At 43.4% G+C, this 121,896-nt stretch overlaps 3 protein-coding genes and 1 long non-coding RNA gene across 7 annotated transcripts; 2 read left to right on the forward strand and 2 right to left on the reverse strand.

Moving 5' to 3' along the window:
• Window positions 1-28,057: 28,057 nt before the first annotated feature.
• LOC129866517 (uncharacterized) lies at window positions 28,058-33,706 on the forward strand. Its single transcript, XR_008761492.1, has 3 exons — window positions 28,058-28,139; window positions 30,005-30,078; window positions 33,228-33,706. It is a non-coding gene; the product is annotated as an uncharacterized LOC129866517 (long non-coding RNA).
• A 21,200-nt stretch (window positions 33,707-54,906) lies between these two features.
• Window positions 54,907-69,845, reverse strand: LOC129867415 (probable ubiquitin carboxyl-terminal hydrolase MINDY-4). Of its 4 annotated transcripts, none has more exons than XM_055940797.1 (18): window positions 69,573-69,845; window positions 69,111-69,230; window positions 68,885-69,006; window positions 68,414-68,699; window positions 67,879-68,141; window positions 67,714-67,769; window positions 67,486-67,598; window positions 67,151-67,267; window positions 66,739-66,827; window positions 66,303-66,404; window positions 65,959-66,022; window positions 65,282-65,347; window positions 65,056-65,123; window positions 64,894-64,957; window positions 60,435-60,596; window positions 59,866-60,043; window positions 59,526-59,610; window positions 54,907-58,251 (listed from the first exon to the last, which is right to left on the reverse strand). In XM_055940797.1, exons 1-18 carry the CDS (start codon window positions 69,642-69,644, stop codon window positions 58,203-58,205), a joined length of 2,076 nt encoding a protein of 691 aa, XP_055796772.1. In that variant the 5' UTR covers window positions 69,645-69,845; the 3' UTR covers window positions 54,907-58,202. The 4 variants fall into 4 exon arrangements, with proteins under 4 accessions (XP_055796772.1, XP_055796771.1, XP_055796770.1 ...); XM_055940796.1 differs by having other exon boundaries at window positions 68,849-69,006; XM_055940795.1 differs by having other exon boundaries at window positions 59,526-59,604; window positions 68,783-69,006.
• Window positions 69,846-86,250: 16,405 nt separating this feature from the next.
• Window positions 86,251-90,583, forward strand: LOC129866561 (transmembrane protein 272-like). Its single transcript, XM_055939315.1, has 6 exons — window positions 86,251-86,644; window positions 87,256-87,348; window positions 87,586-87,636; window positions 87,750-87,953; window positions 88,337-88,341; window positions 88,535-90,583. The coding sequence occupies exons 1-6, from the start codon at window positions 86,638-86,640 to the stop codon at window positions 88,751-88,753; spliced, it is 579 nt and encodes a 192-aa protein (XP_055795290.1). The 5' UTR covers window positions 86,251-86,637; the 3' UTR covers window positions 88,754-90,583.
• Window positions 90,584-91,002: 419 nt separating this feature from the next.
• LOC129867416 (nexilin-like) lies at window positions 91,003-121,226 on the reverse strand. The gene is made up of 14 exons (XM_055940799.1): window positions 121,098-121,226; window positions 112,941-113,520; window positions 112,235-112,426; window positions 111,538-111,622; window positions 111,117-111,265; window positions 107,645-107,842; window positions 107,224-107,400; window positions 99,131-99,319; window positions 98,748-98,939; window positions 93,525-93,722; window positions 92,953-93,174; window positions 92,679-92,870; window positions 92,161-92,524; window positions 91,003-91,886 (listed from the first exon to the last, which is right to left on the reverse strand). Exons 2-14 carry the CDS (start codon window positions 113,472-113,474, stop codon window positions 91,873-91,875), a joined length of 2,706 nt encoding a protein of 901 aa, XP_055796774.1. The 5' UTR covers window positions 113,475-113,520; window positions 121,098-121,226; the 3' UTR covers window positions 91,003-91,872.
• Window positions 121,227-121,896: the final 670 nt, after the last annotated feature.

The raw sequence follows: 121,896 nt of genomic DNA on the forward strand, positions 1-121,896 counted from the left end.
ATAAACAAACACCGACCATGAACAAACGTAGTGCTACATGCACTCACTCAAAAACAATATCCCACAAAGCAGGTGGGAGAAAGGGCTTCCTAAATATGATCCCCAATTAGAGGCAACGATTACCAGCTGCCTCTAATTGGGAACCATACAACACAGCCACATAGAAAATCAATGACTAGAACACACCCCTAGTCACGCTCTGACCTAAACACCATAGAGAACCGAGGGCTCTCTATGGTCAGGGCGTGACACTGTCAGACTGCCAGATGGTGAAGCGTGATTGATCACTCCAGAGAACGCGTTTCCACTGTCGTGGAGCTTTACACCACTCCAGCCAACTCTTGGCATTGCGCATGGTGATCATAGGCTTGTGTGCGGCTGCTCGGCCATGGAAACCCATGACCAGGTCAGCTCCAGCGGGGAGGAAATGTGACGAACAGACTTGAAATAAAATGTTTTCCTCATTAATATACACACAATAAGCCATAATGACAAAGCGAAAACAGGTTTGTAGAATCTTTTTGCAAATGCATATTTTTTTGTTGTTGAAATATCTTATTTAGATAAGTATTTAGACCCTTTGATATGATACTTGAAAGTGAGTTCAGGTGCATCCTGTTTCCATTGATCATCCTTGATGTTTCTACAACTTGATTGGAGTCCACTTGTGGTAAATTCAATTGACTGGACATAATTTGGAAAGACACACACTTGTCTATATAAGGTCCCACAGTTGACAGTGCGTGTCAGAGCAAAAACCAAGCCATGAGGTCGAAGGAATTATCCATAGAGCTTGAAGACAGGATTTTGTCGAGGCACAGATCTGGGGAAGGGTACCAAAAAATGTCTGCTTTATTGAAAGCCCCCTAGAACACAGTGGCCTCCATCAATCTTAAATGGAAAAAGTTTGGAACCACCAAGACTCTTCCTAGAGCTGGCCGCCCGGCCAAACTGAGCTAACGGGGGAGAAGGGCCTTGGTCAGGGAGGTGACCAAGATCCCGATGGTCACTCTGATAGAGCTCCAGAGTTCCTCTGTGGAGAATGGTAGATTCCAGAAGGACAACCATCTACGCAGCATTCCACCAATCAGGCATTTATAGTAGAGTGGCCAGACGGAAGTCACTCCTCAGTAAAAGACACATGACAGCCCGGTTGGAGTTTGCCAATAGGCACCTAAAGGACTATCAGACCATGAGAAACAAGATTCTCTGGTCTGATGAAACCAAGATTGAACTCTTTGGCCTGTATTCCAAGCGTCATGTCTGGAGGAAACATGGCACCATCCCTACGGTGAAGCACGGTGGTGGCAGCATCATGCTATGGGGATGTTTTTAAGTGGCAGGGACTGGGAGACTCGTCAGGATCGAGGGAAAGATGAACAGAGCAAAGTACAGAAAGATCATTGATGAAAACCTGCTCCAGAGCGCACAGGACCTCAGACTGGGGCAAATGTTCACCTTCCAACAGGACAACAACCCTAAGCACATAGCCAAGACAACGCAAGACTGGCTTCAGGACAAGTCTCTGAATGTCCTTTAGTGGCCCAGCTAGAGCTTGGACTTGAACCCGATTAAACATCTTTGGAGAGACCTGAAAATAACTGTGCAGCGACGCTCCCCAACCAACATGACAGAGCTTGAGAGGATCTGTAGAGGGAAGAACTCCCCAAATACAGGTGTGCCAAGCTTGTAGCGTCATACACGAGAAGGCTGTAATCACTGCCAAAGGTGCTTCAACAAAGTACTGAGTAAAGGGTAAATGTAAATGTCATATTTAAGTTTTTTATTTGTAATAAATTTGCTACAACTTTTTTTTTAAACGGTTTTTGCTTTGTCATTATGGAGTTTTGTGTGTTGCTTGATGAGGGGGAAAACTATTTAATTAATTTTAGAATAAGGCTGTAACATAACAAAATATGAAAAGAGTCAAGGGGTTTGAATACTTTCCGAATGCACTGTAGGTTACATTATACACTGCTCAAAAAAATAAAGGGAACACTAAAAATAACACATCCTAGATCTGAATGAATGAAATATTCTTATTAAATACTTTTTTCTTTACATAGTTGAATGTGCTGACAACAAAATCACACAAAAATGATCAATGGAAATCAAATGTATCAACCCATGGAGGTCTGGATTTGGAGTCACACTCAAAATTAAAGTGGAAAACCACACTACAGGCTGATCCAACTTTGATGTAATGTCCTTATAACAAGTCAAATTGAGGCTCAGTAGTGTGTGTGGCCTCCACGTGCCTGTATGACCTCCCTACAACGCCTGGGCATGCTCCTGATGAGGTGGCGGATGGTCTCCTGAGGGATCTCCTCCCAGTCCTGGACTAAAGCATCCGCCAACTCCTGGACAGTCTGTGGTGCAACGTGACGTTGGTGGATGGAGCGAGACATGATGTCCCAGATGTGCTCAATTGGATTCAGGTCTGGGGAACGGCCGGGCCAGTCCATAGCATCAATGCCTTCCTCTTGCAGGAACGGCTGACACACTCCAGCCACATGAGGTCTAGCATTGTCTTGCATTAGGAGGAACCCAGGGCCAACCGCACCAACATATGGTCTCACAAGGGGTCTGAGGATCTCATCTCGGTACCTAATGGCAGTCAGGCTACCTCTGGCGAGCACATGGAGGGCTGTGTGGCCCCCCAAAGAAATGCCACCCCACACCATGACTGACCCACCGCCAAACCGGTCATGCTGGAGGATGCTGCAGGCAGCAGAACGTTCTCCACGGCGTCTCCAGACTCTGTCACGTCTGTAACATGTGCTCAGTGTGAACCTGCTTTCTTCTGTGAAGAGCACAGGGCGCCAGTGGCGAATTTGCCAATCTTGGTGTTCTCTGGCAAATGCCAAACGTCCTGCACGGTGTTGGGCTGTAAGCACAACCCCCACCTGTAGACGTCGGGCCCTCATACCACCCTCACGGAGTCTGTTTCTGACCGTTTGAGCAGACACATGCACATTTGTGGCCTGCTGGAGGTCATTTTGCAGGGCTCTGGCAGTGCTCCACCTGCTCCTCCTTGCACAAAGGCAGAGGTAGCGGTCCTGCTGCTGGGTTGTTGCCCTCCTACGGCCTCCTCCACGTCTCCTGATGTACTGGCCTGTCTCCTGGTAGCGCCTCCATGCTCTGGACACTACGCTGACAGACACAGCAAACCTTCTTGCCACAGCTCACATTGATGTGCCATCCTGGATGAGCTGCACTACCTGAGCCAATTGTGTGGGTTGTAGACTCCGTCTCATGCTACCACTAGAGTGAAAGCACTGCCAGCATTCAAAAGTGACCAAAACATCAGCCAGGAAGCATAGGAACTGAGAAGTGGTCTGTGGTCACCACCTGCAGAACCACTCCTTTATTGGGGGTGTCTTGCTAGTTGCCTATAATTTCCACCTTTTGTCTATTCCATTTGCACAACAGCATGTGAAATTTATTGTCAATCAGTGTTGCTTCCTAAGTGGACAGTTTGATTTCACAGAAGTGTGATTGACTTGGAGTTACATTGTGTTGTTTAAGTGTTCCCTTTATTTTTTTGAGCAGTGTATTTAGATACTTCCAATACTGTCTGAGAGACTTGTAGAAAAAAATTTGATTGCCTGAGACACCTTTGCTATTTGTCTCCGTACTCAATAAATGCTGAAACACTATTTGTGATGGTGTTCTTTGTTTGAATGTATATGCATGAAATGTTCACTACATTATGGAAATCATGTCTCACACTCAGTCATAGTTAGTAGAATAATGAATGGATTGTCAAAATTTTGGCACTAACAACTTTGAGAAGGTTAGTAGGAAAATGCATCACTTAAACCACGTAAATATACTCACATTCACTGAACATTTAGTATTTGAAACTTAAAGATTAATTTCCCAACTGATTTTTCTATAATTCTACAGGCTCTTTATCCTTCTCCATATCTTATATTCCAATGCATCCAACATTATGCATGTGTACCATGCCATGCCCACCATGTCCCATGCTCACCATGCCCACCATGCTCACCATGCCCATCATCTCCACCATGTCCCCCATGTCCCACATTCTCAACATGCCACCATGCTCACCATGCCCACCATGCTCACCATGCCCACCATGCCCCATGCTCACCATGCCAACCATTCCCCCCATGCCCACCATGCCTCCCATGCCCACCATGCCCCCCATAGTCACCATGCCCACCATGCCTGCAATGTCCCCCATGCTCACCATGCCCACCATGCCTCCCATGTCCCCCATGCTCACCATGCCTCCCATGCCCACCATGCCCACCATGCCTCCCATGTCCCCCATGCTCAACATGCCACCATGCCCACCATGCCCACCATGCCTCCCATGCTCAACATGCTCACCATGCCCACCATGCTTCCCATGCCCCCATGCCACCATGCCCACCATGCTCACCATTCCCTCATGCCCACTATGCCCAACATGCCCACTATGCCCACCATGCCCACCATGCCTCCCATGCCTGCCATGTCCCCCATGCTCACCATGCCCACCATGCCTCCCATGCCCACCATGCCCACCATGCCTCCCATGCCTCCCATGTCCCCCATGCTCAACATGCCACCATGCCCACCATGCCTCCCATGTCCCCCATGCTCAACATGCTCACCATGCCCACCATGCCTCCCATGCCCCCATGCCCACCATGCCCCCATGCCACCATGCCCACCATGCTCACCATTCCCCCATGCCCCCATACCCACCATGCCCGCCTTACCCACCAGGCTTCTAGTTGTGCACGGGTCAGCTGTTCACCTGCACCCTCCCACAATTGCTAATAACCCATCTACAACCACGGACTATATGTAATAAAGTGAAAATCCCTCACCCTAACCCGCTAATATAGAAAATGCACTGCAGGCTACAGTCTGCAGAACCATTGTTTTGACAGGGGGGTGCAGAACCATTGTTTTGATAGGGGGTGCAGAACCATTGTTTTGACAGAGGGTGCAGAACCATTGTTTTGACAGGGGGTGCAGAACCATTGTTTTGACAGAGGGTGCAGAACCATTGTTTTGACAGGGGGTGCAGAACCATTGTTTTGACAGGGGGTGCAGAACCATTGTTTTGACAGGGGGGTGCAGAACCATTGTTTTGACAGCAGGTGCAGAACCATTGTTTTGACAGGGGGTGCTGAACCATTGTTTTGACAGGGGGGTGCAGAAACATTGTTTTGACAGGGGGTGCAGAACCATTGTTTTGACAGGGGGTGCAGAATCATTGTTTTGACAGGGGGGTGCAGAACCATTGTTTTGACAGGGGGTGCAGAACCATTGTTTTGACAGGGGGGTGCAGAAACATTGTTTTGACAGGGGGTGCAGAACCATTGTTTTGACAGGGGGTGCAGAACCATTGTTTTGACAGGGGGTGCAGAACCATTGTTTTGACAGGGGGTGCAGAACCATTGTTTTGACAGGGGGGTGCAGAACCATTGTTTTGACAGCAGGTGCAGAAACATTGTTTTGACAGGGGGTGCTGAACCATTGTTTTGACAGGGGGGTGCAGAAACATTGTTTTGACAGGGGGTGCAGAACCATTGTTTTGACAGGGGGTGCAGAATCATTGTTTTGACAGGGGGGTGCAGAACCATTGTTTTGACAGGGGGTGCAGAACCATTGTTTTGACAGGGGGGTGCAGAAACATTGTTTTGACAGGGGGTGCAGAACCATTGTTTTGACAGGGGGTGCAGAACCATTGTTTTGACAGGGGGGTGCAGAAACATTGTTTTGACAGGGGGTGCAGAAACATTGTTTTGACAGAGGGTGCAGAACCATTGTTTTGACAGGGGGTGCAGAACCATTGTTTTGACAGGGGGTGCAGAACCATTGTTTTGACAGGGGGTGCCGAAACATTATTTTGACAGGGGGAGCAGGGTTTTTTTGTTGCCTGATTTAGATATTTTTCTGCTCATAATTTAGGACATTTTGGTCTAGGCTATTTGTTAGTCAACTTGTCTAAAATTAGATACATGCAGCTTCTCTTCTGTCATTATATGTTGCCCTAGAATAAATAAATATATGCTTCACCAGAATGTTATATATTGATAGAATGAATGCTTCAATCTAGTTGACATCTGTAAAGTTTTCGCTGTCTGGAGCGAAACCGTTTAGGACTAAATGCAAAAAATGTCCAAATTGCATCAGTTTGACCGGTTGTAAAGGAAATAGAAAGCTGTGAAAATGACCCAACATGTTTCTGATCAGATTTCAGTTTGGCCTGGATGCATATTTTATGTGGTTGAAATAGGCTACTATCAGCTTTTATGATGCTGATAAAGGCAGCACCTCAACGGAGGCTATCTAACTGCACATTCGCATTCTCTGAAGATGTTAAAATCAATTAATTGCATTTCTCCACTGCTGTTCCCAAGTCAAGATTTAGCCTACATTTGGTGTAAGCCTATCATTTTACTGCAATAAATGCTTAATTCTGCAGGACTTCTGTATTCCCAGTCATGTAAAATCCATAGATTAGGGCCTAATGAATTTATTTAAATTCAGACTGTGGGAGTGAGTCCTCGCCAGCAGCCGAATTCATTGACTACTTCCTCAATCCCTACGCAAATATTTATATGGCAGACAGAGTTGACAGCCTTGGCTAAATGTCCATTGCGTCCCATGTTTTATAGACGATACCTGGATGATATTTTTGGAGTGCGGGAACATGTTCTGGTACATTTCACAACATTCTGTCATGACTTCCGCCGAAGTCGGTCCCTCTCCTTGTTCGGCGGTCGACGTCACTGATCTTCTATTCATCATTGATCCATTTTTCATTTTCCATTGGTTTTGTCTTGTCCTCCTTCACACCTGGTTCCAATCCCAGGAATTATATGTTGTGTATTTAACCCTCTGTTTCCCATCATGTCCTTGTCAGAGGTTGTTTGTGTATTATGTATTGGTGCGCGACGGGTTCTTGTACTCACTTTTATTTATCTTGTCATTTTGTTTATGGAGTTTTGTTAAGTCTATTAAACGACTCCATTTATACCAAGTCCGATTCTCCTGCGCCTGACTTTCCTGCCACCTACACACACACTATTACACATTCATTGAAATACTCAATAACCATCATCCTACCATAACAGTTAAATATGTCATCCACCCACATACAATCAACTTCTTGGACAGAACAATACTTTTTCCATATACTGACACGCACATAGTCTCCTTACAAACAAAAGTATATTTCAAGGACACAGACACACACGCCCTACTTCAGTCCAGTTATCACCCAAAACATATATTCACTTGGCATTGTCAAGTCACAACTCATTTGATTCCATAGACTATGTACACAACAGAAAGACTTCATTCAGCCACACAGTCCGTATTAAGTGCACTGGGGAAGAGGGGATACTCAAAGCAGTCATTGAGGTACATAAAGCCAAACACACTGGCAGGCCTCACCCAGAACAGATTGCGTGATCCCCCTAACCTTAACCCTGACCTTAACCCCAACCCTAACCCCAACCATTAACCCCAACCCCAAACCTAACCTTAACCCCAACCTTAACCCCAACCCCAAACCTAACCTTAACCCTAACCCCAACCCCAACCTTAACCCCAACCTTAACCTTAACCCTAACCCTAACCCCAACCCCAGCCTTAAACCAAACCCTAACCTTAACCCTAACCCCAACCCCAACCCTAACCCTAACCTTAACCCCAACCTTAAACCCAACCTTAAACCCAACCCTAACCTTAACCCTATCCCCAACCCCAACCCTAGCCCTAACCTTAACCTTAAACCCAACCTTAAACCCAACCCTAACCTTAACCCTAACCCCAACCCTAACCCTAACCTTAACCCCAACCTTAAACCCAACCCTAACCTTAACCCTAACCCCAACCCCAACCCTAACCCTAACCTTAACCCCAATCTTAAACCCAACCCTAACCTTAACCCTAACCCCAACCCCAACCCTAACCAAACACAATGCACATTTCCCCGACTCCAGGAATTCAGACCTATATCAGCACTTCACAGAAACCCCAACCTAAGGGATCTCTTAGTCTATGCAACATGTTCCAATAAACACACTCCTAAACTACCTGTTGAACAACAGTACTATAGACAACTTCCACACATTCAAAATGTCACACGCACAAAGCTCCAGGCTTATCCCACAACTCATGACCATTCAGAGCACCAACATTGTCTATGCTATAACATGCACATTATGCCCCAACATTTATATAGGCGAAACAGGGGGGCTTCTCAAAATCGATGAGAGTCCCCTTGGTTGTGGCAGGTTGGTGTTTTTCATCCTGAATCTTGTTCTGGACGCAGCTCTGCGGAGTGGTCGCTAGCTGGCACAGCCACAGTCCTGAAATCGTATTTTAAACCTAAACCTAAACCTAACCTTAACCCTAATTTGACTGATTTCCTTATATGAATATTGGAAATTGTTGCATGTTGCGTTTATATTTTTGTTCAGTATAATTGGATAAATTAGAGAGAGAAAAGGAGTTGAGATGCAGCCACCATTCGCATGTAGATCACTATTTCTCAAATCAATATGGACAGCGCCCGGTGCTGAAAGTTGAGTAGGCAAATATACTAAAAAGAGGGCTTTGTTGGAGCCCTAAGAAATAAGTAGGCTTACCTGTTTGTCAGATGCAATTATGTTATCCATGTATTTGACGGTATAGCTATTTCCTCCAATACTGTCACCATGCACTCCTTATTCCTTGACAATTTCCCCTCAAGCAGGTAAAGTTTTTGTTTGTTTCGCCCACCAATAAATTAGTTTTTGAATGGAGTTCAATGAGTGTCGAAATTGGCCAACTTAGAAATGTATGACTTATTTGCTACATGAGGTTTATTTGATCAAATAGTAGTTTCGTCATGGTTAAGTTGTTGGGGTGTACTGATATAAGCGGGACACGTGACATCAAGGCAAGTTTGAGAAAAAACACTTTATATCGGCATTGTCTCGAGATGGCCTTGCATATTCATGTCATTAAGATAGTAGCACAGCATCTCTCTCCATTGAATACTGGCGGCTGATGTCAACAACCCTCAACGAATACTTAAAAAAGGATTACAATAATGAGATGTATCCACTAGGGCTGACCCCATTTAGCCGACTGGTCGATTGTTTGGTGGATAGGCTGTTGGTCAACTGAGATTTCTTTAATCGAGCAGTAGCAACAATATATATACTGTATATATATATATATATATATATATATATATATATATATATATATATATATATATATATATATTTCACATGTATTTTTTATCATGATGTACAAGACACCTGTCTGATTGGCGCCTGTCTGAGTGGACTGATCCAGAGAGTCTCACGGCCTGATGTTTATATGTTTATATTATGTGTTGTTGTTTGTTTATATTATGTAAGAACAAATGCGCTTTCTCCCGCGTTGGATATTGGTCGCTGTCCGAGGTTCTGAAACACATCAGTGCACTGTTGAATTGGCGACTTTTCCTAGACAATGTTGCTATGTGCACAATAGCAAAGTTAACCAGCATATTGGTGTTGAGAACAATTGCGGCGGAGGCAGCAGTGGAGTTAGGAGACGACAGAACAGCCCTTGTCTAAGAAAAGTGAGGAGAGAGGAAACCACAACTAAATTAGGTCTATAATCAACAGCCTAACTGTTATATGTGCCTGGCTTTATAAATCATCCATATATATCTACAGAAATAAGACAGTTCCTGCTTCTGTTGCTTGTTTTAGTGTTTGTTTAATAGCCTACTGATTCTGTGAGCACCAAGCCTCATGCTTTGAATCCAAGATGGCGTAGCAGTCAGATGTCCTTTGTCCTCGTCTTGTCCCGTGTATATATATTTTATATATTTTTCTTCGCATATCTTTTTATATATATTTTTTTTTTCGTCTTAAAAACTCAACTTCAAAACACTCTCCTGCAACCCACCTCACCAAATGTGGTGCGGATCTGTTTTTTTTTTTTTTTCCTCAAAAGTATTATTCACCTCGTATCCGAAATTTACAACAGAAGCTAGCCAGAAGTTAGCCAGCTCACAAGCTAACGTTAGTAGTTCAGCTAACCACAGCTAGCGCTCATCAGCTATCCTTTAGCTCGGAAAACTATTGCCAGTTTTGTACAACGCGACTCAGACCAGAGCATACCAGACCTTTTTTCTCTCCATATCCCCGGATTTTTACCGCAAGCTCTGGACATTTACACCTGGATCTTGCAGCTAACTAGCTGCTATCCGAGTGACTATCGGCTAACATCAATTCCGGAGCAAACACCAATTATCCCGGAGCTAGCCAGCTGAAGAGTTCCATCAGCCACTCCTGGGCTACAATCACCTATGCGGACCCGTTTTACTGCCGATGCGGAGCCCCACCGGGCCTTCACGACTGGGATACCGACGTTATCTGCCCGAGGGAGTATTTCAACTGGCCCCTCCATCGCGACGTAACCTGAACGTCCATATGCTAACTGCGGCCCGCTAATCGTTAGCTGTCTTGAGCATATCGGCTGCTATCTGAACAGGTCTATCGAACAATCTTCTTAGGCCACTATAACTATTTTGACAATTGGATTGGTCCCCTCTACCACACGGAACCCCACTAATCTACCGATGGAATTGCACGGCGTGGCTAAAAACAGACCTCCATCTTCTGCTAGCTTGCTACCCATGACTAGCTGTCTGAATCACGAAGCTAACACTAGTTAGCAAACACAATTCTACAACTCACAACCTCTCTTTCGCCACCGCCATCCGGCTTGGATTCTCTGTCGACACGACCACGTCTGGTCTGCAGACAAATACCCCATCCGCTGTGCCCTCAACTGGCCTCCGTCTGAGCAGACCCCCTCCGTCTGAGCAGACCACCCCCCCGGGCTACTAACTTTAAACGCCGCGGGCTAGCTTAGTGGAGGCCTCACTGCTCCATCTACGGCTGCCCCCTGGACACTATGATCACTCGGCTACATAGCTGATGCCTGCTTGACTGTCCATTAATTCACGGTACTCCATTCCGTTTATTTGTGTTTTATCTGTCGGCTCTGTGCTTTAACTCAGGATCTGTGTGTAGTTAATCCGACCCTGTCTGCATGGTCGTCGCCATTTTTACCTGCTGTTGCTTTTAGCTGACTAGCTGCTGTTATCTCACCTGTTGTTTTAGCTAGCTCTCCCAATCAAGACCTGCAATCACTTTATGCCTTATTGTATGTCTCTCTCAAATATCAATATGCCTTGCATACTGTTGTTCAGGCTAGTTATCATTGTTTTGGTTTGCAATGGACCCCGTAGTTCCACTCTCCGTACCTCTGATACCTCCTTTGTCCCACCCCCCACACATGTGGTGACCTCCCCCATTGAGACCAGCATGTCCAGAGATACAACCTCTCTTATCATCACCCAGTGCCTGGGCTTGCCTCCGCTGTACCCGTGCCCCACCATACCCTGGTCTGCACATTATGCCCAGAATCTATTCTACCACGCCCATAAATCTGCTCCTTTTATTCCTTGTCCCCAACGCTCTAGGCGACCAGTTTTGATAGCCTTTAGCCGCACCCTCATCCTACTACTCCTCTGTTCCTCGGGTGATGTGGAGGTAAACCCAGGCCCTGCATGTCCCCAGTCACCCTCATTTGTTGACTTCTGTGATCGAAAAAGCCTTGGCCTTATGCATGTCAACATCAGAAGCCTCCTCCCTAAGTTTGCCTTACTCACCGCTTTAGCACACTCTGCCAACCCTGATGTCCTTGCCGTTTCCGAATCCTGGCTTAGGAAGGCCACCAAAAATTCTGAGATTTCCATACCCAACTATAACACTTTCCGTCAAGATAGAACTGCCAAAGGGGGAGGAGTTGCAATCTACTGCAGAGATAGCCTGCAAAGTTCTGTCATACTTTCCAGGTCTATGCCCAAACAGTTCGAACTTCTAATTTTAAAAATTAATCTCTCCAGAAATAAGTCTCTCACTGTTGCCGCCTGCTACCGACCCCCCTCAGCTCCCAGCTGTGCCCTGGACACCATCTGTGAATTGATCGCTCCCCATCTAGCTTCAGAGTTTGTTCTGTTAGGTGACCTAAACTGGGATATGCTTAACACCCCGGCAGTCCTACAATCTAAGCTTGATGCCCTCAATCTCACTCAAATCATCAAGGAACCCACCAGGTACAACCCTAAATCCGTAAACATGGGCACCCTAATAGACATTATCCTGACCAACTTGCCCTCCAAATACACCTCTGCTGTCTTCAATCAAGATCTCAGCGATCACTGCCTCATTGCCTGTATCCGCCACGGGTCCGCGGCCAAACGACCACCCCTCATCACTGTCAAACGCTCCCTAAAACACTTCTGCGAGCAGGCCTTTCTAATCGACCTGGCCCGGGTACCCTGGAAGGATATTGACCTCATCCCGTCAGTTGAGGATGCCTGGTCCTTCTTTAAAAGTTACTTCCTCACCATATTAGACAAGCATGCTCCGTTCAAAAAATGCAGAACAAAGAACAGATATAGCCCTTGGTTCACTCCAGACCTGACTGCCCTCGACCAGCACAAAAACATCCTGTGGCGAACTGCAATAGCATCGAAGAGCCCCCGCGATATGCAACTGTTCAGGGAAGTCAGGAACCAATACACGCAGTCAGTCAGGAAAGCAAAGGCCAGCTTTTTCAAGCAGAAATTTGCATCCTGTAGCTCTAACTCCAAAAAGTTCTGGGATACTGTAAAGTCCATGGAAAACAAGAGCACCTCCTCCCAGCTGCCCACTTCACTGAGGCTAGGTAACACGGTCACCACTGATAATTCCGTGATAATCGAAAACTTCAACAAACATTTCTCAATGGCTGGCCATGCCTTCCTCCTGGCGACTCCAACCTTGGCCAACAGCCCTGCCCCCCCCGCTGCTACTCGCCCAAGCCTCCCCAGCTTCTCCTTTACCCATATCCAGATAGCAGATGTTCTGAAAGAGCTGGAAAACCTGGACCCATACAAATCAGCTGGGCTTGACAATCTGGACCCCCTATTTCTGAAACTGTCCGCCGCCATTGTCGCACCCCCTATTACCAGCCTGTTCAACCTCTCCTTCGTATCATCTGAGATCCCCAAGGATTGGAAAGCTGCCGCGGTCATCCCCCTCTTCAAAGGGGGAGACACCCTGGACCCAAACTGTTACAGACCTATATCCATCCTGCCCTGCCTATCTAAGGTCTTCGAAAGCCAAGTCAACAAACAGATCACTGACCATCTCGAATCCCACCGTACCTTCTCCGCTGTGCAATCCGGTTTCCGAGCCGGTCACGGGTGCACCTCAGCCACGCTCAAGGTACTAAACGATGTCATAACCGCCATCGATAAAAGACATTACTGTGCAGCCGTCTTCATCGACCTGGCCAAGGCTTTCGACTCTGTCAATCACCATATTCTTATCGGCAGACTCAGTAGCCTCGGTTTTTCTAATGACTGCCTTGCCTGGTTCACCAACTACTTTGCAGACAGAGTTCAGTGTGTCAAATCGGAGGGCATGTTGTCCGGTCCTCTGGCAGTCTCTATGGGGGTACCACAGGGTTCAATTCTCGGGCCGACTCTTTTCTCTGTATACATCAATGATGTTGCTCTTGCTGCGGGCGATTCCCTGATCCACCTCTATGCAGACGACACCATTCTGTATACCTCCGGCCCTTCCTTGGACACTGTGCTATCTAACCTCCAAACGAGCTTCAATGCCATACAACACTTCTTCCGTGGCCTCCAACTGCTCTTAAACGCTAGTAAAACCAAATGCATGCTTTTCAACCGTTCGCTGCCTGCACCCGCACGCCCGACTAGCATCACCACCCTGGACGGTTCCGACCTAGAATATGTGGACATCTATAAGTACCTAGGTGTCTGGCTAGACTGCAAACTCTCCTTCCAGACTCATATCAAACATCTCCAATCCAAAATCAAATCTAGAGTCGGCTTTCTATTCCGCAACAAAGCCTCCTTCACTCACGCCGCCAAACTTACCCTAGTAAAACTGACTATCCTACCGATCCTCGACTTCGGCGATGTCATCTACAAAATAGCTTCCAATACTCTACTCAGCAAACTGGATGCAGTTTATCACAGTGCCATCCGTTTTGTTACCAAAGCACCTTATACGACCCACCACTGTGACCTGTATGCCCTAGTCGGCTGGCCCTCGCTACATGTTCGTCGTCAGACCCACTGGCTCCAGGTCATCTACAAGGCTATGCTAGGTAAAGTGCCGCCTTATCTCAGTTCACTGGTCACGATGGCTACACCCACCCGTAGCACGCGCTCCAGCAGGTGTATCTCACTGATCATCCCTAAAGCCAAAACCTCATTTGGACGCCTTTCCTTCCAGTTCTCTGCTGCCTGCGACTGGAACGAATTGCAAAAATCTCTGAAGTTGGAGACTTTTATCTCCCTCAACAACTTTAAAAATCTGCTATCCGAGCAGCTAACCGATCGCTGCAGCTGTACATAGTCCATCTGTAAACTACCCACCCAATTTACCTACCTCACCCCCCATACTGCTTTTATTTATTTACTTTTCTGCTCTTTTGCACACCAGTATCTCTTCTTGCACATGATCATCTGATGATTTATCACTCCAGTGTTAATCTGCTAAATTGTAATTACTCGATTTATTGCCTACCTCATGCCTTTTGCACACATTGTATATAGATTCTCTTTTTTTTTTCTTTTTTTTTCCACCATGTTATTGACTTGTTTATTGTTTACTCCATGTGTAACTCTGTGTTGTTGTCTGTTCACACTGCTATGCTTTATCTTGGCCAGGTCGCAGTTGCAAATGAGAACTTGTTCTCAACTAGCCTACCTGGTTAAATAAAGGTGAAATAAAAAATAAAAAAATAAAATGCAACCACGTCAGATAAACAAAATGATTTCACAAATTCGTCTGTTTTTAATCTTTACTGTGCTGTATTAAAGGCTTTACACTACCTCTCTGGTAAGCTTATCATTTATTTAGTGTTACACTGTTCCAAATTCTCAAAAAATATATATTTATAATAATAATAATAACCCTCATTCTCCTTGATCTCCTTATTTGTATTATTACTATTATTATTATTATTATGATGATCATCATTATAATAATAAGTCATATCATTATCATTAGTAGGGTTAGTATAGCAGCCTTGTATAACCACCATTGAGCTGTAGGCCTAAGAGCCCATCTGTTGAGTCTTAATACCATAACTTACTTAGGCCTATTTTTCAATACTTACAAAGGCTACTGTATCAATCTATAATGTATATGTTCATGTCATCACATGGCATACGAGTCATTCGTGATTTGAAATGCAATACAATCATTTTTTTTTACAAATCACATAAAACGACCAAATTATTGCAACTGTTTTTAGTCTTTGCTGAAATAAAGGCTTTACAAAAACAACTAAAAAGTGGTACAACAGGCTCTCTGGTATGCTTATAATTTATTTTTTCTTGTTTACATTGTTCCAAATGTCAAAATAATGATATTGTTATCTAACTGCACCTGTTTGACACACATAATATGCACCCAGAGCTCATTACCTTGTTTTTCTTGATCTCCAGTATTTTCCACAACTAGTCAAATTTATTCCACACATCCAATTTCCCCTTTACCTTCTGAAAAACCAGTAAACATTGCCCCATTTTTAGTTTTTTTGTTACGTCTTCTGCATCCGTTTTGCTGTCACATTTACTGTTCTGCCTGCGGCTTTGGAACACTGACCTATTCACCGGACGTGCTACCTGTCCTAGACCTGCTGCTTTCAACTCTCTAGAGACAGCAGGAGCGGTAGAGATACTCTCAATGATCGGCTATGACAAGCCAACTGACATTTACTCATGAGGTGCTGACCTGTTGCACCCTCGACAACTACTGTGATTATTATTATTTGACCATGTTGGTCATTTATGAACATTTGAACATATTGGCCATGTTCTGTTAAAATCTCCACTCGGCACAGCCAGAAGACGACTGGCCACCCCTCATAGCTTGGTTCCTCTCTAGGTTTCTTCCTAGGTTTTGGCCTTTCTAGGGAGTTTTTCCTAGCCACCGTGCTTCTACACCTGCATTGCTTGCTGTTTGGGGTTTTAGGCTGGGTTTCTGTACAGCACTTTGAGATATCAGCTGATGTAAGAAGGGATTTATAAATAAATTTGATTTGATTTATGGTGTTCAGAGTTTTCAAGAGAGCAAGGGTTGAGGAAATAGGGAATATTTTTCAGTAACATCACTGACCATCTCGAATCCCATCATACCTTCTCCGCTGTGCAATCCGGTTTCCGAGCTGGTCACGGGTGCACCTCAGCCACGCTCAAGGTACTAAACAATATCATAACCGCCATTGATAAAAGACAGTACTGTGCAGCCATCTTCATCGACCTGGCCAAGGCTTTCGACTCTGTCAATCACCATATTCTTATCGGCAGACTCAGTAGCCTCGGTTTTTCTGATGACTGCCTTGCCTGGTTCACCAACTACTTTGCAGACAGAGTTCAGTGTGTCAAATCGGAGGGCATGTTGTCTGGTCCTCTGGCAGTCTCTTTTCTCTGTATATATCAATGATGTTGCTCTTGCTGCGGGCGATTCCCTGATCCACCTCTACGCAGACGACACCATTCTGTATACTTCTGGCCCTTCCTTGCTATCTAACCTCCAAACGAGCTTCAATGCCATACAATACTCCTTCCATGGCCTCCAACTGCTCTTCAACGCTAGTAAAACCAAATGCATGCTTTTCAACCGTTCGCTGCCTGCACCGGCCCGCCCGACTAGCATCACCACCCTGGACAGTTCCGACCTAGAATATGTGGACATCTATAAATATCTAGGTGTCTGGCTACACTGTAAACTCTCCTTTCAGACTCATATTAAACATCTCCAATCCAAAATCAAATCAAGAATCGGCATTCTATTTCGCCACAAAGCCTCCTTCACTCACGCCGCCAAACTCACCCTAGTAAAACTGACTATCCTACCGATCCTCGACTTCGGCGATGTCACCTACAAAATAGCTTCCAATACTCTACTCAGCAAACTAGATGCAGTTTATCATAGTGCCATCCGTTTTGTTACTAAAACACCTTATACCACCCACCACTGCGACCTGTATGCTCTAGTCGGCTGGCCCTCGCTACATATTCGTCGCCAGACCCACTGGCTCCAGGTCATCTATAAGTCCATGCTAGGTAAAGCTCCGCCTTATCTCAGTTCACTGGTCACGATATCAACACCCACCCGTAGCACGCGCTCCAGCAGGTATATCTCACTGATCATCCAAAAAGCCAACACCTCATTTGGCCGCCTTTCCTTCCAGTTCTCTGCTGCCTGTGACTGGAACGAATTGCAAAAATCGCTGAAGTTGGAGACTTTTATTTCCCTCTCCAACTTTAAACATCTGCTATCTGAGCAGCTAACCGATCGCTGCAGGTGTACATAGTCCATCTGTAAACAGACCACCCAATTTACCTACCTCATCCCCTTACTGTTTTTATTTATTGACTTTTCTGCTCTTTTGCACACCAGTATCTCTACTTGCTCATGATCATCTGATGATTTATTACTCTAGTGTTAATCTGCTAAATTGTAATTAATCGCTCCTATGGCCTATTTATTGCCTACCTCATGCCTTTCGCACACAATGTATATAGACTAATTTCGTTTTTTTCCTACTGTGTTATTAACTTGTTTATTGTTTACTCCATGTGTAACTCTGTGTTGTTGTCTGTTCACACTGCTATGCTTTATCTTGGCCAGGTCGCAGTTGTAAATGAGAACTTGTTCTCAACTAGCCTACCTGGTTAAATAAAGGTGAAATAAAAATAAATAAATAAACATAACTTCAGTAACACAGGCAGCACGATACACGCTGTTGATGTTCTGTGGTGGTCGCTGCAGCAGGGAGGAGAGAGACAACGGGTGCTAGTCACACAGTCACTCGTCATCTTTTTTTTAACACAACACAGCAAGTCTGAGCCATGCCCGGCACAATCAAATCAATTGCGGTCGGACTCACCTCTAGTCATTTGTGTGTCTTAAATCAAATCAAATCAAATGCTATTGGTCACATACACATGTTTAGCAAATGTTATTGCGGGTGAGGCAAAATGCTTGTGTTTCTAGCTCCAACAGTGCAATAATATCTAACAATTCACAACAAACACACAATACACACAAACCTAAAAGTAACAGAACGGAAATAAGGAATATGTAAATGTTAGGGTAAACAATGTCGTAGTGGCACAGACAAACTTTCATCAAGCAGTTTGCTTAAAGCATCAGACAAGCTCAGTGTATATAGTTGTGTCTATATATGGAAAAAATCACGTTTAAAAAATGTTGACCAGTCGATTGGTTGAAAGAACAGACAACTCTTGGTCGACCAATATTTTTTTTAGTTGGGGACAGTAGTATCCATTAATCTAAAGAAAGGATAGGTGGGGAATAGACAGCCTGCCATGCTGCTATGTGGACAACGACGCCCATCGTGAAGGCGGAGAGACGCGCTGACTGCTGACGTATCACCACGCATGCTACGTTGTGTCGAGCATGGTGTACCGCAAATGCGCCTCAACCAATAAAAACGTGTGGTGGCCGTGGCCAGCCTGAACAGAACCCGCCCACAGCCAACCACGCCCCGTTCTGTGTGCTGCTATGAAGGGTACTTGGGATTTTGATCACTCAGGTATCATATGAACAGACAAGACATGGATCCCGTAACTCTCCTGTAATGACAAATCATGTTCACTTTTTACAATGTAAAGATTCTAATGCACGTGATCAAAGTTTCATGCGAGTTGCCTCTTAGTTATTTATCCTGCCCCACAAAAAAAAGCGTAATGTGACAAAGCAGATTTTCAGCCCGGGCCTAATATTTTAAGAGTTGATTTGGGTTGGGCCAGCCCGGGTTTATGGTTTGCGCAACGTCGTAACCTAAGTTTGAGACAAACGCGTGGCGGTGGCTGTGTGAGAAGCGCGCCAGTAATATGTATCATATCACTTTCTGTGATCTCTTTCCGGAGCCTGCAACTCTCATCCCTCCAACGATGTATTTCATTATATAATCATAGCCACGCGAAGGGTTCTGAACGAATTGTAGCACCCCTGATAAATGTCAATGAAAAAACAGCATGCAGACAAAACGGGCCTTTCGCAATATTTCAAATACAATCAAGGAAAAACACAGATTGGAAAGCAAATGACTCCTGCTGAAAAGAGAAGACTCAATGCTGCAGGCTACCAACATATTTGATCAACTTCCAAATATTGTTTTACGAGAGATAGGCTTTTGGCACGAGCGCATCGCATCAGGTGAGCTGCGCATCATTGGGTCAGTCATTGAAACTGGAAAGCCTTTTTAGTAGCATACAATATGTCTCCACACACCGAGGCCTAGGCTATTGATGGATTCAAGACAAGGTCGTTCTTATTGATCTCAGATTCTCACTTTGCCAGTGTAGCCTGCCATTTCGATCATTTGTGCGGTATTAAAAAATATTCTTCCAAATGTATGTAAAAAACATGTATTTTTATTTGACTAAACAAGTCAGTTAAGAACAAATTCTTATTTACAATGATGGCCTATCCCGGTCAAACCTGGACTGGGCTGGGGCAATTGTGCGTCGCCCTATGGGACTCCCAATCACGGCTGGATGTGAAACGGCCTGGATTCGAACCAGGGACTGTAGTGACGCCTCTTGCATTGAGATGCAGTGCCTTAGCGGTCTAAGGCACTTAATTGCATGAAATGTGTTTATAAAATGCCAAACATTTCCCGGACCCCAGGCTACTAAAAATGTTCCATGTGTGCAACTTCTTCTATAAGTCCCTCTTCTCTAATGCTCTATGCCACTACGCAAATGTGATGATATGCATGCAATGCTTTATTATAAAGGGGATTTTTTTTCTCATGCGTTCCGGTACCTTAGAACTCCCAGGTCACCCCACTCTCGCGCTCAACTTTTGTTCCATTACCTCCCAATTTACAAATGAATCACTGATAACTGCACGTCATGACACGCATGTGTACAAAATATCTTTCAATAAATGTTTGAGCTGTCTCCTGACATGTGTAGGCCTAAGCTATAACTCATAAGAACAACACACAGCCTATAGTCTAGGCTAGCCTACTTGCCGGTATCAAAACTGTCTCCTGTCTATTTGAACTACAATTGTCCTAGAGTGACAACCAAACCACCTAATTGTATGTGATAAACAATCCATACCGGAAAATATATTCGATTTTGAACTCACTAAAGTGCTGGAAACAGTCCGAGGGCTGTTCTTGAAAGCGCATTCTCTGCCGGGCTTAGGCGGTCACAAGACTTGGACATCCATGTACAAAAACATCCGCACGGCAATTAGCCGAGACAGGTCAGTTTCTAGCCCATAGGCCACTGAGAAACACCTCTGCCTTCAACAGGTCTCGCAACTTTGGCAACTTAGTTCACATACAGTTGCGCGCATTGGATAACCTACCTTTCCCCAAATGGAAACTTCAGCGTTACTCTCTCCTATCCAAATTCGACATTGTAACATTGTTTTTCCTAAATAGGTATAAGGAGTAAAGTGGTATTCTTATCCCACATTCAGTGATGGTTTTAGACGTAACGGATGGTTGAGGTTGCAAGGAGGGGCACAGGCCAAACGGAGCGAACAGCAGTGGAAGAAATTAAACCAAAGATGTCAACAGTTGCCTACCACCCACTCGAAATCGATTGTAATTACCTTCAAGAAGCTCGCTGAACGTATAAAACGGGACGCATGATTTCAAGACTCAAAAGACTTGCTGCAGACAACGAAATCTTCTCCTCAAAAGCCAAACAACCGACAACGTCTATAGAGATTTGATACAGACAACTCGCGTCCACTTTTTAGGACATAAGCCTCCTTTAATACATTAAAGTAAGTTGTAGTTTTTTTCCAAGTAAATTTTAGATTAAATGTCTATGTCCATGTTATTGTCATCTGATTTGTAGAGATAAAACATAGCCTACTGTCATCAACACTTGAAAGTTAAGATTCATCAAAGCAAATGTTCTCATACCTGCTTGGATTGAAATGAAGTCAAGACACCTTGTTTTATTGCTGTGTTATATTAGATAAATATATCAGCATTGCTGTAGCGTTGTATAGTGGTATGTTAAACATAATGTGAGGCATTGCCAATTGTTTTGTTGGCAACATTTTCATTCCTTCTAAATTTGATAATTTTAAGTATAAATATCTTACTCAGAGTTGCATTTGTTACCCTGCTTTGTGTCAATTAGATTGTTTGTTCACTTGTGTGCTTCATTTAATAAGCTACTTCACACTGTTCCCATCACAATTAATTTGATACCCATATTTTGGGGGGTGATAGAAAGTCACTTTGCACATACATCATTTGTTTCTTTCCAACACTGTGTCTAACTTGATTTGTGTTTGCTTGTTTGCCCAGCTAGAATAGCCATGCAGGCAGTGAGGAAATGCCACATACTGTCCAGTTTATTCCTTCTGCTGATCAGCTCGGGCCAGTGCATGGACAGCAAGGAGGTGAGGCAGAAAGAGAGAAGGATCCTGCTGGACCATGTTTTACAGGTTAACGGAGACAGCCAACGGGGGGACAAGCCTTCAGTCTCCAGTCGCTATAACAGTGACCTCTTCCCCGCAGCCCAAGACATGAAGTTCTCCTCTGGAGAAAAGCCTTTATATGTTCCTAGGCTGGATAACAGCAAACCCATAGGTAAGCTGATAAGATTTATTTTTAGGCCATGATGAAACTGTAATCCCTATTTTACTAGGGCTTGACCAGGGCTTGACAGCTGCCGTTGGTCTGTATCAATATCTTTACTACTATAGCCTTTTGTGCATGCTTACATGTCCAATTCCATTTAAGAAATGTCACACTTTGTGATTTAAGGAGGTGAGAGCTGCCAAGATTTTTGTTTAAAAAAGCTATAAATTATTACTATGTTATAAACAAAACCTAAAAATCTGAGTATAAATGCAATCGATGCAAGTACGCTTCACTGTTTGGGGGTGAGATAATATCAGCAACAATTGTGGTAATGAACTGTATTTCAATCACTGGTATGATAGTGTGTAAAGTGGGGATCTATATTCCAATTCCAGTACACAATTGGCACCCTGAAAAAGCCACAATCAACCCTCTCACGTGACTAGTGAGGTATCATTGCATCGTGAAAATATCCTCAATGGCTGACGCAGACCATCACCAACTAAGATGCCAAGGGGGCGGAGCATCATTAGCATACTAAACTTGTGAAGAATTCATTCAATTCAGGATACATTGCTGAATGATCAGCCTCCTCTAGAGCCTTGACCAGCCAATGGCAAGCGTCATAGGAACGCATCACAGGTGACGTGAGACTCAGAACACTCACGTGGCACACAGTTTAGTCAGCCATGAACACGTAGCCATTTCTACCAAATCAAATCAACGTTTATTTGTCACGTGCGCCGAATACAACAGGTGTAGGTAGACCTTACAGTGAAATGTTTACTTACTTACTAACCAAAAGTGCAAAAAAGGTATTTGGTGAACAATAGGTAAGTAAAGAAATAAAACAACAGTAAAAAGACAGGCTATATACAGTAGCGAGGCTTTAAAAGTAGCGAGGCTACATACAGACACCGGTTAGTCGGGCTGATTGTGGTAGTATGTACATGTAGATATGGTTAAAGTGACTATGCATATATGATGAACAGAGAGTAGCAGTAGCGTAAAAGAGGGGTTGGCGGGTGGCGGGTGGCGGGACACAATGCAGACAGCCCGGTTAGCCAATGTGCCGGAGCACTGGTTAGTCGGGCCAATTGAGGTAGTATGTACATGAATGTATAGATAAAGTGACTATGCATATATGATAAACAGAGAGTAGCTGCAGCGTAAAAGAGGGGTTGGGGGGGGCACACGATGCAAATAGTCCGGGTAGCCATTTGATTACCTGTTCAGGAGTCTTATGGCTTGCGGGTAAAAACTGTTGAGAAGCCTTTTTGTTCTAGACTTGGCACTCTGGTACCGCTTGCCATGCGTTGGTAGAGAGAACAGTCTATGACTGGGGTGGCTGGGGTCTTTGACAATTTTTAGGGCCTTCCTCTGACACCGCCTGGTGTAGAGGTCCTGGATGGCAGGCAGCTTAGCGCCAGTGATGTACTGGGCCGTACGCACTACCCTCTGTAGTGCCTTTTGTTCGGAGGCCGAGCAATTGCCGTACCAGGCAGTGATGCAACCAGTCAGGATGCTCTCAATGTTGCAGCTGTAGAACCTTTTGAGGATCTCAGGACCCATGCCAAATCTTTTTAGTTTCCTGAGGGGGAATAGGCTTTCACGACTGTCAGTGTCGTCAAACACAGTGTGTTTGGACCATTCTAGTTTATTGTTGATGTGGACACCAAGGAACTTGAAGCTACCACATTCACTGACTTAATTTCACCTGTGAGATCAAAATACTATACTAATATGAAAGTTTTTATGCTCAAGTGGAACAATATAATCCATACTATTGCTGTTTGATTTTGGAACCTTGAGTACTTTGAACTTGGAACCTTGAGTACTTTGAACGCTAATATATTTTTGTTACATTAGTAAATTTAGTAATCTTGTCCAATTCCATGACTGGTAAAAGCATTAATTATTGCTTCTGAAAGAAATGTTATCTATGGCTTTGATATAGCTTTGAAGTCATTGTCAAGTCAAAGTGAGTATGGCGTTACTGAGCCTTAGTCATTCCATAATGCACTGACTGAAACTGAACCATACTAGTCCTTCCTTAATACTTATCTGTGCAATTCTCTGAGCGGTGGTACATGTTCCCTCAGACTGTTCATATTACCATCCAAAATATTGGTTTTAAAGATTTTTCAACATTTCGGTCAAACGTTGGGTAAAGGTTAAGTCAGAGGCGTTATTTGTATTGACCTCCCCCCAATGTTTGTATTGACCTCCCCCCAATGTCCAGGCAGTGTTTCAGACCCACTGTGTAACAGGCAGAGAACCATACAGGCCACTGGCCAAACGGAATGTACCTTTTGAGGAAGTCAAATGCTGCACATTAGTAAGCAGTGCATGCACCATTCCTTAAGACCCACAGTCACAGAAAAAAAGAGAAATACCTCCTGTCCACAGTTTCCATTATCTTTGCCAAAGCGTAAACTATAGGTATCTCTCTTTTCTTACCACCAACAATCTGAGTTGTTATGAGATGTGTGTGTATTAGCATCTTTTTTTTATGTACCTGTCCCTACCTGATAAACAGAAGCAGAAGAGTGAAACTCAAAGAAATAGACTGACAGAAATATTCAACGTTTATTGTGAGCAGGGCCAGTTGATTTATTGTCAGGATCATGGTGTACTGTATATCTGAAGTCTTCTTCTTCAAAGTGATCATGCTACAAACTGAAAAACACTCCAAACAAACTGTATGTTGCGTTAGTCCCTTTGGTGTCTCCATCAACCAGTAGTATTCCCTTATATGAGTGGATAGTCAGCAGTTATGTAGTGGTAAAGAATAGGTGGGTAAATTGTGATTGTTGGTTGCGGTAAAAAAAAGTAACACTTCCTATTCTTTCGATGCATTTCACCACAAAAGGTGGGTAAACTGTTGGGCCCCCCAAAAAAGACGGGTAAACTGTGTTTACTTGCGTTTTCCCTCCATTACCACCACTGGTCTTATGACCAATGTACAGACTCCAGCAGCCAAAACAATATTTCTGGATTTGGGGTAATCCAGCCTGCTAGTGTTAGCATTTACCTGCAGTTTTCACACTTACATAACTCACGTCTGATCTAGGCTGGAGCCAGGTTAACGATTCAGGACCCTTATTCCCCTTAGATAAGACCCATACCCTGTTCATCTCTTTATACTGGCGTGATGAGTCGTTGTTTTCCTTAATGCCCAGTGGTATGTCTGAACATCAAACACATTGCCTTGGCTTACTCTAGTCTAGTGGTTTGTAATTGAACCGATCATCTTTTGCAATTTCTGCATCAGAGAGTACTGCTCATTCCTCAGTCCGTTCTGGTAAAATAAGCACCACAGCTAGCTGCACGGAATTATTCTCATGACATTGATAAGTATTATAAATGCTGGGAAATAATCTCCTTACGCCGTTTGCCTGAAAGCCGCGTCTGACACCTGTGTGCTTTGCATGTTTGTAGAGTGGATGGGCTTGGCTGAGATACAGAATGTGTACAAGGAGCCTATAAGCCTGTGGCTGAGATACAGAATGTGTACAAGGAGCATTTAAGCCTGTTGGCGTGTCCTCAGTTGTGAGACAATCTGTGAGTTTTTATATAAAAAACATTTATCACATACTTAAGAACTCATAGTCGTATCCTCCCATCAGCTCTCTTCCAAGAATAAAAACATGTATAGGCCTATTCTCTGATAGCACTTTCCTTACTGCATTGGCACAGATGAGGCGGGTGTTTGTTGGTATCTACATTCTTTAGGTAACTTTGTAACATTTACACACATTTACCTATTTCCAAAGGGTTATCTTAAAGCTGAAATCCGTAAAGGGGGAAAACAGTGCCAATGTTCGCCCCCAGCGCCTTTGTTATTGTTTTTGTTTTGTTGATGAAATGGAGGAGAGGAGCGCAGTACCTATTCTGGTGTTCTGTCGCGCGTGCCATGATGTCAGAGAGAAAAACATTGTGATTGTTGTTGAAGCAACTTCTTTGTTGTTGAAATATCGCGGGCGTGGCCATTTCACCATTAAGGATTTCATCTTTAATGGTAAGAGGTTTCACTGATTGGTAACTTCTCTTTTTCCTTTTTTTGTAGATAATGTCCCAAGAGATATAAACCTGAAAGACAAGTTCATAAAGCATTTCACAGGTAAGACAAATGCTATCGAAGAGTATTTAATCAACGTTCAATGTTTTCCCCATTTGTTTCTGGATCAATCTCGCCTTACATCTGGGACCATGTGTATCAAGCCTCTCAGAGTAGGAGTGCTGATCTAGGATCAGGTCGCCTCTGTCCATGAAATCTTATTCGTTGTGATTTAAGAGGCAAAACTGATCCTAAATCAGCACTTCTACTCTGAGACACTTGATACACACATTATATCAGCTAAAATATTATAAAATATTATTATAAAATAATTTTTTTATTATAAAAAATATTATATCCATGTAAAACTATTTCATTTGTCAGAGGAAGACTCTGCTCTGTGAGCTGAGTCACGCCTCTTTAATGCCTAATCAAGAAGCATTTCAAAGTTGTTCCTAGACGAGAACCAAATCCCTAAAACTATGTCATTGCCTGGGATGGACCTCAAAGTTGTGCTGGATAACGTTGCCATTAAATTAATTTATGAGGGTAGTATTGGAGAGAAGTGGAGCACATTACTCTGGCAGAAACAGGCGGGGTAAAGTTGAAGGCAACGTAAGGTTAAGCTGATTATTTGTAGCAGGACCTCTGAACAGACTTCAGTAATTGGTGTGAAAATCTGTTATCCAGAAGCTCGCTAAAGGCCCAGAAGTACTTAGTTGTGATCATTAAAGTGGCAATCAGCAATTAAAACAATAATAAAGCGAACTCCGCACCACTGTTTTGCTAAAAAGCTGAGGAATGGGGCTGGAGAAATGTAACCACTGTCAAATTCATAGACCGAGCTATGGATGCAAGAACTGACCATCCATCATAACAACATAGTTTGAACCATGTTTTGAGGCTATATAAAGTTAGTTACATTTACTTTGTTTACAAAGATATTTTTGGTTCTCAGGTAGTGTGACAGTTAAACTATGTTCATGAGTTATTTATAAGTTATATTCTTCAAGAATCAATGGGTAAATATCACTAATTTATAAGTAAAACAAATGGATGTACTGTACCTACTGCAGATGGCCCCTTTCATTCTAAGTCTGAGTCCTTTTGTGATGTCATATCATGTATTAGTATGGACCAGTAGAACAATGATTAATGAGTCTGATAGTAGCTAGGTTTAGGTTTATTTGAACATTTATATACACTGAGTGTACAAAACATTATCAACACCTTCCTAATATTGAGTTGCACCCCTTCCCCCTTTTACCCTCAGAACAGCCTTAATTCGTCAGGTCATGGACTCTACAAGGTATTGAAAGCATTCCACAGGGATGCTGGTACATGTTGAGTCCAATGCTTCCCACAGTTGTGTCAAGTTGGCTGGATGTCCTTTGGGTGGTGGACCATTCTTGATACACATGGGAAACTGCTGAGTGTGAAAAACCCTTCAGCGGATCAAAGCTACTTAAAATATTGTCTTGCCCATTCACCCTCTTCACCCTCATACATACACAATCCATGTCTCAATTGTCTCAAGGCTTCAACATCCTTCTTTAACCTGTCTCCTCCCCTTCATCTACACTGATTGAAGTGGATTTAACAAGTGACATCAATAAGGGATCATAGCTTTCACCTGATTTCAGCTGGTCAGTCTTTGTCACGGAAAGAGCAGGTGTTCTTCATGTTTTATATACTCTGTGTATATTTATATCTTGGTATATATTCAGTACGATGTCATACAATATAAAACCGAAGTGAAATATATGATCAGCCTAACTATATGGACAGTGCATTATCAATAAGTCATAGCTAAGTCATTAATTAAACAACAAATTGGCATACCACAAAATCTATAAATATACATTTCAATGTCTTTGGTAATAGAGTGTCGTTTGCATAGTTAGTCATATGCATAGTTGGAGCTCTGCCTTGGTTGGAGCTCTGCCTTGGTTGGAGCTCTGCCATAGCTGGAGCTCTGCCTTGGTTGGAGCTCTGCCTTGGTTGGAGCTCTGCCTTGGTTGGAGCTCTGCCTTGGTTGGAGCTCTGCCTTGGTTGGAGCTCTGCCTTGGTTGGAGCTCTGCCTTAGTAAAGAGTATCTTGACAGCAAGATCATGCTTTGCACCCGTGTCCGAAAATATTGTTTTTCTTTTGACGTTGTTGCTAATGTCAAATGGGATCCACTTCAGTTCTGTTATGGAGATGTTCAAAACAAGGAAAGGAAATGGAACACATTAACATTTGTTTTCGGTTTCCTGATAAGAGCTTTTCTTTTAAGCAGGACCAGTCAAGTTCTCATCAGAATGTAGAACACATTTTCATAGACTCTATCACAACACAAGGGATTGTTCAAGACCAGCATGTATGTATACATTTTTTACGTCATAATACTGTGTTCATCTATATTTGTGATCAGTTATCTTGGTTTCTGATAGTCATTTACACCACTTTATTCATTAGCTAACCACTAATTTACAACTGTGGTCCCGGACTACATGATGTCAATGATGTTCCTTCCACTGCCAATATTATGCTGTGGGAAAATTGATTTACTGCCAACATTTTGCCCACAACGACTTTCTTTGCCACAGGTCTTACTCTAAGTAAATTAATGACCACAGACAGAAAGCAGACATTCATCAAGGGCATCTGCCTTGGGAAACTTTATTCTATTCTGGTCCCAGATCTGTTTGTGCTTGAACCCAAATACTCGTTATGAATTAATTGAATGCGTAGGTGGTGTAATATGGTGTCTTGCTCTAACATTAGTCAAACTCTCTTTGATGACCTCATATTCACAGTTTTTTTTCCAATCAACTTCACAATAGAGTCGCTTGTCTTTGAATGGAAGCAATAAGTGGACTCTTGAATCAAATCCCTGTAACAAGTCAGTAATACATCATGTGCCATTAAATGACGTAAACATTCGTTTAGCAGATGTAATGAACAATTGTGTTGTTGTTGTAGTTTTTATTGGAAAAGGGACCGATGACATCCTACAGTAGGTAGGGAATGCCCTCAGTATGTCCCCAGACAGTATGTCAGTTTCTCAGATGGCTGCCTGAACTGAGGTGTCTAAGCTGCAGCCCTGCCTCCATTGTGGACCAGTGAATTAGAGCATGGACTTTCTCAGTCTTCTTTTTTGTGTTGTCAATAAAGAGAAACACAACCACAACAGCATTGCACACTACTGAAACTCAGTTTAGTGGAACTCTTTATATCAGGCCTCCCTGTTCCCCTGGCCTCCAGGGTGGTACTCAGTCCCCTGTTCCCCTGGCCTCCAGGGTGGTACTCGGGCCCCTGTTTCCCTGGCCTCCAGAGTGGCACTCAGTCCCCTGTTCCCCTGGCCTCCAGAGTGGTACTCGGGCCCCTGTTTCCCTGGCCTCCAGGGTGGCACTCAGTCCCCTGTTCCCCTGGCCTCCAGGGTGGTACTCGGGCCCTTGTTCCCCTGGCCTCCAGGGTGGTACTCAGGCCCCTGTTCTCCTGGCCTGGAGGCGGTACTCAGGCCCCTTGTTCCCCTGGCCTCCAGGGTGGTACTCAGGCCCCTGTTCTCCTGGCCTGGAGGCGGTACTCAGGCCCCTGTTCCCCTGGCCTCTAGGGTGGTACTCAGGCCCCTGTTCTCCTGGCCTCCAGGGTGGTACTCAGGCACATGTGGGTCCTGGGCAAGACAATACAATGTGTACACAACAAAATGAAATGCTTACTTGCTTGTTCCCGACAAAAATAAGAATAGAACAAAAAAATGTCCTAAAAAAATGAAAACAGAAGCTCAATGGAGTAAAATTATAATACAAAATGTAGCACTCAACACATCTACAGTACAATATTTACACATGTTGTGTTTGTGTTCAGAACAGCTGAATTAACATACAGTAGAACATTTAAATGGTATTAAATTCATAAAAATATAAAAGTATTGTGGCCTGGGCTGGTATAGTGATTAATGCTGATGCCTTTGGCACACATCTCTACTGCATATGCTCTGGTTCTGATACACACTTCTACTGCATATGCTCTGGTTCTGATACACACTTCTACTGCATATGCTGTGTTTCTGACCCTGATACACATTTCTACTCTCCTTTCCTGTCCCTCCACTGTATCTGTCTGTACCTGTCAAGTGTTTGAGAGTAATTCATGAAATGCTCATATAAAGTATAGAAAGACAGTTAGAAAATGGGAACAAGAAACAAATAGGGATGAACTGTTTTCTTTATCATTTTACAGACTACAAAAGATGTGCAAGGTTGCTAACACGGCTAGCGATGAGTCCACTTTGCTCACAATCGTAGACATTGCATGTGAGTATGAATTATTTTAAGGGGTTAAACTGTCAAAGGGGCACATGTGCATAATCAAGCTTTATGTGGATGAGTACACTTGGTCTAACATTGTATGATTCCTTGCTCTAGAGGTAAAGCTACATAGAAATGATTTACAATATCTTATTTCTATTGGAATATTTAACTGTAAAGATTGACAAGTGGCAATCCTGTAATATTTCCCTAGTAACTACGTATTGAAAATACATATCTAGTATTGATGGAGATTCACATGCTGTACAGCTCCACCAGATTATAGTTGGCTGTGTTTTCAACCCAGCCATCTTGATTATGTGTGATACCAATCACAGGAAGAGAGAATGATGTTGTTGGTGGGTCAACGCTATTATAATTTGTATCTGTGACATCTGTAAGTAATCTGAAAGGATTGAAAATAACTCATGTTCACACAATCAGATCCATGTGTTCCCACAGTTTCTGTCCTACATGTTCTGAAATATAATGTTACTAGGCTCTTTTGTTTCGTTCCAACTCTATTCCATCAAAGACAAGATCCTAATGTAATATACAGCACCTTAACAAACGTTCATCAAAATACATTTACGCATGATTATTTACAGTCTAGCTCATTCTTTTGGAAATCAAAAAGATGAGAACAAGTATTTGACTAGCTGAAATCATTTTAAGTCGAATGTCATGAGAAAGTTACACGTCAGCGATAAATTAGGGCCTACATAGTGCATTTGGAAAGTATTCAGACCCCTTGACTTTTCCCACATTTTGTTACGTTACAGCCTTATTCTAAAGTTGATTTTTTTTTTCCTCATTAATCTACACATAATACCCCATAATGACAAAGCAAAAACGTTTTTCTCAAAATTTTTGCAAATGTATTAAAAATAAAAAACAAAAACCTTATTTACCTAAGTATTCAAACCCTTTGCTATAAGACTCAAAATTGAGCTCAGGTGCATCCCGTTTCCATTGATCATCCTTGAAATGTTTCTACACCTTGATTGGAGTCCACTTGTGGTAAATGAAATTGATTGGACATGATTTGGAAAGGCACAAACCTGTCTAGGTCCCACAGTTGACAGTGCGTGTCAGAGCAAAAACCAAGGTATGTTGTCGAAGGAATTGTCCGTAGAGCTCCGAGACTAAAACATTTCTGCAGATTAGAAGGTCCCCCAAGAACACAGTGGCCTCCATCATTCTTAAATGGAAGAAGTTTGGAACCAACAAGACTCTTCCTAGAGCTAGCCGCACGGCCAAACTGAGCATTCAGGGGAGAAGGGCCTTGGACAGGGAGGTGACCAAGAACTCGATGGTCACTCTGACAGAGCGCCAGAGTTCCTCTGTGGAGATGGGAGAACCTTCCAGAAGGACAATCATCTCTGCGACACTCCACCCACCAATCGGGCCTTTATGGTAGAGTGGCCAGATGGAAGCCACTCCTCAGTAAAAGGCACATGACAGCCCGCTTAGAGTTTGCCAATAGGCAACTAAAGGACTATCAGATCATGCGAAACAAGATTCTCTGGTTGGATGAAACCAAGATTGAACTCTTTGGCCTGAATGCCAAGTGTCACGTCTGGGGGAAACCTGGCACCAACCCTATGGTGAGGATGGTGGTGGCAGCATCATGCTGTGGGGATGTTTTTCACCGGTAGGGACTGGGAGATGAGTCAGGATCGAGGGAAAGATGAACGGAAGAAAGTACAGAAAAATCCTTGATGAAAACCTGCTCCAGAGCGCTCAGGACCTCAGACTGGGGTGAAGGTTCACCTTCCAACAGGACAACAACCCTAAGTACACAGCCAAGACAACACAGAAGTGGCTTCGGCACAAGTCTCTGAATGTCCTTGATTGGCCCAGCCAGAGCCCGGACTTGAACCCGATCAAACATCTCTGGAGAGACCTGAGAAAAGCTGTGCAGCGACGCTCCCCATCCAACCTGACAGAGCTTGAGAGGATCTGCAGAGAAGAATGGGAGACACTACCCAAATACAGGTGTGCCAAGCTTATAGCGTCATACCTAAGAAGACTCAAGGCTGTAATCACTGCCAAAGGTGCTTCAACAAAGTACTGAGTAAAGGGTCTGAATACTTATGTAAATGTGATATTTCAGTCGGTTTTTTTTATACATTTGCAAAAATTTCTAAAAAACGTTTTTTCTTTGTCATTATGGGGTATTGTGTGTAGATTGATGTGGGGGGAAATGATTTAATCCATTTTAAAATAGGCGGTAACGTCACAAAATGTGGAAAAAGTCACGGGGTCTGAATACTTTCCGAATGCACTGTAAGGGCAATGAGCATTCTCCTGTATGTAGAAAGTAAAACCTTTAAATGTCAGCAAGCCTTGCACCAGCTTAAGAATGTGAGCAAAACGAAGACAGTTTGGAAGTGCAACCAAGTGTGTTAACAAGTTGTGGGGTCACACGATGTTAGATGCTCACCGCTTGGTCAGACAATGAAACAGGAAGAACCTGACTGTCTTCATCCAGCTAATTTTAGGTACCGTCATCAGTGTTAAGTTGATAACCCTTTGTTACACCTGTCTATTACCTCCACCCGATGAGGCTGACGACAGCAGATATGAGGATTTCTGGGCCTATTTGTGTTCAGGCTCACTTAGAACTAACTCCATGTCAGTTGATGGCATCTATGGGCCTTTAGATGGTCCAACATGAATGAAGCCTTACGCGAATAGCCCATTACAAGCATAACGTTAGTTGGAGTGTAATTGGAATTCATTTGATTGGAAAATTGAGGGGGCTGGCACATTGACAGTTTTTTAGTCTCTCCAGTCATTATTCTTTTTCTACTCTGACAATGTGCTCTAGCCGGAACCATAAAGAGAGGTCTCGCTGCTGCCACTGGACGGACTAAAGAATGACCTAAAAGGGCCTATTAGCTGAATCATTGATTGATTCATTCGGCTCATTAGAAAATAACTCATGAAGTGCCCTTCCTTAGTCCCTAAGGACATACGGAAAGGCAGCTCAAACCTAATTTTAGACAGGAGATTCTGTGGCCTATTTTTCAAACTAACAATGTAAGGAATTCAAAATGACATTTGAAAAATACGCACTCCTGTGTTTTTGACAATAACATTATGGTAGTGTTTGAATTGTGTTAATGTTTGAATTTTGCTGTGTGTTTCAGGCTCAAAATTTTGAAAGAGGGATATATGTTTTGCCCAGGAAGTGCCTTCAATTCACAGCAGTCACATTAAGAACATATTATTGTAATTGTTTATATTATTTTTATTTGTGTTGTTGATACTGTATGTATATGAAAATGCTGGCAGCCTTTATTGGTTTTATGAAATAGATTTTCTTTTTATCTTTATGTATCATGTATTTTTTAGAAAACCTTAATTTAATATTGAATACACCAATTTATTGAAATGATATGTATATAATTAATCAAAATAATTCAGAAATATACAATTATTTTCTTAAAGTTCTCACCTAATGAAGATATTTTTTTCTCATCATGTCTGAATTAATCTCACTTAATATTATTTGCTTTGTCAATATTACATTCTGAGACGGTCCTACCATGGTCGTTGAGATATTTATTTCACTGTCATTGTCTCCATTGTATTTAATTTGGCACTTGAATGATTCCAGTCAATGAAAACATGTTGAATGACGAGGAATGTAATAATGCACTGCAGTACTTAACAATAAAAAATATTGAAGCACAGAATATTTGCAATTATTATAGAAGAGCGTGTTGAGGGAAACATCTCTGAGCTTCTGGTGTTGGAACAGTCAATAGGGAAGCTGTAAGCAGGTGTGTGTCCCAAATAGCACACTATTCCCAAAGTAGTGCACTACATAGGAAATAGGGTGCCGTTTGGGACGTAAACTATAAGCCCATAGACTATAAGCCCATAGACGCACACAACTGTTGGGTAGACCACGGGATATTAGAAGTGCAATTATTTAACTTTGACAACTCAGTCAGGACACTTCTGTCTGCACCTCATAACCCCTACAATTTTCAAAACAACACACGTTTTAGTAACAACAAAAAATGCTCAATCCTCTCCTCAATGTGTTCGCAAAGGCATAACTGAATTCCCCAATTTCATGTATCATGTACTTGGTTTCGAAATCGCTGAAACTTTTCTGTTAGTCCCTTGAGAACCCAAACTAATTGCAATCTTAGACTGTTGATCAACAGAAAGTGAAGCAATCAAACTCGATAAAGCCAAATGGACCGGAAAAGAGCCTCCTTTCTCTATCCTGTTCTGTTTCATAGCCTGAAGCAAAACAATTGATTACATGAACAACAAGCGTTAAATATTGTTAACATATTTTACTTTGAATTGGTGAAGTCCATAGTGCATCCACTGACGTCGTATGCACTAAGATGTCTCCACTAAGATGTCTTAATAATTTTAGAGCATGACTGATTTGTTTTCTTGGTCTTTAGACCAGGATGCAGCTGGCCTTTTCTTGAAGATGCCTTTCACTTTGAGCTGCATGCATCTGGTATTAAACCTCCAGTGACACGGACATCTGGCAGTTACAATAACTTGACATTCACCGAACAAACTTTTACTTTTGGACTCAAATTTGCAAATCGTTATGATGGCTCAGAAGTCCCTAAAGTCAGTTATCACAGAATGATGAAACACCCCTCCCTTCAGGTGCATTGTGGACAAATGACGATCGCTGTTATAACAAGCTCCCGCAGTTGCCTGCTCAGTGCTCAGACATTACAAGAACATTACAAAGAACATTAGTGTTTATTTTCTAGAGTTATCCAGGATATGCAGCCTCTCTAGATCCAATTGTCATTTAGGAATCTTGTACAAGAAAGGCAAGCAATAACAAATAAAAGGGATAGAGACTTTAGCAATTGAAGAAAAAACAAACTGAGGCTAAATAGAAAAGTAGAATTGTAAAACAATTTGAATATAAATACATCTGGAAATTTAAGGGACATTACACTCCAAAACAAATTTTTACCTCATATTGCCAGTAATTTTATAAATATTTATAGCAAAAATGTTCTTTCAAGAAAAACTGCACAAAAAACTGCTATATAAATTCCTATTGCTATTGTCTTGTACAGACATATGCCTGGGAAACAGTGGATTGTTCATTGATTTGATTTTGGAGAGTGATAAAAAACAGATACATTGAACCCCTCACACATAAGGAAAGACTGGAATGACTGAATCTTAAACACTCACTAGGCCAAAGATTACAACACTACAGTTCTCACCCCAGCATGTCTCTATTGTCCGAAAGGCTGTGAAGTATTTAAGATTACCCACCGGTAAGTGGCGCAGAGCATGCTGGGCAATCTCAAGCTCAGACAAGGCTAGAGTCAAGTCAATAGAAAGTTCCAGCTCCTGTGATTTCCTTCAGTTAGCTTTTGTTGTGTTAGCCAAGGCCAGTGTGCATCCTTGTTGATAGTTGCCATACCATTAAGTGCCTTGGCCCATCCATTCTACATACACTGTGCTGTGCCGTTTCGTGTCCATACTGTGAATCGTCAGCGTCATTAAACCACCTCGACCTTACCAGCACACGGGAGAAAACACAAAGTTAAAATCTAGCCTAAAGAATACACAGTCCACCGAGTCCTCAGTTACACTATAGACTGTTTAAAATTATATGTAACATCAGCTGAAGAAATCCCATTTTAACCAAAACAAATCAGTAGGCTCTCCTATGAGCAATCTCCCCATATTTCACCAGATATTAGATGTCCAACCTCTCCATCAATGGCAGATGTGAAAAGAAGCCGTTCTACCACTTCACCGTGGTTCCACAACAAAGAATGTGTTATACATCATCATGTGATATAGCTCATGTTTCATCACTGCGTTAAACACCCCACTCTGAACAGTGGCCTCCACTTCTACAGCTTTAAAAGTGGAGTACAATGCAACACCTGCAACTTAGACCTTTAAGATGTTAACTTTTAATGAATGTGATACTTTTAGGACTACATTTCATATGAACACATTTCTTATTGTTCTCCAGTGGCATGGTTAGTGAAATATTTACAACTCCATATAAAAAGGAGGTAATTGTTACTGGTCCTTAGGGCTTATAAACCTCCGTCAAACCGCCTTTCACAAATCATGCCACCCATCACACCATCAATAGGCTAACAAACTCTTTGGAAGGAAGGAGACAAAAACAAACTACGGAAATGATGCTTCCACACAATTTATCATCAATGATCTTTATATGTTTAGATCGTCAATGGCACTATCGATCATTATAATCTTTATATGGCTTCATCATCACTGTATCATGATCACCCGGGACAATTAACACAGGAGCGGTCTGGTGTTTGTGCCAACACTATAAAAGGATTAGGGTGCTATAAATAAGGGGTTGGTCCTTAGAGAGGTACACAGTGGTGGATCACTTTCTCAGCAGGTGGGTGGGTAGGGACACCAGATCCTAATCCAAGGAGGATATCACTTATCTGGAGACAAACAGCTCAGATTAAGGGAAGAGACAGAAAATGCACTGGGGATGGAGTGTGGGAAGGCCCTAACACAATTATACGCAATTCTACTGAATCCCCCAGAGCTTTTTCTGAGACGCACCGAGATAAATAGAGGCAAAGCCAGGTCATTTCCCCTCTGTCTGAAGTGCCAGAAGCAGCGGTCAGCTGAGAGACAGTGGCGGTGTTCCAAATGGTGCCCTATTCCTCATGGGCCGTGGTCAAAACAAGTGCACTATACAGGGAATGTGGTGCCATTTGGGAGGCAGTCACAGAGGGGAGCAAGCAGGGCCCAGTATGTTTATGACGCTGCCTTGGAGTCTTTCTGATTCTATTTGCGATGGCTTTCCATTCATTTGGTCTGTATTGGGCCCTCACTAATGGTATTGTCAGTAATGCTATAAAGCTGTAGAATAGGTGAATAGCACCTCAGTCTCCGTGCAGGGACTAATAAAGTCCTCTTCCTCTTGGTTACCATTTTCTGTATGAACACTAAGGCAATGGTGATACGCAAAGAACAAACTACCACACCATCTTTTCTGTAAGAGTTTATGTACGTTTAACCCAAAACGTAGCTCCATGTGACTTATGTTACAAATGATTATTTATTGCAGCAAAAGTAAACACTTTAATCCAATTAAATAATACTTAAAGCTTTGTGTAAACGAACTACCTTTATTTATAGCTAATGCTATATTTATATTTACATTTTTTTCTTATTTGAGATGCCCACACACGTTTCTATCATAGGGGACCCCTTGATTCCTTTTGTGTGGTCTTATGATTAACTCATGGCTCTCATATCTCATTTTGTAAATGCACACATCCCTACATGCTGATGACTAATGCATCAAGCATTATCCGTAAAAACTGCATCAAATGTCTTGAAGTAAAAGATATGTAAACCTCGGTTCCTCACAGCAGGTCTTTCTTTTTTTTCTAAAGGAGAGTTGAATACCACTCTACGTCTAGTATTGTTCTGCTTTTTAGGGAAGAAACACTGGTCTCCGGTGGGGAAGCAAATATACGTCCTGGTCGGGAGTTTGAACCACTTGACCACGGCTCCACACACAGGAAGTAGGTCTTTCTATATACCAGCTTCATGTGAACAGAAAGGTAAAAGGTTTACATTGGGTGGCAGGTAGCCTAGCTGTTAGGAACGTTGGACTAGTAACTAGGTGAAAAATCTGCCGATGTGCCCTTGAACAAGGCACTTAACCCTAATTGCTCCAGGGTCACCTTCAAAAATGTCTGATCTCTGAACCCACTCTACGAGGGTGTCTCAGGGGAAGTTGAATATGTTAAAAAAAAACATTTCCAATTCGTACCCACCCAATTATTATTTTAGAAAACTAAGATCAAATACTATAGACTTTAACTGACAAAGACATTCCTTCCTGTTCCACCCACTTATATTGTCATGAGTGTTTTGGACCGGTTTTGACCCTTCCATTCAAAATGGCTACTCTGATAACACACTGGTCTGCTGGGTTCTTAATGGACAAGACCCCAGGGATGCTGCAGCATTTTTCACAGTAAATGAAGGCGACGCCGCTCTCTGTCTCGGTGCCAGTTGCAGTGTCTTTGATTGATGTTGCTTGAGGTGCTGGCAAAGGCCTCTATCTTGCCACCTCCTCCCTGCCTTCATCACACCACAGCACTGTGTTCAGTGTGTTCTAATGTCTCATCGATGATGCAGTGGGACATATGTCATTATTACAGAACAACATATTAACAAGGCATTTTTGAACTGTAGCCACTTTGAGCCCTAAAAGAAGTGCAATGGATGATGACAATGATGTGACATAATAAAACGTATGTTATTTAAAGAGAAATGGATACATTTGAAGACAAATTACTATATACATTGATTGCTTAGCGATCAATAACTGCGTTACAACAAATAAAGGTAAAACTTTAAGATTCCTCAACAATAAAGCATTTATAATGGATAAATAGTTTATAGTAAAAAGTAATAGTTTATTCATCATTTATTCATCATTACACCCACATTTGTAAACATTGGTAGCCTAGATTTTCACACATTTAAACAACTTTAAAAGTATTTAATAATGATTCATAAGATCACTCATAAGATCTTTAATATAGGTCCTTATAAACCATTTACTGATCATGAGTTAAGTATTTGTGTGACCTCATCTAAAGTGTGGGCTATTTATACTTTATAAATGTTTTGAGTGACCTGTAGTAATTTTCTCACAAAAAGATGGACATGCCATTGGTAGACATTCCAGCAGTACCTGATGCTCCTTAAGGTCTCAAAAAACATGTCAATGGTTAAACAATAAGCACACACAGAGGATGTTAAAGGAAATATATTGAACATTTTATTCCTAAACAGTCACACTGCTGTAGTGTGAGGTGTAACTTCAGACACACTCTATGCTGAGTAAAATAACGTGTTTAGTCCAAAAATGCTAACATAAGAGTTTATTGTCAGTGACTTTTCTACCAAAACCAACATGTGGATTGCAGTCACTCCTTAGAGCTGTCTAATCTCGCTAACCGAGGACTAAAATCTTACTTCATTTGGTCATTTCTAGGTCCAAACATGTTAGAAATTCCGGTTTGCGAAGTCTCCACCCACCTTCCTCTAATTTCACCACGAAGCAGGTGAAGCACAATACACCATCATGACAAAGCGAAAACAGGTTTTTAGACATTTTTGCAAACTTACAAAAAATATACAACAGACATATCTTATTTAGATAAGTATTCAGACACTTTGCTATTAGACTCAAAATTGGGCTCAGCTGCATCCTGTTTCCATTGATCATCCTTGAGATGTTTCTACAACTTGGTTGGAGTCCACCTGTGGTAAATGCAATTGATTGGACATGATTTGGAAAGGCACACAGTTGACAGTGCATGTCAAAAACCAAGCCATGAGGTTGATGGAATTGTCCGTAGAGCTCCAAGACAGGATTGTGTCGAGGCACAGATGTGAGAAAGGGTACCAAAACATTTCTGCAGCATTTATTGTTTATTTAACCTTTATTTATACAGGTTTTTCTCATTGAGATAAAATCTCATTTTCAAGAGAGACCTGGTCCAACAGCAGCAGGGGGAACAAAGTTTCAGACAAAACAACTTACATACACTAACACAACATTGAACAAAACTATAGACACACATAACAATTACATATTACGTAAAAAAAAACACGAACGTCATAACTAAAAAACCAGCTGTCCTAAAGACAATTACACTCTTCTATGATATTTACAACGATCAAGTGTTTAAACTCCACCAACGTAACTAGATCATCACATTTTAAATGATCAAGAGAGAATTCCATGGAGGACCACGGAGCTGGGTAACTAAAACTATTTCGACCATGACCTGTTCTAATTCTTGGTACTGTTAAAAGCAAATGAGAATGGGACCGTAATTGATATTTATTTACTGACTTGATTAAAATAGAACAGAGATAAAGTGGCATTTTACCCAGTATGGCCTTACAAATCAGTGTATACCAGTGTTTAAGCCTACGCAAGGTCAAGGACGACCAGCCTATGGCGCTGTAGAGATCACAATGCCGTTTTTGATTGGTAATGCACCTGAGGGCCGCATGATATACTGAATCAAGAGCTCTCAGGGTAGTGGTTGAGGCCTGCATATATACAGTTGAAGTCGGAAGTTTACATACACTTAAGTTGGAGTCATAAAAACTTGTTTTTCAACCACTCCACAAATGTCTTGTTAACAAACAATAATTTGGAAAGTTGGTTAGGCAGATTATTTCACTTATAATTCACTATATCACAATTCCAGTGGGTCAGAAGTTTACATACACTTAGTTGACAGTGCCTTCAAACAGCTTGGAAAATTCCAGAAAATGATGTCATGGCTTTAGAAGTTCTGATAGGCTAATTGACATAATTTGAGTCAATCGGAGGTGTACCTGTGGATGTATTTCAAGGCCTACCTTCAAACTCAGTGTCTCTTTGCTTGACATCATCGTAAAATCAAAAGAAATCAGCCAAGACCTCAGATAAAAAATTGTAGACCTCCACAAGTCTGGTTCATCCTTGGGAGCAATTTCCAAACGCCTGATGGTACCACGTTCATCTGTACAAACAATAGTACGCAAGTATAAACACCGTGGGACCACGCAGCCGTCATACCGCTCAGGAAGGAGACGCATTCTGTCTCCTAGAGATTAACGTACTTTGGTGCAAAAAGTGCAAATCAATCCCAGAACAACAGCAAACGACCTTGTGAAGATGCTGGAGGAAACAGGTACAAAAGTATCTATATCCACAGTAAAATGAGTCCTATATCGACACAACCTGAAATTCCGCTCGGCAAGGAAGAAGCCACTGCTCCAAAACCGCCATAAAAAAGCCAGACTACTGTTTGCAACTGCACATGGGGACAAAGATCGTCATTTTTGGAGAAATGTCCTCTGGTCTGATGAATCAAAAATAGAAATGTTTGGCCATAATGACCATCGTTATGTTTGGAGGAAACGGGGGAGGCTTGCAAGCCAAAGAACACCATCCCAACCGTGAAGCACGGGGGTGGCAGCATCATGTTGTGGGGGTGCTTTGCTGCAGGAGGGACTGGTGCACTTCACAAAATAGATGGCATCATGATGCAGGGAAATTATGTGGATGTATTTAAGCAACATCTCAAGACACCAGTTAGGAAGTTAATGCTTGGTCACAAATGTGTCTTCTAAATGGACAATGACCCCAAGCATACTTCCAAAGTTGTGGCAAAATGGCTTCAGGACAACAAAGTCAAGGTATTGGAGTGGCCTCAATCCTATTGAAAATTCGTGGTCAGAACTGAAAAAGCATGTGCGAGCAAGGAGGCATACAAACCTGACTCAGTTACACCAGCTCTGTCGGGAGGTATGGGCCAAAATTCACCCAACTTATTGTGGGAAGCTTGTGGAAGGCTACCCGAAATGTTTGACCCAAGTTAAACAATTTAAAGGCAATGCTACCAAATACTAATTGAGTGTATGTAAACTTCTGACCCACTGTGAATGTGATGAAAGAAATAAAAGCTGAAATAAATCATTCTCTCTACTAATATTCTGACATTTCACATTCTTAAAATAAAGTAGTGATCCTAACTGACCTAAGACAGGGAATTTTACTAGGATTAAAAGTCAGGAATTGTGAAAAACTGAGTTTAAATGTATTTGGCTAAGGTGTATGTAAACTTCCAACTTCAACTGTATATATATATATATATATATAACCTCACTCAAATCTAAAACCGCCAGTAATGTACATCGTACCAGCTCCTTCCTGGAAATTCAGAGAAAAACAAGCATTATGGTTGTATTAAAAACTATTCTGTTTGAGCTCCCTTATCAAGTTCTCCACAAGAACAGTGAAGCTCAGCTTGTCATCAACCCACACACCCAAATATTTGTACACTTTGACTTGCTCTATAGTATTTCCATCCAATGTAGCAATGACATGATTAGTAACATGCCTGGCATTTGAAAATACAATGCATTTTGTTTTACCCAAATTCAGAACCAGCTTCAAATCATACAGATTATGTTGTATGGTGTTAAATGCTCTTTGGGCATTTTCAAAAGCTAAAGATAAACTACTACCACTTGAATAAAGAACATCTTCATCTGAATAAAAATGAACATCCGCTGTTTCAATATGATCCCCAATGTTGTTGATATACAAAATGAACAACAGTGGGCACAGTGGATGTCATCTAAAACCTTCAATGTTGCTGAAACAGTGCTGTGGCCAGACCTAAAACCTGATTCCATTCCATTTAAGATGTTGTTTTCTTGGAGGTAGGCCTTCAGCTGCCTACTAACTAAGGACTCCAGTACCTTAGATAGTAAAGACAGTGTTGATATGGGTGGATAGTTGTCAAGTAGCAAAGGATCTCCACCTTCCAGGAAAGGCTGTACAAAAGCAGATTTCCATAACTTGGGGATTTCCTTCACGTCAAGTGTGAGGTTAAAAATACATGTTAAGGGGGAGCAATGATGTCAGCAGCTAGGTGTAGGAAGTTGGGGTCTAGTTCATCAGGGCCAGGGGATTTTTTCCATCAATTTCTTTCAGGGCTTTACACACTTCTGAAACAGAGAAGGATGAGAAAGAGAACCTGGTGAAGGAGTGCACAGGGGTGTCAGTTAAATTCATAGGGGGCTCAATTAAACCTTTGACCTTTTCAAATAAACTGCCTGCATCTAGACAATGCTGATTTAAAGCTTTCAGAATACAGGTTCTCTCAGTTACAATCTGTGTGTCTACCAATTGCCATCCAATCATCCGCCGAACCAGCCCCTCTTGCTTTAGCCCACATAGCATTTCGTTCCCCTATGATTTTAGTAAGTTCCTCAGTAAACCAAGGGTTCTCTCTGCCCTTAATCCTGACTTTAAAAAAAAGGGCCTATTGCATACATCCTGGAATGTGTTGTGGAAGTAAGAAATGGCTAGTTCAATATCAGGGATTAATTCAATTCTATTCCATGCAATGCCAAATAAATCATGTAAAAACCTTGAATATCAAACTACTTCCAGTTTCTTTTTGTAATGACACGTGGAGATCGCTTAGGAAGTTTACCATCTCTCACAAAGACAATAGCACAGTGATCACTAATATAATTTGCAAAAATTCCTAAATACCTAAAAACGTTCCTAAATAATAATACAAAACACAGCAAGAATCACTAATCAAATAGTCCAACAGCAGATCAGTAAACAAGTCTGTGATGTAGGCGTATGATGTAGACAAGCAAAGCTCTGGGGAAGAGAGAGAGCGAGAGAGAGAGAGAAAGGCGGGGGCACCTGTACCACACTGGGAGAGAGAGAGAGGCGGGGGCACCTGTACCACACAGGGAGAGAGAGATGGGCGGGGCACCTGTACCACACAGGGAGAGAGAGAGGGGCGGGGCACCTGTACCACACTGGGAGAGAGAGAGAGAGGGGCGGGGCACCTGTACCACACTGGGAAAGAGAGAGAGAGGGGCGAGGCACCTGTACCACACTGGGAGAGAGAGAGAGGCGGGGGCACCTGTACCACACAGGGAGAGAGAGATGGGCGGGGCACCTGTACCACACAGGGAGAGAGAGAGGGGCGGGGCACCTGTACCACACAGGGAGAGGGAGATGGGTGGGGCACCTGTACCAGACTGGGAGGGAGAGAGTGGCGGGGCACCTGTACCACACTGGGAGAGAGAGACGGGCGGGGCACCTGTACCACACAGGGAGAGAGAGAGAGAGAGAGAGAGGGGCGGGGCACCTGTACCACACAGGGAGAGAGAGAGAGAGAGAGGGGCGGGGCACCTGTACCACACAGGGAGAGTGAGAGTGGCGGGGCACCTGTACCACACTGGGAAAGAGAGAGAGAGGGGCGGGGCACCTGTACCACACTTGGAGAGAGAGAGAGAGTGGCGGGGCACCTGTACCACACTGGGAAAGAGAGAGAGAGTGGCGGGGCACCTGTACCACACTGGGAAAGAGAGAGAGAGTGGCGGGGCACCTGTACCACACTGGGAAAGAGAGAGAGAGGGGCAGGGCACCTGTACCACACTGGGAAAGAGAGAGAGAGGGGTGGGGCACCTGTACCACACAGGGAGAGAGAGAGAGAGAGAGAGAGGGGCGGGGCACCTGTACCACACAGGGAGAGAGAGAGGGGCGGGGCACCGGTACCACACTTGGAGAGAGAGTGGCGGGGCACCTGTACCACACTGGGAAAGAGAGAGGCGAAGGCACCTGTACCACACTGGGAGAGAGAATGGCGGGACACCTGTACCACACAGGGAGAGAGAGAGAGATTTAGAGGCGGGGCACCTGTACCACACAGGGAGAGAGAGAGAGAGGGGCGGGGCACCTGTACCACACAGGGAGAGAGAGAGGGGCGGGGCACCTGTACCACACTGGGAGAGAGAGTGGCGGGGCACCTGTACCACACTGGGAAAGAGAGAGAGAGTGGCGGGGCACCTGTACCACACTTGGAGAGAGAGAGAGAGTGGCGGGGCACCTGTACCACACTGGGAAAGAGAGAGGCGAAGGCACCTGTACCACACTGGGAGAGAGAGTGGCGGGGCACCTGTACCACACAGGGAGAGAGAGAGAGAGTGGCGGGGCACCTGTACCACACAGGGAGAGAGAGAGAGAGGGGCGGGGCACCTGTACCACACAGGGAGAGAGAGAGGCGAAGGCACCTGTACCACACTGGGAGAGAGAGAGAGAGGGGCGGGGCACCTGTACCACACTGGGAAAGAGAGAGGCGAAGGCACCTGTACCACACTGGGAGAGAGAGAGAGAGGGGCGGGGCACCTGTACCACACTGGGAGAGAGAGAGAGAGGGGCGGGGCACCTGTACCACACTGGGAAAGAGAGAGGCGAAGGCACCTGTACCACACTGGGAGAGAGAGAGAGAGAGAGTGGCGGGGCACCTGTACCACACTGGGAAAGAGAGAGGCGAAGGCACCTGTACCACACTGGGAGAGAGAGAGAGAGTGGCGGGGCACCTGTACCACACTGGGAAAGAGAGAGGCGAAGGCACCTGTACCACACTGGGAGAGAGAGAGAGAGTGGCGGGGCACCTGTACCACACTGGGAAAGAGAGAGGCGAAGGCACCTGTACCACACTGGGAGAGAGAGAGAGAGTGGCGGGGCACCTGTACCACACTGGGAAAGAGAGAGGCGAAGGCACCTGTACCACACTGGGAGAGAGAGAGAGAGTGGCGGGGCACCTGTACCACACTGGGAAAGAGAGAGGCGAAGGCACCTGTACCACACTGGGAGAGAGAGAGAGAGAGAGTGGCGGGGCACCTGTACCACACTGGGAAAGAGAGAGGCGAAGGCACCTGTACCACACTGGGAGAGAGAGAGAGAGAGAGTGGCGGGGCACCTGTACCACACTGGGAAAGAGAGAGGCGAAGGCACCTGTACCACACTGGGAGAGAGAGTGGCGTGGCACCTGTACCACACAGGGAGAGAGAGAGAGAGGGGCGGGGCACCTGTACCACACAGGGAGAGAGAGAGAGAGAGAGGGGCGGGGCACCTGTACCACACAGGGAGAGAGAGAGGGGCGGGGCACCTGTACCACACTGGGAGAGAGAGTGGCGGGGCACCTGTACCACACAGGGAGAGAGAGAGAGAGTGGCGGGGCACCTGTACCACACTGGGAAAGAGAGAGAGAGTGGCGGGGCACCTGTACCACACTGGGAAAGAGAGAGAGAGTGGCGGGGCACCTGTACCACACTGGGAAAGAGAGAGAGAGTGGCGGGGCACCTGTACCACACTGGGAAAGAGAGAGAGAGGGGCGGGGCACCTGTACCACACTTGGAGAGAGAGAGAGAGTGGCGGGGCACCTGTACCACACTGGGAAAGAGAGAGAGAGTGGCGGGGCACCTGTACCACACTGGGAAAGAGAGAGAGAGTGGCGGGGCACCTGTACCACACTGGGAAAGAGAGAGGGAGGGGCGGGGCACCTGTACCACACTTGGAGAGAGAGAGAGAGAGAGAGAGAGAGAGAGAGAGAGAGAGAGAGAGAGAGAGAGAGAGAGAGAGTGGCGGGGCACCTGTACCACACTGGGAAAGAGAGAGAGAGTGGCGGGGCACCTGTACCACACTGGGAAAGAGAGAGAGAGGGGCGGGGCACCTGTACCACACTTGGAGAGAGAGAGAGAGAGAGAGAGTGGCGGGGCACCTGTACCACACTGGGAAAGAGAGAGAGAGTGGCGGGGCACCTGTACCACACTGGGAAAGAGAGAGAGAGTGGCGGGGCACCTGTACCACACTGGGAAAGAGAGAGAGAGAGGGGCGGGGCACCTGTACCACACTGGGAAAGAGAGAGAGAGAGAGAGAGAGAGAGAGGGGCGGGGCACCTGTACCACACTGGGAAAGAGAGAGAGAGTGGCGGGGCACCTGTACCACACTTGGAGAGAGAGAGAGAGTGGCGGGGCACCTGTACCACACTGGGAAAGAGAGAGAGAGGGGCGGGGCACCTGTACCACACTGGGAAAGAGAGAGAGAGGGGCGGGGCACCTGTACCACACAGGGAGAGAGAGAGAGAGAGAGGGGCGGGGCACCTGTACCACACAGGGAGAGAGAGAGGGGCGGGGCACCGGTACCACACTTGGAGAGAGAGTGGCGGGGCACCTGTACCACACTGGGAAAGAGAGAGGCGAAGGCACCTGTACCACACTGGGAGAGAGAGTGGCGGGGCACCTGTACCACACTGGGAGAGAGAGAGGCGAAGGCACCTGTACCAGACTGGGAGAGAGAGTGGCGGGGCACCTGTACCAGACTGGGAGGGAGAGAGAGAGGGGCGGGGCACCTGTACCACACAGGGAGAGAGAGAGGCGGGGCACCTGTACCAGACTGGGAGAGAGAGTGGCGGGGCACCTGTACCACACTGGGAGAGAGAGAGGCGGGGCACCTGTACCACACTGGGAGAGAGAGAGGCGAATGCACCTGTACCACACTGGGAGAGACAGACCAGGGCAGGCGGGGGCACCTGTACCAGACTGGGAGAGACAGACCAGGGCAGGTGGGGAGCAATGCAGCAGGTAACAGGAGGAGTCCGAAGAGAGGCCCTGAACTAGGCAGACATCAAGGGCTGAAGAGAGGCCCTCAACTAGGCAGACATCAAGGGCGACAATAGATGACAAAATAACCGTCCCATTAAAGGTCCCAAAGAACACATTGATCTCCATTATTCTTAAATGGAAGAAGTTTTGAACCACCAAGACTCTTCCTAGAGCTGGCCGTCTGGCCAAACTGAGCAATCTGGGGAGAAGTGCCGTGGGCAGGGAGGTGACCAAGAACCAGATAGCCACTCTCACAGAGCTCCAGAGTTCTTCTGGGGAGATGGAAGAACCTTCCAGAAGTACAACCATTTCTGCAGCACTTCACCAATCTGGCCTTTATGGTAGGCACCTAAAGGACTCTCAGACATTGAGAAACAAGATTCTCTGGTCTGATGAAACCAAGACTGAACTATTTGGCCTGAATGCCAAGCATCATGTCTGTAGGAAACCTGGCACTATCCTACGGTAAAGCATGGTGGTGGCATCATCATGCTATGGGGATGTTGTTTGAACATAGACAGGGCTCTAACTCCTCTAGCTCCGCAATGAGATGCTGTTAGCCACCCTGCCAGCTTAGTGAAGTCTGCCACTAGCACAGTCAGTGCAGTCAGCTCAGCTATCCCCATTGAGACCGTGTCTGTGCCTCGATCTAGGTTGGGCAAAACTAAACATGGCGGTGTTCACCTTAGCAATCTCACTGGAATTAAGACCTCCTCCATTCCTGTCATTATTGAAAGAGATTGTGATATCTCACATCTCAAAACAGGGCTGCTTAATGTTAGATCCCTCACTTCCAAGGCAGTTATAGTGAATTAACTAATCATTGATCATAATCTTGATGTGATTGGCCTGACTGAAACATGGCTTAAGCCTGATGAATTTATTGTGTTAAATGAGGCCTCTCCTCCTGGTCACACTAGTGACCATATCCCCCACACATCCTGTAAAGGCAGCGGTGTGGCTAACATTTACGATAGCAAATCGCAAGACTGCGTTTTCGTCTTTTGAGCCTCTAGTCATGAAATCTATGCAGCCTACTCAATCACTTTTTATAGCTACTGTTTATAGGCCTCCTGGGCCGTATACAGCGTTCCTCACTGAGTTCCCTGAACTCCTATCGGACCTTGTAGTCATGGCAGATAATATTATAATTTTTGTTGACTTTAATATTCACATGGAAAAGTCCACAGACCCACTCCAAAAGGCTTTCGGGGCCATCATCAACTCAGGGGTTTTTGTCCAACATGTCTCCGGACCTACTCACTGCCACAGTCATACTCTGGACCTAGTTTTGTCCCGTGGAATAAATATTGTGGATCTTAATGTTTTTCCTCATAATCCTGGACTATCGGACCACCATTTTATTACATTTGCAATTGCAATAAATAATCTGCTCAGACCCCAACCAAGGATCATCAAAAGCTGTGCTATGAATTCTCTGACAACCCAAAGATTCCTAGATGCCCTTCCAGACTCCCTCCACCTACCCAAGGACGTCAGAGTACAAGAATAGGTTAACAACCTAACTGATGAACTAAATTTAACCTTGCGTAATACCCTAGATGCAGTCGCACCGCTAAAAAAAAAAACATTTGTCATAAGAAACTAGCTCCCTGGTACACAGAAAATACCCGAGCCCTGAAGCAAGCTTCCAGAAAATTGGAACGGAAATGGCGCTACACCAAACTGGAAGTCTTCTGACTAGCTTGGAAAGCAGTATCGAAGAGCCCTCACTGCTGCTCGATCATCCTATTTTTCCAACTTAATTGAGGAGAATAAGAACAATCCAAAATGTATTTTTGATACTGTCGCAAAGCTAAGTAAAAAGCAACATTCCCCAAAAAAGGATGGCTTTTACTTCAGGACTGATAAATTCATGAACTTCTTTGACGAAAAAATCATTATCATTAGAAAGCAAATTACGGACTCCTCTTTAAATCTGCGTATTTCTCCAAAGCTCATTTGACCTGATTCTGTACAACACTGCCAGGACCTAGGATCAAGGGAGGCATTCAAGTTTTTTAATACTTTATCTCTTGACACATTGATGAAAATAGTCAAGGCCTCTAAACCTTCAAGCTGCAAACTGGACCCTATTCCAACTAAACTACTGAAAGAGCTGCTTCCTGTGCTTGGCCCTCCTATGTTGAACATAATAAACGTCTCTCTATCCACCGGATGTGTACCAAACTCACTAAAAGTGTCAGTAATAAAGCCTCTCTTGAAAAAGCCAAACATTGACCCAGAAAATATTTTTAAAACTATCGGCCTAAATCGAAACTCCCATTCCTCTCAAAACAAAATTCAAAAGCTGTTGCGCAGAAACTCACTGCCTTCCTGAAGACAAACAATGCATTCGAAACACTTCTGGTTTTAGACCCCATCATAGCACTGAGACTGCACTCGTGAAGGTGGTAAATAACCTTTTAATGGCATCAGACCAAGGCTCTGCATCTGTCCTCGTGCTCCTAGACCTTAGTGCTGCTTTTGATACCATCGATCACCACATTCTTTTGGAGAAATTGGAAACCCAAATTGGTCTACACGGACAAGTTCTGGCCTGGTTTAGATCTTATCTGTCGGAAAGATATCAGTTTGTCTCTGTGGATGGTTTGTCTTCTGACAAATCAACTGTAAATGTCGGTGTTCCTCAAGGTTCTGTTTTAAGACCACTATTGTTTTCACTATATATTTTTTACCTCTCGGTGATGTCATTCGGAAACATAATGTTAACTTTGACTGCTATGCGGACGATACACAGCTGTACATTTCGATGAAACATGGTGAAGCCTCAAAATTGCCCTCCCTGGAAGCATGTGTTTCAGGCAAGTGGATGGTGGCAAATGTTTTCCTTTTAATTAACCCTGATTTCAAGGTTTTACTGCTAACCTACAAAGTATTACATGGGCTTGCTCCTACCTATCTTTCCGATTTGGTCCTGCCGTACATACCTACACGTACGCTACAGTCACAGGACGCAGGCCTCCTTACTGTCCCTAGAATTTCTAAGCAAACAGCTGGAGGCAGGGCTTTCTCCTATAGAGCTCCATTTTTATGGAATGGTCTGCCTATCCATGTGAGAGACGCAGACTCGGTCTCGATCTTTAAGTGTTTATTGAAAACTCATCTCTTCAGTAGGTCCTATGATTGAGTGTAGTCTGGCCCAGGGGTGTGGAGGTGAACGGAAAGGCACTGGAGCGACGAACCGCCCTTGCTGTCTCTGCCTGGCCGGTTCCCCTCTCTCCACTGAGATTCTCTGCCTCTAACACTATTACAGAGGCTGAGACACTGGCTTACTGGTGCTCTTCCATGCCGTCCCTTGGAGCGGTGCTTCACTTGAGTGTGTTGAGTCTCTGACGTGATTTTCCTGTCCGGGTTGGCGCCCCCAACGGGTTCGTGCCGTGGGGAAGGTCTTCATGGGCTATACTCGGCCTTGTCTTAGGGTAGTAGGTTGGTGGTTGAAGATATCCCTCTAGTGGTGTGGGGGCTGTGCCTTGGCAAAGTGGGTGGGGTTATATCCTGCCTGTTTAGCCCTTTCCGGGGGTAACGTCGGACAGGGCCACAGTGTCTCCTGACCCCTCCTGTCTCAGCCTCCAGTATTTATGCTGCAGTAGTTTATGTGTCGGGGGCTAGGATCAGTCTGTTATATCTGGAGTATCTCTCATGTCTTATCAAATGTCCTGTGTGAATTTAAGTATGCTCCCTCTAATTCTCTCTCTCCTTTTCGCTCTCTCTTTTTCTCTCTCTCTCTTTTCTCGGAGGACCTGAGCCCTAGGACCATGCTTCAGGACTACCTGGCCGGATGACTCCTTGCTGTCCCCAGTCCACCTGGTCATGCTGCTGCTCCAGTTTCAACTGTTCTGCCTGCGGCTATGGAACCCTGACCTGTTCACTGGACGTGCTACCTCGTCTCGGACCTGCTGTTTTGGACTCTCTCTCTACCGCACCTGCTGTCTCTAACTCTGAATGATCGGCTATGAAAAGCCAACTAACATTTACTCCTGAGGTGCTGACCTGTTGCACCTTCTACAACCACTGTGATTATTGTTATCTGACCCTGCTGGTCATCTATGAACATTTGAACATTTGGCCATGCTCTGTTATAATCTCCACCCGGCACAGCCAGAAGAGGACTGGCCACCCTTCAGAGCCTGGTTCCTCTCTAGGTTTCTTCCTAGGGTCTGGCCTTTCTAGGGAGTTTCTCCTAGCCACTGTGCGTCTACATCTGTATTGCTTCCTGTTTGGGGTTTTAGGTTGGGTTTCTGTACAGCATTTTGTTATATCGGCTGATGTAAAAAGGGCTTTATAAATACATTTGATTGATTGATTTCAACGGCTGGGACTGGGAGACGAGTCAGGATCGAGGAAAAGATGAAAAGAGCAAATACAGAGAGATCCTGGATGACAACCTTCTCCAGAGCGCTCAGGACCTCAGACTGGGGCGAAGGTTCCCCTTCCTTCAAGACAACAACCCTAAGCACAGGGCCAAGACAACGCAGGAGTGGCTACGGTACAAGTCTATGAATGTCCTTGAGTGACCCAGCCAGAGCCTGGACTTGAACCCGATCGAACATCTCTGGAGAGATCTGAAAATAACTGTGCAGCGATGCTCCTCATCCAACCTGAGAGAGCTTGAGAGGATGTGCAGAGAAGAATGGGAGAAACTCCCCAAATACAGGTGTGCCAAGCCTGCAGCGTCATACCCAAGAAGATTTGAGGCCATAATCGCTGCCAAAGGTGCTTCAACAAAGTACTGAGTAAAGGGTGTGAATACTTATGTAAATGTGATATTTCTGTATTTTTTATTTTATAATTTTGCAAAAAATTCTAAAAAACAGTTTTAGTTTTGTCATTATGGGGTAATGTGTGTAGACTGATGATGGGGGGAAAAAACTAGGTAATCCATTTTAGATTAAGGCTGTAACATAACAAAATGTGGAAATAGTCAAAAGGACTGAAAACTTTCCAAATGCACTCAATAATGAAGGAATACAAATCCTTAGACAATTCAAATCTACTAGAGAACAACTGTCTGGTCCGGCCAGCTGTTGTGTGTAGTCTACATCTCCATGTTTTATGATCAGTTCATATTCTCCAGGTTCACAACCCTAGCAGAACATTCACATTACAGCTCTTCCTCAAGCCCTTTGTAACAGTTGTTTCACAACAGTTTTTGTGAATAAAATGTTCAATATATTTCCTTTAATAACATTCTGTGTTGTGTGCTTATTCTTTAAACATTTATATGTTCTAGGGGCCATTTTGAGACCTTAAGGAGCATCAGGTTTATAAGACTAAATCAAATCAAATGTTATTTGTTACATTCTCCGAGTATAACAGGTGTAGACCTTACTGTGAAATGCTTACTTACAAGTCCTTAACCAACAATTCAGTTTTAAGAAAATGCCTAAAAATGCAAATAGTCTGGGTAGCCATTTGATAGCTGTCCAGGAGTCTTATGGCTTGGGAGTAGAAGCTGTTAAGAAGCCTCTTGGACCTAGACTTGGCGCTCTGGTATCGCTTGCCGTGATGTAGCAGAGAGAACAGTCTATGACTAGGGTGGCTGGAGTCGTCAACAATTGTTAGGGCCTTCCTATGACACCGCCTGGTATAGAGGTCCTGGATGGCAGGCAGCTTAGCCCCGGTGATATACTGCGCCGTACGCACTACCCTCTGTAGTGCCTTGCGGTCGGAGGCCGAGCAGTTGCCATACCAGGCAGTGATGCAACCCGTCAGGATGCTCTCGATGGTGCAGCTGTAAAACCATTTGAGGATCTGAGGACCCATGCCAAATCTTTTCAGTCTCCTGAGGGGGAATACGTTTTGTCATGCCCTCTTCACAACTGTCTTGGTGTGCTTGGACCATGTAAGTTTGTTGGTGATGTGGATGCCAAGGAACTTGAAGCTCTCAACCTGCTCCACTATAACCCCGTCGATGAGAATGGGGGCGTGCTCGGTCATCCTTTTCCTGTAGTCCACAATCATCTCCTTTGTCTTGATCATGTTGAGGGAGATGTTGTTGTCCTTGCACCACACGGTAAGGTCTCTGACCTCCTCCCTATAGGCTGTCTCATCGTTGAACATATATTAGTAATGATTAATACATTAGGAATAAACTATTTACTAATCCCATTATAAATGCTTTATTACGTGGAGTTATAATAAAGTGCTACCCAAATAAATGTTAATTTACTGTGTAAAAATGCATTTGAAGGGATTTGGGAAAAGCAACCATGTAGGCTAAGGTGAAAGTATTTTTACAAAAATGCCCAAAATACCAAGTCATCACTCTCACATTGGCAATTCAATAACACTATGGCTATGAGCCTAAGTTAAGGATAAATGGAATCTAGCCAAAACAATGAAATAAAATGTTTGGCCTCGGCTAGAGGCTCATGCTCAAATAGTATGTAACGTTATCATGAGTGGGTGGAGATGTTTCTGCAATCACTCAAGCTTCAAATACATAGCAACAGATGGCCAGTGGTAAACTGATTGGGGAAGCTGCGATTTACTTCCATTCAATCAGATTGGAATAAAACCGGGCTCAACCTTTGTGTATTGTTCTTGCGAAATGGAGAAAGAAATACAACATTCAATGTTGTATTTGGTTGTGGTGCCACTATTTGCTCCTTTTCTTGACATAAACTACATACAGTGCATTCGGAAAGTATTCAGACCCCTTTGCTTTTTCTACATTTTGTTACATTAGAGTCTTATTCTAAAATTGATTAAATAGTTTATTTCCCCTCATCAATCTACACACATAGCCCATAATGACAAAGCAAAAACAGGTTAAGATTTTTGCTAATTTATTTCAAAAATGTAACGGAAATATTACATTTACACAAGTATTCATATACTCAGTACTTTTTGAAGCACCTTTGGCAGCGATTACAGCCTTGAGTCTTCTTCTGTATGACGCTACAAGCTTGGGGGAGTTTCTCCCATTCTTCTCTGCAGATCCTCTCAAGCTCTGTTCATCATTCCCTCAATCTTGACTCCAAGTCCCTGCTGCTGAAAAACTTCCTAACAGCATGATGCCACCATGCTTCACCGTAGGGATGGTGCCAGGTTTCCTCCAGATGTGATAGTTGGCATTCAGGCCAAGGAGTTCAATCTTGGTTTCATCAGACCAGAGAATCTTGTTTTTCATGGTGAGTCTTTCAGTTGCCTTGTGGCCAACTCCAACCGGGCTGTCATGTGCCTTTTACTGAGAAGTGGCTTCGGCCTGGCCACTCTACCATAAAGGCCTGATTGGTGGAGTGTGCAGAGATGGTTGAAGGTTCTCCCATCTCCACAGAGGAACTCTGGAGCTCTGTCAGAGTCACCATCTGGTTCTTGGTCACCTCCCTGACCAAAGCCCTTCTCCCCTGATTGCTCAGTTTGGCCCTTCTCCCCTGATTGCTCAGTTTGGCCCTTCTCCCCTGATTGCTCAGTTTGGCCTATCTCCCCTGATTGCTCAGTTTGGCTGGATGGCCAGCTCTAGGAAGAGTCTTGGTAGTTCCAAACATTTTCCATTTGTATTGTGTGTAGATTGATGAGCAACATTCTTTATTTACTTCATTTTAGAATAAGGTTGTAACGTAACAAAATGTGGGAAAAAGGAAGGGGCCTGAATGCTTTCCGAAGGCAGTGTAGGTACACTACAGGTGTTACACAATCTCCTGACTTGACATTTACTTCACCTAAAAAAACACTTGAATTAATATTCTGGTGGAAAAAAATCAACTTCATAAAAACATTCATGTCTATAAATCCCACACCCACACACACACACTCCAAAAATGCTCATCCTAATATTTCTTAATTCCATTCTTTTATTTTTTAGATTTGTGTGTATTGTTGTATATTGTTAGATTATTACTGCACTGTTGGAGCTAGGAACACAAGCATTTTTCTATACCCGCAATAACATCTGCTAAATATGTGCATGCGACCAATACAGTTTTATTCGATTTTGATTTGGCAACCATTAACATTTCATATGTCTTCTCTGCTGTCATGGAAACCAAGAGTGAGCAATGTTGACTACATGCAGGATCCATATACAACTCAACAGTGGCAGCAAGAGGACAATCAAGGCATTGCATGTGTCCAAGTGCAGTCATTCACAGAAGACAAAAGGCAAGATACAGGTGATCCACAACTTTTAAATTAACAAAACTCTGACCATTCAAATAAAACATCTACAGTCAAAAATGTTTTACAGTCAAAAATACACACGTCCATTTCACAAATAACATCAAATTGTTAGATATGTAGTATATACGGCATGTAATAGAATAATGTTTGAAATATAATAATACCTTATGGATATTGTCATACATTAAAAGGTAGAGTGAGCTAAATGACGTTGCCACAAGCCGCACAGATGATATTGTGATGAGCGAGATGCAAAATGCTCTTAGCTGTTGCAGAAATAACCGCTGACTCTACCTTTAAGACTGATGGTCATGAAAGCTGCATGTCATAGGCTACGACAAATCCAAGGCACTCCCCTCTTTATATTGGGCATGTCCATGTAAAAAACGATGAGGTAAAGACTCGTTTTAAGGCGTATGAATCAACATTTTCTGCACCACTTATAACAAGAACATCTTCAGGCATTCAAAAACAATTAGGCTACCTGGGGGCAGCGACTAGCATAGTGGTTAAGTGTCAGTAACCGAAAAGTCGCTGGTTCAAATCCCCGAGCTGACTAGGTAAAAAACCTGTCAATGTGCCCTTGAGCAAGGCACTTAACCCTACTTGATCCTGTAAGTCACTCTGGATAAGAGCGTCTGCTAAATGATTAAAATGTAAATTACATGTACAAAACGGCCTCCATGATCGTGTTAATGTGGTTGTTGATGAAATACAATAATATTTATACAAATAATATACTTTAAACCATGGGTCTCCAACCCTGTTCCTGGAGAGCAACCCCATTTCGCTCTAACCCGATTCAGGTGTGCTAGATTAGGGATGGAGCGAAAATCGACAGGATGGAAGCTCTACAGGAACTGGGTTGGAACAACAACAAAAAAATCGACAGGATGGAAGCTCTCAAGGGAATGGGTTGGAACAAAAATCGACAGGCTGGAAGCTCTCAAGGAACATGGTTGGAGAACCCTGTTTTATACAATACAAATACACTGACTGTCCAAAACAGTAAAAGTGCCAATATGTAACTTACATTAAAAGTGCCAATATGTAACTTTTTGTGCGACCTGACCAAATTCACATAGAAATGTGGGTTATAGACCTATCATTCAACTTGAAAACAAGTCTAAAAAGCAGTAGATATGTACTATGCTTTCCATTCTTAAGTTTTATTTTTGCATTGTTTACATCTGGTTTTGTACACCAGCTTCAAAACAGCTGAAAATACAATATTTGGGTTATGGAAAATATATTTAACAGTGGTTAAATTGGTACAATGATTCTCTACACTGTACCATCTTATTTTGTCACATATATTAAAATGAGATTAACTATTAGAGTTTCATCAAACAGGAAATGGCAGAGCGATTTCTGCATAGTGCAACTTTAACAATACCTTCCTAGTATTGAATTGCCAGAAAAACAACTAGAATTGTTGCATCTCGTTATGTTGTTGTCCTCCGGTGGCTAGTTAGCTAGCTAGCTAAAATTATCCCTTTCCTAAATTAGCCATGGATGGAGATAGGGATTTGGACTTGTGGTTTTACTTAAAGATGCACTATGCAGAAATCGCTCCGCCATTTCCTGGTTGTTAAAAGTCTAATAGTTCACCTAATTTCAGTTTATGTGACAAAATAACGAGAATCATCTAAACCGCAGTGAAATATATTTTCCATAACCAAAAATATTTTCAGCTATTTGAAGCTGGTAAAAGACACCGAAAGTAAAAGACGCAAAAACCAAACTCAAGACCGGGAAGGCTAGAAATAGTGCACATAGAACAGATCTACTGCTTCTTAGACTTGATTTCAATGAGAATGATAGATCTATAACTCCCATTTCTATGTGAATTTGGTTGGGACGCCCAAAAAGTTACATAATGCAGCTTTAATTCTCCGTACGGGCCAATGATTATAATGGTGATAATGATCCAACCATTAATTCATACATTGTGCCCCTGGCCTGAGAGAATGGAAGTTCAATATGTAGCTAGACGTAGTAGACTAATGTTAACTAGCTGGCCTGGCGCATTGTTGCCCATGAAAGGAAGTTAAGCTAGCTAGCAAGCATTTTAGCCAGCTAGGCTAGGACAGCAAAAACTAAAAGCGTGAACTGAATGACAGAGTCATAGACCATTTCATGAACACGAAATAAGATGATGGCATTGGCATTTCTCTACAAGTAGGGTGAGTCAACATGTTAATTCTACTTGCACGAATGAACGCACGCACGCACACACACAGAGAGAAAGCAGAACCATGGACAGCCACATCACATTTAACTTACGTTGATTGGACCAAATCGTTTTTGGTATCTTTTAGTTGTCACTGTATTAGACCAAGCAGAGTTGATTTGACTTGATGATGTTGAAATGTTGAAGTAGAAATGGTGCCTGGAATAGTGGAGGCAGCTCCTTATGTTAACTCTCTGTGGTTCTAAATCAATAGTTGTTTATTAAAAAGTCAGAAACATTAACTTGCTTGACCATGCTGTAGGTCATATAACTGTTTGCTACATGCAATATGCTTTGTGGACTTCACCGGACAGAGGTTTCTCTCCGGTGTTGTGATGAAACAAAAGTGTGGTTGAATTTATTCTGCCACTATGTCTTCTTACTGTCTCGGCCTTAGGCCTATATATCACAGTGGCAAGGCATATGAACTAACAGGTTCTAGAGCAAACAACGCAATTATCACAACACACACGGTAGGTTGTAATATGGCTTTTGGGGGGGGGGGGGGGGGGGCTTGGCTTCCCCAGTGATTTTACCCATGCACCGCTACTGTAAGTAAATCTATTTAATCTGTAATGCATGCATGACATAAGTCACTTTGGGAAAAAGTGTTTGCTAAATGGCATATTTTGCAATAAGAAAGCAGTATATTTTGTGTCTCCAGCCATGGGGTAGGCCCAGTCTCATCTACAGTCATCACCTTCTATCCACTAGCCAGTCAAAGTATGGGCTCGGTGTCATTCCAATTGACAATGGCATCTTTCCATCTAGGAAAACAAAACACATTAAACAGTCAAAGAGTGGATTATGGTAAATGCATGCAAATGTTGATATAATTTGATATCGCTCTGGATAAGACTGTTTGCTAAATGACTAAAATGTACATACTGTACCATAAAGACATTGTACTACAAATGTTGTTCAAAGTATCACTTGCAATATAAATAGGCAGCATTATACACTGAGTGCACAAAACATTATGAACACCTGCTCTTTCCATGACATGAATCCAGGTGAAAGCTATGATCCATTACTGATGTCACTTGTTAAATCCACTTCAATCAGTGTAGATGAAGGGGAGGAGACAGGTTAAAGAAGGATTTTTAAGCCTTGAGACAATTGAGACATGGATTCTGTATGTGTGCCATTCAGAGGGTGAATGGGCCGGACAAAAGATTTAAAGTGCCTTTGAAAGGGGTATGGTAGTAGGTGTCAGGCGCCCCGGTTTGTGTCAAGAACTGCAGCGCTGCTGGGTTTTTCACGCTCAACAGTTTCCCGTGTTTATCAAGAATAGTCCACCACCCAAAGGACATCTAGCCAACGTGACACAACTGTGGGAAGCATTGGATTCAACATGGGGTGCAACTCAATATTGGGAAGGTGTTCCTAATGTTTGGTATACTCAGTATAAATCCTACAATGATAACACAGTTTTATTTGTCAGGCGCATTTCAAGATACCCAAGGACACTTTACATAAAAGTACATAAAAATGTAATCCTAGTACAATTACAATCAATTAAGCAAAGTGGTTCATGCTAACATAAGGAAATGTTTTAAGATGGTCATATCATGGATTATTTAGCTATTTTAAGACCCCTTTAGGTATATAAAAAAAAGGATAAATAAAAACATTTGATAACATATTGAATTTGGCCTTTACTACTATAGCCCACAGAAACGCATTGAATAACACATTCATAAATGGCAAAAATGACAGTCCAAAAATAAGTGTCTGTCCTATATCTAGGAGATATAAAAAAAGAAGAAAAATTATATATATATATAATTTATATACATACACACATATATTTTTTACACATATTTAAACACTTTATTGTGAGTAGTCACAAAACTAAGCTCCATACTTCCATTCATATTTTTAATCCAGTACTGGTTACCTTCAGACAAGTCACTTGCATAAACTGATGGATTTTGATGGGAATGATTTTTATTATGTTACTTATATTTAAGCACCGGTGCATCAATAGACTCTAGGAGGTTTTAATGCATGTTTGAACAAGAAAAATGAACTGACTCACTTGGTCCGTATACAGTGTTCAAGAGGAGGAATGAGATCAGTGTCCATACCTTGGCAGCCAGCAGATATTCCTGAGGTACCTACAACTGGACATAAATACAAGAATACAAACTCTTCATGAGGAACATTAACCTGATATTAACTTATGATTAGCACTGCAAGTCATTCATTTTTCAAGTGAAATACATACGAGTGATATGTGAGATGAATGAATAGGGCATGATCATTTCACATCAATAACAGAGTTACCCAAACAGTACATAAGAAAGGGATGCATCCGTGTCGAGTTCTCTAGCAGATCAAACCAACCCAGATCATCATCATCAGTGATCCATACGTACAGACAGTTAGGCAGATTTCCTCCTGCTGATTGGCTAGGCCGTCGTAGTAGTACAGGTCAAACTCCCCGATCACACACTGGTCACTCAGCAGCTCCTGCACACCAAAGAGCACGCTGAAATGGCTCTCGCTGCACACCACCCAGATAGGGAACTTGGGAGTCTTCAGGTTGGAGCCAACCTTCAAAATGTATCAAACCATACATGATCATTAGAAACAAAAGGTATCTGGAAATAGAGCGTCTTGGTTGACTATAGACATTGATTGAGTCAAAAAGAGTTGACTAAAATATGCATTGCTGGTTAGTGTTTCTCTATGCTGCACATGTTACTAGCTAACTAGTTACTTCCGGTTCTAAAATAGTGCAGAAAGATTGATTAAAAAGGCACAATCTGTAATATTTTAGGGCTATTTTAACAGATGGTTGCACCCCAAAAAGAACCCTATTCCCTTTATAGTGCTCTACCTTTACCCATGATCCATAGGGTTACAATCAAAAGTAGTGCACTATATAGGGAATAGGGTTCCATTTGGGACACATATGATGTGTCATGTAACCATGTGTTTTTACCTTGCATATATTATAATGTTCAAATAAGGACAGCAGTCCAATGTCACTGCGACCTCTTATTCCCTTGAGAAGGGTCAGGTTTCCATTGCCTGAATCCAGCTCCACATTGTTGTTGAAGACATTGGACACAGCCTGTCCACACAGCAATAAATTGACCAGCTCCTATGGAGGAATAATAATAAACCAAAATAAATGTCAGGGTGGATTATGTTTAAATTCATACAGTAAACATACAGTATAACGTAAAACACTATATACCCAGCAGTATGTGAACACCCCTTCAAATGAGTGGATTCGGCTAGTTCAGCCACACGCGTTGCTGACAGGTGTATAAAATACAGCGCACAGCCATGCAATCTCCATAGACAAACAATGGCAGTAGAATGGCCTTACTGAAGAGCTCAGTGACTTTCAACGTGGCACCGTCATAAGATGCTACCTTTCCAACAAGTCAGTTCATAAAATTAGAGCTGCCCCGGTCAACTGTAAGTGCTGTTATTGTAAAATGTGAATGTCTAGGAGCAACAACGGTTCAACCGCGAAGTGGTAGTCTACACAAGCTCACAGAACGGGACCGCTGAAGTTCATAAAAATTGTCTGTCCTCAGATGCAACACTCCCTACCGAGTTCCAAACTGCCTCTGGTAGCAAAATCAGCACAAGAACTGCTCGTCAGGAGCTTCATGAATTGGGTTTCCATAGCTGAGCAGCCGCACACAAGCCTAAGATCACCATATGCAATGCAAAGAGTTGGCTGGAATTGCATAAAGTTCGCCGCCATTGGACTCTGAAGCAGTGGAAAAGCGTTCTCTGGAGTGATGAATCACGATTTGGCGGATGCCAGGAGAATGCTACGTTCCCAAATGCGTAGTGCCAACTGTAAAGTTTGGTGGAGGAGAAATAATGGTCTGTGGCTGTTTTTCATGGTTCGGGCTACACCCCTTGGATCCAGTGAAGGGAAATCTTATTTCTACAGCATACAATGACATTCTAGACGATTCTGTGCTTCCAACTTTGTGGCAACAGTTTGGGGAAGGCCCTTTCCTGTTTCAGCAAGAGAATGCCACCGTGCACAAAGCGAGGTCCATACAGAAATGGTTTGTCAAGATTGGTCTGGAAGAACTTGACTGGCCTGCACAGATCCCTGACCTCAACCCCCATCGAACACCTTTGTGATGAATTGGAACGCCGACTGCGAGACAGGCCTAATCGCCCAATATCAGTGCCAGACCTCATTAATGCTCGTGGCTGAATGGAAGCAAGTCTCCGGAGCAATGTTCCAACATCTAGTGGAAAGCCTTCCCAGGAGAGTGGAGGCTGTTACAGCAGCAAAAGGGGGACCAACTCCATATTAATGCTCAGGATTTTGGAATGACATGTTGGACGATTAGGTGTCCACATACTTTTGGTCATTTAGTTTACAGTGCATTCAGAAAGCCTTCAGACCCCACATTTTCTTAGGTTACAGACTTATTCTAAAATTGATTAAATTAAACCTTTTTCTCATCAATCTACACACAATACCCCATAATGACAAAGAGAAAACAGGTTTTTAGAAATGTTTGTTCATTTAGAAAAAATTTAAAAACAGAAATACTTTATTTACATAAGTATTCAGACCCTTTTGCTATAAGATTCGAAATTGAGCTCAGGTGCATCCTGTTTCCATGTCACAGCAAAGACCAAACCATGAGGTCGAAGGAATTGTCTAGAGACCTCCGAGACAGGTTTGTTTTGAGGCACAGATCTAGGGAAGGGTACTAAAACATTTCTGAAGCATTGAAGGTCCCCAAGAACACAGTCGGCTCCATCATTCTTAAATGGAAGAAGTTTGAAATCACCAAGATTCTTCCTAGAGCTGGCCGCCCGGCCAAACTGAGCAATCGGGGGAGAGGGGCCTTGGTCAGGGAGGAGACCAAGAACCCGATGGCCACACTTACAGAGCTCCAGAGTTCCTTTGATGAGATGAGAGAACCTTCCAGAAGGATAACCATCTCTGCAGCACTCCACCAATCAGGCCTTTATGGTAGAGTGGCCAGATGGAAGCCACTCCTCAGTAAAAGGCACATGACAGCCCACTTGGAGTCTGCCAAAAGGCAACTAAAAGACTCAGACCATGAGAAACAAGATTCTCTGGTCTGATGAAACCAAGATTGAAATCCTTGGCCTGAATGCCAAGTGTCACGTTTGGAGGAAACCTGGCATATTCCCTACGGTGATTCATGTTGGTGGCAGCATCATGCTGTGGGGATGTTTTTCTCTGGCAGGAACTGGGAGTCTAGTCAGGATCGAGGGAAAGATGAAGGGAGCAAAGTACCAAGAGATCTTTGATGAAAACCTGCTCCAGAGTACTCAGGATCTGCAGAGAATGGGAGAAACTCCCCAAATACAGATGTGCCAAGCTTGTAGCGTCACACCCAAGAAGACTCGTGACTGTAATCGCTGCCAAAAGTACTGAGTAAAGGGGCTGAATACTTATGTAAATGTATATATATATTTTTTAAATTTGTAATACATTTCTAAAAACCTGTTTTTGCTTTGTCATTATGGGGTATTGTGTGTAGATTGATGAGGGGAAAAAAATATTTATTACATTTTAGAAGTCTGGTTCATCCTTGGGAGCAATTTCCAAACGCCTGAAGGTACCACGTTAATCTGTACAAACAATAGTACGCAATAATAAACACCATGGAACCGTCATACCGCTCAGGAAGGAGACGCGTTCTGTCTCCTAGAGATGAACGTACTTTGGTGCGAAAAGTGCAAATCAATCCCAGAACAACAGCAAACGACCTTGTGAAGATGCTGGAGGTACAAACAGGTACAAAAGTAAAACGAGTACTATATCGACATAACCTGAAAGGCCGCTCTGCAAGAAAGAAGCCACTGCTCCAAAACCGCCATAAAAAAAGCCAGACTACGGTTTGCAACTGCACATGGGGAGAAAGATTGTACTTTCTGGAGAAATGTCCTCTGGTCTGATGAAACAAAAATAGAACTGTTTGGCCATAATGACCATCGTTATGTTTGGAGGAAAAAGGGGGAGGCTTGCAAGCCGAAGAACACCATCTCAACCGTGAAGCACAGGGGTGGCAGCATCATGTTGTGGGGGTGCTTTGCTGCAGGAGGGACTGGAGCACTTCACAAAATAGATGGCATCATGAGGTAGGACAATTATGTGGATATATTGAAGCAACATCTCAAGACATCAGTCAGGAAGTTAAAGCTTGGTCCCAAATGGGTCTTCCAAATGGACAATGACCCCAAGCATACTTCCAAAGTTCTGGCAAAATGGCTTAACGACAACAAAGTCAAGGTATTGGAGTGGCCATCACAAACCCTGACCTCAATCCTATAGAACATTTGTGGGCAGAACTGAAAAAGCGTGTGCAAGCAAGGAGGCCTACAAACCTGACTCAGTTACACCAGCTCTGTCAGGAAGAATGGGCCAAAATTCACCCAACTTTTTGTGAGAAGCGTGTGGATGGCTACCCGTAACATTTGACCCAAGTTAAACAGTTTAAAGGCAATGCTACCAAATACTAATTTAGTGTATGTATACATCTGACCCACTGGGAATGTGATGAAAGAAATAAAAGCTGAAATAAATCATTCTCTCTCCTATTATTCTGACATTTCACATTATTAAAATAAAGTGGCGATCCTAACTGACCTAAGACAGGGAATTTTTACTAGGATTAAATGTTAGTAATTGTGAAAAACTGAGTTCAAATGTATTTGGGTAAGGTGTATGTAAACTTCCAAATTCAACTGTAGGTGCCTATACAATATGTACTGCGATTCTATATGTATCACGATTCTTGCAATTTTAATGAGATTTGATGTTTCAAACACATTGCTCACTATATAAACATCCTCTCACTTTCATCTGCTTTTATTTTCAGCAAACTTAACATGTGTAAATATTTGTATGAACATAAAAAGATTCAACAACTAAGACATAAACTGAACAAGTTCCACAGACATGTGACTAACAGAAATGGAAAAATGTGTCCCTGAACAAAGGGGGGGTCAAAATCAAAAGTAACAGTCAGCTGCATTAAGTACTGCAGTGCATCTCCTCCTCATGGACTGCACCAGATTTGCCCGTTCTTGCTGTGAGATGTTACCCCAACTCTTCCACCATGGCACCTGCAAGTTCCCGGACATTTCTGGGGGGAATGGCCCTAGCCCTCACAACAACAATTCTTATTTACAATGACAGCCTACACTGGCCAAACCCGGACGACGCAGGGCCAATTGTGCACCACCCTATGGGACTCCCAATCACGGCCGGTTGTGATACAGCCTGGATTTGAACCAGGGTGTCCGTAGTGACGCCTCCAGCACTGAGATACAGTGCTTTAGACCGCTGTGCCACTCAGGAGCCAAAATAATACCCTATTCCCTACATAGTGCACTATACAGGGGATATGGTGCCATTTGACACATACACCCACCTGTGTGCAGTAGCCATGGGCTCCAATGAGTGTGGTGTTGGGGACATCCATATCCTCTCTAACCCTGAGGAAAAGGGGGAACAGGATCACAACAGCTACTTTATATGGCATGCATGCATTTTCTGTCTGTTCATATGCGTTGAATGTACACTACCATCGTACCGGTCAATAGATCTGGAGAGAATAGCAGAGATGGTGAGCAATATACACCCTAAGGCTCCCGACTCAAACTACAAAGAAAGAAATCACCAGTTTAGTCAAGTGTGAGAAAAAGAATCGAACAGAAATATCTAACCGAAACTATCAAAGTAGACAAGAGTGCATGCTTTGGCATTTGACATGGGCACATAAGGATATTGACCATATAATACATATAGAGTAATCTCACCTGTTGAATATGCTGTTCCACAAGCAACTGAAGGTCCTTTAGATTGTCAACATCTATACATGTAATCTATAACAAAAGAGTTTTAGGAAAGACGTTTGTCCAAATTGCATCAAAGATATCAAGAACCTCATCCTCAAACCTAGTTCATAACTGATGGTCACATTATATAGATATCTGGGAACAATAATAATATAATTGGATTAGAGTAAATGTTTTAAAATGTTATAATTTCTCCTGGAAAAACACAGTCTACATACTGTACAGTAGATGGCTGAAGCTAAGCAGGGTTGGTCCTGGTCGGTCCCTGGATGGGAGACCAGATGCTGTCTAACACCCCCCTTCCTCTGGTCAAAAATAAAATATCCCAATGCCCCAGGGCAGTGATTGGGGACATTGACCTGTGCAGGGTGCCGTCTTTCGGATGGGACGATAAACTGGTGTCCTGACTTTCTGTGGTCACTAAAGATCCCATTGCAGAGTAGGGGTTTTAACCCCGGTGTCCTGGCTAAATTCCCAATCTGGCCCTCATACCATTATGGCCACCTAATCATCCCCAGCTTCCAATTGGCTCATTCATCCCCCCTCCTCTCCCCTGTAACTATTCCCCAGGTCGTTGTGAAAATAAGGGTAAAAAATAGATGACAAGAGGGTAGAGACTATCCCTAACATTACTGTACCTTTTCTAGTACTCCTTCAGATCTATGGTGTCCTGTAGGGGTGAAATGATTTCTTCCTGATGTTCTGAAAAACAACATTGGTAGCAGAAAGGTTTATAAAAGGATAACCTTGGCTTACACCTTTTAAAACAAAGGTCGTATTCATTTGTGCACACAGTACCAAAACATTTTTCAACGGAAAACAATGGTTTCTTATTGGACAAGTTTGGGTAGTCCCTCCTTGTTTCAGTCCGTTTTCTGCCTAGTGAATACGACCCTGTATTTTCATGTTGACATTCTCTATAAAGTGGTTTTGATTCTGCTGGCTAGATCCCAACAAGGAACAGATAGAGTTTATAACTTACATGGCGATGGTGGCTTTTTTCCCCTCCCCAGCCCTCCACAGGATCTCAGCAGTGGCTAACGTGAGGCACTTTGTTCTCACAGCACCAGAGGGTCTTAATCTCCTGGTGACAAAATGCCATGTGAAGTCATCTGAAGTCAAGACGTAATTAAATACTGGAACTTACAGAAAGTTCCATGACTTAATACTCACTGATGTAAATCAAGAAAGCACTCATTGATGTGAATTAATGGTTTGTGAAGAACATTTAATTTATCATAATACAGTCTACGTCAGAAATGGCACCCTATTCCTGATATAGTGCACTACATTTGACCAGAGATATTTGGGCCCTGGTCCAAAGTAGTGCGCTAAATATGGAATAGGATGCAATTTGGGACACAATCTAGTACATGTGGGCAATCTGACAGAGAAACATGAATGAATGCTGTTCTTACTGGTGCCTTGCGTCGCTGCCGGTCCCCTCAAATAGAAGTTTCTGCAGAATACAAGCCTGGACTGAAGCCAGAACTCCACAAGGACCACCCTGGAAGGTCAATACAGTGACATTGCTAAATTACATGACCATAGACCTGAACATAAAAACCAAGATAACACATATTATCATGATTATAATGATTTGTTCCAAGGGATGGAGCTCTAGAGCCTAAATGCATCCCAAATTGGCACCCTATTCCCTACATAGTGCACTACTTTTGACCAGGGCCCTATGGGCCATTTAGGACTCAGCTCCTGTGTGATTGATGTTTTAGTCTCTGCAGACTGGTACAACAACAGCATTTCAAAGATGATCCAATCCTTCCTTCTTCGGAACAAGCCCATATCTCAGATCAGGTGTATTGGTCCTACCTTCTTCTGAACAAGCCCATATCTCAGATCAGGTGCATCGGAGAAAGTGAAGCTCTGACTCCTCCACTCGGCACTGAAACAACTGGTGCTGGAGCCAAGGATGAGCTCTTTCAGGGCCTGGTAAAAACAGACAGACATCACAGGACATCACAGCATTTTAACTCAAACCAGGCAAAATATCTGAGCTTTAGTAATCGTGTATGAGTCCCAAATGGCACCCAATTCCCTAAATAGTGCACTACTTTTCATTCACGTGGTGCCCCATTCCAACTCATTCCACGGAGGGCCCAGTGTCGGCCCTCCTTGGAAAGAATTTGACACATCTAAAAACCTACAATGGCAGTATGCTGGTCCATGGGTTGACTATCAGAAGTGGTTTGAGGCAAACTGGAGGAGTGGCAGGACACTCTGGAGAGCTCACGCAACTCCTCATCATCATCAATGTCATCTGCAACAAAGTACATGGTCCATGTCATCCAATACTGCAAAAGAGGTGTCATAATGATAACAATTATAGACATTGAGTGAATGTTGCATTCAGCTTGATAAAATGTAATAATTACCCAAAATCATCTCCGACATGTGCAGATCAACATTTTGATTGGTCATTGATTTTGTTCTAAAAAAAATATCCATCAGTAAAACAAATATATATTAAATAGGTTACAGTAAGAAATCAGAAATTCCCTAGTCAGTAAAATGGTTGAAGGAAACTCAAATCTACTTACTTGCTGGTCTTGTGCTTGTCTTTTCCTACTCTCTCAAACCCATAGCCATCTTGATCAAATTCTCTCCCCAGTGTGCTGCGCCGCGGCTGTTGGCTTTCTCTCATGGGGTCAGCAGTGGAGAGCTCTGTCAACCCTTTAACCATTCTCTGTGACTGGACAGTAGTCAACAGAGGCCCATCGCTGATGTTTTTGTGGTTTTCATCATTTGCCAGAAGAAGATTAGGGCCTCCCAACTGTCGAGTCTGACGTTTTCTATTCGATTCCTTAGAGAGAACACAATTCACATCACCAAATAAGGGAACAAAGCGAGCTGTTCATTTGTATGTACCACAAGAGTCAGCTTAGTGAAGATCTTGTATCCATGACTATGAATATAACATCTCTTATAACAATACAGGGTCGTATTCATTCAGCACCAAACAGGGATCTGAGCATGTCCAATAAAAAAACACTCCTTTTAATTTTACGTTAAGAAGTGTTTTACTACAGTGTGTACGAATGAATACGACACAAGTTTTATTGAGTCAAACTGTACCTGGGGGGAACTAGCTATGGGACCTGCCATCATGCCTCGTCTGAGGCGGCTTGTTTTGTTCTTATGAGTACTCTCTGTGGTGACGACCGTGTTTTTGTCTGAAAAGGATTCCCTTTTAGCGGCGCTGTCATTGTCTAGGAAGGAGGGTACATGCTGTCGGTCCTGCTGGCCATCTGAGGAAAGGCTATGGCTCCAGAAACTTCTCTGGGTAGTTGTTGGGGGAGTATCTGACACTTCAAATGATGATAATGTACCATGAGGTGGACAGACAACCTCTGAAAGTGACCTGGAACAGAAATAATTCACATCAAAATAAGCCTTTTGAAAATAACCTGACATGAGTCATATTTAGATGATTATGATGAAAACCTTGACATGTCAGTTTTGTTGAAAATAAATCTAGTAGTGTTCTCTTCTGCCCTGCTGTGGTCATACACTGTTGGTGTCAATATTGGAGACTTTGTCACCAACTTCTGTGTAGTTGATACGGTCTGGATGACATCACTGTTGAAGACTGGCCTCTCCTCTTTATGTCCTTCAATGTGATGTCTTACAATGATTTCCAACATTGATTTCAGGGGACAGTCTTGGGCCTATCACGAAAACATAACAAGCAGCTGTGTGTTAATAAATGAAAGCTGGGGCACTTTACTTTCAATGCTTTCAAACTCATCTGCCTCTTCTTTGATTAGGCTACCTTGTTGTTTTTATATAGACCTTCCAAATGAAGAATTTGTCGCAGATCGGATCTATTGTTGATGCTGCCATCTGTACGAGGATGCTCTTCATCCATGCAAGCAATCGTTTTCTTGAGGCCCTGTAGTGTGTGCAGGTAAACAAACATTGACTTAGCCTGTAACACAATCAGGCTAGCTAGCGAAATGTAATGTTTGCTACCTGTAAGGTATAGCTAACGTAAAGTTAAAACATCCAAGATGATATCAATACGTTGAACTGACTTGAAGTTGTTACTAATAATGCTATGTCAAAGATCTGTGTTAATGTTCTCTGTCTGAAAAAACATCTTTACCCTCACAGATTGAACGGTGGTGTTTTCTACTGTAGCTAACGTTAGTAACGTTACTCAGCCAGTCTAGCCAGCTGAAAGATAGCGTTTTCATTTTATTCCAATTTCAAATGTGGACAGCTCTCAACCTACCTTCCGACTGAGAAATTCCCGCACAAGCGATGCAGCAACTTCTTCTACCCGTACAACCATAACTTGTGGCATGAACGACAAATTCCCCCACAAAAAAAAAGTATATTTAGCCAGTTAGCTACCTAACCAGCTAGCGACAGGCTACATACAGCACAGTATCACAGATAGAACAACGGTAATAATTGACAGTAATGGTCTGTTTCTATGGTTACAGTGCATGCGTGTTGCTGGGCCAAGAGAGGCTTCGTCATGCGTCATGCTTCCTGCTTTCGCTTCTTCTTCTTCAATGTTTTATGGCAATCTATACCTATTGGTGTATTGCCGCCACCTACTGTAACGGGGGGCGGTTCATTCATCGACAGTATTCCTTGTAATGCCTCTGCAGAAAAGTCCTTTAGTCCCAAAAAACGCTCAGGCACACTCACAATGATGCCTATTTTCTAAAATGTCCTTTCTGTTTGCGCTGTGCAGTTGATAACCAAAGTAGTACGTCCACCTTTGTGCAACATGTCAGGATCCCTCTGTTAACAAGGAACCATCTTGTGTCTTACTTCTTCAACTTCACTCCTTTCTTCCACTCTTCTCAATGCCTCCAGATTATTCTTGCCACTTCCATCTCCTTCACCTTAACAGGACACTTCAGAAATTTGGGTGCATGTTCACCACCACAATTGCAGCATTTAGGCTCAGCTGGCATATAATACTCCTACTGTCTACACCTGACACAAGATAATTTACATTTATCACACTGCATAGGTTTGGGCATGACGCCTCTCACAGGGAATATCATATAAACCAAATACACATGAGATGGGAGAGACGCTTCATCAAAAAACAATAGAATGGATGGAGTGGCTTCAGCACTCAATTTACCATGCAGGTCAGTCATTGTGCACCAACCGCTTGATCCAAATCTTCAGGTACAGTACCAGTAAAAAGTTTGGACATACCTACTCATTCCAGTTTTTCCCCCAGTTTTTTAAAAGACGATTTTCTAAATTGTTGAATAATAATGAAGACATCAAGACTATTAAACAACACATATGGAATTATGTAGTAACCAAAAAAAAAGTGTTAAACAAGTCAAATATATTTTATATTTGAGATTCTTCAAAGTAGCCACCCTTTGCCTGGATGACAGCTTTGCACACTCATAGCTCTGTTCAGGGCGGTCTTCAGAGAGGGGGGTGAGAGACTATTCCAACTCCAGCAGGGTGCCCAGACCCCTTCGGAGTATTCCCTCATCTTCCGGACTTTGGCAGCCTCCAGCGGACGAAAGGAGCTGATGCTCCACACCCTATCCTGAAGAGGAATGCTCTGGAGGTCCAGAGGGGGTTGGCGTGCCGGGACGACAACCTTTCCTTGGACGCGCTCGCCGCGATGGCCATCCATCTGGACAACCTTCTTCGGGAGCGCTGGCGCACCACTCACCTTTCGCCCTCCTCCTTTGGGTGTCCTAAGGCAGGACCTAAACCCATGGAGGTAGGGGACACACAACTCTCTGCGGCAGAGCGGTGTTGTCGGAGACAGCTGGGGCTTTGTTCCTATTGTGGCCAGGAGGGGCACCACCTTCAGCAGTGTCTGGTGCATCCTAACCCGGGGTCCACAGGAGCAGAGGGGCGGCCCCATGATCATCCGTCTCCCGGGGTAGGCGTGATTATTCCGTCATCGCTTTCCGCCAAAACATTCCTGGTTTCCATGTCACTGGCTAGCTGTCCCTCATGTGTTTTCTCTACAGACGCAGGGAATTTCATCGACCAGGCCACCTCCCTGAACATTGTCGTGTCTTTGGCATCAGTAAATTGAAGACTGTTATTTTATCAAATCAATTCTCTGTAATTATTATTATATGATTAAACTAATCATGTAAATGTAATTAACTAGGAAGTCGGGGCACCAAGGAAAATCTTCAGATTACAAAGTTATAATTTTCCTAATATAACTTTTCAGATATTTTAATATCTGATCAATTAGTCATCTAATTAATGAATTATTCTTTACCTCATGTTAGTCTCATTCCAAACGTCGTAAATTGTTGGTTATCTGCACGAACCCATCCTTCACTATGAATCATCCATACATCAATTGTCTTAATCATTTATTTACTAACTAACTAAATAATCACAGAAATGCATAAACAAACAAACAGTAGATATAGTTACAAGGAAATGATAGGGGAGGTTCCCGAGTGGGCTAAGCCGATATGACGGCTTGGTGGACAAAGGGAAGTGGGTGTGGACTGAGAAGGGCGGGAAAGACAAAAGAGTCACTACACAGTTGATAATTATATTGATTGAAATGCTAATCCTTTGCATATGAACGCTCACTCATTCCGGAATAATTGCAATTAATATATATTTATGCTCAGTGTGTCGTCGTGATCTCTGTTGGAATCATCCGTCTTTCTGTTGGAAAGTTCATCTGATCATCTCTGCTCTCATGAAGTATCTCGTGGTTAGAATGGATACTTCAGAGTCCCATTCAGAAATGCCTTTATAGAATAGATGTTTCGGCGGTTGCAGTCTTCGCATTCAATGGTACATAATTCCTAGCTGCAGACTAGTAATCAGTATCGAAGAGTTGTTCTTATTCTGTTGTAATCGATAGTCTCAGAGTTTCAACAGCCATTACAACAGCTTATACTGAGATTCTTGTGGTCTCTACTCAACCTTAGCTCCCTCAGCTGACCGAGAAAGGCATGGTCTGAAGGGAATACCTTCAGGTGGGAGTTATATTCGTAACAGTAGAAAATACTGTCCCATCATGCCAGATCAATGTCTGTGCACATGGGGCGGGCCAATGACTTAGTTAACTTCTCTGGGATAGTTGGGACGCTAGCGTCCCAACTGACAAGCACCCCCAATCCCCCCCTCACTGATTAGCATCGCGTCACAATGAAAAGGAAAATCTAAATATCATAAAATCACAAGTCCAAGACACCAAATGAAAGATACAGATCTTGTGAATAAAGCCACCATTTCAGATTTTTAAAATGTTTTACAGGGAAGACAAAATATGTAAATCTATTAGCTAACCACGTTAGCAAAAGACACCATTTTTCTTTGTCCACCATTTTTTCTCTCCACCAGTAGCTATCACCAATTCGGCCAAATAAAGATATTGATAGCCACTAACCAAGAAAAAACCTCATCAGATGACAGTCTGATAACATATTTATTGTATAGGATAGGTTTTGTTAGAAAAATGTGCATATTTCAGGTATAAATCATAGTTTACAATTGCACCCACCATCACAACTCGACTAGAATAAATACAGAGAGCAACGTGTATTACCTAATTACTAATCATAAAACATTTCTTAAAAATACACAGCTCACAGCAATGGAAAGACACAGATCTTGTGAATTCAGACAATATTTCAGATGTTCTAAGTGTTTTACAGCGAAAACACAATAAATCGTTATATTAGCATACCACATGTGCAAACGTTACCCGAGCATTGATTCAAGCCAAAGAGAGCGATAACGTAATCATCGCCAAAATATATTAATTTTTTCACTAACTTTCTCAGAATTCTTCCGATGACACTCCTGTAACATCATATTACAACATACATATAGAGTTTGTTCGAAAATGTGCATATTTAGCCACAAAAAAACGTGGTTATACAATGACAATACTAGCAAAACTAGCCTGAAAATGTCGGGCGCCATATTTGACAGTGATCTTGTCTCATGAATAACTATTCATAAACTTGACTAAAAAATATAAAAGTTGGACAGCTATCGAAAGACAAATTAGTTCTTAATGCAATCGCTGAATTACATTTCTAAAATTATCCTTACTGTGCAATACAGGGTTCGCCAAGCGAAGCTATACCAAAAAAAATGGCGGAATATGCATTTAACATTTTTCGACAGAACAACGATTTATCATCTTAAATATTTCTTACTATGAGGTGATCTTCCATCAGAATCTTGGGCAATGTATCCTTTCTTGGGTCTAATCTTCTTTTGGTCGAAAGATGTCCTCTTGTCCGTCGAAATGCCCACTAACGTTCGACCGGGACCCCGAAACGTGCCCGGCGCTTGAAAGTGCATCACAAAGCAATGCCTCAAAATCGCACTAAACGGATATAAATTCCTATAAAACGGTTTAAATTAACTACCTTATGATGTTTTTAACACCTATAACGAGTAAAAACATGACCGGTGATATATTACTGGCTAAACAACAGCTTGGAAAGAGAGCAGGTCCGACGTCCATCGTGCGTCAGGCGCAGGGAGCAAAAGAAGGGTACATCCGGTCTTTGACCTTTTATACAGGCCCTGATTGCGCAATCGACTCCATTCAAATTGCCACCACTTACTGACATCTAGAGGAAGGCGTGGGCAGTGTATCCTCATAGCATTTACAGGGACATTAAAACTGACCTGGGACCAGAGGCCAAGATTTCTGAAATCTCACTCCATATCAGGAAAAGTGCTGTAGAATGAGTTCTGTTCCACTCAGAGACATAATTCAAACGGCTATAGAAGAAACTAGAGAGTGTTTTCTATCCAATAATAACAATAATATGCATATTGTACGAGCAAGAATTGAGTACTAGGCAGTTTAATTTGGAGACCAATTTTCCCTAAGTCGAAACAGCACCCCCTATATCCCAGAGAGGTTCAACTTTAAAGGGAATACAATTCTCTCACATTAACGGTTTAAAATCACATTACACAATTTCACAAATAGTTTCATCTTTACTCATTCATTTTATACAATAATTAGATGCAAGCCTCATAACGGAGGCTCCTGTATAAACAGAGTTATGGTAATGTGGCTGTATTGTCTTTCCTGAGGTCACAATCATGAAACAAAACGGACCGGTCGGAGCTGGTTTCTCCACCGACCGTTTACACATACTCCAAAACATGGATATTGTTCAGTTCTCAAGTTCTGTGATGTAGAAGAAATTCCTTTGTACTACTGTGAAGCTTTCTCTCCATATACTGCATGAGGGAGAGAGTCTCCTCCAGGAATATATGACCTGAGATAACAAAACCTGGGTGTAAGAGGGAGAGAGAGGGGAAGGCACTCGCTATACCCAAAGAGGGCCACGTCATGACAACATCATCTCGTACCCGCTCTCCTCTCCTTGGATAATCGACCATTGGGATCCGGCACAATCACGCACATCACAGCACCACTCACCCTCACCGTGTTATCCATGCACCAAGAAAGCCTTCCCTTCCTCATCATCACTGCACCGTACACTAAGCCATCCTCAGCCTCCCGTGGCTCCAACGTCATGACCCCACCATCTCCCCACCACGTCGGTTGAGAGTTCTGTGGTTGCCTTCCAGCCCGACATCCCAGAGGTTTACCAGGATTTCCGTTAAGTTTTCTCCAAGACCCGCGACACCTGTCCGCCCATTCACCTCCCCTGCATCGGCAGGCTTCTTCTTCGTGGCCAAGAAGGACGGAGGTCTATATCTGTGCATTGTTTACAGAGGCCTCAATTACATCACCACCAGGTACTGCTACCCTCTTCTGGTGCCGGCCTCTATCGACCAGCTCCGCGGTGCCCGTTTTGTTTTACTAAACTGGACCTGCAAAGTGCCTACGATCGGATCTGCATCCGGGAGGCGGATGAATGGAACCTTCAGTATGATGTATGGCCACTACGAGTACTTGGTGATGCCTTATAGATTAGCCAGTGCTCCGTCGGTATTCCAGGCATTCATGAACGAGGTGTTCCGGGACATGCTCGGGCGCCAGGTGGTCATGTATATCAACATCCTGGTCTACTCGGCTACCTTGGAGGATCACATCGCCCACGTCCAAGTAGTCCTGGGATACCTACTGGAGAACTGTCTGTAAGTGAAAGCGAAAAGTGCCAGTTCCATCAGGTAGCTGTCTTCTTGATTAACCGGATCAGCCCGCAAGGAGTGACGGTGGATGAGAGGAAGGTCGAGGCAGTCAGGTCATGGCAAGTCACAACCACTGCAAAGGGGCTACAACGTTTTTGAGGGTTTGCCAAATTCTACCGCTGCTTCATTAAAAACTTTGGCTCCATTGCCTCTCTCATCAAGGGTGGTCCCCGTAAGTTGGTGTGGAGTCCTGCAAACGATGAGGCCTTCCATCTACTGAAGGGGTGTTTCACCTCCTCCCCGTTGCTGAAAGACCCAGATCCTACACTGCCCTTCATGGTGAAGGTGGACGCTTTTGAAGTGGGCATGGGGGCCGTCCTGTGCCAACGCCAAGGTAACCCACAGAAATTGTATCCATGTGCCTACTACTCACCGACAATCGGAACCTGGAGTACATATGGACAGGGAGATGGCTGAACCCGCACCAAGCAAGGTGGGCCCATGTCTTCACTAGATTTACCTTCACCCTGTCATATCGCCCAGGTTCAAAGAACATCAAAGCCGATGCCCTGTTCCGTCAACACGATTCAGGAGATGTTCCTGTCCTGAGTGTGCCCATCATTCCACCCTCCCGAGTTGTTGCCCCCGTGCTTTGGGATGTAGACATGGACATCCGCCAGGCTCTGGAGAGGGAACCCACGCCTGCTACCTGCTTTCCGGAGCGCACCTATGTCACCACGGGGGTAAGGGATCGGCTGTTGACCTGGGTGCACACATCCCTCGCCGCTGGACACCCAGGTATCACCCGCACCATTCAATCCATTACCACCATGTACTATCGGCCTACCTTGGCGCAGGAGGTCGCGCGCTATGTCAACTGCTGCTCCGTACATGCCCAAACCAAATCTCCCCGGCACGCTCCAGCATGGAAACTCCTTCCCTTTCCCGTACCTCAGCGGCCTTGGTCCCATCTGTCCATAAATGTTGTTACTGATCTTACCCCATCTGATGGTTCCACCGCTGTTATGGTTGTTATGGACAGATTGTCAGAATCCTGACATTTTATCCCTCTCTCTGGTCTCACTATCGCTCTCCAGGTCGCTGAGGTACTGTTTCAGCAGGTCTTCCGGAACTATGGTCTTCCAGAGGACTTAGTCTCTGATGGTGGCCTTAGTCTCTGACGTTGGCCTCCAATTCACGTTGTGGGTATGGAGAGCCTTCATGGAGAAGCTGAGGGCCACGGCCAGCCTCACATCTGTGTACCGGCCTCAGTCCAACGGGCAGGTGGATAGGATCAACTAGGAGCTGGGGAAATATCGGGGACACCAGACCTGGTTTTCATAGCTGATTTTGATAAAGTACGACTGGGGTTTATATATAAATGCCTAGAATATTTAAATTTTGGGGAATCTCTTATAAAATGGGTTAAAATTATGTATAGTAACCCTAGGTGTAAAATAGTAAATAATGGCTACATCTCAGAAAGTTTTTAACTATCTAGAGCAGTAAAACAAGGTTGTCCACTATCGGCATATCTATTTATTATTGCCATTGAAATGTTAGCTGTTAAAATTAGATCAAGCAATAATATTAAGGGATTAGAAATCCGTGGTTTAAAAACTAAGGTGTCATTGTACGCTGATGATTCATGTTTTCTTTTAAAACCACATTTAGAGTCTCTCCACGGTCTCATAGAGGATCTAGATACTTTTGCTATCCTCTCTGGATTAAAACCAAATTATGAAAAATGTACTATATTACATATTGGATCACTGAACAATGCACATTTTACATTACCATGTAGTTTACCAATTAAATGGTCTGACGGAGATGTGGACATACCCAGTATACAAATCCCAAAAGAAAGAAAGGATCTCACTCCAATACATTTTTATAGAAAGTTAGCAAAAATAGATAAGATCCTGCTACCATGGAAAGGAAAATACCTGTCTATTTGTGGAAAAATCACCCTGATTAACTCTTTAGTCATATCACAGTTTACCTTTTTGCTTATGGTTTTGCGTACACCTAGCGACCTGCTTTTTAAATTATTGTTAAAAGATTTCATCAAGGTTTAAGATAAATTATTAAATAATTCTACCCGGAAACTTAACCATTAGGATTAGAGGTTATGTAGCATGGACAATGAGTAATAAAAGCTGATAAACATAAGATAAACATAAACATAAGACATAAGAAAACAAAGAGGAGCCTTAACCTATGTTTGAACCGACCCGGCTATAACTCTGGGGAGATAAGATAGGACAGGGAGTACCCCTCCAGGTTTCCCGTATCTGGTGGAGACTGGAACTGTCAGCTGAGTGGTAATAAACTGTGGTGAGACTCCAGGAGAAAAAGAGAGAATCCAAATGTTAGTGTGTATGTATGTGCGTAGGTTAAGAGAAGGTTATAAAAGGAATGTCTTTGTATATGCACAGCAGAGCTCTCCCAAATAAACTTGGATTTGATCAATTGTGAGCTGGGAATTCTGTCTTTGTCATTTAAAACCAGAACTTTACAACCTCTGGGTTGCAGACCGATTAAGATAATTGAATTTTATGAACGTTGATTCCAAAATTCTATAACAATTATATGCACAAAAAATATTCCATTTGATTTGAAACGGCAAGCCAGACAAATTAAAAGGGCCTATTTATATAACGAATATGAATTCGGAGGGCAGAAATTATTAAAGCATTGGACCTCTCACTAAAGGCATCAGTCATACAAAAGTTATACTTAAATCCAAACTGGTTCTCTAGTAAATTGGTAAGTATGTCTAATCCTATGTTTAAGATGGGCCTTTTTCCCTTTATTCAGATTACACCTGCTCACTTTCGGTTGTTTGAAAAGGAAATAATCTCCAAAATATCATTATTTTTTAAACAAGCCTTAGAAGGTTGGTTGCAATTTCAGTTTAATTACACCTGAAAAAACAGAACAAATAATACAAACATTGTGGTTAAACTCAAATATTCTAATTGATTTAAAAATATTTTTTTTCTCGAAGAAGTGTTTAAAAAAGGTATAATTTTAGTGAATGATATCATAAATAGGACTGGTGGAGTTATGTCACAGCTAACACAGACATATGGAAAAGTCTGCTCTACCCAAAATTACAATCAATTAATTGCAGCATTACCACAAAAATGGAAGAGGAAAGTAGAAGGGGGAAAAAATTAAGGAACTTGTCTGTTGGCCCTATATTAAAGAACATAAATGGTTAAAGAAAAGTGTGATAAATAAAAACATATACCAATTTAATTTAAGGACCAAAAAACTGACAGCTGTGCCATATAAATTGCTAAATAGTTGGGAAGAGATGTAAAGGCAGTCAATGTTGTTCTCCCCCTTAGACGAGAAGGAGCATGGATAGGACCAAGATGCGGATTGAGGGAAATAAGCCATCTTTTAATGAAGAACAGCAAACAAGACACTACAAACTACAAAACAACAAACTAACAAACCTTCAACCGTCCTGTGTGGCCCAAACACTGACACAGGAACAAACACCCACAAAACACCAGTGAAACCCTGGCTACCTTTGTATGACTCTCAATTAGAGACAAACAATACACACCTGTCTCTAATTGAGAATCATACCAGGCCGAACACAAAACCCCACATAGAAATACAAACATAGACAAACCCACCCAACTCACGCCCTGACCAACTAAAATGAATACAAAACAAAGGAAAACAGGTCAGGAACGTGACAGAACCCCCCCCTTAAGGTGCGAACTCCGGGCGCACCAGCACAAAGTCTAGGGGAGGGTCTGGGTGGGCGTCTGTCCACGGTGGCGGCTCTGGCGGTGGACGAGGTCCCCACCCCACCATAATCAATCCCAGCTTCTTTATCCCCCTCCCAATGACCACCCTCCTACTAACCCCACCTAAATGAAGGGGCAGCACCGGGATAAGGGGCAGCACCGGGATAAGGGGCAGCACCGGGACAAGGGGCAGCACCGGAACAAGGGGCAGCACCGGGACAAGGGGCAGCACCGGGATAAGGGGCGACACCGGGACAAGGAGCAGCACCGGGACAAGGGGCAGCACCGGGACAAGGGGCAGCACCGGGACAAGGGGCAGCACCGGGACAAGGGGCAGCACCGGGACAAGGGGCAGCAACGGGATAAGGGACAGCAGGTCCTGGCTGAGGGACTCCGGCAGGTCCTGGCTGAGGGACTCCGGCAGGTCCGGGCTGAGTGGCAGCTCCGGACTGTAGGGCAGCTCCGGACTGTAGGGCAGCTCCGGACTGTACGGCAGCTCCGGACTGTAGGGCAGCTCCGGACTGTACGGCAGCTCCGGACTGTCGGACGTCTCTGGCAGCTCCTGACTGGCGGGCGTCTCTGGCAGCTCCTGACTGGCGGGCGTCTCTGGCAGCTCCTGACTGGCGGGCGTCTCTGGCAGCTCCTGACTGACGGGCGTCTCTGGCAGCTCCTGACTGGCGGGCGTCTCTGGCAGCTCCTGACTGGCGGGCGTCTCTGGCAGCTCCTGACTGGCGGGCGTCTCTGGCAGCTCCTGACTGACGGACGGCTCTAGCGGCTCCTGACTGACGGACGGCTCTACTGGCTCGGGACAGACGGGCGGCTCTAATGGCTCGTGGCAGACGGATGACTCAGATGGCGCTGGGCAGACAGATGGCTCAGACGGCGCTGGGCAGACAGATGGCTCAGACGGCGCTGGGCAGACAGATGGCTCAGACGGCGCTGGGCAGACAGATGGCTCAGACGGCGCTGGGCAGACAGATGGCTCAGACGGCGCTGGGCAGACAGATGGCTCAGACGGAGCTGGGCAGACGGGCCGTTCAGGCACCGCTGGGCAGACGGCAGACTCTGGCCGGCTGAGACGCACTATAGGCCTGGTGCGTGGTACCGGAACTGGAGGTACCGGGCTGAGGGCACGCACCTCAGGGCGAGTGCGGGGAACAGGAACAGGGCACACTGGACTCTCGTGGCGCACTCTAGGCCTGGTGCGTGGTACCGGAACTGGAGGTACCGGGCTGAGGGCACGCACCTCAGGGCGAGTGCGGGGAGAAGGAACAGTGCGTCCAGGGCTCTGGAGACGCACAGGAGGCTTGGTGCGTGGTGCCGGAACTGGAGGCACCGGGCTGGAGACACGCACCATAGGGAGAGTACGTGGAAGAGGAACAGGGCTCTGGAGATGCACTGGAAGCCTGGTGCGTGGTGTAGGCACTGGTGGTACTGAGCTGGGGTGGGAAGGTGGCGCCGGATATACCGGACCGTGAAGGAGGACACGTGCTCTTGAGCACCGAGCCTCCCCAACCTTACCAGGTTGAATGGACCCCGTAGCCCTGCCAGTGCGGCGAGGTGGAATAGCCCGCACTGGGCTATGCAGGCGAACCGGGGACACCACCTGTAAGGCTGGTGCCATGTACGCCGGCCCGAGGAGACGTACTGGAGGCCAGATACGTTGGGCCGGCTTCATGGCATCCGGCTCGATGCCCAACCTAGCCCTCCCAGTGCGGCAAGGTGGAATAGCCCGCACTGGGCTAAGCACGCGTACTGGGGACACCGTGCGCTTCACCGCATAACACGGTGTCTGACCAGTACGACGCCCTCTTACTCCACGGCAAGCCCGGGGAGTTGGCTCAAGTATCCAACCCGGCTTCGCCACACTCCCCTTTAGCCCCCCCCCAAGAAATTCTTGGGTGAGCCTCTCGGGCTTCCAGCCTCTCATACGTGCTGCCTCCTCAATCCACCGCTCCTGGGCTGTGGCTGCCTTCTTCACCTCCCGAGAGCGGCGATTCTCTCCAACCCTTCCCCAGGGTCCTTTTCCGTCCATGATCTCCCTGGGTTGATCGCCCACCTGTCGATCTCCTCCCACGTAGTGTAGCCCAGATCCTTTGTAGGTTCCTTTTCCTGCCTCCTAGCTAGCTCCTCATATCGCCGCCTCTCTGCTTTCGCTGCCTCCAGCTCAGCTTTGGGGCGGTTATATCCTCCTGGTACCTCCCGGTCTAAAATTTCCTCCCATGTCCATGAATCCTTGCATTGCTCCTGTTGCCGCTGGTCATGTTGCTTGGTCGTATATAGGTGGGTCATTCTGTCACGATCGTGTACTGGAGAGACGGACCAAGGCGCAACATGATTTGAATACATCTTCTTTTTTAATAGCAACGACGAAGATGAACACTACACACTTATACAACACTAACGAAAACAACAAACGATCGTGAAAACTTCAAACGTAAGTGCACACACAAACTACTTACGTCGAACTATACAGATACACAAACAATACACACCTGTCTCTAATTGAGAATCATACCAGGCCGAACACAAAACCCCACATAGAAATACAAACATAGACAAACCCACCCAACTCACGCCCTGACCAACTAAAATGAATACAAAACAAAGGAAAACAGGTCAGGAACGTGACAAGAGATGTTCGATGTACCCATTCCATGGCACATGGTTTATGAATTGATACGCAAAACTTCAAAAAATGTATTTTAAATTACTATACAAAATGTTTGCAACTAATAGAATATTATATATATGGGGGATACAATATTCCCAGCTCTGCAGATTCTGCTGTGAGGAGGCAGAGTCAATAAATAATTTATTTTGGTATTGTCCATATGTAGCTTGTTTTTGGTCACAGGTCCAGGAATGGCTGAAGAATTGCAACATTTGCCTAGAACTAACGCTGCAGATAGCAATTCTGGGTGATTTGAAAAGCCATAGTCAATCAATAAGTAATATAATTATTATTTTAGCAGAAATTTTACTTTTTAATTTACAATCTGTAGAAGCTATGAGAGTAGAAAGGTTCAATACTTTTGTAAAGCGTCACTGCTTCACAGTTGGAAAATATATGGCAAATAGAAATCCAAAATGGATGGTGTTGAGAGATAGATGGGAGGGGTTGAATGGAGCTGAAGGCTGGGACTAATAACAAGATAACCAATGTAAAACATATGGGGTCTGTAAAATGTATATAGGTTCAGAACTTTTGTTAAATAGCACAGTTACAAATAGAAATCAAACTGGATGGACATCAGAATTAGAGGAAGGACTAAAAACAAACAATATATAACTATTGTAAAATAAATTGTGTCTGTAAAATGTGTATAAGATATAAAAACTGAAGGTAGAAGAAGCCTAAGTGTTTATTGGTACACTCTAATTGGGGGAAGGGTGGTAGGGTTTTCAGGGAATAATAAAGGTATATTCTAAAAAAAAAGTATGTCTGTCTATATAGGTATGTGTATGTATATATGTGTATATGTATGTATATGGGAAAAAATATATGATATATGGGGTAATATTAAGCTGATCCACCCCTTAAAAACATTTTCAAAAAAGGAGCAGGGGAGGTTACTTAGGAGTCTCTGCCAAGACCCCCTCCACCGGGCTGACTCCCAGTGCGTCCTGGGATATCACCTGGTCTTGGCCCCGTGGATCCCAAGGCTGACCGGAGTCCCTGCGGTAGGTTCCGGCGCTCAGAGGAGTTTTGGAATGCTGCCCACGTGAGGCTCCAGCACCATCCACCGCCAGAAGGAGCAGGCGGACCGCCACCACAGTGAGGCTACCATGTTCCATCCTGGTGATTTGTGTCTGGCTCTCCACCAGAAACCTCCCACTCCGCCTGGAAGCTGAGCCCCCGGTTTGTGGGGTCCTTCAAGGTCCTTCCGGAGGATCAACAAGGTAACATATTGTTTACAACTCCCTATCAACTACTGGATTTCACCCTCTTTTCATGTTTCCCTCCTCAGGCTGGTGGTTCTGGTCCTCTGGCTGGTGCCGCCCCCCACACTACCCCTCCACCTCCCCTGGACATCGATGGGAACCCCGACTATGTTGTCAGGTCCCTCCTGGACTCCCGACGTTGTTGGAGTTGGCTCCAGTACCTGATGGACTGGGAGGGGTACGGCCCAGAGGTGCGCCTCGTCCTGTGGCTGGAGCCGTGCATCAGGGGGGCGGTACTGTCACGCCTACTCCCGATCCTCCGCTCCAGCACTTGACGTCGCCGGTCTCCTAACTGGCAACCATCATTATGAACACCTGCTCCCCATCGTTACGCAAACCTGTACTTCATCATCACATTGATTACTCTCCCTTTATTTAGCCCTCAGTCATCAGGCAGTATTGGTTTTGTCACGTTCAGTACTCTTCTCCTGTTTTGTTGATCTGCCTTTTTCTTCTTATTAAACTCACCTTCTCCACCTGCTTCCTGATTCCCAGTGTATACGTTACATGTAGCATGTAGCATGTAGCATTTATTTTTGTGTAGTATAGAATAGATATGATATATACGTTGGGGCACAAACTATAGGACTGAACACAATAAGTTGCAGAATAGTCCTCTTCACATAGTCATCAATGCATGGTCTACGCAGTATGCCACAAAGTAAACAATACTGTCATTACACAATATGCATGTGAGTATTAGGCCTACTGTCTCACACTATTCCGTGTGTATTCTCTGTATCCCTAGGCAACGTGTTGGTGTACTCCATATGTCCCCCCCAACCATGAGTCCACCAGAAGTACTGTCACATAGGCCTAGCTGTTTGTTTTCTGGTTCAACAGCTTGGGCAGCATCTGCATGGCTGTGGTGTTCTCCTGTGGAGGGCACTTTGTCCTCTACACGTATGAAAATGGCTTTGGAAGGTCATACTATCTGTTGATAAGCAACTGATTGCTAAGGTTATGGTTTAGAATAAGGGTTAGGATACAGATTAAGGATAGGGTTAGGGTTAAGTTTAGGGTTATATATTTGAAATTTACTGATAGTGTGTAGAGCATCTACATTTTACTTTGAGATTTTTGTAATTAAGCTGACTGTCTTATCCAGAGCGACTTACAGTTAGTGCATTCATCTTAAGATGAATATCAGGTCTCTATCTCCAGCTTAGTAACCATAACACAGGCTTTTCTTAATCCTTTTTCATATAACCTATTCTATTCTCCACTCGCCAGGCCTTCTAATTTCTTTACTGAGCCATATGCAACCTCTATGCCCTCTCCCCTACCAATGTGGTAGGCCCGAGTCATCACGTTAACTTCCTGTTCTTCATATATCTGCCAGTAGAGCTCATCTATGTCAGTTCCATTTCCTGTCTGTTCTCATAGAAACCCTGTTGCGATACTATTCTATTCTATTTGCTACCATCATTAATCTTTTCTTTTCGATTGAACAACTCATCAGCCAATTCAATTAGGACATGTGGAGTAAAATAACTACCCTTTTAAAATCTTAATCCTTAAAGAAGAAAATGTCATTCCTCCTGTGCTTTTATCCAGCAACCCCCTAGGCCTGAACACTCACTCTCTATTTCTATGCTGGTCTTATGTTCTTCTTTCAATCTATGTACAATAATTATCACTTATTGTACACATATAATCACCTTGCGCAATATTTTCCTATCTTTTCCCTATTTCAACGCCCACGTAGAGCAAGCCAGAGTTTATAACAAGAACAAGCAGAAAGCGAAAGCAAAGTTTCAGACTTTAGCACCCTCCTCTGCTCTCCCCATTCAGGATGTTTCTTTTCTGAGAATTCCAAGGACCCCTCAACTCAACATCCCCCACCTCTTCTTCTTTGAAACAGGATGGTCATCTTTGGGGTCGTCTGGGTTGAGCACTTTCCTGGAGATTTATACCAACACAGGTTGGTTAGGAAACAGCCGCTGCTCTCCAGTTCTTGGCTCGCCCACTGAACCTGCCACCGCCGAAGAAGACGCCGACACCCCTATTTATAATTTGAACAGGTAGACATCCAGTTCCTTGTTCACCCGTGCGTCAATGTAATGAACATAATAAAAATAAAAATCCATCAGTTTAAACTAGAGATAATTTAAGCTAGAGATATAATTTTGCATGGACTGCGTCTCAATCCACTGCATCCGCCTATGTTGCCCTTCTGCATCTGCGGTGGAAAGTGGCAGAGCTACAGCACTGTTTGTCAGACTATGACACATCCCGAAATCGGTCTTCTCACGATAATGTCTGTAGGGTCCGAACGGTTTGGCCTACAAACTATTATGACAACGGGACTCGTCTGAAGTCGATACCATCGATATGCCAACTTCTGTTTGGTAGCATCCAAACTGTTTGGGATACCAACTAATACGGGGGAGACTCCCACGAGTACGATAGTGTTCTCCGCTTTGCTATAAACCTCCCACAAGTGTCACAGGACTCGTCTGAAAGTAACCCATACAAATTAATGGAAGGATGGAGGTAGTTTTGCATCAACAAAAATAAGGGGTGTCCAAAAAAACAAAAAATGTTTGTGAGCTTTCTTATGTTTCCTAGACATAGGACAGAAACTTCAAATCCTTATTAATGACAAAGTAAAAAACAGGATTTTAGAAATGTTTGCAGATGTATTAAAAATAAAAATAAAACATAAATAAGTTATTCAGACCCTTTGCTATGAGACTCGAATTGAGCTCAGGTGCATCCTGTTTCCATTGATCATCCTTGAGGCGTTTCTACAACATGATAGGAGTCCACCTGTGGGAAATTAAATTGATTGGACATGATTTGGAAAGGCACACACCTGTCTTCATAAGGTTCCACAGTTGACAGTGCATGTCAGAACAAAAGCCAAGCCATGAGGTTAAAAGTACTTGTTACTTGTTAAAAGTACTTGTTGATCTGGCGGCCTGACTAAACACAAATGCTCCATTTGTAAATGGTGTCTGAGTGTTGGAGTGTGCCGCTGGCTATCCGTATATTTTGAAAACATAACAATTGTGCCGTCTGGTTTGCTTCATATAAGGAATTTTAAATGATTCATAGTTTTACTTTTACATTTCATACTTAAGTATATTTGAGCAATTACATTTACTTTTGATACTTAAGTATATTTAAAACCCCTTTTAGACTTTTACTCAAGTAGTATTTTACTGGCTGACTTTTACTTGAGTCATTTTCTATTAAGGTATCTTTACTTTTACTCAAGAGTGACAATTGGGTACTTTCTGCACAACTGTGTGTGTCACAGATCAGGTGAGGCAATCTGATTTGTTTTCAGTGAAGGGGAAATATGCACTATACAAACAATGACAAAGTATAGTACTACACAGAAGGTGTGGCCTAGTCACACTACATGGAAAACATAAACAAATATCTGGACCATCAACAATCCTTTGACATTAGCTTTAAAAAATCCTTAATCTTTTGTTGTTCAATTTCCCATAACACTACCTCTGAGAAAGAAGGACGACATAACACAGATAATGGGAAGAACAGACACTGTCAGCTGAAATGGCGGGTAAGTACAGCAGCAACTACAAAATTGCCACTTATGTTTTGGACATTTACAGGGGTTTTCAAATCATTTTCAAGGTTGCTTAATATTGTTTATGCACTGTATATTACATCCTTACATTTGGATATTGAGATACCGTATAGTACTAATGATGCAAATATATTAGTTACCACAGTAACCAAAAGGCTCAGAGTTATGATAAATAGGCGTAGAGATAGTATGCTTAAAAAAATAGTAATAGGCATCGAAACTGTGCTGACAGTACAGCTGTACTGGAACTGATTAGGGGAGTGAAGTACCGTATAAGTAGGATACAGTAAAATACTGTATAAGCCCTGGTTTTAGCAAATATCTATTGATTTTGAAGGCCTGCCCAGACAGGAAGAAGTTCACAAAGGGTATTACCGGGATGGACATAGTTTTACTAAAAGTTATCCCTGACGTTGTATATAAATGTCTTGCTATGACCATAGCTACTCTACTTCGAACAAGCATAGCAGGTCTGTGTCTTCCTATCAGGCTTTGCAATTTGCATCTCGTGATTTTTGTGAAATGTTTCTGAGTATTTGACATCTTTCGGAAATGTCAATGTAATATTCACACTAACTGTCTAGCTCCCCAAGCTGGTCAGCCCGTGTCAGTAACAGTGGGTGTTGTATGGAACTTCACATTGGATCCTCCACCACCACAACCGCCACGACTTACAGGTGGGGCATTCCACAATCCACAGCATTATTGAAACAACAGATTCAAAAGTTGTGTTTTTCAAACTATATTACAACGTATTACAATGTAAAGTGCTTTGAGCATCTGGTAAAATGCTATACAGTGCTATACAGTACAATCAATTCTAAATATTATTATTAGTGTCTGCATTGTGTCTCCAATTAGAGAGAGGAAAACATGTTGGTGACTTTCAGTCCTTTCTCTGTTCCTCTCTCCAGTATGGGCCACACTTGTGTTCACTGTTATAACCGTTGCCCGGATCGTCATAGGTCAGTAACATTTCTGTTTAGACATGCATTTCCTGTGGAACTTCCCCTATTTCAATCCTGTTACCTCTATCACATTGTTTATTACCACCTAAAGTGCTTATTTCCATACATAGGTGTCGTGTACAAAAATGATTGCCCCCAGCAACCGTACATCCCCAACTACCTGCTATGGATGGCCATCTTCAACCTGATTATGACAACATGGATGTCGTTCCCCTGGGAACCAGAGGGGAGGGGGCAGCAGACCCCAAAGAGCTGTATCTGTGTCTCACTGCAGTTCTTGCTGGCTTTGTCAGTGTTCTGTTGGATCATTGCTGGTGAGAGAAAGATTTGCTGTAAAAACATGAACACAAGGTAGAGGGCTGTAATTGTTTGTTTCATTATCAACACATTTCAAGTTTTAAAAAACACATCACTTTTATGTAATACACAAAACATAAAATATATTTTCAGGTCTGTATATTGTTAATATAAATGTAATTGAAACATTGTATTGTTTTCTGGTTTGCTTAATATATGGAATTTAAAAGTATTAATACTTTTTATACTTAATTATATTTAAAACCAAATACTTGATTTTTACTCAAGTAGCATTTTACTGGCTGACTTTCACTTTTACTTGAGTCATTTTCTATTAATGTTTCTTTACTTTTACTCGTGTGACAACTGGGTACTTTTTCCACCACTGTGTGTGTCACAGATCAGGTGAGCAATCTGATTGCTTACAATGAAGGGGGAAATATGCACTATACAAACAAAACAAACAATGACAAAGTATAATACTACACAGAAGGTGTGGCCTAGTCACGTTCTACAGGTCTGTATATTGTCAATAAAAATGTAATTGACACATGGTATTGTTTTCTTTATGACCTATTTGTCAAAACTGTCTGCTGGAAATGTGTGGATCTTCTCTATATACCAACCCAACTACGACCCGACCCGTTCAGACGGCCAGTACTGCAACAAGACCCTGTACACCTTTGCCTTCTGGAACGCAGTGCTTGAAACCTTGGTGTTGGGAGCGATGCTAGCTAACTGCTGCAAAGGTCTGTTCTGTGGCATTCTGCTAAATGGACAACCACAGCCAGACAGAGACTTCCACAGGAACGTCTGAAGGAGGGATGGAATGTGTGAAGGAGTGATGGAACGTTTGAAGGAGGGATGGAACGTTTGAAGGAGGGATGGAATGTGTGAAGGAGGGATGGAATGTTTGAAGGAGGGATGGAATGTGTGAAGGAGGGATGGAACGTCTGAAGGAGGGATGGAACGCCTGAAGGAGGGATGGAATGTCTGAAGGAGGGATAGAACGTCTGAAGGAGGGATGGAACGTCTGAAGGAGGGATGGAACGCCTGAAGGAGGGATGGAACGTCTGAAGGAGGGATGGAATGTCTGAAGGAGGGATAGAACGTCTGAAGGAGGGATGGAACGTCTGAAGGAGGGATGGGACAAGGGACGTCTATCGTGCTCTTGTCTTCTTAGCTTCACCATCATTTTGTAAAACCAGTACATTTTATTAATCTACGGTATGATTATGGATTAAAAAAGCAGTTTTTGTGATACTTTTCTCTTAGCTATGTGTGTTTTGCATCCACACACAACACTCTGCAATAGGAACTGTTCACATAACACTGTTTTCCTCTTTTCCTATTTTTTTGTGATAAAGAAAATAATTCAAAAGTTGTTGCTGATGAACATATAGGTTTTAATATACACTGAGTGTACAAAATGTTAGGACCACCTTCATTAGTTGCAATCCCTTTTGCCCTCAGAACAGCACCAATTTGTCGGGGCATGGTCTCTACAAGTTGTCGAAAGCGTACCACAGGGATGCTGGCCCATGTTGACTCCAATGCTTCCCACAGTTATGTCAAGTTGGCTGGATGTCATTTGGGTGGTGGCCCATTCTTGATACACACAGGACTGTTGAGCGTGAAAAACCCAGCAGCATTGCAGTTCTTGACACAACCAAACAGGTTCGCCTGGCACCTACTATCATACCCCATTCAAAGGCACATAAATATTTTGTCTTACCCTAACATTCCATCTTCAACCTGACTCCTCCCCTTCATCTACACTGATTGAAGTGGATTTAAATTGTGACCTCAATAATGGATCATAGCGTTCACCTGGATTCACCTGGTCAATCTCATGGAAAGGGCAGGTGTTCCTAATGCTTTGTACACTCAGTGTATTTTGACATTGGTTAAATTGTATTATATCAAGGAATATATACAGGTAACTTGAGTAAATGAGGGATACAAAGTATATTGAAAGCATGTGCAAAGTATATTGAAAGCTAATTCCTGACTTAATTGAGCAGCAATTAACAGCCTGTCACGCTCTGACCATAGTTCTTGTGTGTTTTGCTTGTTTTAGTGTTGGTCAGGACGTGAGCTGGGTGGGCATTCTATGTTGTGTGTCTAGTTTGTCTGTTTCTGTGTTCGGCCTAATATGGTTCTCAATCAGAGGCAGCTGTCAATCGTTGTCCCTGATTGGGAATCATATATAGGTGGCTTGTTTTGTGTTGGGGATTTGTGGGTGGTTGTTTCCTGTCTTTGTGTTTTCTATGCACCAGTTAGGACTGTATCGGTTTGCCACATTTATTATTCTGTATTTAAGTGTTCATGTTTTTCGTTCGTATTAAACATGTTGAGCACTGGCTACGCTGCGTGTTGGTCTGATCCCTGTTACACCTCCTCTTCTAGTGAAGAGAGGGAAGGCTGCCGTTACACTGCCCGTCATGCTTACGGTCATGTATAAAAATGCTACCATGGCTATGCCCCCAAAGGATGACAATGCCCCCATCCACAGGACACGATGGTCCCTGAATGGTTTGATGAGCATGAAAACAATGTAAACCATATGCCATGGCTGTCTCAGTCACCAGATCTCAACCCAGTTTGAACACTTATGGGAGATTCTGGAGCAGCGCCTGAGACAGCGTTTTCCATGACCATCAACAAAACACCAAATTATGGAATTTCTCATGGAAGAATGGTGTCGCATCCCTCCAATAGAGTTCCAAACACTGGAACTCTGTTGGAATCCATGCCAAGGTGCATGGACACTGTTCTGGTGCCTCGTGGTGGCCCAATGCCCTATTAAGACACTTTAAATTGGTGTTTCCTTTTTTTTGCAGTTACCTGTATATTACATACACCTACCGTTGATCCATGTTAATTAAAAGATACAGTATGTACCATGAAAAAGGTGCAACTGAAAATAGAGTCTATTGTCAACTGTCTGTCGAACTGTCTTACAACGTAATAAAACACATCCCTCCATACATTTAAGTTACAGTAGCTAATGTTTTATAAAGATGATAGAACAGTTACAAAGAGACTAGTATTTAGCACATTTTATTAAAACTTTAAATAAACATATCACAAACATGTCACTATATTTCAAGCCATACAACAGTGTCCAAGACAATTACATCATCAATTTCCTGTAGAGTTGTACTTTAACTCAATGTGAAAAATACTATTGCGATATGAAAAATCTAAGTGTACATTACAACCAAACCTTTCAGATAATTATTCAGATATTAAAAATGAAAAGAAACAAAAATCCTAATTAGATCATTATTTTATTAGTAACCAATTCTGCAAATTAACTGTGCAATGCATACTGTGTCTATTTTACAGGGATTTCATTAGGCTTTAAATTGGGTTGCACCATATTCTGAAATTGAACTTTCTAAAATTTTACCTTTGGAGGGAGACTTTCCCTGATGCAAAGATGTTATGATTTATGACAGTGTTATTCAATTCCGGTCCTGGAATGCCAAAACATTTCAGGTTTTTGTTTCTACCTGGTAGTTAATTGCACTCACCTGGTGTCCCAAGTCTGAATTAGTCCGTGATTAGAAGGAGAGGATGAAAAACAGAAGTTTTTCAGCCCTCCAGGATCAGAGTTGAACAGCCTTGATATATGATGTTATGATCACAAAATCAATCTGAACATCATTCGTGACAGCAATCACTCAGGGGATCAATATGTGATTTGGCACAGATTTCATCCTAAACGTAATACTGAAAGGAAGTGCAGCTTTAGTGATGAATGATGAGCAATACGTAAACAACACGATATTGCACTTTTCATGTTGTGTGTATCCCGAGAAGGAAGGGAGAGCATAATGCTGTTTCCTCCTCTTTTTGGCCCTACCATGAGGGATGAAGTTTTACAAAAGGAGTGAGGGAGACAGGGAAAGTTCCAGAAAAAGTAGAGCATCAGTAGTCGTCAGCTGGAAGAGAGAAACAGAAGATGGGATTACCCACGGCTGAAACTGAACCAAGCCGATAAGGAAGAGGAAGAAGATGAGGAAGATCAGGAAGAGGAGCATGCGATGCCATCCAATCATAGGAAGATCAGAAAGAGGAGCATGCAATCCCATCTAATCATAGGAAGATCAGGAAGAGGAGCATGCGATCCCATCCAATCATAGAAAGATGAGAAAACCAAATCAGGAAGTGGCATCATGCAGGCATGCAGTGACAGTGAGATGGACAATTGCTTACTTTCTATCGTTAGGATGCAGGTGCTGGCGGCGGTGCCTCTGCTGTTGACAGCCTTGCACATGTACTCGCCCTCGTCCTCTGGGAAGGTCTCTGGCAGGTAGAGGCAGAAGGTCTCTCCTCTCTCTATGTACTGATAGTCTTCACAGTCCTGGAGCATCTCCCCCTCAAACCACCAGGTCACCTCCGGCTTGGGCTCCCCGGTGATCTTCACCGTGAATCGCACTGGCTCGGCATCCACCACCGATTGGTTCTTCAGGGGCTTCTTAAACCACGGAGCCCCCGACCTGGCATGGTCCTCCTCATCCTCATAGGCTGCCGAGCTATTGATGATGCTTCCCTCTTCCTCCTCCTCATCTTCCCTTTTCTGACAAAGATATGACACATTGACACATTATTTTTGGAAACCCTCCCTCCACTGAACTGTCATGCGTTTTTAGAATGTCATGCGAGTCAGGGACGTCGTCAACTGTTTAACAATGAGAAACCCGATGATTGAACCCGATGAAAGAGGGATTTACTTTTTGGAGAGCGGCGTCAATCTCTTGCTGCTCGAACTGCATCCTCTGAAGCTTCTGTTCGTCCACCCTCTTCTTCTCCTCCTCCTCTCTGGCTCTGGCCATTTGTTCAAACCGTGCACGCATGTCCACCTTCTGTCTGAACGGAGCCTCCTCAGCCCCCTTCTCTGTGTCATTTTTGCCTTCATCAACATCCTGAAAAAACAGCATAACATGATACAGACCGACGCGTTTGGAGTTCCAATGCGATTCTGAAGGATCATGCTAAAATATATACCTCCTGGATCCTCTCTTCTTCCCTCTCTTTGATTTCCTCATCTACAGCCTTTCTCTTTGCTCTCACATCCTCAATCTTCTTCTGGATCTCCTCGTCTTTCAACTGCTTGATCTTCTCAAACTTGGACTTGAGGTTCTTGGCCTGGATGGAGCCAGTCCTCTTGAGTTTCTTCAGCTCCTCATACTCCTTACTCACTGTATCAGAGCTCTCATTCACCACGTCCTTAGGAGAGAAACACATATAGTGATAAGATTAGTTTTAAGGATACAGACAAAACAGAAGCATAGGCCTAATCATTTCAACACATAAGAAATTAGGCTGTATGCATCAAGCGTCTCAGAGTAAGAGTACTGATCTAGGATCAGGTCAATGTTATCTTGTGATTATGGTATAAAAGGCTAAACTGGTCCTAAATCAGCACTCCTACCCAGAGATACTTTATAAATGTGGCCCCTGGTTCTCCTCATCTTGTTATCAATCTCTGCAGTTGGTAGTTCCATGCAAATATCCATGAGACTTCCCACGTGGGTCTTTAACAGCATTGTGAGACTGATACCATGTTGATGACTGACCTCTCCCATCTCTTGTCTGAGCTGTTCAAACTCCTGTTTCTCCTGCTCCATTTTCTTTTTGCGCGCCGCCACCTTGCACCTCCTATCGGCTTCCTCCTTCTGCTTAAGCAGCTCTTCGAAGTTCATCTCCAGTTTTCCAGGGTTCAATGCTTCCTGGGATTCGCTCTTGACCATTCCGTCCTCGTCCTCATCTAGCACCTACCGGCACACAAACACAGAGCATGGTGTCATTGACAATCTCACAATAAACCAATTACAATCCAATCAAAGTTTGTTTGTCACATGGGCCAAATACAACAGCTTACTTACAAGCCCTTAACCAACAAAAATAAGAGTTAAGAAAATATTTACTAAATAAACTAAAGTAAAAATAATTTAAAAAGTGACACAATAAAATAACAATAACGAGGCTATATACAGGCGATATCGGTACCTAGTCAATGTGAGGGAGTACAAGTTAGTTGAGGTAATTGAGGTAATATGTCCATGTGCTGTAGGTAGGGGTAAAGTGACTATGCATAGATAATAAACAGTGAGTAGCAGCAGTGTAAAAAAAAGGGGGGTAGGGTCAGTGCAAATAGTCCTGGTAGCCATTTGATTAACTGTTCAGCAGTCTTCTCGTTTGGGGGTAGAAGCTGTTAACAAGCCTTTTGGACCTAGACTTGTCGCTCCGGTACCGCTTGCCGTGCGGTAGCAGAGAGAACAGTCTATGACAGGGTGGCTGGAGTCGTTGACAATTTTTGGGCCTTCCTCTGACACCGCCTGGCATAGACACAGCCTGGCCAGTGATGTACTGGGTCAGTGATGTACCTGCGGTCAGATGCCGAGCAGTTGCCATACCAGGCAGTGATGCAACCTGTCAGGATGCTCTCGATGGTGCAGCTGTATAACTTTTTGAGGAACTGAGGACCCATGCCAAATCTTTTAGTCTCCTGAGGGGGAGTAGGTGGTGTCGTGCCCTCTTCACGATTGTCATGGTGTGTTTGGACCATGATAGTTTGTTGGTGATTTGAACAGCTCTTGCCTGCTCCACTACAGCCCTGTCGATGTGAATGGGGGCGTGCTCGGCCCTCCTTTTCCTGTAGTCCACAATCATCTCCTTGTCTTGATCGCGTTGAAAGAAAGGTTGTTGTCCTGGCACCACACGGTCAGGTCTCTGACCTCCCTATAGGCTGACTCATCGTTGCTGCTGATCAGGCCTACCACTGTTGTGTCGTCGGCAAACTTGGAGTCATGCTTGGCCATCCAGTCGTGGGTGAACAGGGAGTACAGGAGGGGACTAAGCATGCACCCTTGAGGGGCCCCCGTGTTGAGGATCAGCGTGGCAGATGTGTTGTTGCCTACCCTTACCACCTGAGGGCAGCCCGTCAGGAAGTCCAGTATCCAGTTGCAGAGGGAGGTGTTTAGTCCCAAGGTCCTTAGCTCAGTGATGAGCTTTGAGGGCACTATGGTGTTGAACACTGAGTTGTAGTCAATGAACAGCATTCTCACGTAGGTGTTTCTTTTGACCAGGTGGGAAAGGGGAGTGTGGAGTGCAATAGAGATTGTGTCATCTGTGGATCTGTTGTGGAGGTATGCGCCAATTAGTCAGGTTACCTTGGTGTTCTTGGGCACAAGGACTATGGTGGTCTGCTTGAAACATGTAGGTATTACAGACTAGGTTAAGGACAGGTTGAAAGTGTCAGTGAGGACACTTGCCAGTTGGTCAGCGCATGCTCTGAGTGTCCTGGTAATCCATCTGACCCTGCGGCCTTGTGAATGTTGACCTGTTTCAAGGTCTTACTCACATCGGCTACGGAGAGCGTGATCACACAGTTGTCCGGAACAAGTGGTGCTCTCATGCATGCTTTAGTGTTGCTTGCCTTGAAGAGTGCATAGAAATAATTAACTTGTCTGGTAGGCTCATGTCACTGGGCAGCTCACGGCTGGGCTTCCGTTTGAAGTCTGTAATAGTTTGCAAGCCCTGTCACACTGACGAGCGTCAAAGCCGATGTCATAGCATTCAATCTTAGTCCTGTATTGACGCTTTGCCTGTTTGATGGTTCGTCGGAGGGCATAGCAGGATTTCTTTTAAGCGTCCGGGTTTTAGTCCCGCTCCTTGAAAGCGGCAGATCTATCCGTTAACACAGTGAGGATGTTTCCTGTAATCCATGGCTTCTGGTTGGGGTATGTACTTACGGTCACTGTGGGGACAACGTCATCGATGCACTTGTTGATGAAGCTGGTGACTGATGTGGTATAGTCCTCAATGCCATCGGATGAATCCCGGAACATATTCCAGTCTGTGCTAGCAAAACAGTCCTGTAGCTTAGCATTTGCGTCATCTGACAACTTCCAAATTGAGCGAGTCACTGGTACTTCCTGCTTTAGTTTTTGCTTGTAAGCAGGAATCAGAGGATAGAATTATGGTCAGATTTGCCAAATGGAGGATGATGGAGAGCTTTGTATACGTCTCTGTGTGTGGAGTAAAGGTGGTCTAGAGTTTTTTTCCCTCTGGATGTATATGTGACATGCTGGTAGAAATGAGGTAAAACTGGTTTAAGTTTTCCTGTATTAAAGTCCCCAGCCACTGGAACGCCGCCTCTGGATGAGCATTTTCTTGTTTGATTATGGTCTTATACAGCTCATTAGGTGTGATGCCAGCATCAGTTTGTGATGGTAAATAGACAACTACAAAAAATATAGATGAAAACTCTCTTGGTAACTAATGTGGTCTACAGCTTATCATGAGGTACTCTACTTCAGGCAAGCAAAACCTAGAGACTTCATTAATATTAGATTTTGTGCCCCAGCTGGTATTGACAAATAGACACACACCCCAGTCCTCGTCTTACCGAACATAGCTGTTCTGTCCTGCCGATGCACAGAAAACCCAGCCAACTGTATATTATACATATTTCAGCCATGTCTCAGTGAAACATAAGATATTACAGTTTTTAATGTCCCGTTGGTAGGAAAGTCTCGAACGGATCTCATCCAGTTTATTATCCAATGATTGCACGTTGGCCAATAGGACAGATGGTAGAGGCGGGTTACCCACTTGCCAACAAATTCTCACAAGGCACCCGGATCAGCGTCCCCTGTATCGGCGTCTCCTCTTGTTGCGAATGACGGGGATTTGGGCCTGGTCCGGAATCCTTTGAATCTAACTCGTTAAATAAAAAATCTTCATCCAGTTCGAGGTGAGTAATCACTGTTCTGATATCCAGATGCTCTTTTTGGTCATAAGAGACGTTGGCAGAAACATTATGTACAAAATAAGTTACAAACGACTAGAAAAAGCATCTATCCCCTCTAGCGCCAACATCACAATTTTTTATCCCAAATCGATCATTGCATCATATCAGCTTCGAATAACAATTTAACCCACCACCTAAACCCTCCCACAATGAAACACAAACAATGAAGTACCCGATGAAAAGCAAAGATAAAGCAACATAATCACATTGAACAGAAAAGCTACGGCAACCAAATTACATTGAATTTCTCATCAGATGATCCTGTAAAAAGCTTTTGAATGACATGAAGATCTTTATCTCATTCTATAATAGTAAGGTAGAAGCCTTTCATTGTCCTTGTAGAATCAGAGTCAGAATAAGCAGGACACACATGATGAAGAGCCATCCATTCTCAACCTTGTATTTACAGTAAGAACTTACAGTATTAGCATTTCATGGCAATCACTATTATTTCTTCTTAGTCAGTGTACAAATACAATTGCCATTTGAAAGTGAAAATATCTTACTTCTCCATCTCGATATGAAGTCTTAGGTTTTTCCAGATCCAGGGAGCTCTTTAAGGAGATCATTTTGGAAGGTAGGAACAGCAATTGCAAGTGTACCATTTGAGTATGTACAGTAACGTTACATCATCATGTATGATTAATCCATGTCCAATTAGAGTCCAATTAGAGATTGAGTTACTATACTAAATACAGCCTACCTCAAATGTTAATATTGGCGTTAGTTTTCAGTAGATTGTAGAAACATTGGTCACACTTTAAATCAACCATAACAGTAACACTTCAAGTGTTGTTCAATATATAGGTCATGACATAACTCTGTCATTCCAGTTGACATTAGAGTTTATTTAAAAAAAGTTTTGTATTGACACTTTAAGATGCACTTATGACACTGTTATATAATGCTTCGTGAAATAAACTTAATTCATATTAAAAAAATATAATAATGGGCTCCCGAGTGGGGCAGCGGTCTAAGGCACTACAGACCTTGATTCGATTCCGGGCTGTATCACAAATGGCCGTGATCGTGAGTCCCATAGGACGGTGCACAATTGACCCAGCATCGTCCGAGTTAGGGGAGGGTTTGGCCGGGGTGGCTTTACTTGGCTCATTGCACTCTAGCGACTCCTTGTGGAGAGCCGGGTGCCTGCAGGCATCAGGTGAACAGTGTTTCCTCCGACACATTGGTGTGGCTGGCTTCCGGGTTAAGAAGGGCAGGTGTTAAGAAGCACGGTTTGGCGGGTCATGTTTCGGGGGACACATGACTCGACCTTCCCCTTCCGAGCACGTTGGAGAGTGCTAACGATGAAACACGATTGGAATTGGGGATAGAAAGGGGATAAAATACCCCCCCAAAAAAATGATACACAAAATAAATTATAGTAATAAAAAAAGAACAACTCTTCAAGTGTTAACACTATAACGTCTTAACTTATGAAAAGATAATGAAGTATTCAAAAGCACTTCATAAGGCCTACATATATGCTTCAAAAATTATGTATGAGCAAATGTAATTTGTAGTTTGTTTAAAGTGTGACCAAAACATTGATTATGTGCTCAGATGACACCGATCAAGCAGAGCCCAGAACATCCCACAGCATGGGAAACTGAAGGTATTCGTTTGTGACATTCATACACAAAAACAAGTTATGAAACGTTACTCACTATGGCTCTATTCATGATGAGTAATCAAATAATTTCAATCTTTTCACATGCTTCTTCTGAACTTAGCCTAGTTCAGTCAACATGTTAGCGCAGGGCTTCATAAGCTACATGCTGGTGCTACCTGCAGAGGTATGTTCATAGAGATCCTATCATTCACAAATGTATTGTTTTATTTTACCATAGTTATACCATATTTGATCCATTTCTAGAATTAACGTTTTGCTGACCAAGATGGCAGATTTTTTTGTCATGTTGCTAGGATACCAAATTCCACTAGTAAATTGTAGGATCTCTATGGTTATGTTACCCAGTCCTACCATGTTCTTGCGGGCTTCTGCGAAGAGCCTCTTCTCCTCCTCCAGCCTCCTCTTGGCCTCCTCCTCCGCTTTCTTCTCCTCCGCCTCTCTCCTCTGACGCTCCTTGTCCTCGAAGCTGACACACAGCTTCCCTGGCTTGCTGCCCTCCAGGTTCAGCATGGCCATCAACACCTCGTCATCTTCATCCACTATCTGGAGAAGGAGGACAACGACAAGAGAGCTCAAACTAGTGTCTGACATCTCGGGGCTCACAATATTAAACATAAAAAAGGAGCTGGCTGGTCCCAGATCTCTTTGTGCTGGACTTTTGGCATAGGAGCTGGCAAGACAGCACAAACAGATGTGGGATGAGGCGAAGTGACCATCACATTACACTCACTGACCATGATTTTCCTGGCCTCGGCGAAAGCCTTCCTCTCCTCTTCCATTCGTTTCTTGTATTCAACCTCTGCTGCTTTGCGTTCATTCTCTACCCTCTGTTTCTCAAGCTCCTCGAAGCTCAACCTCAGTTTACCAGGCTGGATGACCTCTCTCTCGCCTTGAGCTCCTTGTGAGTCCTCCTCATCTTCTCCCTGCAAGTACATACAGTTCCAAAGTCACACCAGGCCCAAGACTAGGGAAATACAGTGGCTTGCGAAAGTATTCAACCCTTTGGCATTTTTCCTATTTTGTTGCCTTACAACCTGGAATAAAAATTTATTTTTTTGAGGTTTGTATCATTTGATTTACACAACACTTTGAGATGCAAAATATTTTTCATTGTGAAACAAACAAGAAATAAGACAAAAAAACAGAAAACTTGAGCGTGCATAACTTTTCACCCCTCCAAAGTCAATACTTTGTAGAACCACCTTTTGCAGCAATTATAGCTGCAAGTCTCTTGGGTTATGTCTCTATAAGCTTGGCAAATCTAGCCACTGGGATTTTGCCCATTCTTCAAGGCAAAACTGCTCCAGCTCTTCAAGTTGGATGGGTTCTGCTGGTGTACCGCAATCTTTAAGTCATACCACAGATTCTCAATTGGATTGATGTCTGGGCTTTGACTAGGCCATTCCAAGACATTTAAATGTTGCCCCTTAAACCACTCAAGTGCTTCTTTAGCAGTATGCTAAGGGTCATTGTCCTGCTGGAAGGTGAACCTCCGTCCCAGCTTAAATCTCCCTTAAGAATTTCCCTGTATTTAGCGCCATCCATCATTCCTTAAAATCTGACCAGTTTCCCAGTCCCTGCCGATGAAAAACATCCCCACAGCATGATGCTGCCACTACCATGCTTCACTGCAGGAATGGTGTTCTCAGGGTGATGAGAGGTGTTGGGTTTGCACCAGACATAGCGTTTTCCTTGATGGTCTGACTAGAGTACCTTCTTCCATATGTTTGGGGAGTCTTCACTGTGGAGCATTGCAGCTTCTTCAGGGTTATCTTTGATCTCTTTGTTGCCTCTCTGATTAATGCCCTCCTTGCCTGGTCCGTGAGTTTGGTGGGCGGCCCTCTCTTGGCAGGTTTGTTGTGGTGCCATATTCTTTCTTTTTTTTTTTACAATGGATTTAATGGTGCCCCTGATCGGTACTTCTCCACAACTTTGACTGTGACCTGTTTGGAGAACTCCTTGGTCTTCATGGTGCCGCTTGCATGGTGGTGCCCCTTAGTGGCGTTGCCTTTCAGAACAGGTGTATATATACAGAGATCATGTGACAAATCATGTGACACTTAGATTGCACACAGTTGGACTTTATTTGACTAATTATGTGACTTCCAAAGGTAATTGGTTGGACCAGATCATATTTAGGGACTTCATAGCAAAGGGGTGAATACATATGCACGCACCACTTTTAGTTTTTTTTGTTTTAGAAATTTTTTGACACCATTTCTTTTTTTCATTTCACTTCACCAATTTGGACTATTTTGTGTATGTCCATTACATGAAATCCAAATAAAAATCAATTTAAATTACAGGTTATAATGCAACAAAATAGGAAAAATGCCAAGGGGGATGAATACTTTTGCAAAGCACTGGATAGCTCAGGTGGTTAGAACACAGTAATAACAACAACCACCACAATAACAACAACAACCACCACAATAACAACAACAACCACAATAACAACAACAACAACCACAATAACAAAACAGGTTCAATCCCCAAAGGAGATTCAGAACACCTAATGAAGGAGTTGACTAAATAACCTTTATAACTATACTATACACATTATGAATGTTCTGACAGATGTGTGTAGTTACAGTATAGTTTTCAAAAAAGGGGACTTGTGATGGATAGTTTTAATTAAGGACCTTATGCAATGCTTATGATACTATTTTAACCTGTATAACTACCTTCCTATAATTAAACCCAGCAAAAAAAGAAACATCTTCTCACTGTCATCTGCATTTATTTTCAGCAAACTTAACATATGTAAATATTTGTATGAACATAACAAGATTCTACAACTGAGACATGAACTGAACAAGTTCCACAGACATGTGACTAACAGAAATTGATTAATGTGTCCCTGAACAAAGGGGGGGTCAAAATCAAAAGTAACAGTCAGTATCTGTGTGGCCACCAGCTGCATTAAGTACTGCAGTGCATCTCCTCCTCATGGAATGCACCAGATTTGCCAGTTCTTGCTGTGAGATGTTACCCCACTCTTCCACCAAGGCACCTGCAAGTTCCCAGACATTTCTGGGGGGAATGTCCCTAGCCCTCACCCTCCGATCCAACAGGTCCCAGACGTGCTCAATGGGATTGAGATCCGGGCTCTTCGCTGGCCATGGCAGAACACTGACATTCCTGTATTGCAGGAACTAATGCACAGAACGAGCAGTATGGCTGAATGGCATTGTCATGCTGGAGGGTCATGTCAGGATGAGCCTGCAGGAAGGGTACCACATGAGGGAGGAGGATATCTTCCCTGTAACGCACAGCATTGAGATTGCCTGCAATGACAACAAGCTCAGTCCGATGATGCTGTGACACACCGCCCCAGACCATAATATTTGCTTATTTTTTAATTTCACCTTTATTTAACCAGGTAGGCCAGTTGAGAACCAGTTCTCATTTACAACTGTGACCTGACCAAGATTAAGCAAAGCAGTGCGACGCAAACAACAACACAGAGTTACACATGGAATAAACAAACGTACAGTCAATAACACAATAGAAGAAAAAAAATCTCTATACAGTGTGTGCAAATGAGGTAAGATTAGGGAGGTAAGGCAATAAATAGGCCGAAGTGATTACAATTTAGCAATTAAACACTGGTGTGACAGATGTGCAGAAGATGAATGTGCAAGTAGAGACACTGGGGTGCAAAGGGGCAAAAAAAGAAAATAACAATATGGAGATGAGGTAGTTGGATGGGCTATTTACAGATGGGCTATGTACAGGTGCAATGATCTGTGAGACTTGTAGATGGCCTGGAGCCAGTGGGTTTGGCAACGAATATGAAGCGAGGGCCAGCCAACGAGAGCATACAGGTCGCAGTGGTGGGTAGTATATGGGGCTTTGGTGACAAAACAGATGGCACTGTGATAGACTGCATCCAATTTGCTGAGTGTTGGACGCTATTTTGTAAATGACATCGCTGAAGTCAAGGATCGGTAGGATAGTCAGTTTTACGAGGGTATGTTTGGCAGCATGAGTGAAGAATGCTGTGTTGCGAAATAGGAAGCCGATTCAAGATTTCATTTTGGATTGGAGCTTACAGTCTAACCAGACACCTAGGTATTTGTAATTGTCCACATATTCTAAGTCAGAACCGTCCAGAGTAGTGATGCTGGACGGGCGGGCAGGTGTGGGCAGCGATCAGTTGAAGAGCATGCATTTAGTTTTACTTGCATATAAGAGCAGTTGGAGGCCACAGAAGGAGAGTTGTATGGCATTGAAGCTCGTCTGGAGGTTAGTTAACACAGTGTCCAAAGAAGGTCCAGAAGTATACAGAATGGTGTCGTCTGCGTAGAGGTTGATCAGAGAATCACCACCAGCAAGAGCGACATCATTGATGTATACAGAGAAAAGAGTCAGCCAGAGAATTGAACCCTGTGGCACCCCCATAGAGACTGACAGAGGTTCGGACAACAGGCCCTCCGATTTGACACACTGAACTCTGTCTGAGAAGTAGTTGGTGAACCAGGCGAGGCAGTCATTTGAGAAACCAAGGCTGCTGAATCTGCCGATAAGAATGTGGTGATTGACAGTCGAAGCCTTGGCCAGGTTGATGAATACGGCTGCACAGTATTGTCTTTTATCGATGGCGGTTATGATATCATTTAGGACCTTGAGCATGGCTGAGGTGCACCCATGACCAGCTCGGAAACCAGATTGCATAGCGGAGAAGGTACGGTGGGATTCAAAATGGTCGGTAATCTGTTCGTTATCTTGGCTTTCGAAGACCTTAGAAAGGTAGATATAGGTCTGTAACAGTTTGGGTCTAGAGTGTCTCCCCCTTTGAAGAGGGGGATGACCGCAGCAGCTTTCCAATCTTTCTCAGACGATACGAAAGAGAGGTTGAACAGGCTACTAATAGGGATTGCAACAATTGCAGTGAATAATTAAAGAAAGAGAGGGTCCAGATTGCCTAGCCCAGCTAATTTGTAGGGATCCAGATTTTGCAGCTCTTTCAGAACATCTGCTATCTGGATAGGGGTGAAGGTGAAATGTGGGAGGCTTGGGAAAGTTGCTGTGGGGTGTGCAGGGCAGTTGACCGGGGTAGGGGTAGCCAGTGGAAAGCATGGCCAGCCGTAGAAGAATGATTATTGAAATTGTCAATTATAGTGGATTTATCGGTGGTGACAGTGTTTCCTGTTCTCAGTGCAGTGGGCAGCTGGGAGGAGGTGCTCTTATTCTCCTTGGACTTTACAGTGTCCCAGAACTTTTTGGAATTTGTGCTAAAGGATGCAATTTTCTCTTTGAAAAAGCTAGCCTTTGCGTTCCTAACTGCCTGTGTATATTGGTTCCTAACTTCCCTGAAAAGTTGCATATCGCGGGGGCTATTTGATGCTAATGCAGTATGCCACAGAATGTTTTTGTGCTGGTCAAGGGCAGTCAGGTCTGGAGTGAACCAAAGGCTATATCTGTTCCTGGTTCTACATTTTTTTAATGGGGCATGTTTATTTAAGATGGTGAGGAAAGCAATTTTAAAGAATAACCAGGCATCCTCTACTGACGGAATGAGGTCAATATCCTTCCAGGATACCCAGGCCAGGTCGATTAGAAAGGCCTGCTCGCTGAAGTAATTTGTGTGAGATTGAGGACATCTAGCTTAGATTGTAGGACGGCCGTGGTGTTAAGCATATCCCAGTTTCGGTCACTTAACAGTTCGAGCTCTGAAGATAGATGGGGGGCAATCAATTCACATATGGTGCCCAGGGCACAGCTCGGGGCAGAAGGTGGTCTATAACAAGCGGCAACGGTGAGAGACTTGTTTCTGGAAAGGTGGATTTTTAGAAGTAGAAGCTTGAATTGTCTGGGCACAGACCTGGATAGTATGACAGAACTCTACAGGCTATCTCTGCAGTAGCTTGCAACTCTGCCCTCTTTGGCAGTTCTATCTTGTCGTAAAATGCTATAGTTAGGGATGGAAATGTCAGGATTTTTGGAGGCCTTCCTAAGCCAGGATTCAGACAGGACATCACAGTTGGCAGAGTGTGCTAAAGCAGTGAATAAAACAAACTTAGGGAGGAGGCTTCTAATGTTAACATGCATGAAACTGTAACGGCTTTCGTCTTCCTCCTTGTTTGAGGAGGAGAAGTTAGAAGGATCGGAGGACCAATGTGCAGCGTGGTAATTGTTCATCTTGTTTAATAAAAGTGAACACTCAAAATACAAAAAACCCGGATTAACCTCTACAAGGCCCGGATTAACCTCTACATTACCAGAGGAACAGAGGAGGAGTAGGATAAGGGTACGGCTAAAGGCTATAAGAACTGGTCGTCTAGTGCATTCCGAACAGAGAGTAGAAGGAGCAAGTTTCTGGGCGAGGAAGAATAAATTCAAGGCATAATGTACAGACAAGACTATGGTAGGATGTGAATACAGTGGAGGTAAACCTAGGCGTTGAGTGACGATGAGAGAGGTTTTGTCTCTAGAGACATCATTTAAACCAGGTGAGGTCACCGCACGTGTGGGAGGGGAAAGAAAAAGGGCTAGCTAAGGCATATTGAGCAGGGCTGGTGGCTCTACAGTGAAAAAAGACAATGATCACCAACTAAAACTGCAATGGACAAGGCATATTGACATTAGGGAGAGGCATGCGTAGCCGAGTGATCATAGGGACTAGTGGGTAGCTAGGTGAGCTGGAGACACGGCGATTCAGACAGCTAGCGGGCTGGGGATAGCAGGCTAGCAGAAGGGCTTTAGGGGGACGTCGTAACGGAAAAGTCTGTTGTAGCTCCCTCGGACGGTTACGTCGGCAGACCAGTCGTGATGGATTGGCAGGGCTCCGTGTAGGCAGTAAAAGGGTCCAGGCCAAATGGCAAAATAGGTATTGTAGCCCAAGGAGTGGCTGATGGACCTCTTCAGCTAACAGTCCGATATGCTCTAGACAGCTAGCGGGCTGCGGCTAGCAGGCTAGCGGATGGGCCTTCTGGGGACGTCTCGATGGAGGAGCCTGTTGAAACCCCATCGGGCGGATTATGTCGGTAGACCAGTCTTGATGGATCGGCGGGGCTCCGTGTCAGCAGTAAAAGGGTCCAGGCCAATTGGCAAAATAGGTATTGTAGCCCAAGGAGTGGCTGATGGACCTCTTCCGCTTGCAGGGAGATGGGCCTAGCACGAGGCTAGTTCCAGGCTAACTGGTGCTTGCTTCGGGACAGAGACGTTAGCCAGGGGTAGCCACTCAGATAGCAGCTAGCTAGCTGCGATGATCCAGGTCAAAAGGTTCAGAGCTTGCGGTAGAAATCCGAAGCTGTGGAGAAAAAGCAGTCCGGTATGCTCTGGGCTGAATCGCGCTGTGCAGACTGGCAGGAGTTGACCGGGCTAAGGTTAGCTGATGACCGCTAGCAGTGGCTAACTGACTACAAGCTAATAGCTAGTTAGCTGGCTAGCTTCTGTTGGGGGTTCCTGTTCTAAAGTATATAAAATAGCAGATTCATACCACATTGGGTGAGACGGGTTGCAGGAGAGTATGTTGAAATTGAGGTTAAAAATATAAAAAATATATACGAAATATATATGAAGGAAAAATATATATATACACGGGACACGACAACACAAAGACAAAGACGTCTGAACTGCTATGCCATCTTGGATTCGAACCATGACGGACCCTCCACCTCCAAATATATACGGAGGAAAAAATATATGGGGCGGCAGCGTAGCCTAGTGGTTAGAGTGTTGGACTAGTAACCGAAAGGTTGCAAGATTGAATCCCCAAGCTGACAAGGTACAAATCTGTCGTTCTGCCCCTGAACAAGGCTGTTCCTAGGCTGTCATTGAAAATAAGAATTTGTTCTTAACTGACTTGCCTAGTTAAATAAAGGTAAAATAAAATGTATATACATGGGACACAACAAGACAAAGACGTCTGAACTGCTACGAAATCTTGGATTCATGACGGACCCTCCACCTCCAAATCGATCCCGCTCCAGAGTAAAGGCCTCGGTGTAATGCTCATTGCTTCGATGATAAATGCAAATCTGACCATCACCCCTGGTGAGACAAAACCGCGACTCGTCAGTGAAGAGCACTTTTTGCCAGTCTTGTCTGGTCCAGCGATGGTGGGTTTGTGTCCATAGTTGACGTTATTGCCAGTGATGTCTAGGGAGGACCTGCCTCACTTCAAGCCCTCTGTCCAGTCTCTCTCAGCCTATTGTGGACAGTCTAAGCACTGATGGAGGGATTGTGCGTTCCTGGTGTAACTCGGCAGTTGTTGTTGCCATCCTGTACCTGTCCTGCAGGTGTGATGTTCGGATGTACCGATCCTGTGCAGGTGTTGTTACATGTGGTCTGCCACTGCGAGGACGATCTGCTGTCCATCCTGTCTCACTGTAACACTGTCTTAGGCACCTACCGTCTGTAAGCTGTTAGTGTCTTAACAACCATTCCACTGGTGCATGTTCATTAATTGTTTATGGTTCATTGAACAAGCATGGGAAACAGTGTTTAAACCCTTTACAATGAAGATATGCGTAGTTATTTGGATATTTACGAATTATCTTTGAAACACAGGATCCAGTAAAAGTTATGTTTCTTTTTTTGCTGACTTTACATTGCACAACAACATTCAAGCTCTGACAGATACATTTTTAAAAGTATTATCAAAGACAGCACAAGTCAACTTCAAAAGCACAAGAGGAAAGCACTGAATGTAAGGGTTTGCAAAGGGAATGTGCAGGGTTGACACGGAATGCCACTGCTAATTTATCTCCAAGGTTAATCTAGCACTGAAATGCTGTATCTCAGCTCTCACAAGGAAAGAACAGGACATTGAAATATGATGTGCTAATAAGTGAATAAGATATTTTATAAGATCAGTCACCATTTCCAGCTTGGCCTCCTCAAAGGCTTTCTTCTCGTCCTGCAGACGTCGTTTAGCCTCCCTTTCTGCCTGTTTTCTCAGGCATTCCTGCCTCTCCTTCTCAGCCTCCTCAAACGTCATTTTTAGCTTCCCAGGAGTCACCTGCTCCTTCTCTGTGGGCTGTTCCTCGTCCTCATCCTGGTGTTGACACAATCAGTCTACATCAGAGACCACCATATCCACATGAAGTATTGACACAGACAGAATATAATAGCTTTCATGAAATATGAGATTTTCCTAGAAACACCTATGCTCAATCTACACCTAGACCACCATGAAGTATTGACACCGATATAATCTCTTTCCTGAAATATTAGATTTGTAGAAACAGCTGTGCAGCCAGTCCTGCCGAAGCCTATGGGAGCGGTTCTCCTCAGCTCACCTGGACGACCGAGCTCTGCTTGGCCTCGCGGAAGGAGCGCCTGTTCTCATTGTAGCGCTTCTTCTTCTCCTCCTCTGTCCTCTTCTTCTGCTCTTCCTCGCGGTTTTTCTCCAGGTCCTCAAAGTTCATCTTGATCCTGCCTGGAGGTCGTGACGGCTTGGCCGGCACCACACGGACCAGGATGGTGTCATCTCCCTCCTGACATAAATGGACAAAAGCCATTGTTAGAAGAGTAAATTACAATAACATAAAATACGATAAGACAAGACAATACGATAAGACAAGACAAACAAACCATTTCCTGGTCTGTGAACTTTGCAAATGCTGAAGTGGTCGTGTTTATTCAAGTAATGGACTAAACCTATGTTATACATTATGAAATTATTAGTTGATACCTCTCAACTAAAAAAGAAAATCCCCACAAACAAAATACACACACACACACACACACACACACACACACACACACACACACACACACACACACACACACACACACACACACACACACACACACACACACACACACACACACACACACACACACACACACACAGAGAGAAGATAGGCCTTGAAGGAGAACATTCTTTTGGTAATGGCCAACATTTGCAGTAGACCTGTCAGTGAATGTCAGCCCTAAGATAGGAGCGTCTAATTCTGTCAGCTAGCTGGGAGGCAGGGGCTAATTTAGACAGTCAGTGGTGTGGGAAACAGTTACCAGTCACATGCTGTCTATACCCGTCAGTGTCTGTGGCTCAAGCAGCAGCAGTAGAACTCATTAGCCCAGTTGTTTCTATCCCACTCAGTCAGTACTGGCTCCGATTGAAGCTACCTCCCTGGCTCAATAAACCAGGAAGAATTCCCCAAGTTTTCACTAACTTTTACAGTATAGGTACATGCAGTGAAAGGAGACAATGAAGAGATAGGTTTATCCAGCTTTCATCATGTTCAAGAGACAAATGACTGTAATTCAGTGGAGTAGAACTAACAACAACACTGTGTGAACAGTAAGTACTGTATATAAACAGACAATATCCATGCAGCCTGTCCATCCACAGCCAAACCAAACGTATTTCCACAAAAAGGAAACCCTTTCAATAGGCTTTGTCAGCGTAACTATATTGGAACATCTCTGTAATTGCCCTGTGCCAAGATAGAAAGTACATTCAGTACCACTCTTCCTTTAATTTAATTACATTAGAATTAGTCTAGTAGTAGTAAGTACTATGTAATTCCCTATCTAGTACAAGGTCATTAACATATTCATTAGAGTGATCTTGAAATGGCACGCAAAGGTTAGCAGGTGCCACAGGTGTATTAGCAGGTGTATTTCAAATTGAATTTGAAAGAATAACATGAATGTTTTCTATTGTATATTTGAAATTTGCATTATAAATTTGAACAAAATGTGTTATTACTTGTAACCATCCAGTACCTTGTTGTATCTAGGTCAACAAATCGATTTGGTAAAGAAGAACTGGCTTCAATCCAGTTTGGCATGGCTACAACTACAGCTAGGTTAGCTGTACAACTACAGCTAGCCTAGCGTTAGGCTCAGCTTCCAGGCTTCACTAACGTCATACCAAAGGTGAGATGAAAGCCCGTGGCAGAGGCTAGCCTAGCTTTAATGCACAGCTAGTGCTGAATGCTTCTTAAAGCAGCCAGCCTATTTCAGTTTATGTCACATTCTAAGGCCTGTATCTGAAGAAGGCTGTGTGATGACACATCTGAAGACTTATATGATATACACTACCTATTAAAAGTTTTACAACACCTACTCATTCAAGGGTTTTCTTTATTTTCACAATTATGCTCAATTTTCACAATTCTACATTGTAGAATAATAGTGAAGACATCAAAACTATAAACGTGTTAAACAAATCAAAATATATTTTAGATTTGAAATTCGTCAAATAGCCCCCCTTTTCCTTGATGACAGCTTTGCACACACTTGGCATTCTCTCAACCAGCTTCACCTGGAATGCTTTTCCAAGTCTTGAAGGAGTTCCCACAAATGCTGAGCACTTGTTGGCTGTTTTTCCTTCAATCTGTGGACCGACTCATCGCAAACCATCTCAATTTGGTTGAGGTCAGGGGATTGTGGAGGCCAGGTCATCTGATGCAGCACTCCATCACTCTCCTTCTTGGTCAAATAGCCCTTACAACGCCTGGAGGTGTTTTGGGTCATTGTACTGTTGAAAACAAATGATAGTCCCACTAAGCCAAACCAGATGGGAGGGCACATCTCTGCAGAATGCTGTGGTAGCCATGCTGGTTAAATCACAGACAGTGTCACCAACAAAGCACCCCCACACCATAACACCTCCTACATGTTTTATGGTGGGAAATACACATTCAGAGATTATCCGTTCACCCACACCGCGTCTCAAAGATACAGCGGTTGGAACCAAAAATATCACATTTGGACTCCAGACCAAAGGACACATTCGGTCTGATGTCCATTGCTCGTGTTTCTTGGCCCAAGCACGTCTCTTCTTATTGGCGTCCTTTAGTAGTGGTTTCTTTGCAGCATTTCGACCATGAAGGCCTGATTCACACAGTCTCCTCTGAACAGTTGATGTTGAGATGTGTCTGTTACTTGAACTCTGTGAAGCATTTATTTGGGCTGCAATTTCTGAGGCTGGTAACTCTAATGAACTTATCCTCTGCAGCAGAGGTAACTCTGGGTCTTCCATTCCTGTGGCGGTCCTCATGAGAGCCAGTTTCATCATAGCGCTTGATAGTAATGATGGACTGTTATTTCTCTTTGCTTATTTGAGCTGTTCTTGCCATAATATAGACTTGCTCTTTTACCAAATAGGGCTATCTTCTGTATATACCCCTACCTTGTCACAACACAACTGATTGGCTCAAACACATTAAGAAGGAAATAAATTATTTGAAGAAGGCACACCTGTTAATTGAAATGCATTCCAGGTGACTACCTCATGAAGCTGGTTGAGAGAATGCCAGGAGTGTGCAAATCTGTCATCAAGGCAAAGGGTGGCTACTCTGAAGAATCTCAAATATAAAATATTTTGTTTTTTTAACACTTTTTTGGTTACTACATGATTCCATGTGTTATTTCATAGTTTTGATGTCTTCACTATTATTCTACAATGTACAAAATATTAAAAATAAAGAAAACCCTTGAATGAGTCGGTGTTCTAAAACCTTTGACCGGTACTGTATCTCTGATAGTATATACTGTATCAGACACGATATGTGCTCTCGGAGCTGCAATGGATTACAGCACCACTCAAATCCATTACAGCAACTGTTAGCCTTTCAAATGGCACTTAAAATACATCATCCAGGTGGCAGTTGAGGATTACCTGACTGTTTACACAGAGGTGGAGGCCAGTCCCTCAATGGAGGCAGCGATTGAGCAATCCAGCCCTGATGTACCGCTTCCCCTATAGGCTACATTACAGTTTACCTCTGGCCCAACGAAGGAATCCCGCAGTCTTACCTCAGCGGCTTTCTTGGCCAGCTCCTTCTGCATCTTCGCTTTCTCCATGATGTCCTGGACGGCGCGCTTCTTCCTCTCCTCCTCCATCCGTTTCCTCTCCTCATCTTGTCTCTGCTTCTCCATCTCGGCAAACTTCCCCTTCACACTGCCTGTAGAGTGTAGACCCCACATGGTGATGATGAGACCACAGTACAAACACCAGGGTCGTGTTCATTAGCCCCCGCAACAGTTTTTACAACAGTTTGCAATGGAACATGACAATGAGTGTTAATTATTGGTTAGGTCCAGGTAGTCTCACCCTATTTCAGTCTGTTTCCTTCCATTAGTTGCCTAATGAATACAACCCAATGGGTGAGATGAGGATTAGGACAGCACCCTCCTCCTCAGCCCTCTCCCAGTCCACCTGCCCCCCATTTCCTACCTGTGATCTTGGGGACGTAGGATTTCTCTACCTTGGCCGGCTTCACCTCCTCCTCCTCATCACTGGAGGCGAGTAGTTCTTTTATCTGTGGTGGATCAGAGGGAGAGCGTTGCTGAGAGGTTACCAGTTTATCTGGGATCATCTGCTCTGCACGCTGGCCACCTCAGGAGCCATGCTGGGCCCAGAAAGTACTCAAGGCCCTAATCTGGTAAAATAGCACGAGCATGTGACCCACAGGGAGGCCTCTGATTGGATCATGCGGTTGTGACATAGGGGGAGATCAACACTTAGGCATCCGGTCTCTAAGAGTTGGCTACGACAGTACAGGGCGTTTTCTTCCCTCCTCCTGAGTATCAAGGTGTTCCACCCTTGTATCAGACGTTGCTTGTTTTACTATAATGTTTCCTGTGATACAGCTTGTAATAACGGACAACATGCGTAAAATAGAAAATGTATTTAGGATGTTGTCAATTATCCCCATGTTTTGGGTATAAGTTTACCCTAAGCACAAACCAAGCACATCTATAACATAATTGTTAAGATATTTCAATAGAACGTTGAGATTTTTTTGTGCAAAGTGATATGATGCTGATATGAGTTTTCCAGTACACCCACACTGCTGTTGTTGAGGCTCGTGCTCCATGCCATGCAGGTCACAGTTAGTTGGGGTTAACTCTCTCGGTGTTTGACCGCCGACCTGTTGCTTCCTGCGGTTGTATTCTCTCTCCTTGACATACTGCTCCTTCCTTTTCTGGTGCTCCTCTAGGCTCCTCCTACTGTTGCGCTCCTCCCTGGCCTTCTGCATGGCCTCGAACTTGTTCTTCACGTCAGCCTTACCGATCTGGGGCACGTAGCTCCTGGCCACCGGCTTTTTGGAGCGCAGAAGTCTCTGGAGTAAGACGAAAATACAAGAAATGAATTGCTAAGGTTCTTTTATAGGAGTGTGGTTCTCAGATCTAAAAGAGACGTTTTGAATAGTGCTATTTAGCTGAACGTTACAGAAACGTTATGAAAGATCTACAGGCTGTCAATCCCTAATGCAAGGATAGACAACATTGATGGGGGTGGGGGCCACAAAAAATCTGAACTCATCACGAGGGGCCTCAGTGGCTAGCAGGTCTGCGTACCCAAATTCTTACCCACACATGTAGTCAGAGCCGGCCTAGCCTTTTGGGGGCCCTAAGCAGAATTTGATCCACGAGCTTACAAAAGGGTGGTGTTATGGTCCGCAGCCGGCCAGTTGCCCATCCCTGCCCTAGTGTAACATCTGTGGTTGACTCAGCAACGTGCTACACTTAAGATTGACTCTTCTGAATGGTAAATCTATCCAGAAGCAAAGTACATATCACATATTTCCATTTCAACTGTTGATAGCAGGATGAACACAAAGGGCCGTGCCTCACCTTTTGTTTCAGAGCCACCTCAGATACGTTCTGTGACTGGTCCTTCTCTTCTTTCTCTGACTCATCGTTCAGGTCATGTGCCACTCCATTTTGTGCCACATCGTTCTTGTCTTTCCTGGATCTTGACCTTTGCCTTGCCTTGTCCTTAACTGTATAATTTTCTTTGTGCTCCACATCATTCCTGTCGTGTGCCTCATCTTCTTCCTCCTCCTCTTCCTCGGGCTCTGTGTGAACCTCATCCTCTTCGGTGTGAACTTCTTCCTCATGGTCATTGTGCGCCTCATTCTTTTCTTGTGCCTCATCATGTTCGTCATGGGACACATCGTTATTTTTGTATGCCACATTGTCTTTGTGTGCCAAATCATGCTTGTCGTGTTCCACATCGTCCTCTTTGTGTGCCACATGGCCATGCAACTCGTTCATGTCGTCGTTGTTCTCTTTATCACTCATTTCGTGTGCTTCATCACACACATCATGTGCCACATCAGCCATGTCGTATGCGACATCAGCAATATGTTGTGCTACCTCAGTCATGTTCACGCCACGCTGACAAATTAACAGGGCCCTCTTCAAATGTTACCTGTCAAAAAAATAAAAACACCATTATGGTATGATACAATAACAACAAACATCTTTCTCTTCACATAATCATGTATTATTCATAACTTACAGTGCATTCGGAAAGTATTCAGACCCCTTCCCCTTTCCCACATTTTTTTTAAAGTTACAGCCATATTCTTAGATGTATTCATCTACACACAATAATACCCTATCATGACAAAGCGAAAAAAAACATAAATACCTTATTTACATAAGTATTCAGACCCTTTGCTATGCCACTCAAAATTGAGCTCAGGTGCATCCTGTTTCCATTGATCATCCTTGAGATGTTTCTACAACTTGATTGGAGTCCACCTGTGGTCAATTCAATTGATTGGACATGATTTAGAAAGGCACACACCTGTCTATCCCACAGTTGACAGTGCATGCCAGAGCATAAACCAAGTCGCAATCCGAGACAGGATTGTGTCAAGGCACAGCTCTGGGGAAGGGTACCAAAACATTTCTGCAGCTTTGAAGGTCCCCAAGAACACAATAGCCTCCCTCATTCTTAAATGAAAGAAGTTTGGAACCACTAAGACTCTTCTTAGAGCTGGCCGACCCGGCCAAATTGAGCAACCGAGGGAGAAGGGTCTTGGTCAGGGAGGTGACCAAGAACCCAATGGTCACTCTGACAGAGCTCTAGAGTTCCTCTGTGGAGATGGGAGAACCTTCCAGAAGGACAACCATCTCTGCAGCACTTCAGGCCTTTATGGTAGAGTGGCCAGACGGAAGCCATTTCTCAGTAAAAAGCACATAACAGCCAGCTTGGAGTTTGCCAAATGCCCCCTAAAGGACTCTCAGACCATGAGAAACAAGATGCTCTGGTCTGATGAAACCAAGATTGAACTCTTTGGCCTGAATGCCAAGCGTCACATCTGGAGGAAACCTGGCACCATCCCTACGATGAAGCATGGTGGTGGCAGCATCATGCTGTGGCGATGTTTTTCAGCGGCTGAGAGACTAGTCAGGATCGAGGCATGATTGAACTGAGCAAAGTACAGAGAGATCCTTGATAAAAACCTGCTCCAGAGCGCTCAGGACCTCAGCCAAGACAACGCAGGAGTGGCTTCAGGACAAGTCTCTGAATGTCCTTGAGTGGCTTGAACCTGATCGAACATCTCTGGAGACCTGAAAATAGCTATGCAGCGACGCTCCCCATCCAACCTGGCAGAGCTTGAGAGGATCTGCAGAGAAGATTGGGAGAAACTCCCCAAATACAGGTGTGCCAAGTCCAAGAAGACTCGAGGCTGTAATCGCTGCCAAAGATGATTCAACAAAGTACTGAGTAAAGGGTCTAAATACTTATGTAAATGTATTATTTTCGAAATGCTTTATATACACTTTCGAATGCGCTGTACATCTCGCTCTTGACTTCTCAAGTTCTACCATTTTCGTTCCTTTAATCATTTTTGTCTGCAACATCAACTTCTAAGGCTGCTCCCCCACTTGATAGCACCGCCACCTCATACTCTGCTTCAAAAGTCAATAGGACAGACAGTGTCTTCTCAGTTTCACCATGCTCGGGACCGGGTCTGTGTCGCACCAAACGGCGGGCGTCACAGACACAGGGAATCTTCCATTTTCATTACTCCACCACAACACTTAACGCCATGGTCTGAATACTTATGTGATATTTCATTTTTTTTATTTTTTATAAATTAGCAAACATTTCTAAAAACCTGTTTTTGTTTTGTCATTATGGGGTACTGTGTGTAGATTGATGAGGGGGGGAAATGATTTAGTCCATTTTAGAATAAGGCTGTAACTTAACAAAATTTGGAAAAAGTCAAGAGGTCTGAATACTTTACAAATGCACTGTATATCCCTTAAAAATGTTTATGAGGCTCCTCTGCCCCATCATTAAACATACTCTAAAGAAAAATACTAGCAAAATATAGTCTCATTCACCTCAGTTTTCCTCAAAGACGTGCAACGTAATGGTGAAACATTTCTACCAATGATGAACTTCAGATTGAGTTTATTGAATGCCCTATACCGAATGCAAAACTAGGACAACAATTTTACCAGTAAACATTATGTAGTGCCCTTTCTGAAATCTGGTGTGGTAAGTGGCTAGCCTATACATGTATGGACTTCAATAATGTGTGTAACTTTTAATATCTGTATCTGTTTCACTACACTCTTAAAAAAAGGGTTCCAAAAAGTTTCTACCAAGAACCATTTTGATCTGAAGAACCCTTTCTGGAAGACAATAGTTTTTTGTAAGGCAGAGGGTTCTACCTTGAACCTTTAACATCCTAAGAACTGTTTTTAGAGGAAAGGGTTCTTTGATGATTCTTTTGAAGGCAAGAAGGGTTCTTTGGAAGGCTAGAAGGGTTCTACATAAAACCAACTATAATATTTCCCAGGATGCTCTATTGCATGGAGATTTTCAGAATTGTTTGTTTTACGGTAATCTCTGTGTTTTTGCATGTACATTGATTGGTTGATTAGTTTTATGCTACAGGAAGATAAAAAATATACAGTTTGTAAAAATAATCCAATCTATTAGTAATTTGATTTATTGACCCGTTACTGAGATGGTTTTTCCAGTTTAGATGATTGAGGTAGTCTCAGTATTCAATCATCCCTATTCTGGTAGTCATGCAGAATGCAAGTTACAGGTGATTAACATTTCCACTTGTTGGATATCCTAACTCTGGCTGGATTCCAATAGGAATTACACTTCACTTTGCAAGCCAGCATAATGTGATTTGCAGGCCTAATGTGACCTGTCAACCAGGATTTTCTCTAACACCACTGTGTTAGGGTATAACTAGGCCCTCAAAGAAAGTCCTTATGACGTATATAATCTATTGTCATAAATAATAACATTTTAAAGGCTAATAAGGCTGGGGGAACCATTCATAGCAGTTCTAGGAATAATCTTTAGATGATAAAATGGTTCTTGGTAGGACCCTTCGTAGACGGTTATAAGCAGAACCTTTCATATAGGGTTCTAGGCAGAACTACACTGAACAAAAATATAAACGCAGCATGTAAAGTGTTGGCCCATGTTTCATGAGCTGAAATAAAAAATCCCAGAAATGTTCCACTTCCACAAATTTTCACACTTCTTTCTCTCAAATTTTGTGCACAAATATGTTTACATCCCTGTTAGTGAGCATTTGTCCTTAGCTAAAATAATCCATCCACCTGACAGGTGTGGCGAATCAAGAAGCTAATTAAACAGCATGATTCCACAGGTGCACCTTGTGCTGAGGATAATAAAAGGTCAATTTAAAATGTACATTTTTCCCACACAACACAAGTATTTATGTCTGTAACAAAGCCATTTTGTTGGTGAAAATGTATTCTGATTCGCTGGGCCTGACTCCCCAGTGGGTGGGCCTGGCTTTCAAGTGGGTGGGCCTATGCCCTCCAAGGACCACCCATGGCTGCACCCCTGCCCAGTCATGTAAAATCCATAGACTAGGGCCTAATGCATTTATTTCATTTGACTGATTTCCTTCTATGAACTATAACTCTGTAAAATCTTTGAAATTGTTGCATATTGAGTTTATATTTTTATTCAGTATATATACAGGGGGATCTTTGAAGAACCATCCATAGAGGGTTCTAGAAAGGGTCTACCCAGCACCAAATAGAGTTCCGCTATGGGGACAAACTGAAGAGTGTACCCTACATATATTTATACTGTACAGCAAACAAAGTGTACTGTGAAGCACTTTGTGATAACTGCTGTAAAAAAGCTGTATAAAATACATGCGATTGATCGATACCCTACAGAATATCACATGATAAATACGTATTTTTTTGCAGAGCAGCTGGAGTTTTGCGGGTGTCTGTTTGGGGAGGCAGGCACCTCATGGCTGCTGCAGTTTGGGGAAGGAAAGGGGTGCTCGTCCTCCACCTCCACCCCTCAGTATGCTGAGCTAAGTATAGCCCGCTTGTGTGTCCAGGCCATGTGTTCATGGCTATTTATGATGAGTGGTATGCGGTTGGACAGAGCGAGGGTCGGTAGCCACATGTCACCCAACAGACCCTTGACAAAACATAAGCCTTAGTACCAGACTTAGTACCAGCCTTAGTATCAGACTTCGTACCAGACTTCGTACCAGATTTAGTCCCAGACAATTTGGGGTCATCCGACACTAGAAAGGTTACTGTTTATCAGTGTGTTAGAAATTTTAGCTAAATGTAGAATGTATTCTCATCAATTCACTTGGTAATGATACTGAAGGAAACAGTTAGGGAGGTTTGGGGTTAACAAGTGCTTAATAAAAAGAAACAGGCCATCAAATAACATTTGATTGATTTCATTGATTCATGGATTGAAAACTTGAAGGGTAGACCTAAATGTACCAAATGTTGATTTGTTGATTAACAAGCGTACTTAATTAACAGTGTATAGTTAGACTTTGAGTTAGATCAATCTCACATTACACACCTGATGAACAGATGCGTTGGCACATATCACAGCATTTACTTTGATTGCGACAACTACTATGATGTTGATGGTGTGGATTACCAGTCTGAAAGTTGAGAACAGAGAGAGTAACAGGTAATTAACTTGATTTTACCAAAATATGAATAACTCAAGATTACTTTCTAAGAGGTTATCTCGACTGGCTATATTTCCCTCTTTCCAATGAATCATTAGACTGGGTTCAGAACGTCTGTCACAGCTGTGGAGCTGGTCAACAGACTGCACTGCCCTCTTCAATCCAGCTGTGATAACCAGGCATGATAATAAAGTCTACAATTCATATCAATTAAATGAATATACCCTTTTTATCACAATATTGTGTCTGTGCAAATCACAAATTGACAAAATGGTACAATTTGGGGAAACAGTAAGCAAACACAATGTCCAAGTCACCATCTCTCTACAAAGAAGTTGTAGGCCTTTGCCAAAATACAATATAATGTCATGCATTTTTATAATACACTGTTAAAATGAAGTTATTTTAGGGCAGCTGAGCTACCACTAACTTGAAGGACACAAAACTTGAACTTTGTTGGAGAATTGAAAAACATCATCCTGAGACGTTTTGTAACGTTACATGGTGCAACACCTTGCCAGGGACTAGGAACACTAACAGGTTGAAAACACTATTTTGGTGTTTCGAGTCCAATTTAGTGCAGAATTGATGCAGTTTCCTCTCTCTTAAGCTTCCAATCAGCATTCTGATGATTTGAATCCTGTCCAGTGCAGAATGAAATCCTTTTACCTGGTGTCTTAAAGTTTAACATTGTTTTATGCATTTGCTATTATATACCGCTTCAGCAGGCATTCTCAAGCACAGTGTTCAAACCACCAGCAGTAACTACAGTTTAAACTGAAAGAACTAAAGATTCAGGGCTAGTGTTTTCCATTGACAAGCATGAATGTGGAAATGGACGTTGTCCTCGTTGAACGTCATTTGTCTGATAGTTTTTGATATGCGTTCATCATAATCTATTACACCTCATGGCACAACAAGCTTAATACTAATATAGAAACATACTTTTTTTTCTTCAAACGTGCTTACAACACCGTTGTAGAGATTAAAACCAGACTTCCAATGAGTTCAGTCACTCAATTGTCTCTCTCTTTGGTTATCCTCATGAAAGATACATTTTGAACATTGTGCCTCTTCAGTCAAATAAGACAGTCAAAAAATCTATCAAAATGAATAAGGTTTTGAAGTGTATTTCCTATATCTAGGAGATATAAGAAAACTCAGGAAATATTTTTGTTGTTTTGGACACATATTTAACCCCTTATTTTTGTTGGCACAATTAGTTTGTATGGGTTACCTTCAGATGAGTCTAATGACACTTGTGAGGGTCGTAGAGTACAACGGAGAACACCGGCGTGTTCGTGAGAGTCTCCCTTTTCCATAATAATTTGTAGGCCAAACCGTTCAAATATATTCGTTAGAACTGATGTATTCATTAGAACTGATTTTTGCGATGTCTCATGGTCTGACAAACACCGCTGTAGCTCAGCCACCTTCCACCGTAGATGCGGAAGGGCGGATGTGGTGGATTGAGACATGATAGCTCTAGTTTAAACTGAGATTTGGATGGGATTGTTTGTATTATAATAGTTATGAAATGACAGAGGGGATACAGATAGTGGGAGAAACAGTGGGAGTGAGAGAAACAGATTGAAGGGTTGGAGTTGGGATTTGAACCCCGGTTATCGGTGAGGAGAGGGCTGACCTGTCTAAATTGGGTGCGTTACCGCTAGAGAACGGGCTCTGCATGACTTGCATACATTTTTATTAAGTATATGTTGGTTATTTTTCTTGTCAATTTCAGTTCACTCCAGAATATTTTTTTTTACAGTGTGGCTGTGTGATTGAATTGTCAAACTTTTACGAAATGTACTAATTTACTGCCTCATAGGCCCTTATCATCAATCAATATTCAGGCTATAAATCATTTGCTTTTCTAAACCATTGACTGTATAAGAAACACAAGTTTTGTCTTTTGATGCTGCCTTTTACATGCACTGAAGCATCTTAAAAACAACAATATTCAGGTTGAAATGCATCTTCTGCATTCAACCCAACCCCTCTGAACCAGAGAGGTGTGGGGGGCTGCCTTAATCACCTTAATCAACATCCACAACAGAAGTTGTTTGGGGTTAACTGCCTTGCTCAAAAGGCAGAACAGCAGATTTTAACACCTTGCCGGCTCAGTGATTTCAACCAGAAACCTTTTGGTTACTGGCCCAACATGCTTAACCGCTGTGACACCTGCCGCCCTCAAGAACCACTTTGGGTGTTTCAGAGTACTACATTTCTGTTTTAAAACACATTCTGTGTACTAATACACTTACATTAGGTTTACCTTCAAACACCCTCCTAACATCAGATATCAGCTTAGGTGCATTCATTTTTATGGAGACTTTCTATTTTTACAGTGTATTGTTGAAACACTTCAATATGGTATATAAACTTAATTATCCTACTGTATCAATTATGAACTTTACAGGTTGGCAAAAAATAATCAAATGGTATTGATTACCCTAAATATAATCTACAGGCTATTGCATTACCCTGATATAGTTACACTCATAAATAGTTTTCTTGACCGCACAATTCATGCAAGGATTTGTGTAGATGAACATGTACTGCTATATCATCGTTAACCAATACATATAGGCCTGGCAAGTCAAATCCTGTTCTTGGTTAACAGTACACTCAGCTGCCACTAAATACCATGACAAGCTGCTAGAATAATCTGTGTATATTTAAAAAAAGGATTTCTTTGTATGATGTATGCTCATGTTTGCCCCTTTATGCTGGAGTAAACCAAACTATCATCATCTTTTCTTTTACAGCTAAATAAAACAGCTGAATGTCAAAGCAAAGTCAACTAGGCCTGACTGAAATATATCACTTTAAATATTTACATTTTTTTATTACTAAATTATATTTTGCTTAGTCTTCTGAATAGCAATGTTCTCCTTCACGTTACAAGTCTCAATTTCCAGATCAACCATTGAGGGGCAAAATGTAAACTCTTCCCAACAGGTGAATTTTAACATACAGATAACACACATTATCTTAAATTAAAGTTTTGCAGGAAAAAGTTTACCTGTTTCAGTGTAATATCCTCCTTATTTTAGGACTTTTCTGTGCAGATAGTGGATTAAAACAAATGTAATGTCAAGTATAGAAAACACCAATTTGTCAAAGCACGGAGATGCCTGCGCCGCGTTCACGACTCAAAGTCTAATGGGTGAGGTTACGTATCAGCAAACAGCTTTCATGAAAGTACCGCTACTTTGGCCATCTACCGCATTCCGCGTGCGCCAGCGCCAGCTTCAGCTGTCGCTCCAAATACGCATGGTCCTTCCTGTTCGCCCAACACAGATACAGCTGCAGTTCTCTCTGCCATCAACCCAGACAGTGTTTTTATCTGTCAAATTATATTCCCTGCCTTTGGAACAATTATTTTGTGAGTAAATGTATACATTTTAATAAACGGTTTAACCTACCTTTCATTGGCTTGTTTTCTTTTTGCAATAGCACTACTACTACTTATACTGCTACTACTATTACTACTTCTGCTACTGCTACTACTACTTATGCTGCTACTGCTACTACTACTACTGCTACTACTATTACTACTACTGCTATCACTACTTATACTGCTACTACTATTACTATTACTACTTCTACTACTGCTACTACTACTTATACTACTGCTACTGCTGCTACTACTACTATTACTACTGCAACTGCTACTACTATTACTGCTACTGCTATTACTATTACTACTTCTGCTACTGCTACTACTACTTACACTACTGCTACTGCTACTATTACTACTGCTACTGCTACTACTATTACTACTACTACTATTACTACTGCTACTGCTACTACTATTACTG

Source organism: Salvelinus fontinalis, chromosome 12, assembly GCF_029448725.1.
Source record: "Salvelinus fontinalis isolate EN_2023a chromosome 12, ASM2944872v1, whole genome shotgun sequence".
NCBI classification, from domain to species: Eukaryota; Metazoa; Chordata; class Actinopteri; order Salmoniformes; family Salmonidae; genus Salvelinus; species Salvelinus fontinalis.

Bases quoted from the DNA above. Each gene is read 5' to 3' on its own strand.
- LOC129866561 (XM_055939315.1), top strand. The intron at 87,349-87,585 runs GTGGGGCATTCC...TCCTCTCTCCAG, and splicing joins ACAACCGCCACGACTTACAG to TATGGGCCACACTTGTGTTC. The intron at 87,637-87,749 runs GTCAGTAACATT...TTCCATACATAG, and splicing joins CGTTGCCCGGATCGTCATAG to GTGTCGTGTACAAAAATGAT.
- LOC129867416 (XM_055940799.1), bottom strand. From the start codon at position 113,474: ATGACTGAGGTAGCACAACATATTGCTGATGTCGCATACGACATGGCT. The intron at 111,623-112,234 runs GTCGGCGGTCAA...GATCCACCACAG, and splicing joins ACAACCGCAGGAAGCAACAG to ATAAAAGAACTACTCGCCTC. The intron at 107,843-111,116 runs GTAAGACTGCGG...CATTTATGTCAG, and splicing joins TGGCCAAGAAAGCCGCTGAG to GAGGGAGATGACACCATCCT.
- LOC129867415 (XM_055940794.1), bottom strand. From the start codon at position 69,644: ATGCCACAAGTTATGGTTGTACGGGTAGAAGAAGTTGCTGCATCGCTT. The intron at 68,142-68,413 runs GTACAGTTTGAC...GTTCTCTCTAAG, and splicing joins CCATAGCTAGTTCCCCCCAG to GAATCGAATAGAAAACGTCA. The intron at 64,958-65,055 runs GTACGATGGTAG...CCTTTTCCTCAG, and splicing joins CTCTCCAGATCTATTGACCG to GGTTAGAGAGGATATGGATG.